We start from the raw sequence: 133,837 nt of genomic DNA, 5'->3' as shown, positions 1-133,837 counted from the left end.
CATGAGATTATTTTGAAAGTGGATTTCCATGAGATGAATGAGATAAACTAAATGGAGTAGTATTTAGCACTGAGTTGGGTATGTTATCACGGTTTCTTACCCCAGAACTACGTTCCATCATAGGTTTGAGATTTTGGGCTTGAGGCCAAGATAAATGATCACTGAATTAAGGTTATACTCCTTGGCAAGAGTATGACGCCTCCCCCCAACCTGAGGTTTCTTCCTTAAGAGGACAAGTCATTGGACTCCATGTAGCTCGCATGGTTTATGTCGGTTAAGAGAACCTCCCTAAACTAAAGTATTTTCCATTAAGATAGAATATTTTCCCTAAATCTTTGAGATGAGATATTTTCTAAAGTGAACGAATTGCTTCTAAGTATTTTTCAAAGAAGGAAGTAGTTTTCTCTACTAATAAGAGTTGATCATCAGTTTTTAAACCAAAGTCATATAATTTCGAGTTCCAAGTGTTTGACTTCAAAAGAGTTATAATTCTTGAGCAATAAAGAAGTTTTACTCTCCATGAGACATATGCATGAGTTGAAAGTTTTGTTTAAAGCTTCCTTCATCCTATGAGTAATAAGAATAATAGGAAAGCGCATATTTTAAAACCAAAGTATAATGACTCCCGAGATTTGTGTAACATGCTTCATTCTACTTGATTTATGAGCTTTACATTTTAGACATATTCAAGCCATGTGAGTCATTCCTATTTGCATGTATCATTTGATTAAAGATTATTGATATTGTTTTTTGTAAATGCATACACCCTCATATACTCAGTACATTCCTAAGTATTGATCCACATATACGTCTATGTGCTACATTATCTTATAATGTAGGTTCAGGTGCTCAGTCCCAGCCTCTTCAGTGATCCCCGAGTACCTTCGTCTACATTTCTACAGTCGTGAGTCCTCATGGTTTGAGGACCTATCTTTAGACATTTTAGTATTCGAGTGTTTATATTATTATTTTCTATTTAGTTTGAGTTAATTGGGGACCTGTCCCAATAGCTCTCGAGTTCTTGGTATAGTAGAGGCTTTGTCAGACTAGTTATCAGACTGTGGTTGTGTGGAGATTTCTAATATTATGGTCGTTTAGACTAAGTATTACCTTTGTATTACCTTTCGTTTGATATAACAGTGCCAGTGTTTTGTATATTTCTTCTTGAATGAGTTATTATGATAAGTGATAGGCCCAAAGGGTTAGCTTGGGGCTACTTGTATCCCTAAGCACCGTATAACATCCTGGGAGGTAATTTTGGGTCGTTACATATGTCAGTAACTCCTTTTATTAGAAGTGTTTGTTCATGCCCCTCACATTCCAAAACAACCAGTTCATAATCAGGTTATATTCCTCCCTTCTGGAGGCATCCCTATCCTCTGCATACCATTGTTATCTTCTGACAGCGGAGAGTAAATATTTGTAAGTTTCATGGATGGTCCTGTCTGAAGCCTTGGCTGAGTTGTGCCCAAATGAACTAAAACAGCATAAGACCCACTCTGTCGATGATCTTCACCTATTTGTATAGACGTAATCACTCTTTCTGAGGTATCATTCCACATTTATACATCCCAATTACCCTTGAGTTGATCATCTTTCTAAACCAATGCTTGATTATCTTTAATTCTAAATTCCATGGTCTGTGGATGTGGTATATTAGTAGCAACAGTATGTTGGAGCTGTTTATCCATTTCTTCAGCAACATGTTTAGGCAGCCATTGTTTAACCTAACTGCCTCGTCTATGAGCACCCTTTATAACCTGGTTTTGTCTCTCTTAAGTTTGATTATCCCTTAGTTCTTCACGTCGACATACATGGCCAAACCTTGTACATTTTTTGTGATATAGAGGTTTCCAGTCATAAGCCACCTGCTGGTTGTTAATCTTTCTGCTGGGATCAAAAATCTCAACCACATCGGGTAGATATTGAGTCACGTTCATCTCTACTAAGACTCTTACGTTGGACACTCTACTTTGTTTTATAGTACAAGCATCAGCAAATAATGGTCTCCCTAATCGGCTAGTAATTTTGCTAAGAGCCTCCGCTTCTCAGTAATTAAGGGGCAGGTTTGGTAGCCTCACCTATAGGGGTATAGTGGTAGGGAGATCTTGAGTAAAATCAAAATTGTGGGTCCAATTTTGAAGGATCGGTGGCTTACTATTGATAGAATATTGATAGTACAACTTAGGTTCCGCACAAAATTCCAATAGTGAGCTATATAGTTCCACATATACGAGAAAGCAGGAGCCTCTCCAAACATCGATACTACAAGGGCATTATTCCATTCATGTGTTTTCCTTTCAATTTCAGGTGCTTCTAGTATTACCACAGGTCTTCCGTCAATAACAGTTGGGGGTTTAAAATTAAGAGTCATACGAGTAGATGTTGTATGGTTAAAGGAGAATAAGTTAGAGCGAGCATTCCCCTCCTCCTTGGCAGAACCTTCTCTCAAATTGAGTTATCGAGCTACTCCGTGAATCCCTTGGTTTTAAAGTTATAATTTTTATGAAAATAAATGAGCCCTAGTTGTTGATATCTATAAACCTAGTTACTATGTGTAAGCTACATATGAAATGCTCTAAGAAATTGCGTCGATCGGCTAAGTGGCTTAATTAGTTATCTGACCGTAATCGCTTTTTTTTGGTAACTAAACTTCATTTTATTACCAAAGAGATCATTCAACACATCAAAAACTAAGTATGATAACACAACTTAGTAACTCCTAATCAATCTACCTACATTTCAACTTATACACGGTAGAAATTCAGTTGTGCTAATGTCATTGCAAGCTTAACCTGCTTACATGCAACAAAAAAACACATCTTATACTATCTTTCTCACTACTATCTTCACTGTACCAACTTTCTTCTGAAAGTGACTGTTGTTTCTTTTTGGCCAAATTTGGTATATGTACTATGCTAAACACATCCTCAAAATATGAGAAGTAGTTGATCTTACACTAGAATGAGAACTCTTCCATGTGATTTCATCCTGCCAATAGGATATTGACCTTGTAATCCCTTGCCAACTTAACGTACAGCTTTGCCCAGGCCTTTCTTGAAAATTAAGAAGAACTCAACAAAAGTATTGATGACTTTCTACATCTCCGTTACATAGGTGACAAGTTAAAGTAGAATCCATACCCTATTTGTGTAGCCTGTATTTTGTGTATAACCTTTCTAAAATAGCAAACCTAACAATGAAAATCCATTTTTTTGGTGCCAAACCATTACAAACAAGTCTCTTCTAGTGTACCTTTGAAAAATTACCTTGTAACTTCATGCACATTTCCTTGATGGAGCAGTTCTCTATACTTATCACATCTGCATAACTCACACCAGCCTTAATATAGTACTTTTTTCCTTTGGAAACTTTTTGCAAAACCTTGCATAAAGCTTATAGAGGAATGATATCCTATATCAATCCATTTTTAGCATAATAGTTATGCACCCACTGTACACACAAGGCGTACTTCTTTTTACACAAGTTCTAAAGAAGCTTTGCAATAGCTACCTTGTTCCAAGCGGACATAGAGATGAAAATCAGACCTCCAGTAGTAGTAGGTATAGAGAGTTTGTCCCATGCTATGAAAGCCTTTTTTGAGTTGTTAGATGAACTAGTCTATAAAATCCTCTACAAGTGTCTTCTAAGAGCTAGAGCACCCTTTTTGTAGAACAAAAACCCGAGACTAGAAGATCTAAATAGAAAATAGGACACTCCTAATGATTTGTACTCTTCTTTCATAGGAGATATACTTTATGGTCCAAGAGTTGGTCCTATCCAGAATTATTTAATAGTAGAAACTTCAAAAGGAAAACATCTATTTTATTCCTTTTTGTGGTTGGCTATATTTTAATCAATCGTCATCATTATAATTGCATTGCAAATTAAAAAAGTATACATATCCATGTGATCATATATATAAGAAATCTACAATCTTTATTTTCTTATTTCCTTTAGTTGGATCATATATATTAATTTGTTGAACGCACAAAGTAGTGACAAATTCAGTCATTGAACTTGTGGTTAAAACAATAAAAGAAGCTTTATTGGTAAATGAAAACAAATAATTTCTTGTGTGGCTCAAAACTGAATTTTGTTCATTATATTGCAATTAGTTTGGTTAGATGTTCTTGTTGGTTAGGTTTTAGCAAGTACAGAACAGTTGGACATTCTTTAGATGCTGCAAATTTTTTCAAATTCTCAACTTTTTCTTTTTGTTTTTGTCCTTCCATTACAAATAAATTGCAAATATTGATCCTTCTTTTTACAATGAAAAAATCACACCACGTAACTAAATAAGATTATATATTACTAAATATATTAGTAAGAGTTTTTCTGATTTATATATGCATGTTTCATACAAAAATATTACATACATTTTTCTAGATTCTAGTCTTCTGAATAAGAGATTGGCATTGAGCTATTGATACTCTTCTTGTACTTAGAGAAATCTTTTGTTCAGAATCAACAATGTTTGTAAGCTAGCTATTGGTCTCTATTGTTGTCAATATATATAGACTAATCTCTGTTGTTGTCATCTGGTACATATTTAAAAATATATAAATCTCGGTTGTTGTCATCTAGTTCAATGATTTACTGTTGCTTAAGTGCTATGAAAATGAGAAGTTAGACTATTAATAACATTGCAATAGTTAGTCTATACTCTAATATAATTTATGCTAATAATATATTTCTTACCACTTTTTATGGTCTGATTTAGCATATCCTTATGCAGAATGAGTTTGAAAGAAAGAAACAAGAAATATTAGCGGCTCAAAATGCATTAGCTGTGGATAGAGAAACTAATTCAGCTAGTCAACCGGCTCAGTTAAGTTAAATGGATATTTGGGTGCAATCTGTTGGTGGAAAGAAAAAAGGAAAAGTCAAAGGTCGTGGCTCCCTGGGTCGAAGTGTAAAGGCAGCTGACAGTTCAACATCAACTAAAGAAATTGATGAGATGATTAAGTCTTAGGTTGATAGTTTAAATGCTAATTTGTCTGCTCAGTTGCAGGATAAGTGAAAGAAAAATAAGAGGATGATAAGGAATTACACTTGTTGATGAAGCATGTATGCAACAAATCATCTTCAAATGATGAACTCCCATTTCAAGAAGACAACCAAGCTTATGAGGATGAAAGTGATGATGACTCTGACGACGTGAACGGGAGTGATAATCCTGATAATGTGAATGAAAGTGATTCTGACCCTGATGGTTGGTAGTTTCATTAAGGATTCAAGTTTGAAATATTTTGTTTTAGACCATTTAAGAATCATACATTATTGATGTGGATGTTTTGAATTATGTTTTTCTTAGTTGTAATGGTTTACATTAAACTTGTTTTGAATGATGTTTTTGAGAATTATTGAAGGTTTTAAATAGATTTTTGATTAATTGTGATATGTTTCTAGTAATTTACGTGTGAATTATTTTCGTGAAAATCCGTAGGTAAAAATCCTTTTCTTAATGAATTTTATCAAATAATTCATTCAAAATTTTGCTAATTAATCGCAAATATATCCGCAAATAACGTACCTGTGGATTTATTTCCATAGCTAAATTACCTAGGGATGTACTTGGCAATATTCGTGGGGAATAATTTGTGATTTTTTTCGTAAAAATCCGCAGGTAAAATCCTTTTTTTTTATGAAACTTTATCAAACAATTCATGCAAAATTTTGATAGTTAATCGCAAATAACGTACCTGCGGATTTATCTCTGCAGCTAAATTACCTAGGAATTTACTTGAAAATCTTTGTGGAAAATAATTTGTGATTTTTTTTCGTGAAAATCTGCAGGTAAAATCTTTTTTTTATGAAATTTTACCAAATAATTCATGCAAAATTTTGATAGTTAAGAGCAAATAAATCTGCAAATAACGTACCTGCGGATTTATTTCCGCATCTAAATTTTCTAGGGATTTACTTGGGAATCTTAGTGGAGAATTATTTGTGATTTTTTCATGGAAATCTGCAGGTAAAAATCTTTTTTATGAAATTTTACCAAATAATTTATGCAAAATTTTGATAGTTAATCGCAAATAAATCTGTAAATAACTCACCTGCGGATTTATTTTTGTAGCTAAATTACCTAGGAATTTTATAAATCCACAGGTAATAATTAACTACGAAGGTATTTTCTTTGGATTCTAATTGGTAAGAAAATCTGTAGGTAATCAAATTACTTGGGGATTTTACCACATTATCCCTATGAAAATCCCCAGGTAATAAGCAGTTTTCTTGTAGTGTCATGCCTTGAAATTTAGGCCCCGTTTGCCGATGAAAATTACTTTTTTTTGGAGTTGGAGTTGGAGTTGAAGGTGAAGTTGGAGTTGTGTTTGGCCATAAATATAAATTAAAGTTGTTTTTAAAATTTTGTGAGAGAAGTATGAGTGAAAAAAATGAAAACAAATAAAATTTATTTTCACTTTTTCAAATAATTTTTCGGAATTGGAGTTGGAAAATTCATGGCCAAACGCATCATTTTTCACTTTTTTCACCAAAGTGAAATAATTTTCCAAAAAAAAAGGGAAAATTTTCTATGGACAAACAGCTACTTACTATTGGTGATCATATCTTTCTTCGTGTGTTACCCACGAAGGGTGTGATAGGGTTTGGGAAGAGGGCCAAGCTTAGCTCGAGGTATATTGGACCTTTTAAGATTTTTGGACTATTGGGAATGTGTCTTATGAGTTGGCATTATCCCCAGATTTATCAGTTGTTCATCCAGTTTTTCATGTTTTCATTCTTCGGTGTTATATTTTGAATAAGACATCTTATTCATTGGGATTCAGTCTAGTTAGATGAGAGGCTGTCTTTTATTGAAGAGATCGTCTTCATTCTAGCTAGAGATGTTAGACGGTTGTATTTTAGAGATATTTTGTGGTTAAGATCTAGTGAAGACATTGACCTATAGATGAATCTATATAGGATGAGCCTGATATGTATAGTAGTTATCCCCAGTTTTTTGCTGATTCAGGTATTTCTCTTGCCTTTAGTTTAGGGACAAACTAAATTCTTAGTGGTGAATGATGTATTGACTTGATTTTTGTGAAATATTTATTTTTATGTGATTTGACCATTTTATTCTTTTTCATGATTGCTTTGCGGGATTTTTAGGGTTTGGGGATGATTGGCATAATTTTTTATGCTTTTCAGTATGATTTGTGTGAGATTATGGTTTTTGGTGATTGTAAAGGCTTATTAGTTGACTTCGATCAATATTTATTGATCTATACGTTGGATAACAAAATGGACTGCGCCAGCAAATCCGGAACATCGATTCTAGGTTGATAAAATGGTTAGTGCGATTTTATGACTTTTATATCTCATTTCGATCCTCAATTTGAAAATGTGAAATAGAGTTTCGAGGATCAACTTTGAGAAATTGATGTTTTTTTTTTGAAAATCTAATATCGCCATTGAGTCAGTAGCATCAATTTTTTCTAATATCATAGTTTATTTGTGTTTTCGAGGTTTCGAATGAATTCTGAGGGGTCCGCGAAAACTTGGAATTCTCCAAGTCTCCAATTGATGCACCGTTTAAGCAACACTTTGGTCGCTTAAACGACTTGGCTTGACAGCCAAAGGGTCCCCTAAGCGACACCAGGCTCGCTTAAGCGACAGCCTCGTCGTTTATGCGATAAGGCGAGTCGCCTAAGCGATGCCTGGTCGCTTAAGCGACAGTGGTCCCTTAAGCGACGCCTGGGTGGATTATATCCTCCATTTTAGTGATTTTTCACCATTTCGAGACTTAGAGCTTCAAGTTTTTGGGCAATTTCTTTCATTTTTAGCTTGGGTAAGCTCCAAAAGTCCTATTTCAATTACTTTTCTTCGATTCTAACATTTAAATCCTTTTTAACGTAAATTCAAAGGTGGAATTTGGAGATTTTAGCTCAAAAGGCCTAATTAGTAATTTTACAATTTAAATGCAAATTTTAATCCATTTTCACTTGGTTTTTCTTCTATAAGATTCTTTAATCATGGAAAATATGTTTTTGGACTAAAATTTCAATTTTACCCTTATTTTTTTAAAAATCCATTTCGGGGGGTCTGTTTTGATTTCTATCCAAAAATAAGAAAGATAGGTATCGTTGGCTTCTTTTTAATGCGTAGATTCCATATTTGGGTGTTTTAGTTGACTCCTAGTCTGTTCGTGAGGTGAAAGCTTGGTGTGAAGGCTTGTTTGTACCGATTTTCAACATTTGAAGTAGGTTAAGGCTTAACTTTCTTCAGACTGGGCTGGATAGTTAATATGGATATAAAATTATTTTAAGGGTGTGGGGACCAATTATGAAAATGGCTATATTATTGTGTTGTGACCGTATGGAGGCCTATATTATTTTGCATTAGTGATTTTGAGACATTATATGCTATATGTGACCATGTGGGGTTTTATATAATGTTGTTGGCCTTGTGTAAGTATATTTGATTATATCTTTTCTAATAAAACAGCCTAAATTGGAGTTTATGCAAATCGATGGCATATTATTGTGTATTTTACTCTACTGGCATGTGGATTACATTGAATTCATGAATGATTGGATTATTGAGTGGATTCTGGCTCACATTGTTAGTATATTGGTTGGAACCAAAAATTCACCTTTTGGTTGATTGTGAGCATTACATCCTTATACCGTATACATCCATGAAACATTGGTACCACCATAGAAATACTGGTACTACTGGCAGTTTTTACAGAAAATATGACATCTTTAAAAATCCTCTACCTATGGATGTATTGGAGAGTAGTTATGGATATTGGTATTGCATATTGGACATTTAATTGTATATGGGTTGCAAACCCCCCATGGGTCCTACCTGGAAGCACAGCTCGGTAGGTGTATACGGAGGTTATGCAACAACCTTGAGTATCATATCATCTTTATTTCATTTCATATGTATTATGCTCATTCTGTGTTGTGTTATTTCCCTTGATGTGATATCTATCTATTGTACTTCTTTCTTATACTTGTATTTGGTTAACGTGTACACTTGTGTTTTTTTCTCATATTTTTATATGGTATATGTGTATATTGTAAAACTATTAGTGGAGACAGTGTGGGCTACCATTTGGGACATTTTTTTTACTGTGGGTGACGTACCTATAATGGGTATTTTATATGCTTTATTTCTACTTTACTCAGTCGTTCTATGATACCCACTGAGTACAAGTGGACTGTAATCACCCCTAATATGCCTTTTCAATGCAAATTCAGGTACGAATATGTCGCACGGTAGCTGATTCAGGCAGTATCTAGGGTATATTCAAGGTAGCGGAGGATCTATGCTTCCGGAGTTGTTCTACTACCCTTCCTATTTATTTCATGTTTTATTTTGCATTCAGAGATAAATTTGATCCTCGTGGTCTATTAGTGTATCTTTTGACATTCAAGATGTATGAGTAGACCTTACACTACTACACCAGATTTTGGGATATTCTTATGCTTAGCTTCACTTTAAAAGTCTTGCCTTAGGTTTTGGCATTGATTTCTCTTTTCATAGCAGTTTGGGTGATATTCTTACTTGTCAAGGCTTCCCGCAATAAGTGTCATCATGACCTTTGGTTATTAGATCATGACAGTAGTATTATTGATTTATTTTTGTGGGGTTTTGAACAAATCCCAAGGGTCCATTTGAAATATTTTGTACAATTTCCTTCAACAGTGTTGCTAATTTTTGGTGCAGCCATGGTCCTTCATTGCGATCACTGGGATTGACCAAGCTACTCATTCTGATTGTGCAGGGGTTTGACCGCGATTACAAAGAGTCTTTTCAGTGGATTGAGTCGGATTGTTCATCACAATCTTGAGGCCCACCTCTTACGATTATGATAACTAATTTAATGGTTGGTTAATATTGACCCTCGTGATCGCAAGGTGAGGAAGCAATTGTGTGGCACTGTTCATCTAAATAGTATAAATATGATGATACCCAAGTAGGATTTGATATTGGTCTTGTTTGAACATTATTTGCTTTTATTAAATTATGATGCCCGAATGGAGGCTTAAATTGATATTATTGATGTTTTACATGACTCTTCATTACTATGGTATCATGTGATGAATTATATCATAATTTTTTGAGATTAAAGGTGAATTGAGCTCATTTTATCCTATCATTAAGTTGATTCATTACATGATATTGTTTTGATTATGAGCATGCATCCTTCCTTCATTAATCTATATACATGGAATTGGTACCACAGAGAATCACTGATTTTTCAAAGAAAATGGAACACTTTATAAAATTCTTGACGAGAGATGTGCCGACAAAGTGGATTGAGATATGAAATTGTGATTGTATATTGGTTGTGAATCCCTATGGTTCCCTATCCCGAAAACTTTTTCTTAGAAGGTATACGAGGTGATATTGAGAATTACATCATGGTCATTGCATTGATTTGCATGACTTGCATTGCCTTTATTTGTTTGATATCTTGTTTTCAGTCTTCTTGTATATATATTCGTGTATAGTCTTATGTTGTTATTATACTTTTAGAATTGTTAGAAGATATGATTTAAGACAACGTTGGAAACTTTTATGTTTGCAGGTGGAAGTGTGCTCATAGTATTCTTTTCTTGCTTAGTTTTCTATTTTACTCGGTTGGTATATGATGCCTACTGAGTACAAGTAGACCGTACTCACTCCTACTTTCTGTATCCTTTCGATGCACATCCTTACTCGAGTGCAACCCTTGGAGCATGAGTTCGTGCTATGTTCAAGGATGATTCGTAGTGCAGGTGAGCTCCTCATTTTAAGGCTTGATTCTGAACTTCATCTTGCCGTCTTTATTTTACTTTTTAGAGACAGACTTGTATATTTTTGTACTCCTTATCAGTTGTGGTGCTCTTTACTCATGACATTAGACCTTGGGGTTAGTTGTATTTTATTCATATTCGAATTTTGTTGTTTACTTATATATATGACCTGACTTTCTCATGAACGCTCGTAATGGGTATCTACTACCATTCCGCATTATTTATTCTTGTTTAGTATTGGGCTTACCTACCCTGGTGAGGTTGGTGTAGGTGCCATCACGACCTCGCCTTTTTGAGTCATGGCAATTTGTTTCTTATACGTAAATCCTCTTCTTTGTATTACAATCACTACATAACTCGATCCCTGTGCCAACTTTTTGTATTACAGTTGCTCTGTAATTTGTCTCTCAGCCAAACAATCGCTAAAAGTTTGAGCAGAAAGGCATTAACTTTATAACTAAATTTTTCTTCAAGCACTTGAAACATTCTGGTACACCAATGACGAGAAGTCTTGTCACTAGGGGTGTACAAAAACTGAACCGACCAATAAACCAAACCGATAAAAATATTATTGGGCTATTGGTATTGGGTTAACAATTTTTTATTAGTTTTATTAAAAAATTTATTGGGTAAACGGTTTGATTTCAATTTTAGCTTATTGGGTTATTGGTCAAACCAATAACCCAATAAGGATATACTACGTTATTATTTTATCCCTATTTATGTTATATATATAAATCTCTCGATCAAGAGATAGATATGTGTATGCATATATATATTATATGCACTACTTATTCATAATTCAGTGATTAACAAAGTATTAACATATTCAGAGCAACAAAGACATAATATAAAGCTCGGCTATTATCATATTGAAAAGCTTAAGCATTTATAGCTTCCAACAATTTGGATTTAATTTTTTTTTTAACTAATATTCAGTTCAAGTTTAAAGATTCTTGTAAATTAAAAAACATTGCGTAAGATTTTAGCGGTAACTAAGATTTCATTTTTTTTAAGTTAATTGTTACTATTTCTATTTTATAAGTATTTTCTTATTGGTTCAATCGAAAACCAAACTGTTAAGAACCAAAAACTGATAAATCGAAACCGATAAGAAAATATCTTATTGGTTGGTTATTAATTTTATGTATTTTAAAATTGAAAATCGATAACATAAAATCAAACCGAACCGACCGATGCACACCCCTACTTGTCACAACAAATCGTCAATAAGCTTTACTAAAAGAAAAGTCTAATGATTTAAGGGACCGTTTGGTGTGCGGTATTAAAGTAGATAATTCCGAGATAAAAATTTTAATCCATTATTTGGTCGTCAATATTCGGGATAACTATCCCGCACTAATAAATAGTATCGGGATAAGTTATCCACACATATGGTGGTATTACTATCCCAACACAAATTATCTTTGGTATAAAATTATAAAATGATAAAAATACCCCCAAACCCTATGATTTTCATTTCACACACACATATATTACTTATGAATATATATTATGCGTTAAATTTATTTGAATAATTATTATATTTATTTATATATTTTAATTTCTCTAAAAATAATAAAAATATCGATTCCATTGTTGAGTTACATATTTTAAATTATATAATTTTTTAATCACTTGAAAATTGATATTGTTTATATCAATTAGAATGAATTTTAATATTCTATATTATATGAGTGATGTATTTAAATGAAATGACACAACAAATCCTCTTTTACTTTAACAAACTTAAGTTGGAAGTTTTTATTTCAAACTAAATAGTAAGATTTTTTTTTAAATACACACGGCATAATTATGGGAAGGCACAAACAAAAAAATTAAAGTTAAATAAGATGAAAGTTTTATTTTTAAAATACACAGAATATAATCATGAAAATGCACACAAAAATTAATCTAAATAAGATGAAAGTTTTAATTTTAAGAATAAATATTTAAAACGAGGGTATTTTGATAATCAATTAATTTATTCTTAGAAATTATACCATACATATTACTTTGAATACAGTAAATCAAATACTGAATAAAAAATAATTCCAACATAACTAATAATTTCAGTATAACTTATCCTATCATAACTAATCTCAAATAACTACATTCTCAACCAAACAACCTAACACATAAATAGTACTTTCGTTGATAAAGAAATAAGAAAATTAGATAAAACAATAAACGAGGCTCAGTATGACGTAACTACCATAACCCCCAACCCCCCAAAAAAATTTAGAAGAAGACAAATAATATGCTCTTTGAACTCAGAAAACATAGGTGGACATAAAACTAGAGAATGCAGTCACATCGATCCAATTTGGAAACACGCCTTTCAATTTAGCAGCAGACTCTGTCAGATACTGGTCCACTACAGCCACATCAACCTTAATGGCCTCAGAACTGTTTGCCTGCATGATAAGGAAAGCAACAGACGCATGATATAATCAATGTAAAGCATAACTTTTTAAGCATAACTTTTTATTCTTAAAATTATGATTTTAACTTTTATGAGCACACGAACGTGTTTAAAGTATCCTTAATTCGTTGACAAAGCCATATGAGGTAAGTGAAGTGTGTGGGATATAATAAAGTGTTTAGGATAAGTTGGAAAAAGGCTAGTGTCTCAATATGTAAAAGAATACAAAATGGAAGTGAGAGAGGTCAGCCTCCAGGGCTGCCATGATGCACTTCCATAGCGAGAGCGACCTAGGCAAGTACATTAGCATGTGTGTAACAATCCAAACCCCCATATTGACCAATTGTGATGTATTTCATGCTTTAATATTTTGGGTAGCGTGGTCATACATTTTTGGACTTAGTGGGATAGTTCGGGTTAAGACCCCAAGGGCCTGGGAAGATTTTCGAACGCGATCTTCTTTTGGAAGGCTTCCAAGATTAATCATAAACTTGACCCTCTTTTGAGTTTTAGAATGCCGTTGCGCGATTTGAAGCTTTTGCTTAGATCTATATCGTGTCTATGGACTTGTTGGCATGCTTGAATTCGAGACACGAGGAGTTTAGATGAGTTAAAGACTAAGAATGCAGCTGTTGCATAGCAGCCGATACTGTTGTCAGCTGGTGCATCAAATTGGCTGGCCAAAGGGTCACCTTCGCATATTGAAGCTCTCATATAGACCTCTGTAATGGTTGACCCTCTACAATTGTGATGGGCCCAGGTAGCAATTTCAATGGTGTTCCAGCCAATGGGTTTCCACTTTTCCGATGGGAAATCCGCAATTGTTGCATCACAATTGCGATGGTTCAGCTGATATAAAAGATCTTAATTTGGGACCAACTAATTTTGGCAAGTTTGCAGAGAAGAGACCCCGCTTTTCAAATCCGTTTTAGTGAACGATTAGCCCTAAATTTGGGTAATGATTCCTAGTACTTATCTGTAAATTGCACTCGAATTTCATTAGATTCAGGAAATTGATATCATGTATATCATAATACCTAAATTGAGTAAATTTACCCTAATCCTAAAAGAGACAAATCAATAGATTTGGGCCATGAAATTATGCAGATCATAATGCTTAATTGAAAATTTTTACCCCAATCCTAAAGGAGCCAAATTATTGATTCGACCTACCGAAAGATTTATATCATAACAAGATTTTGAGTATTTTATTATATTCAGATTATGAGTACCGCCACACGTCCATGTATTCAATTTTGAATTTCGAATTGTTGACTTGGGGATCGAGTTCGAGCTGACCAGGAGTTAACTTTGACCTTGAGGCAACCCAAACTTATTGAATCTAGTAATGACTTCGAATAAATTGATTGATTTCACTAGACTGATTTGGGCCCGTCACTAATGACTTCGAATAAATTGAAGCCATCGAAGTTCGTATGGGTTGACTTTGTTGATAGGTATGACTGTCGAATTTCGGCAAGTGAGACTTTAAACTCTTAATTTGCTTGTTTTTCTAAAAGTATTTGTTATCTATTGCTTATGTGCTTTTGAACCATCCAGTTTGTGTGGCGCAAAGCATGAGCTAGGTTGGGTAATTAAAGAACCTAATTAGACCACTATAGTTATTAGTTGTTACCATTCATTATCACTTGATTGAGAATGCATTGCCTGAGTACAATGATACCATAAAAATAGTTAGCAGGTGTTAGCGAGAGTGTAAGACAGGAGTTTGACGCACAACAAAATTCAGATGGACAGTCAATGTTTGTATAAATCTTATGCATAGTAGGGTTACATCCCGTGTATTCATTTTCATTCAATTTTGTTATAAAGACTTCATGATGAATGTTGGGTGCGGTTTCTATTTGACATGGTCACTCATATGGCATATATTAATGATACTTTAATTTACTTATTTTAAATATATGTTATGTGGCTAAGCGCACCAACGTTCATGTTTAATAAAATGAGTTATTATTGTAATATGCAGTGTACACAATTGTTAAGTCTGGATATGGTGTGTTAAAGATGTCCTGTCTGATGCTGGTTTAAGACATAGGTGTCTGTCATGCACCCAATGGATTTAGGGCTTGACAATCAACAAGGAAATATTGAAGAATTTCTAGAAAAAGCTCATCTGAATAATAATGAGTATTGAAATTGTTGTATTGAGTATGCAGTCGGTTGTACCAAAATTCTGATGCAAGTAAAGTTGCATCAAAGCAGTTCGCAAGGTGTCAAGCTCGAGATTTCTGAACCCTACAAGAAACTGTTCGTTAAAAAGGAAGTGCTTGAGCATACTCTGATGTCATCTCAGGGGTTCCATGTCATAAAGATTTCCTTATGGCCAAAATGAATGGAGGGAGTGCTGGCGGCAAGTTGAGACTAACAAAGATGCGGCAGGAACAGAAGCCAAATACGGACCGCATAATCCATATACGGTTTGTACCTCGAACCATATGTCAAAAGCTAAGCATTGCCAGTTCAAACCTTCAGAAGCTACGACCTACGGGTTCACTTACTGGCTGCAGAATTCACATATGGCCCATACCTCGTCCCATATCTCAGAAGTTGGGAACTAAAGTCCAGCCTACGGCGTGACATGAACAGAAGATTGCCACATGAGGCCACATGTCAACCGCGTGTTAAGTCTAGCTGACGATTGTGGTTACATTTGCAACCTTTTTGAGTGCCATTGTTAAGCATTTATGAAATAGTTACCGTAAAGACAGTTAGAAAATTAAGATTTATTAGAAACTCCTAGTTAGAAGATATTTTTTGTAGTAGAAACTCCTAGATATTAGATATTTTTTGGAATAGTTTCTTCTAGAATATCCTAGTGTAGTATCTTGAATAAATATCTTGTAGAATTATCTAGCTATTCTAGAGTAGTAGAAGATAAAGATCACTAGATTTTTCTTGTAGATGTATCTAGAAGATATCTAGAATCATCCATACACTAGTATAAATAGGAGGCACATTGTGCATTTGTAACCATCCAGAAAAATTGAAAACACTCAATAAAAGTTTCGGCTTCTCTTTTTTTCACTGTAGTCTTTTTTGTAGCAATTTACAGTAGCATCATTTTCACTGTTTCAACTTGTTTTTCAATCTTTCTTTCCCTTCTTTTGACATGGTATCAAAGACCATTTCTTACGGGATCTGAATCTGTTTTTTTGTTGATTGACTCATCTTATTTTTGGCTCCTTTTTCTTGGTTCTCTTTGCTGAAAACATGTACCAGAAAATCAACCAACAACAAGTCCTTCAATTTTCTCGGGGGAGAATTACCATATTTGGACCATTAAAATGAAGGCTTATTTGAAGGCTCTCAACTTGTGAGATGTTGTTGAGAGAGGAGAACCTGCGGTCCATCCATTGAGAGACAATCCAACTCTCAATGATATCAAAAAGCATGATGAGTTGATGACTAGATCTCCAAAAGCTCTCAGTTGCATAAATTCAAGTTTCACGGAAGTGATGTCTACAAGGATTATGGCTTGTGAGACAGCCAAAAAAGCCTTGGATAAGCTAAAGTTGGAGTTTGACGGCAACAACAGAGTTAAGTCTGTTAAGGTCTTAGCTTTGAAGAGGGAGTTTGAGCTCTTGAAAATGAAGGATTCGGATAGTGTGAAAGAATACTCTTCTAAGCTGATGGATATTGTGAACCAAATAAGGATACTTGGTGAAAACTTTTCAGATTAGAAGGTTGTTGTTGAGAAGATCATGGTCAGCCTTCCGGACAAGTTTGAATAAAAAATCTCTGCTATTGAAGAATCTTGAGACACTACTCTTTCAATAGCTGAGCAGATTTGTAAATTGCAAATCCAAGAGCAACGGGTAACTATGAGAAATGAAAGGACAGTCGAAGATGCCTTTCAAGTAAGGCATATATTCAAGCAACAAAAGGAAGACAGAAAAGTCTCTTCAGACCAATCTGGAGAGGTGAAATCTGGTGGATACAAAGGTGAATCATTGAGGAGAGAAAAATTTCTACCTTATGGTATTTGTAAGAAACAAACCACTTGGAAAAGAATTGTTGGCAGAAGTCCAAGAGGTATCCTATTCAATGCAGATACTGCAAAAAGTATGGGCACATTGAGAAGTATTGTAGGCAAAAGCAAACTCAAAGTGGTCAGTCTTCCCAACGAGTAAATTTAGCGGAAGATCACCAAGTTGAAAACATAGAGGAGGAGATATTCATGGCTTCGCACACATCACATGTTGATCGATATAATTGGTATGTCAATAGTGCGTGCACAAGACACATGTCGATTGAAGAAAACCTGTTTGTTAGCCTGGACAGGTACGATAGGACCAAAGTGAAGCTTGGAGATGGTGCGCTGGTGCAAGCTCAAAGAAGAGGATCAGTGAAATTCCCTACGGACAAAGGTATGAAAATCATAAACGATGTGTTTTATGTGCCAAGCCTAACTCTAAACTTGTTGAGTGTTGCTCAGTTGCTTTACAATAATTATTCACTTACTTTTAAGGATAAAAAATATGTCATTTATGATCCTAAAGATTGTGAAGTAGCTAAAATTAGCATGATTGGTAATTCCTTTCCAATTTTATGTTATTCTACTAAAAGTTGCTCTTTCAATGTTGAAATGAGTGATACTTGGCTTTGGCACAAAAGATTCGGTCATTACAACCTTAGTTCATTGGTGTATATGCAATCTAAGGGTATGGTGCTTGATGTACCCAAAATTGACATGTGCCGAGATGTTTGTGAGTTATTTCAATTTGGTAAATTGCATAGACAATCCTTTCCTAAAGAAAGTCTTTGGAGGGCGAAGAAAAAGCTAGAGTTGGTTCATACAGATATATGTGGACCAATGAGGACGGCTTCTTTGAGCGGGAATAAATATTTTATTCTTTTTATAGATGATCAAAACTCAAATGACATAGGTCTATTTTCTAAGTAGATAAATTCAGGTGTTCTCTGATTTCAAAGAATTCAAGGTTATGGTAGAAAGGGAGAGTGGCTGCCGGTTGAAGTATATCAGGTCAGATAATGGAACTGAATATACTTCGCATCAGTTCAACAAGTATTGTAAAGATGTGGAAATTCAATAACAATTCACTGTTAGCTACACTCCAGAACAGAAGGGGGTTTCTGAGAGGAAGAACAGAACAGTGATGGAGATGGCGAGATGCATGTTGGCAGAAAAGAAGATGCCTAAATATTTTTAGGCTAAGGCAGTCAATACCGTCATCTATTTGCTGAACAGATTACCAACTAGAGCACTCCAAGACATGACGCCATTTGAAGCATGGAAAGGTATAAAGTCGTCTGCAAGACACTTAAAAGTCTTTGGTTCAGTCTGTTATGCACATGTTTCAGATGCTAAAAGTGGCAAATTGGATAACAAGGCAGAACTCTGTATTTTGTTGGGCTATAGCACAGCCGTAAAAGGGTACCAAGTGTATAATGTTCGTACGAAGAAGGTGTTTATCAGTAGACATCTTGCGGTGAACAAGTCTAGCCACTATGATTGGGATCGAGATATTGTTGTAAAGAACCAAGATGGGAGTACTTCAGTTGCAGCTCAAAATCCGCAGACAAGTGATATTTTTTCCAGTCTTATTGCTGAAGCAGGACACTTTTCAAATGTTGAATTGACAACTGATTCTCCAGTTTTGAAGACCAGATCACTAACTAACTGAAGTTTATGAGCAATGTGATTTTGCTCTCATCCAACCATCTTCCTTTGAAGAAGCAGCGGGACATAAAGCTTAGATTTTTGCAATGGAGGAGGAGCTTGCCATGATTATTAAAAATGATACTTGGGAGCTGGTTGATAGGCCCGACCAAAAGAACGTCATTGGTGTCAAATGGGTCTATAGAACAAAGTCTTCAAACATAAAGCCAGGCTTGTAGTAAAAGGTTATTCCTAACAGCCTGGAGTGGACTTTGGAGATACGTTTGCTCCTGTCGTAGGCATGAAACAGTAAGATTTCTAGTCGCTCTTGCAGCACAATACAAGTGGAAAATTTATCATTTAGATGTCAAATCTGCATTTCTAAATGGATTTCTAGAAGAAGATATTTATGCTAACAACCTGAAGATTTTATAGTTGCAGGTGAAGAAGACAAGGTGTATAAGCTTAAAAAGGCTCTCTATGGCCTTAAACAGCCTCCGAGAGCTTAGTATAGTAGGCTAGATACTCATTTGTTGTCTCAAGGCTTCAACTGAAGCCTACATGAGCCTATTTTATACTTCAAAAGGCAAGCTGATGGGAAGTTAATTGTGATATTTGTTTATGTTGATGATTTGATGATCACAGGTGAAGATTCTCTTGAAGTTCAAGAAGTCAAAAATACGATGCTAAAAGTTTTTGAAATGTCTGATCTAGGGGAGATGAAGTTCTTCCTGGGAATGCAAATTTCTCAATCTTTTGAAGGAATTTTCTTGTCCCAAAAGAGGTATGCCCTAAATCTCTTAAAAAGGTTCAAGCTTGATAAGTGCAAACCTGTTGCAACTCCACTTGTTGTGAATGAAAAGTTAATGAAAGAAGATGGAGAAGAGCGGGCAGATTCAAAACTTTATAGGAGCCTTATTGGAAGCTTGTTGTATCTGACTGCTACCAGGCCAGATGTGATGTTGCAGCTAGTCTACTGTCCCGATATATGCAATGTCCCAGCACAAAGCATCTTGGAGCTTCTAAAAGGGTGTTGAGGTATATTAAAGGGACAACTGATTATGGCATTTGGTAGAGAAGTGTGGAGAATGGAGTTCTTATTGGCTATTCAGATAGTGATTGGGGTGAATGTTTGGACGATTATAAAAGCACATTTGGTTATTCTTTTTCGTTTAGTCCAGGCATTTTTTCTTGGAGCACAAAGAAGCAAGATATTGTAGCTCAATCTTCAGCTGAAGCCGAGTACCGAGTATATGGCTGCTACATCTGCTACAAATCAAGGAATTTGGTTAAGGAAAACCTTGTTTGAATTGGATCTTTTGCCAGAAGAACCAACAGTGATCTATGTGGACAATAAATCAACCATTGCTATGGCTGAAAATCCAGTGCAACATGGAAGGACGAAGCATATCAACATCAGATTTCACGCTTTGCGAGATGCCGAGAAGAATGGTGAAGTTAAGCTGGTGCATTGCAGAAGTGATGAACAACAAGCTGATATTCTAACCAAGGCTCTTCCCACAAACAAGTTTGAGTTTCAAAGGTCGTTGCAGGGAGTTTCAAAGAAAAGTCTTAAGGAGTTTTAGAAAATTAAGATTTATCTAGAAACTCCTAGTTAGAAGATATTTTTTGTAGTAGAAACTCCTAGATATTAGATATTTTTTGGAATAGGTTCTTCTAGAATATCCTAGTGTAGTATCTTGAATAAATATCTTGTAGAATTATCTAGCTATTCTAGAGTAGTAGAAGATAAGGATCACTAGATTTTTCTTGTAGATGTATCTAGAAGGATATCTAGAATCATCCATACACTAGTATAAATAAGAGGCACATTGTGCATTTGTAACCATCCAGAAAAATTGAAAAAACTTAATAAAAGTTTCAGTTTCTCCTTTTTTTCGCTGCAGTCTTTTTTGTAGCAATTTACAGCTGCATTATTTTCACTGTTTCAACTTGTTTTTCAATCTTCTTTTGACAAAGACTTGTAGGATGTTTGGTCAAGCTTATACAATCAACTGATTTTGAAATTTGCTTTTTAGAAAAACATGTTTGGTGTGAAATAATGTGTGTTTAACCAATAAATATTAAAAGCACTATGAGCAGCAATAAATGTTTGACCAAGCTTTTACAAAGTGCTTCTAAATGCATTTTTCTCAAAAGTGCTTTTGGAGAAAAACTACTACTTTTAGCTTCTGGCAAAACACCTACTACACTCCAAATACATTTATTTTCTGTCAAAAGCTTAGCTGAACACCTTACTTTTATAAAGTACAAGAAATTTTTTGGAAAAATCAAGCACTTCTGACCGCAAAAGCTTAACCAAACAAGCTATTAGTTTTGATGAAAATTGATCTAGTTCTCTTTGAGAGACTTGATAGCTTAGTGAAACTTTTGTAAATTCTTTTGAATCTTACCTTTACTTAATATTCCACCTAGATAAATCAGAGGGACTGCATCTTTTTTGGTACGTGAGTTGCAAACGAGGCTCATCTAAGAGTTAGGTGCATGTTTTGGTTTCAATTGATTGAATGTTTAAGCTATTAAGAGCTTTAACTGTCAATTACTTCCATACTTCTGTTTATCTTTATCTTTTAATTTCTTGTTCTTAGTTTAGGGTTTTCATTTTCATATATATATTGCATCATTTGGCATCAGAGTTGAGTGTAAAATTGCTCCCACAAATCTGGTCTTGGGGTTGACAAAAATCAGATCTGAAAAAATTCAAAAATTTGTTGTATTTTCTGGTGTTAGTTGACTCTAGATCAGAAATTTCAAGTTATTTGGAGTTGATTTGAGGCATCCACCAATTTAGGGTTGAAGAGCATCGTTATGGGGAGTGTTGATTGTCAGGCCAAGAATCAAAAGTTTGGAAAAATGTGAAGTTGCTCGGAGAAATTTGAAGATTTGAATGTTCATCGTGTTCTTTGTGATCTTCGAAGTTTCTTGGTGAATGAGAAGTAAAAAGAGACAAGTTAAAATCTAAAACCTCAATTGTAAGTTTGGGAAAAGATCTTTTTAAGATCCAATAGGGGTAAATACCAAGTGAAATGGTCCAGAGAAGTCACAAATATAGAATTTGCAGCCCAAAATTTGAGGAAGAAAAATCAGAAACGTCAACCTTTATTGGTTCCACATACGGTTAGGGTACAGACTGCAAAAGTCATGTTTAAACCGTAAATCGAGGCACAAGTGAAGAACTAGGCATGTTTTGAAGTATGATTTCCCCATATGGGATATGAATTCCACATACAGACCATAGGTCTACCGCATCTAGGAGTCAAGAATATAGAGTTCTGCATGTTTTGAAGTATGATTTCCCCATACGGGATATGAATTCCACATACAGACCATAGGTCTACCGCATCTAGGAGTCAAGAATATAGAGTTCTAGAAAGCTATAGTGATTCACCTATGGAACAACGTACAGTTCGTACATTCAGCATACGAACCGTAAGGCAGAAGCTCCTCTGTAACTTGCAACATATGGACTGTACATGGTACCGTAAATGCCACATACGTATTTGGAACCTGTCAACCGAGATCTACTGCCTTAAATGTTCTCCCACCTCTTCTTTCACTTTCTTTGACCTTCTAAGCTAGTTAATATTAGTAATTGATCTTACTTACGACTAATCAGTTCATGCATTCAAAATAATTTCCGTATTAGTACTTCGTTGTTTAATTTCTTGGCTCAAGCCCATTAGTTTTTATTGAGTTATATGTTGATCATCCAACAAAAATCCATTCTAACCGAGAGTAACAATTGTAAATCTTGTGATTCACCGGATCAAACAAGTTTCATCATCGGTCAAACCAATCGATAGATCACTTAAAGGTGTATAAATACGGGAGACTGTGAGGTTACTTTAACTAACATTGTTTGCTTGTTTTGTTGAGTGTTTTAATAAGATACAATAGTGATGGATGGAGAAACATTAATTTTTACCTAGGGAACAACACTTGATAATGTGATGCGTACATTAGTCACCATGAATACACGGATTGATGTGCTGGAAAGCAATAGTGGGGGAATTTCACCTCAAGTTCAGTATAGGGCAGCCACAAGTGTCATACCTTAATAGTTTTTTTACCTATAAAGTAAGAAGATTGCGAATAACTCAAATAACAAGTCATTGTATTACATATTTATTATTTGAAAGCACCGTGTGGGTGAATATCATTTAACATTTCTTTTTAAAATACTTAATTAGCCCTTTTTACATCTTTCACTTATTATTGGTCTTCATATTATATCCATACGTCTCAAAATAATTGTTATTTGAAAGTAAATTATTGTGTTTTATTATCTCAAAATTACTGTGGGGGTTCTAATAAAGTTTATTGATTATTTTCTTTCAGGGACGTAGATTGCATAGTCCGATAGTAATATATTTACAAAAATGTGATTCTTTTATTATTTGAAAGTTAAGATGTTAAGAGTTGATTTGCATCTCATAGTAGCTATTATAGCATTTCTTTATTTTTACTTGTAAAATTATATTAGAAGTTTATTTTCTATGAGTTTGTTTAATGTTTTTAATTGTTTTAGCTATGAACTTGCTATTATAACATTTCTTTATTTTTTATTTTTTTAAACACTATTTTACAATATTATAAATTAAAAATTTTAAGATCCATAGGGCTTACGTCCCATTGCCTTAGGGCTTACGGCTCGCCCCAGGTTAAGTAAAACGCTCCGCCTCAAACCCCAGACTTTTTAAACACGAACGGTGAACAAGTGGGGAGAAAAAAATTTGAAGGGAGACTTCGAGGTGGAGGAGGAAAAAATGGGGGATTCCAATGGGCAAGACAGAGAGGTTACAAAGGTCATGAATGTCAAGATTACAACTATGGAGATGACCAATTTGGGAACCAAGGAAATGTTAGATAGCGTGACCAAGGCATCAACACCATCAAGGTCACTCGTCCCATCTTCAGAGGAAGTAGTGAGCCGAAGAATATCATAATTGGGTGATGCAGTGTGATTGAGTTTTCCAAACCAATGACATGTCCAAGCTAAAGAAGGCCACTTATGCAATTCCCCTACTTGAAGGGTTTGCTTCAACATGGTTGGAATCCGAGGAAAGGCTTAGAAGAGGTCAAGGTCTCGTTGACATTTCTACTTGTGGGAACTGAAATTGATCATGGAAAGAAAATATGTCACTGGATGATACAGGCAAGATCAACTCAAGAGTGTGCACATTAAAGCAAGGCTCAAGTGTAGAGGAATGTAAGCTGAATGACTTGTGAAAATGATGATAAACTTTGTAAAAGATAAGGTCTATATCATTACTCGGTTAAGAATCGTCTTGAATAGAGATGTTGCATCACAAATGAGGCTCCACAATCCAACCATAGCCAAAACCATTGCACTCGCCATTGAGGTAGAAAGAGCACTCAAGGAGGACAAGCTAGTCAAATCAAAGAGGAACTTAAATTCGTGGAGCAAGAACAAAAACAAAGGGTAAATTCTTCTTCAAATTGGACAAAGAATAGAGATACAAAGCCAGAATTCAAGAAGCCATTTAAGAGGAACAACCAAAATGAGACCCTCCAAAGAATGTGCAAAAGGAAGGAGGTAAAAAGCCCTAACCCAATAACCCTTCTTCTATTCAATGATTCAAATGCCAAGGATGGGGTCATAAAATGAGTGATAGATAGAGGTCCAAGGATGAACATTAGGGTAATCAAGAAGATGCCCAAGAAGAAGATGTTGATTTTGAGGATGATGAGGAATTTAAGCAAGAGGCTTTGACACAAGAATGGGAGATTATGGTGCCAAACTATGTAGTAAAAAAGGTCATGATTAGTCAAGCTATGGACGATCCAAGCTAAAGGGAAAATCTTTTCTACTCCAAGTATACCATATTAAGGAGTATGTTTGTGTGTAGAAGTTCTGCAAATATGGCAAGTGCAACCTTGGTGGATATTTTGATACTCTCAACTACCAAACATTCTACGCCTAACAAACTTCAATGGCTAAAAGAATGTGGGGGGTTAAAGGTACAAAGAAAAAATTTGATAGTTCAAGCTAGGAGACTACCAAGATGAAATCTTATGTCATTTGTAGTCAATGCAAGCTTGTCACATACTACTCCCTCCATTCCTTTTTATTTGCTTCACTTTGGTTGTGTTTATATTCATAAATACTAGTTCCTTTAATCTTTCAAGAATAGTTTGAACAAAATTTTCCATTTTTCCCTTGTTCAATAAATGTAACTATTATTGATTTGGAAAGAGATATAAAATTTAATTAGGGGTATAATAAGAGATTTATTAAGGGGCATGCACAATCTAAATAGAGCAAATAAAAAGGAAAGAAGGGAGTACTTGGAAGTCCTTGGCAATATGACCGTGCAACTAGGCATGATGGAAATTCTCCAAAATGGTCACTGATACACTCCAACCTATGACTTATTTGCAAGTTAGTGAGGTCTATCAAAAAATAAAGGATCTTAAGGAGAAAGGGAGTTAAAGCAGGAAGAAGTGAGAAGAGCACCAAGAAGGGCAGTGAGAAAAAAGAGTGAGTTTAGACAAAAGGGGCGGTCCTCTTTTCAAGTTACAAAGAGATAAGGAACGAGATCGAGGAGCAAGGTTGGGTGATCCTTAGCATGAATTGGGATTACTCTTTACACACTAATAAACTAACATCGTTTTTGCCTAGTTCTTTTTATTATCTTTTATAGGATTATAAGCAGATGTTTCCAAATGAGCTCCTCGAGGGATTGCCAACCATTTGAGGGATTGAACACCAAACTGACTTTGCACTGAATTCTTAATTACCAAACAAGGCATCGTAAGTACCTAGTTGAAATTCTTGGGCTTTGTTATATGCTCAAGGGCGTTGAGGTGGATAAATTCAAAATAGAAACAATTTGAAATTGATCAACTCTCAAAACCATAGGTGATGTTCAAAGTTTATATGGACTTGCTAGTTTTTGTTGGCAGTTGATTAAAGAATTTAGCACTAAAGTTAACTCTTTAATTAAGGTAATCCTAAAGATAAACCTTTTTTAGGGCAGGGAGCAAGCAAAGGCCTTTGAGACCTTGAAAGATACGATTAACTCTCCATTGTTACAACTACCCAATTTTGAGAAAATATTTGAAGTTGAATATGATGCTAGCAAAGAAGGTATTGATGTCATTTCAATGCAAGACCATAAACTAATTGTCTATTTTATTGAAAAGCTTTAAGGTTGCAGTTTTGAATTATTTTACTTATGATCTTAAATTGTATGCTTTGATTTGAGCATTGAGTAATTGGCAGCATTACTTGTGGTCAAAAGAGTTTGTATCCGAATCGATTGTGAACACTTGAAACATCTTAGGACCCAAGGGAAGTTGAACAAAAAGCATGTTAAATGGGTTGATTCCTTGAACCTTTCCCTTACGTAATTCAATGCAAGGAAAAATGTTATGGCAGATGCCTTGTCACGAAAGCACGTTTTTGGTTAATATTGTCTCTAAGATGATGGGTTTGAAAGTCTAAAGACATTATACCCCAAAGACCCCATTTTAGCTAAAATCTTTCAAGATTGTGAAGAATGAAAAAGGGAAAGGTGGCCTAAGGAAAGACCCTCTACTCCCTATTCCAAGTTAAATGGTTTCATGTTTGGACAAGATATTTCTTGTGCCCATGACCTCATGGAGGGTACTCTATGTGAGTGACGCATATGATAGGTGTCTAATGGGTCATTTTAGTATTGATAAAACTTCATGGATTTTGAGGAACAATTTTATTGACTTAAAATGGGAAATGATATTGCTAAAATTTGTGGTCAATATGTTGAAGATAAAAGTGCAACGAATGGGAAAGGGAAAGGTGGCCTAGGGAGAGACCATCTGCTCCCTATTCCAAGTTTGATGGTTTCATGTTTAAGGACAAGAGATTTTGTGTGCTCATGAGCTCATGGAGGGTACTCTTTGTAAGTGAGGCATATGATAGGTGTCTGATGGGTCATTTTAGTATTGAAAAAATTTCGGGATTCTTGAGGAACAATTTTATTGGCCTAAAATGAGAAATGATATTGCTAAAATTTATGGTCGATATGTTGAAGGTGAAAGTGCTAAATCTAGACTTTTCCCCATAATTTGTATACCCCACTCCCACAACTCAAGACCTTGGCTTGACATATTTATAGATTTTGAATTGTGCTTTTCAAGAGGAATTTTGTGGTTGTTGATTGATTCTTAAAGATGGCTCATTTTATTGCTTGACATAAATATGGTGAAGCTTCACATATTGCATCTTTGTTTGTCGAAAATATGGTCAAACTGCATAGTATCCCAACGACCATGGGAGTGAGAAGGAATCTAAGTTCTTTAGCCACTTCTGAAAGAATTGTGGGGTCGACCTGAAACTAAATTGTTGTTTTCTACTTTTTGTCACATCTAAAGTAATGGTCAAACCGAAGTTGTGAATAGTACTTTGGGTCCTATTCTTTGGGGTCGTTTGGTTGGGAAAGAGTTATTCCGGGACAACTAATCCCGGAATTAGTTATCTCAAGATTAGTTATCCCACCATATATACGGGATAGCTTATCCCATCACTACGGTATAAATGGTGGGATAATCTCGGTACTAACAAATACCTCACACCAAACATGGGATAAAATAGTCCTTCATTTCATTTTATCCCAGAACTATTTATCCCTTATACCTCATACCAAGAAGCTAATATCTTGGCAATAATGGAATCATCCACAACATGTCTCCATCTGAGGTTGTTCATGGATTTAATCCACTAACCCCTCTAGATGCCAAGATGTTGTTTGAGTTCAGATGGAAACAAAAAGGCCGAAGCCAAGAAGTTGCATGAGATGGTGAACCTTCAACTTAAGAAGAAGAATCAAGACTTGGCCAAAAGGCAAACAAGGAAAGAAAAAGAGTTGTCCTTGTTCATGGGTTTGGGTTTGTGACCTTTCTCTTTTTCATGTGCAAGATAGTGACCCTTTGAATTTGAGGTCAAATTCTTTTTAGGAAGGGGGGAATGATGCAAGCCAAGTTGTATGAAGGTCATTTACAATGAGTCAAGTTCGAGATCTACTAATCCTACAAGGACTATTCATGAAGATGAAAATACTTGAGCATACTTTGATGCCATCATCCACATGGTTCCATGTCATGAAGACTATCTTGATGGACAAAATGGAAGGAGGGTGTGTTGACTCCACATGTGGAGCCACATACGGTCTGCATGATCAGCATACGAATCATATCATGGCCGCAAGTTAGGACTAGCCAGATGCGGCAGGAACAGAAGCCAAATAGAGGCTGCATAATCCACATATGACCCGTGCTCAGATCGTACGTCAGAACCTAAACATTGTCCATTCCAACTCTCAGAAGCTACGACAACAAATACATACGAGCCACAGAATTCACATACGGCTCGTACCTTATCCTGTACCTCATAAGTTGGGAACTAAGTCCCAGCCTACGGAGTGACATGCAGACTGCAAATGGCCACGACTGCATGTCAACAGCAATATAGCAGACTATTGCTATTATTTGTTTAACTTTTTGAGTGTCGCGTTCTTTATTCTCTTTGAGAAACTTGGGAGCCTGGTTAAGCTTTTATTGAATCTTGTTTGAGAGATTAGTTGCAAGGTGAATGTCAATTACCTTGAGGTTCATCTAAGAGTCAGGTACCTATTCTGGTTTCAGTTAATTGAAGGTTTAAGCTATTAAGAGATTTAATTTTTAATTAATTTCTTCCTTGTATCTATTTTTTATCCTTAATTTCTTGTACTTAGGATAGGGTTTTGTTTCCATACCCATATTGTATCAAATTCTAAGCAGGAGGAACCATTTAGTTGACAGGAGGGTCATAGAGGAATATGTATCAGAATTTTAACGTTGGCTTGGACAAACCACTAGTAATGTCAACATTTATAATTATGGTGACAAAGTACATTGATTAAGCATTAGAAACTCTCAATGCCTCCCCAATATCACATGGAATTATCAACACAGTATGATGAACCTTAATTTTATTTAAATTCTTCAAAAATAGTTTAAGGCGAAGTCTAATTCTTTGGAAGTCCTAATCAATTGTTTGTCTGCGCAAAGATATCAAAACTAGCCACCAAAGTGTCGTCAACAGTATTTCTCACAGTAACACTTAGTTCACGCAGGCAGATTAAACGCATAACAATGTACGAACATATATGTTCTGCAAAAGTTCATCAAATTGATTGAAATAAAGCATCTGGCTTGAAGTCAAACCTCCAACCAAAAAGTCCAGTTTTTATCGCCTGCACCACTTAATCTACATATATATGATGGCGGACCATTACCAGTCTTCACATGAGCTGTAAAACAAGTCTAGTAATATTAACAATGCTGCAGTAGGAAAAAAGGTCCACACTAAAAGCTATGAAAATAAAAACTACCTGGAAGAACGTTAGCTGCAAATGACCAGCTGGATAACGAACCAGTAATATTAAGGACTGCAACCCAGACTTCCTTCAAGGAACTGAAAGCAGACGAGAGAAACTATGAAGCAGCTTCAATTTAACGGGACAGAAGTTACCTATAAACAATAGTATAGGAAACCTTATCATATCTGAATTACAAAAATTAACATGAACTTCATCGTGTTTGTAGTCCAATCCATTTTTCGCAATAATTTCAAGCAATGTATATTGAAATGTCTGTGCACAATATTTCCAGAGTTTAAAGAAGGTAAAAATCAACTTTTGTGGTTCCACAAATCTATTCAACCTTAAAATGCTGACAAAATGGTGCGAATCATATCCAGCAACAAATAACAGCATAGTCTTGACATGAACTGCACAGGGAACTTTCGGTGATCACATTACTAATATCTGATACAGCCTATGAATAATCTACATCCGAACATGATTTGAACATTCGGGGCACCATATATCACACAAGTGCCATTACAGATAATGGTAACCGTATTCATTAACTAAAACAGGTTAAATAAGCGTGTGGATCCTCAGAGGTGAGAGCCATGTTTGTTTTTGATACATTATAAATATATTCAATTCATAACTAGGGATTATGGACCCCTGAACTCATAATTAAGAGTTTTTTGAAAAAAAAAAAAATTGGAACTGGTTCTTTAAGATTAACTTTTGAAAATGCCGGGATGAAGTAAGATTAACTTTAAAAATTCATCTTCTATGTAGTTCAGCTACATTTTTTGTGTCAATTCCAAGCAAAAAAGATAGAAAAATTTGTGTGGAAACAATATTTGCTCAGTCCAAAACAAGGAAAAATTAGTTCTATGACTCCACGGTGTTATACTCTATTAAACTTTAATACTGTCAAAATGATGACAATCATATCTTGCAACAAATAACAAACATCATTGTACCATGAACTGCATATTTCAGAGCATCTTTCTACATCAAAACATGAAAACATTCAAGCAACCACGGGATAACATAAAATGACATGACATAGAAACTTTGTAACCTTGAAGAAAATGGATCTCCACTTATTTAAACATATTCAATGATTGTGGATCCTTTTTATTTGGGCCATATACATCTTTGACACATTAAAATACATACTTTTTAACCTAGGACCGAGAACTCCTGAACACATTTATAAGATTCACTTTCGAAAATGTCAAACGAAGTAAATACATTAATTGTACTTATCCAAATTACCCGAGGGAGAACTCCAAGTAGATCCTACGCGAACCCCCATTCAAACTCTCTTGTGGCTTATTAGTTGTTAGATGTGGGAAATGATTGTATTCAGCCAAGACATCCGATCTTTTTGCGGGAAACTTCATGCATCTTGAAAACAGCGAAGAGATTGGAAAGATTCCCTGCAAAAGGGAGAAGGTTGTGTCACATGCCAAGACAATCTCATGAAGCAAGGAATATTATTTGAATTTCCAGTAGGACCAAAATTACTAATATATCAGAGTGCCACTTCAATACAACAGCAAAGCTGTAGAAACAAGTTGCACTTCGTCATGGTGCTCTGCTGTAACCCAGTTTACTCCTCCATCATATCCAAGAACATCTTCCATAAAAAATAACACATCATACGATATAGCTCTTGAGTAAACAAGATTTCAAACCCAACAGCTAAAGGATTCAGGGTGAGAGCACTTCCGCCTTCTCCGACTCATTTTTCCAATACAGAACTAAGGAAGTGCTGCAAAAACTGTACATACAGAAAGTATGCAGCCTAAGCATGTTACTACTAAAGGGCAGCAAGGACTGGATACAAGATGGAATATGCAGGACCACATCTAACCACTTCAAGACCTTTACAAAAGATGACAGGCCTATGTCCTGTTCCTTCTTTAGGAAAAAGCACACAAATATCATATGAAAATATGATTGGCTAGTCATGGTGAAAGCTTCAAAGTAGCTACCATCCAATCCTCTTGATGAGACTGCTCAACCGCATCAAAGGATAATTCTGTATCGATTTGCAGTACATTGGCCACTTCAGGGGCATGTTTGAAAACGAAAGGCAAAGTGTTGGAGTCAACAACGGCAAAATCGTAGGTAACTTCCTTTACTTGGCTGGCACCTGTAAAGACAGCATTACTTTATTAGTAAGAAACAACGGAATTTATCTGGAAGGACATGCAAGCAACAGATTAACTCCAAATGTTGTGCTGCATACTTGTACTATTAGATTACATCCTTGCACTATGTTTGGTTAGAATTAAAAGAAGGGAAGGAGGGAATTAAAAGATGGGGTTGCACCTTCCATGTCATCGTTTTAAGCCCCTCCGAAATTGGGGAAAAAAAATCTAAACGCAGAAGCTGTATCTTTTTTTTGTTCCAATCAAATCAGACAACTGGTTCTTTGATACCTGCATTCCAGATAGTATGCTGGAATATAACTCTTTTAGGTGCATCGGCACTGTACGGAAAGAATTGTGATGAAAGAGCCAAAGCGAGAACGCTGCTGTGTAGCAAAAATTGTAGTATAGGTGACCTGGTTAACCAGTGGCTGACAACAGGCAAAATAGGTCCAACGGACCAACTAGTCACCAGTCCAATTATTGCCGCCACTATAACATCAGGAATGAAGTACCCTGCAAAGAAAATGAGCTACTTATTATATTGTTAATGCATAAATGCTGAAATCCAAGCGCAATTTCATCACATAAAAAGGTCTTCACATAAGGAAACGTAATATCTCAACCCCATGTTTTGAGTATTTGCATCCCACTCATTGATTTGAGACTTCATGTAGGTTCATATAATGTTTTGGGACATGTTAGGTTGGTTCTTGTTGGGACCCCAGGAGTTCGGGTGCGTCTTCGGCAAGAAAACCACAATTTGGAATGTGCTAATTTTTGCCTGTTATTGATGCAGAGCATTGCGGTTGTGAGGCTCAGGGCCACAACCGCGCAGGGTGAATCCTTTTTGCTACGCGGTCGCGTGCACTTGTACCACATCTACACAGGGACCTTGCTGGATAGTTTTTCACAGTGCGTCACTAAACTTGGAGCAGGCTTAGTCAACTCCATCTCCAGAATTTTGCAGGAGGCCCACTATGGAAGAACATGGACAATTGGACATGCTTAGAAGGCCCGGATAGTAGTCGACACTTGGATAGTTTTATTTTAGACATCCCCGAAAGTGGGAGTTAAACTATATCTAGTTGTAGGAAGGTATTCCATTAGTCAGTTGTCCATGGAAGTGATTAGGGCTGGGTATAGAGCCGACTTGGCTCTAGGCTCGGCTCACATGTATTTAACTCGCTTAGCTCGCTCGGTTGAAGTTTGGCCAAAGCTCGGGCCCGATTGAGCCAGCTCAGCTCGACTCGATTGGCTCGCTTTGGTAATGTAATGATTACTTTAAAACTAAAATTCATTCATTAATCATAATAAAGTTAGAAAAATGTCAGTTTAATAATATTCTTTATTATCATTAGCTATAATTTTGTACTTTTTAAATTCATTTCATGCAATTAGTTTTTTTATATTCATTATTTATTTAAGATACTTTGTCGAACTACATATAAAAATTCAAATAAAAGTACATACATTATTTATTTAAGATTCTTTGTCGAACTACATATAAAAATTCAAATAAAAGAAATGTAACATTTTATGACCTTTTTTGAATTTACGATTGTTTTATTTTTGCTTTTTTATTTTTTACTTACAATTCTATTTTCTTTATATGACTTATGGGTGCCGTATTTATGTTATGTAATCTGCTTCTGTGTTTTACTATGTGTTTGTGTGGTATCTCGTGTCTTGAGCCGGGGGTCTATCGGAAACAGCCTTTCTACTTCATCAGAGGTAGAGGTATGGACTGCGTACATCTTACCCCCCCAGACCCCACTAGGTGGGAATACACTGGGTTTGTTGTACTTACAATTCTATTTTCTATTCAATATTAACTTATATCATTCAAACTGACCTATCCACCTCGCCTCTAAGGCAGTGGTATGTATTGCATACATCCTACCCTCCCTAGACCCCACTACGTGCAAATATACTAGGTATGTTGTTGTTGTTGTTGTCGTCGTCATTTGAATTGAATTCTAGTTTAGAGTATATTATATAAAATTAACTAAAGTTGAATGCAATTACCAATTTAAACTAATAATGATTATAACTCGAACAAACATATCATAATTTATCTTTTTTTAATGACGTAATACTCTACAGGCCTAAATATTAAAGAGTCGGCTTGGCCCAAGTCGGGCTCGATTGAGCTCGGCTCGGTAAAGCTAGGCTCGTACTCGGCTCGCTCAGCTCAACGCCCATGCCTAGATGTGATAAAGTGAATTTCTTCAACCCTTGATAGTGTAAACCCAAGGAGCTCAATCAATCAAGTTCAAGGTAATAGACATGCTATTCATAGTAGAAATTGTAAAAAGACAATAGATAACATGATTACTTTATATTGACATAGATTGAGTTTGTTTAATGCCTTAAGAAGAGTTATCTCATTCAATATAGACAACAACAACAACAAACTCAGTGTATTCCCACATAGTGGGGTCTGGGGAGAGTAAGATGTACGCAGTCCATACCTCTACCTCTAAAAAGTAGAAAGATTGTTTCCGATAGACCCCCGTCTCGAGACACAGAATACTAAATAAATTCATAGTAAAGCATGGAACAAGATAGCATAACATAAATACGACACCCACAAGTAATAGAAAACAGAGAAAAGTAAACAGATTCGTAATAAAGCATGAAACAAGGTATCATAAAAAGAATAATAACCCCACCAAGTAATTCCCTACACTAGCGACCCAAACTAACCCTAGCCTTCTGCCCTAATTCGCATCCTCCAGATCTTCCTATCTAGGGTCATGTCCTCAGTGAGCTGTAACTGCTCCATGTCCCGCCTAATCAATAGATAAACTTTGAGTAATCGAAATAAGGTGACAAAACTATCATAGAAAATTATATTTAGTTCACATCAGTGTTTTAAAAAGTAGGAATGCGAGGCGAGGCGTAAGTCTCGTATATCTTCAGTTGTATAATTTATTACTAAGCAAATAAGCAAAAGTAAATTTTTCAATAATTTTACAAATAAATTCAAACAAATCTGTTAGAATAGGGTTAGGAACAAGAATAGTATATAGAATCCTACTTGGAAAAGGATTGAAATGTAGTGTTCTAGTTAGAAAAGGAATCTAATGTAGTTTCTATAAATAGGGTTTCAACGTAACAATTCAATACTCCCTCTGTTTCAAAAAGAATGACCTACTTTTCTTTTTAGTCCATTTCAAGAAGAATGACCCCTTTCCTTTTTTAGGCAATATTTTAGCTTCAACTTTCCACAGCATGTTTAAGACCACAAGGTTGAAGGGCATTTTGGTGCATTTGACATAACTTTAATTTTGGACCACAAGATTCAAAAGTCTATTATTTTCTTAAACTTCGTACCAAGTCAAAATAAGGCATTCTTTTTGAAACGGAGGGAATAATATTCACCTTTTATATTTCTAATATGGTATCAGAGCCTCTATGATCTTGCTAGAAAATCAAAAAGCTTCCGCTATCGGCAGGCGGCTATGACCCATATAAGCCGCCTATCTGGCCAATGATTATGTTAGAAATGTAGATCACCGCCAGGAGGAGAAAAACGCTTCAGCTTCTTCAATGTTGAATATTACGTTTTTTGGTTAACCGAATTAAAATATTCAAAAACCAAATAACTGAATTTTTAAAAATTAAAAACGAAACCGACAGAACATACCAAAAAACTGAAGCCAAATTTAAAATAAGTTCGGCTCGGTCGATTTTTTCTGTTCAAACCGAAATATGCCCAGCCCTACTGGCACCAGATGGAAATAATTCTGGAATATGGCAATTATGGAAGTTTCAAGAAGGCAAAAAATAAGAGTACACATTCCAAAATTAAAAGAACTTTTATCACATGCTTTAATTGGGTCGTTACTAAGAGAGATGAATTTCTAAAGCAAGATAGCAGGACATGAAAAAAAAATCTAGTCTAATGGAGATTCAGTGCATAAATTAAGCATTTCAGCATGAAGTAATAAAGGCAATCTGCACTATTAGTCTTAAGGAATTCAACTGCAATTGTTGCAACTTGATCTAAAATACCAATTCAACTGCAAGATTTTGACTCGGTTTTAGTTAAGTCAACCTTCCATGCCATTTTCTAATGAGTTGCACAATGTTAATCAAGGCCACTAATATGTAGTTCAACCTGTATCAGTATGCCAATATATATACGTGGAACGTAAGGCTAGCATGCTGAAGTCATTATATATAACCTCAATGGCAGTGTCAATCTTCTAGAAAAGTGCACAGATTTATCAATTAATCATCAAATGTTTGGCATGTATGCCCCAAAAATATCTAGTCTAGAGACAAAACCAGAAGCACTAACCAAAAGGAGGGGGAAGTGAGCCTGTCATACCCATTTTTCAATCAAAAAAAGCAACAAGAAATCCACCAAAATACACCACGTACATTAAGCAAGGAATGAGAGGGACCATATTTTTGACAAGTATACTCAGTCAAATATCTGCTCTAGAAACCAGGTCAGAAATACTAACCAAAAGGAGGGGGAAGTGAGCCTGTCATGCCCATTTTTTCAATCACAAAAGCAACAAGAAATCCGCCAAAATACACCGCGTACATTAAACAAGGAACTAGAGGGATCACATAACATGCAGTCGACCTGACAAAAACAACTTTTGATCACTAGAGTACATTAAATTAACTGAGCGCAACAGATTTGAACATCAGTGAAACAGATATACCTAAATGATCCGACAACAAAGGACTTCATAGACAGGCGAAAGGAAATCCAAGCAAGAAGCATGAACGCTGACATTACAAATGTCAAGAAACCTCCACTCAGCCCAGCAACAAGGTAAGCCTGCTTTTTCATTTTTTAATCAAATAGAACATACACATATTTTGCCAAGTTTTGCAAAACTGAGGTGACGAAGCCTATCTACCGCAAAAGAAGAATATGAAATGCAGATTAACTTACAGAAAAAAAAGTACGCACCAATGTTAAAATTGAATACAACCCAAATGCTCCCCAAAATCTAGCTTCAGAAACTAGTTCCTGCATAATGTCAAACAGAAAAAGAAAAAAGAACTTCAAACATTGACATGATCTTTGCAATAAAAGAACAAATCTTTTGAACTCCACACACCATTTTGGTAATAAAAATTTAAGAAGCATAATGAGGCACTCAATGCACAGTTTATATAATTATAATGGAACAGAATTCGAAGATGAAAGCAGCACTTGACAATTCAGATTTACCACCCATCCAGCCACCCCACCCCAAGGGGCACGGGCAATAAAATCCTCGTCCAGCATTAACTGACAAGATTAAGAGGTGTTATATAACTTAGAATTTTTGTTTCTCCCTATCCCTCAATTCCCATTCCTAGTACTCATCACAAAAATGTAATCACCAAACTCCTTATTTTCAGTATTTGGATTCTAATTTATGTTTCAAGCATGTGTGGAAATTCATATTATGTTTTATGACTTATTGGTATGACTTGGGTGAAGTTCCAGGGTCAGATGTGATTTGGAACATAAAATCCTTGGAAAAACTACTGGTGGCTGGAGGGCTTTTGCGGCCAGGGGAACCGCGATCCCAGTGCAAGTTGACTAGCTGAGGGCGTTGACCTTTTCGCTTTGGGGATTCGGTTCTCTTTCGCATTCAATGGAGCACCATCGCAGAAATAAGGGAGTTGATCAGGGTTCTCTGGTGAGCACGATCACGGGCCTTGCAACACTTCTGCAAAGAATGATGGGTCGGGATGCGTCAGCATTCGCTATTGCTTGGAATGAAGAATGATTGGCCACTTTGTGAAAGAAACTAGTGTTTCTATCCCCTTTCTTGAGCCAAAGAGCTCTGGACCTCTGTTACAATTCTATTTCTTCATTTTTGATATGTTCTTAATAGTCCTCCCTTCTGAGCATATTCCTCCTAGGTGGGATTTCTATTCTTCTGCACAACATCTAATGTAACCAGATGGTTTAATTTGAACCTTCTGGATACTCAATTTTCCTTTTCTGCTCTTGCTCAATCCCTTTAGCTTGCCATTTAAGTGTTGTAAGTTTACATGATATAATAACATTGTTGTAAACTCAAAATTAGACCACCATTCTCTAAATCTGACCACAAAGCCTTCAATTCTAAAAGCAACTGGTTACATTGATAATCACCAATTATCAAACTTGAAAAACAACTTGTGATCTCAAACACCACATTGTAGTGATACTGGGCAATGGTCAGAACCAATCCCCTATAGAAGAATTTGATGAATATTTCTAAATTTGGCATCCCATTCTTCAGATATAAGAACTCTATCAATTCTAAAAGCAGCTCTGTGATCGTCTCCCTTGAACTAAAGGTGCCCCCTACAAGTTGAGGATCCAACAATCTCATATCCTTGATTAAATTTGAGAACTCCTCCACAGCTGAAGATCTTCTGTTATAGTTCCTCTTTCTGATAGAAATCTAGTGATTCTGAAATCCTCACAAATAGCCGAAGGACCATTAATTAGAATCCTTACAGCTCTTATCTCCCCCCAGATATTTATCCTTTCATTTCTGCAATTCAGAGCATACACCCCTGTTATGTTCTCCTACTGTGTATCAAGGGCAGTCTCAATAGCCACAACAACATGAATTTGCCCTTAAGACTTGGATGAGTGATGTGAGATGGAACATATTAGGAAAAATTGTCCCCAGCATCAGCAAGGTGCTAGTCATACTATTACTCAAGCTTACGCTCAAATTACATCGGCTTAGGAAAAATTGTCCCCGGCATCAGCAAGGTGCCAATCATACTAATACTCAAGCTCATGCTCAGAATACATCGGCTACGCAGCCAGTTAGAGGTGCTCCTCAACCAGGTAAAGGTGTGATAGAGGTGATGCTCAAACGAGAGGGGACAACCCCGTTTTTATGCTTTTCCTGCTAAGTGGAACGTTTAGGCATTCAATGTAGACGAGAGGAGATAACCCCGTTTATATGCTTTTCCTACTAAGCGAAATGCTGAGGCATCAATTGTTATGAACAACAACAACAACCCAATGTATTCCCACAAAGTGGGGTCTGGGGAGGGTAAGATGTACGCAGTCCATACCGCTACCTCCGAAGAAGTAGAGAGGTTGTTTCCGATAGACCTCCAGCTCAAGATAAAGAATAGTAAATAAAGGGCGGGGGGGGGAGGGGGGGGGGGGGGATGGGTGACATAAAAGAAAATCAAGAATAAGAAATGATAAAAATAGTAATCGTAGAAATACGAAATATGAGAAAATAATGGCGACACAAAATAAGACAAATAGGAACTAAGACATAAGAAAAAGGGCACCCACCTATGTACACAGTCTTAGGGTTACTTCCCCGGCTACACAAGATCACTCCTAACTGCATGCTACAACCCACACACTCACACTAGCCTACTACCCTTATCCGCGCCCTCCACACCTTCCTATCTAGGGTCATGTCCTCAATCAGCTGAAGCTGCTCAATGTCATTCGTAAGCATCTCCCTCCAGTATTTCTTCGGCCTACCTCTACCCCTCCTGAGCCATCCAAAGCTAGCCTCTCATACCTATGAACTGGGGCATCCACGCCCCTCCTCATCACATGCCCAAACCATCTCAACCTTCCTTCCCACATTTTGTCCTCCACCGAAACCACTCCCACCTTCTCCCGGATAATCTCATTCCTTACTCTACCCCCTATAGTAAGCCCACACATCCAACGCAATATTCTCATTTCCGCCACCTTCAATTTTTGGATGTGGGGGCGCTTGACTGGCCAACACTCCGCTCCATCAATTAGTAAGAACACGTGTATTATTTCAATATGTAAATGGGATGCTTATATACTATTTGACTTTTTTCTTATCTGTGTTCCTAGTTCATTTTGGGCTTGTGTAAGTCATGTGAGCATCTTGATAATTCGTTTATGTTTCTAACCGGTGGCGCTTCTACTGTGGTAGATCGGGCCTATCAGTCATGCTTGGTTACGGTTCATGGTTGTGATACGTTGGTAGATTTATTGATGCTTGATATGGATGATTTTAAGGTTATTCTAGGTATGAACTGGTTGGCGGTGTGTCATATGATATTGGATTTTCACACCAAGACAATTTAGCTATTTGAGGTACACTAGTGTTGAGCGGAGGCGTTCACTTAGCACACCCACAAGAAAAGTGATCTCTTTTGTAAAGGTGTGGTGCATAATGGGTAAAGGTTGCTTGGCTTATCTTTCTTTATTTCAGGATACTAGATTTGAGATTCCGACACCTGAGATGTTGACAATGGTTAGTGAGTTTTTGGATGTGTTATTGCAAGACTTACCAAGTATTCCACCTGATTGTGATATAGATTTTGGTATTGGTACACTACCGGATACTCAAACTAATTTCTCTTCCACCTATTAGATAGATCCTGCAGAGCTGAAACAGTTGGTTTAACAGTTATTGGGTTTGTTGAACAAGGGTTCGATTAAGCCTAGAGTTTCATCCTTGGGTGCTCCAGTTCTGTTCGTGGAGAAGAATGATGAGTCTATATAGATGTGCTTTGACTATAGACAGTTGAACAAAGTAACCATAAAGCCCAAGTTTCCATGGTCGAGTACTGATGACTTGTTTGACTTATTGCAGGGTGCTATATTATTTTTCTTAGACTGACATGAGGTCTAGGTATCATCAATTGAAGAAAAGGGAATCAAACATTTTGAAGACAACTTTTAGGACTTGTACGGGAATTACAAGTACCTTGAAATACCTAGTGTTCAAGCTCTATCTTGATTCCCTTGTAATTATATTCATTAACAATATCTTAGTGCACTCCCACAACAAAAAGGAAAACGAGCAACACTTGATAACAGTGTTACAAACACAACAAACACACGCTTCATGCAAAGTTTTCTAAGCGTGAATTCAGCTTGACACGTTTGTCTTCTAAGGCCATATGATATCTAGTGAGGGTACAAAGGTGGATATTAAGAAGATTGAGGCAATTCAAGGTTGATGAAGGCCCATTATACCTAAGTAGATACATAACTCTTTAGGCTTGGCGGGGCATTACACATGTATTATGGAGGACCTTCATATGTAGCAGCCTTATTGACTTGTACAACCCTAAAAGGGGTTAAGTTCAAATGGTTGGGTGAATGTAATGGTTTTTGTGTTGACATTACCTCCAGAGTTGAGGGTTCAAGATATATTGCGATGCCTCACTGATTGTCTAGTTTGTGTCATCATGCAGCATCGTAAGTTAATTGCACATGCTTCAAGGCAGTTGAAGAACCATGAGAAGAATTACCCTACTCATGACTTGGAGCTAGCAATGGATGTGTTTGCACTTAAGATTTGGAGGAACTACTTGAAAGGTGAGATTTAAACGGACAACCCCAACATAGGGTATATATTCGAGCTAAAGGACTTGAATTTCCGATAGCATAAGTAGATTGAGTTGGCTAAGACAATGACATCACTATCCTTTATCATCCAGGAATGCTGAACGTGATAACGGACAACTTGAGTCGAAAATCAATGGGTAGTATGGCTTTTATTTTAGCTGAGAAGCATCCATTAGCCATAAAGGTTCAATCACTTGATAATCGGCGTGTCAAGATGGATATTCCAATACCAGATAGAGTTTTTGCTTACACAGCTGCACAATCTTTATTTTTTGAGAGGATCAATATTGTTTGAGAGGATCAATGTCCATCAGTATCATGATCCACATTTACATGAACTTGGGGTGAAGGTTTAAAAGTGAGACTCTTCTATTGTAGACAATGGTGATGATTACGTAATGTGACTTAATGGTCGAAATTATGTGGTGAATATAGATGATTTGATGAGACTTGAGGAAGCACACAACTCATGTAACTTGATACATCTTGGGCTACTAAGATGTATCGGGACTTGAAAAAACATTTCTAAGGGAGGAAGATGAAGAAAAGGGAGGAAGACCATGTATCTTATTGCTTGACATGTCAAGTACGAGCATAAAAAACTGCGCAGTTTGGCCCAAAAGATGGTTATTCTTGAGTGGGAGTGGAATCGGATTATTAAGGACTTAGGTGAGAGGTGACCATGTACTTTGGGAAGTTAGACTCGGTTTGGGTGATTATGGATTGGTTGATCAAGTCTACGCACTTCTACTGGTCCAAACTACTTACTAAGGAGAAAAACTTGCCAGGCAACTACATTCGAGAGATAATCCAGGTTCCATTTCTACCATAACTGATATAGGGACATTGTTTATAGCTTATTTTTGGTAATCAGTGAAAAGCTTTTGGTCAACAGATGGCATTTTTGAAGGGCAGACAGATCACCGATGCTGTTCTCATTGCGAATGAATGCATAGATTCCAGGATGAAAGATAAGACACCCGGTATCATGTGCAAATTGGATATTGAAAAGCCATACGACCATGAGAATTGGAGTTCCTTGCATGGAATTCTGCCGAAGATGGGTTTTGGAGGAAAATGGATTAGATGGATAAGGTTTTGCATTACCACAGTCGGGTTTTCTGTTCTGATAAATGGTTCACCCAAAAGGCTTTTTTCCTTCTCAAAGAGGTTTGAGACAATGTGACCCATTATCACCTTTTCAGTTCATTCTGGTGATGGAGTGACCTCAACATTATGGTGAATATTTGCCTACAGTAATGGTTGGATAAGATGCTTCAATGTAGCAAAGGGACAGAGTGAAAGAGTGGAAGTAACATTCTTCCAGTATGTCGATGGCACACTCATCTTTTGTGATGCATAAGAGAGTCAGTTGAAGTATTTGAGGATTATTTTGTTTCTCTTTGGGCTATTTCACCCCTTCACATTAATCGGAGAAAAAGCCTTATTTTCCCAATTAATGAGGTGGCTAACATTCAAGAGTTGGCTGGAATTTTGGGTGGAGAGACAGGTAAGATTCTAACAGTTTACATAGGAATGCCTCTAGGTGGAAAAAGTAAATCAAGAGATCTATGGAATGATGTCATTGAAAGATGTGAAAAAAAATTAACTAGATGGAAAGCACAATACTTGTCTCAAGGTGGCAGATTGGTCTTGATCAACTCTGTATTAGATGCCCTACCTACCTATTTGATGTCATTATTTCCTCTTCATGTTAATGAGGAGGAAAGAATTGATGCTCTTAGGAGGAAATTTTGGTGGCAAAGGGGCGAGGAGGAAAAAGATAATCATTTAGCCAAATGCGACACGCTAATTTTGTATAAGGAAGATGGAGGGTTGGGTATCATAAATCTGAGAGAGCTGAACAGAAGTCTCTTGTTGAAATAGCTTTGGAGACTACCCAAGGAAAGGCATTCTTTAAGGGGCACTATGATTCAAGCTAAGTATGAAAAAGAAGGTTTTTGGAGGACAAAAGAAGTAAACACCACATATGGCACAAGCTTGTGGAGATCAATCAGGAACCTGTGGAATGTATTCTTTGAAAGAACTAGTTTTAATGTGAAAGATGGCAAGAGGATCTTGTAACATCCCACACTTTCGGGCTAGAATTTGAAATGCTTTTCACATGTGTATAGGCCCGAACCTTATGGTTTCTATTTAGACATAAGTGTGAAGATCAATTCCTCAGTGTGGGAACATCTTTGGAGATGAATTGAGATCATAGAAATCTCCTAGCTCAAAGTTGAGTTGAGAACTTTCCTACCGATTGAGTTTTAGCAGCCGTTCTTACTTGGGTCAACTTCCAATGACCATTACCCCAAAAATAAAATGAGTTAGGTGGCCTACGACCTATCAAATTAAAGCTTTTTGGGTCTTCTTTCCAACACCTCTGACCATTCGTCAATCCGAGTCCCAAGGAAAAAGTTATGGGAATTTTAGTGAGACACTGTTCAAGATGAGCAATGGGCCACGCGGAGCACCCCTTGGGGTCGCGGATGGCCCCCGCAACGCATCCCCCTCTTCCAAGATGCAGTTTTTCTTCCAAACTCCACATAATGAACAGTATTTTAGTCTAGGGATGTCAAAATGAACCCAAACTGAGCTGACCCGCCCAACATTTAATTGGTTGGGTTCAAGATAATTTACTATTGGGTAAATCACAACCCATTAAGTCCCAACGCATTTTTAAATTGGGTTCAGATGAGCTCAATTAAATCTCCACTTCAACCCGTTTAATAGAAAAATGATTTTCTGAATGGAAGTAGGAAAAACACGCGACAATGTGTCCTCCCACTCTCAAAATCACCCACCTCGCCTCACCCCCACCTCACCCCAACCCCACCACACCCCCAGCTTACCCCCACCCCACCCCACCTCCATTAAATAAATTATTTTTATTCCTTGAAAAGCTTTTTATAAATTTTTTTCTTGACCCCACCCTACCTTATCCCCATCCCCTCTCCCTAGCCCAAACCCCAACCCCGCACCCCCAAAAAATATCTTTTTAATTTATTTATTTTTTAAAATGAAAATCTTTTCTTATTCCATTGTCAAAACCCTACCCCTTCTTTGCATCTCCTATCCCTCCTAAAAGAATATTTTTTAAAAAAATAGTTTTTAGATGTAAATAAATAAATTTCTTTTTTAAAAGAAAAAATAAATCTTACCCCAACCCCCATCTCCCCATACCACTTGCACCTCACGCAGCCCCTCCCCTATACAACATGCCCCCTTCCCTAAAATAATATTTTTTTTAAAAAAAAATAAAGTTCTTTTTTTAAGAAAAAAAACTCTTACCCCAACCCTCATCCCTTCCCTACCCCCACACACCCACCACTCCCAAATTTTCTTTTTTAAAAAAGAATATTTATTTTTTAAAAATAAAATTCTTAACCCAACCCCCATCACCCCCTAATCCCCCCCCCCCCCCTCCAAACCACGACATACCTCTTCACCAAAAATATTTTTAAAAAAAAAAATCATACCTCAACCCCAACCTAAACCCCACCCCTCCTACCCCACACCCCTCCCCGAAAAACTGAATTTCTATTTTTAAAAAAATTAAATTTAAAAAAAAATATTTTTACGGCACCCCCCACTCCCTACCCACCCACCCAACTTTCCAACCCCATTTAAATTTGTTTTCTTAAGTTGGATTTACAAAGGGCAAATATCAATATATTAATATGTTTTAGACTAAAAGGGTCAAATTGGGCAGGTCAAGACCCAACCAGATTTTTAGCCCATTTCAACCCAAAGTAAATTTGGTTGGGTCAATATCCAATTCAACCCATTTAATATCTTCAATCTCAATCCAACCTACCCATTTGACACCCCTATCTAGTCCTTCCACCCCCATAACTTCCTAACTAGTTTTTAACCCCCCGAATCGTCCTAAACTAAGAGAATCATTCCCAAATCCCTAACTTCCTCTTCACTCCCAAAACCCCATACTTTCAATCCTTAAGTTTCCATAAAGGATTGAAGATTAAAGTTTATTCTCAATGTTCTGTCATCAAGTTCATCATCAATGGTATGTGGAATGAATTCAAGTCAAGTATGTACGCAATGGTTTCATATATTTTACGGTGGGGTTTTCAATTCCAAGAGTTATTCCCAAATTCTTACCCAAGGTATGTTGAACAACCCCTACTTCAACTACTACTACAATGTTTATGATGCCTTTATGAAAGACTTTATGGATAAATGTTTATGAACAATGTTTTAATTGGGCCTAAAGAGATTTATGTAGTTTACTGAGAAGGTGTAATTCCTAGTGAACAACAAACCTATGTTTTGCCGACATAGGGATGGTTCGCTCCCTAACGGGACAACCTTATGATGTTTCCTATATGAGGATGATATGCTATTATGGTCAAATATCGTTTATCTTAGTTCATGTGGCAAACATAGATTGAGGGCCCGCTGGTTGGGTATAGACCAGACTCATATAGTCTGTAAGTTACTTAATGTTGGTGCAAACTACATAGTTCAAAATTAAAGTTTAATAAATGGTTATGTCATATTTTTGAGTTACTTGTCCCATATTTTCCCCTATTATGATTTATGTTAAGACTTTTATGGCTTACTTTATAAACTGCTTTGTCCCTTCCTATTGCATATCAGTACTCGTTGTATTGACTATCCTCGGACGCTACATCATTTCATGATGTAGGTTCGGAGACACATCTTTGTAGCTCTGTGCAACATTAGGATCTCTCGGGACAACGTAAGCAAGTGGTGAACTTTCCATCTTTCGTAAGGCTATTTATTCATTATGTCAGTCCAGGCTTTCTGTTTTGTGGTATGTCGGGGCCATGTTCCAACTTAAACATTTTTACTCTTACGTTTAGAGGCTTCATAGACTTACGTCAAGATGTTCAAATGTCTGTTTTAAACTTGGATTAAGTTCCATTATGTTTTAAATGGATTTCTTAAATGGGTCTTTATTTCTGCAATTATAATGAAATGCTCATATGGAATGTTAAGAGGTTCTCTCGGGCCTTACAGGGTTTCAGGTGCCTATTACGTACAGGGCCTAGTTTTGGGTCATGACAGATCTTGTTCTGGGAAGATAACTGACAAGGGAATGAAGTGTTAAACAACTGTTTCCTGACATATTTATTTTAAATCCGCAACAAAATGCTAATTTACATGAAGTGTTGTCAAATTAAGGTTGGAACTTGACCTATAGAAGATTGATGCAAGACTGGGAGATAGAAAGATTGGCCGACTTTTTTATGGCACTTTAGACCAATGCAAAGGGCTACGGAAAGGAGAAGATACTCTAAGATGGAAATGCCATAGCAAGGTAATTTTTACTGTAAGCTCTGCTTATAAGGACATGAATCAGATGGGTTCACAGAACAGCTTTTTGTCTTGGAAACTCATGTGGAAAGTAAAAATTCCACACAGTAACTATTTTCACTTGGTTGGCTGTTTAGAAGTTGTTTTAACTCAGAAGAAACTAAAGAAGAAGGGCTAACATATGTGTTCCAGATGTTATTTTTGTGAAAATTAATGCAAAGACAATTAATCATCTATTTCTACATTGTAAAGTGGTCAGCCAACTTTGAAATCTATTTACCAGCTTCAGAGGCATAGGATGGATGATGTCGGGAAGAACAAAAGAAGCACTAACTAGCTGGAATTTTGAGGGTGGTGGTAGCACTAACAAAGACAGAGGGAGAATTGTCCCACCAATAATATGGTGGACCATTTGAGAGGAACCATAAGAGTTTTGAAGGCAACAATAGTTCTGTGTTGTTAGAATATAAGAAGTAATAGGAATAGTATACAAAATCCTAATCCTACTTCGAAAAGGATTGCATTGTAGTGTCTATAAATAGGGTGTCAAAGTAATTATGTAGACAACAATTCAATAATATTTTTCTCCATTATTTATCACATGGTATCAGTGCGTTGGTGAGAAACTGATAAGAAAACTCAGTCACAGTGCGTCAATTTCGATGACTGATTTGTGTCATTGTTTTTTATTCTGTGGGTTGTGTGAAAAATACAACACCACCAAGAGGATCGAGAAACTCAAGCAACAAACACATGACCAAACCGTCGAAAAATACCAACCACACGCCTACACGCGCCTGCCAGAGTTCTGAAATTCCGGCGAGATCTGTATCACGCGCCGGCCGTGAGCCAATTTCCGGTCAAATTTTTGAGTTGTTCTTTTTTTGTTGAAGTCGCTCAGTTATTCCGATCCGACCAATTCCCTTTTTTCCTAATTCCAATCACTTCCGGCGACTTTATTTTTTCCGACAAGATTCCTCTTTCCAGTGAGGTTGCCCCTTCATTCCAAGGCTGTCCCTTGAGCTATTTCTTGATTCAGGTCTGTTTTCGGCAATCAAATCCAATTTTTCGGTGACTGACCCAATTTTCTGGTGACTGAATTATTTTTTTTCTCTATTTAATCCTATGATTACATCTGAACCCTTAATGAGGAGATCAGACAATCAAACGTCACAGTTCATGAAAAATCAACGAAGGGGAGGCCAATTTGGAAGATCTAGACCTAGGTGTAGTTATTGTAAAAGGCTTGGACATACTCGTGATGTATGCTATTCTCGACCTAAGTTTAGTTATTGTAATAGGCTTGGACATACTGGTGGGATATGCTATTCTTTGCGTGGTCTACCACCTAAAAATATTCATGTTGCTCAGTCTAACACCTCAGGTGATCAACGGGTGTATTTATCTGATAAGGAATATCATGAGTATCTTCAGTATCGAGCAAGTAAGTATACATCTCTATCAGTAGTCTCAACTCTCAACTGCACAATCTCCAACCTTTGGATCATGAGTTGTGGACTCGAGTGCTTCTGATCATATTTCTGGTAACAAGTCACTTCTGGCTGATATTGTTTATTCACAATCTCTTCCTGCTGTTACTTTAGCCAATGGGATTCGAACAAAACCAGAAGGAGTTGGACAAGCCAAACCACTATCTTATGTCGCTCTAGACTCTGTTCTTTATGTTCCTGGTTGTCCTTTTAATCTTGCATCTGTTAGTCGTTTGACACGTGCCCTTCATTGTAGTATAACATTTTTTATGATTCTTTTGTAATGCATGACCACAATACGGGACAGACGATTAGCACAGGACATGAATCACAAGGCCTTTACCACCTTACCTCTTCAAATTTCTTCATACCATGCTCTATTACAGACCCACCAGAATTTATTCACAAACGTTTGGGACATCCTAGTCTATCCAAGCTACAGAAGATGCTGCCCAGTTTGTCTAGTTTGCCCACATTAGATTGTGAGCCCTGTCAACTTGGAAAACATACCCATGCTACATTTTCACGTAGTATTGAGAGTCGTTTAGAGTCTATTTTCTCATTAGTTCATTCTGATATTTGGGGTCCTAGTAAAGTCAGTTCACCCTTAGGATTTCGTTACTTTGTTAGTTTCATTGATGATTTTTCACAGTGCACTTGGGTTTTCCTAATGAAAGATCATTCTGAGTTATTTCCTATATTCAAAAGTTTTTGTGCTGAAATACAAAATCAGTTTGGTGTTTCCATTCGTACTTTTCATAGTTATAATGCCTTAAAACACTTATCCTCCCAGTTTCAAGAGTTTATGACTCACTATGGAATTATTCACCAGACATCATATCCATGCACCCCTCAGCAGAACGGTATAGCAGAAAGGAAAAATAAACATCTAATTGAGACATCCCGCACTCTTCTTATTGAATCCTATGTTCCGCTACGTTTTTGGTGTGATGCAGTCCTCGTATCTTGCTATCTTATTAATAAAATGCCATAATCTTCGATTTAGAATCAGGTTCCCCATTCCATACTATTTCTCAATCACATCTCTACTCTATCCCCCCTTGTGTTTTTGGGAGCACTTATTTTGTTCATAACTTAGCCCCAGGAAAATATAAATTAGCCCCTCGTGCTCTCAAATGTGTCTTCCTTGGTTACTATCGAAATCAAAAAGGGTATCGCTGCTATTCACCAGATCTGGGTCGCTACCTTATGTCCGCCGATGTCACATTCTTTGAATCTCAACCTTACTATACATCTTCTACTCATCTTGATATCTCTGAGGTTTTACCCATACCTCCAATCTTACCCACACTAATCTTTGATGAATCTATGGTTACTTCTCCATCTCCAACTGATGTGCCACCACTTTTGACTTATCACCGCTGCCCACGTCCAGCATTAGTCCTAGATAATTCATGTCATGCGCTTGACGCTTTCCCTACAGTAGACCTGCCTCCTCCTAGCCAATCAGTTACATTTCAAAAAGGTATAAGATCTACTCGTAATACTAACCCACATTATACTTTCTTGAGTTATCACCGTCTGTCATCACCCCATTATGCTTTTGGATCATTTTTGTCCTCTATTTCCATCCCTAAGACTACAAGTGAAGCACTTTCCCATTCATAATAGAAACAGGCTATGATTGATGAAATGTCTGCTTTACAAACGAGTGGTACTTGAGAGCTTGTTTCCCTTCCTGCAAGTAAATCTGTGGTTGGTTGCCGTTGGGTTTATATAGTCAAAGTTGGTCTAGATGGTCAGGTTGATCGGCTGAAGGCTCACCTTGTTACCAAAGGGTATACACAGCTAGTTGGGCTTGATTATAGTGACAATTTCTCTCCTGTGGCTAAAATAGTATTTGTTCATCTTTTTCTCTCTAGGGCTGTCGTTCGCCATTGGCCACTTTATCGGTTGGACATTAAAAATGTTTTTCTGCATGGTGATCTTGAGGAAGAAGTCTATATGGAGCAACCACCTGGTTTTGTTGCTCAAGGGGAGTCTAGTAGCCTTGTATATCGATTACGCAAGTCACTCTATGGTTTGAAACAATCCCCTTGAGCCTGGTTCGGAAAATTTAGCACAGTGATTCAGGAGATTGGCATGATTCGTAGTGGAGCTGATCATTCAGTGTTTTATCGCCATTCTGAACCAAATTTGTGTATTTATTTGATTTTTTATGTTGATGATATTGTTATCACCGGTAATGATCAAGAAGGTATCACTAACTTGAAGCAATATCTCTTTCAAAATTTCCAGACTAAAGACCTAAGACCTCGGCAGACTAAAATACTTTCTAAGTATTGAGGTTGCACAGTCCCGATCAGGTATTGCTATTTCTCAACGCAAGTATGCTTTACACATTCTTGAGGAGACAGGAATGATGGGATGTCGACTCATTGACACTCCCAAATGCTAAACTTCTGCCAGGACAGGAAGAGCCACTTAGTGATCCTGGAAGGTATAGGGGGTTGGTTGGAAAGTTGAATTATCTCACAGTTTACTAGACCTGACATCTCTTTTCCCGTAAGTGTTGCAAGTCAGTTTATGACTTCCCCCTGTAATAGTCATTGGGATGCAATTATTCGTATTTTGCGATATATAAAGTCATCTCCAGGTAAAGAACTACTCTTTGAGGATCGAGGCTATGAGCATATCATTGGATATAACGATGTTAATTGGGCAGGATTCACCTTATGACAGACGTTCCACATCCGGATATTGTGTTTTAGTAGGTGGTAATTTGGTATCCTGAAAGAGTAAGAAACAGAGTGTGGTTGCTCGATCTAGTGCCAAAGCAGAATATAGAGCAATGGCTGCAGCAACTGGTGAGCTGGTTTGGATCAAACAATTGCTGGGAGAACTAAAATTTGGAGAACCCGGTAAGATGAAACTTGTATGTGATAACCAAGCAGCCCTTCATATTGCATCTAATCCAGTGTTCCAAGAGAAGACCAAGCACATAGAGATTGATTTGTCACTTTGTCAGAGAAAAGATACTCTCGGGAGATCTTGTTACAAAATTTGTTAAGTCACGTGATCAACTTGCAGATATATTCACCAAGTCCCTCACCAGTCCTCGTATTAATTATATTTGTAACGAGTTAGGTACATATGACTTGTATGCACCAGCTTGAGGGGGAGTGTTAGAATATGAGTAGAAATAGGAATAGTATACAATATCCTAATCCTACTTCGAAAAGGATTGTATTGTACTGTCTATAAATAGGGTGTCAATGTAATTATGTAGACAACAATTCAATAATATTTTTCTTCATTATTTCTCACATGATCAAAAATCAAAGATGAATTGCAATTGCAAGGTTTTATTATTGGTGCAGCTCAAAGTATATAGATGACCCCGTTTCTATTGTAGACATCCAAGGATCCTCGTAAGATGAGATAGGATTTAGTGTTAGTCTACTATTTTTTTTCCTCTTTTGGATGCAGATTGAATGATGTAAAATCGGTAACTTCGTATATATTTATAGTGGCAAAATAGTACATGGGTTGTACTGGAGCCGTATTTACAAGGGAGGTCCAGAGAACCTATGATCCTATGTCTATAATGAATCTAACAAATCAATAATAGATACAAGATCATTAGACCAAATCTGGTTACACCAAAAACACAGTATCAAGGTATAATTCAACTTGATCATTCCTATACTATTCTCTACATTCTCAAAACACCTGGCATTCCTAACCTTCCAGATTATCCTGTCCACCATATGTTGGCTAGTATAATTCTCCATCTTCTTCTACTCTTTGTCTGTATCCCAACTTCGAATAGCCTCTGTAACCCTACCAGGCATGGACCAAGAAAAACATTTGAGGTTTAAGAAAAGACGCCATAGTTTTCCAGTAGTCTTGCAGTGAACGAATAGGTGATTAACAGTTTCATCCTGCTCTCCACAAAATACACATTTAAGACATACATTTAACCCCCTCATCATCTGATTGTCTATTGCAAGTATTGCTTCCTTAGAAAGGACCCAAGTAAAAAAGCTACCGTGTAAGGAATATTAACCTTCCAGATATTTTTCCATGGCCAATTGACAATTTGTTGGTTGCAATTGTTCAACTTTCTATATGCTTTACCAACCTTGAAGGTTCCTTTGTCACTTCCCTGCCATCAAAGTTCATCCTCCCCTTCTTGTTCCATTAAACTGGCCAATAATGCTGAAGAAATCTGCAACTCTTGTTATTTCTACATCATTTACTTATCTCCATAGGTTCACACTGTATGGAGTATTTACTTCCTTTGTAATCCATCTTTCTCCTCATACTTAGCTTTAATGACTCCCCCCACCCCCACAACAACTGCTTATCAATTATCATTATCATATTTCCACAACCATTTCATTCTGAGCACTTACTGCGGTTCTGCAAGTTTTTAATTCCTAGACCCCTAAATCTTTTCTCCACTATTAGATCTTTCCGCTTTACTAAGTTATAGCCTCTCCTTTCCATGTTCCCCTGTCATAAGAACTTTCTAACTTTCTTCAGTCCAGTTTGTCTGTGGCCCTGTTGGAATAGGGAATATAGAGACATCATGTAGGTTGGTATGGCATCTAAGAATGAGTTGATTAGAGTTATTCTACCTCCCAATGACAAGTATTGCTCGTCCATCTGGCCAATTTCTTCTCACACTTCTCAATTACAGAGTTCTATATTTCTTTGGATTTAGATTTGGCACCAAAAGGCATCCCATGGTATGTGGTTGGAAGATCCCAACCTGACCACCTAGGATTGTGTTAAGATCCTCCATATTAGACACTTCATTAATGCGATAAAGTAAGCTCTTTCTCCAATTAATATGAAGCCTAGAGATCCCTTCAAACATAACTAAAATCACCCTTAGGTATTTGAGTTGTTCTTCTTCAGTCCCACAAAGATGAGTGTGTCATCTACATATTGCAAATAAGTCACCTCCAAACTTTCTCTTCCTTCTCTAGCCACATCAAACCTTTTAACCAGTCATGTGTGTTTGTTGTTTTAATCATGCTGTTAAGACCCTCCATAGCTAACAAAAATAGGAAAAGGGAAAGTGGATCCCCCTGCCTCAGGCCCCTTTGTGCTCTAAAAAACCTATTGGTGCACAATTGATTAGCATTGAGAAGCTCGCTGATGATACGCAAAATTTTATCCACTGAATCCAACTTTGCGCAAATCTCATTTTCTCCAACACTCCCAACAGATATTCCCAACTTATATGATCGTATGCTTTTTCTATATCTAGCTTGCATAACATTCCTACTTTTTTCTGCTTCAGTCTTGAGCCTACTGTTTCATTCGTTACAAGGACAGAATCCATAATTTGCGTACCTTCAATAAAGGTCATTTGTTGTGAGTCAACTAGCTTTCCCATCACCCCTTTCAACATTTCAGTTCGGACTTCCTATCAGGCTAATGGGCTTGAAGTCCTTCAACTCAGTGGCACCTTTCTTCTTGGATTTAGAGCAATAATTGTAGCATTTGAAGCATTTCTCGAACATTTCTTGCTCATAAAAATTTTGAAAAGCCATCATTATATCATGTTTAACAATCTCCCAACATTTTTAAGAAAAAGCCCATGGTGAATCCATCTGGTCCAGGGGCTTTGTCCCTTGCACATAGCTTAAGACATCTCAACAATTCCTCTTCTTCAAATCTTCCCTTTGAACTCTCTTTCACTGAGCAATTCGGGAAATTGCTAGCAGGTCTCCATTGTGATGTTTCTGTGCACAACTTTTGGTAGAATTCAACTCTCTTTTTCAATTGTGATTGCATCTTGGGTGATCTCACCTTGAACCTCCAGTTGATCAATATTGTTGTATCTCTTGTGTGCATCCGCAATTTTGTGAAAACACTTAGTATTCCTGTCTTCCTCTTTCAACCAAAGAGCTCTTGATCTTTGTCTCCACGCAATTTCTTCTCTTTATAACAAATTCTCATATTCCAAACTTCCAGTAGCACGGCTCCTTTTCTTTTGTACTCTTCTTCAGTGAGGGTTTGTTTTTTACCAGCTGCTTCAAACTCTACCAGTATCCCTAATAGGTTCTTGAGTTCTTCCTCTGTAAGCCTAACTTTCTTTGATCTTCTCTACTCTACTCCCTGAGTTTATTCTTCAATGCTTTCATTTTGCAAGCCAAAACAAAGTCCAATCTTCCCCCAAAATTGAAATGGCTCCACCACCTCTGACCCTATCGGTGAAACCCTCAGTGCATGGCCACCAATTTTCAAATTTGAAATAGCTTCTATTTTTGTTCCAACTTCCGCCTTGTAGAGCAATAGGAACATGACTTGAAATAATCCTCTGCAGTGGGATTAGTTTTAAATTGCTGAAACTTCCATCCCACTTCTCTGAAATCAGGATTCTATCAATCATGGATGCTGCATCATGATTGTCTCCTTTGTACCAAGTGAAAGTTGCGTTCTCCATTTGAATATCGATTAGACACATATTTTCAATAAATTTACGAATCCCCTCATCCATTTTGTTCTTCGAACACAATTTCTTTTTTCAGAAACAAACCTACAGACATTGTAGTCTCTACACACAAAGCCATGGCCCTTGGAAAAGATCTCTGACAGCACCAATTTCCTCCCATACTAATCTTCTCTCAATGTAGCAGCTTGGGGCATAAACCCCAGTAATATGGAAAGAATAACATCCACTTTGTTCTGCAAACACAATTTCTTTTTGCAGAAACAAACCTACAGACATTGTAATCTCTACGCACAAAGCCATGGCCCTTGGAAAAGATCTCTGACAGCACCAATTTCCTCCATACTAATCTTCTCAGTGTAGCAGCTTGGGCCATAAACCCCAATAATATGGCAAGAATAACTTTGAAGTTGAGATTCAACTTTGCATGTTAGAGTGTATGAACCAGTTTCAACTACCTCCCCCTTCCATATTCCACTATCCCACATCATCAGGATACCCCCTCTTGATCCACTAGCCTCCAAATGCTCATATTTGATCCATCTAACACCCCAAATTTGTTTTACTGACTCTGAGATGTCCTCCGCTAGCTTGGTTTCTTAGAAGCAATATATGTCCGCATTCCAGCCATACACCAAACTTTTGATAAGACTTCTTTTGTCTCTGCAATTCATTCGCCTTACAGTCCACGAAATTAATTTGAACTGCATTAGGAACTTAATGAGTTGTTTCTCCCATTTCCCCCGTTTTCCCCACTTTTGAATTTGACATCAAAGGTTACCAAGATTTTGATTTCCTAGGCTCCTTTGATTCTGTTCTTTCTACATATTGCTGCAGTCTCCATTCTTCTTGCAGCTTTACTGCTATCCACCTGAAATAGTAACTCCAAAGCTTCCTCCTTATGTCCCTTAAAATCTGCCCCCAAAATTTTCCCTAATTTTATCATGTTTTGTTGTACCCAAAGTGATCTCTCTTTCTCTTTTCCATGTAACGTTAGCTGAGGTTGAGTTCGGAGAGGTTCAGCATCCTGCACCTCCCAGTTTTCCAACTCATCAGCGTAACTTTGAACCACAATACCGATTACCCCTTCTTCTTGCCTGATTTCATCTCCCTGTAAATTCTCATAGACCTCCATTGGATTTAGCTCTTGAGTTGTATCCCCCCGTTTCCTACAGCATTCTCCATTCTTTCGACCTTTAATCGCTTCTCAGAAACCTGCATGCAATCTTGAGAAGATAATTGTGTAGAGGTGTTTAGAAACACATCGTAGAAGTCATCTCTTTGTAGGTAAATGGACCCAAAATTACTTAAATTATTATAAATGAATTGGGCTGCTAGATCCGCCCCAGAAGGTTTGTGCTGATCCTTGGCCCTATTTTCATTAAAAATTTTCATAGCTCTGCACATGACTTTGACCCTGTGTCACCCACATATTTTTTTCCTCCAAATCCCTGAATCGATTTGATATTCGTACTTCATTGCAGACAGATCTCTCTTTTGTCCGTTGGGTCAAAGGTTTCTCCGGGTAACTCCCGTCGTCCTCTTCGTTGTTTCCTCCGGACGATTCCGGCAATATTTCGAATCTGGGTGCTTCCTCGGACCAGATCGGAATACAAAGCTTAAGCCCATTCTGGATGATTTCAACTTCTTTCGGAATATTCTTCTCTTTATTCGCGACTAAAATTCTAGCCCATTTCATGTGGTTTTGGAGTTATGTGTTTTCCTCTGTAGCCAACCCCTACAAATATTTCCAATTTCTTTAAATACTTTGCTCGACCACATATGTAATGGTATTCCGACTGCTCTAATCCAAGTTTCTTTTGCAATTCCAGAGTTCGACCTACACCCCACTGTAGGATTCCACCAGTCGAGATTAAATTGGATTTTTTTTCAGAACCACTGATGTTGTAGAACCTGCTCCGCCATAAATCAATTGGAGAACTCAAAGAGAAATCTACTACCGTTCATCTCATATAAATTGAACCTAAAAGTATTTTCCCAGGTAGTTATAGACCATCTCCTTATGTCAGCAAGTGTGGGCTTCTCCTTGACTCCCTCCTCTATCCTCCCTACCATGCATCTGTTTAGTGTCCCTTTCTCCTGATCTACTGATTTTGAGGAAATTTCTATGACTCCCTTTTCCTTCCTTACCTCTGCTGCCCCAAATGTTCTTAGAGTACCATTACTTTCTCGAATTGCTTTTGCATAGGAGTAGTTGGCGTCAGTTATTCCGGGGGGCTGCTGTGGACTGTCTCATAGGGACTTTAATGAACTCTTCCATCTTGAGAGCAATGTCGCACCAACCGGCATTCAATGCTAGCTCAGGGATAATTAATACTGATCTTCCTCCCTTATTTAAGGTAATAATTCTCATATATCTCCCGTGTTCATTCTTCTTCTTGGTGCTAAACTGATCTGCATCTCTTTCTGACATATTTCATCTTCTGACTAAGTTTTCTTGATCACTAGAAGCTTCTCCCAGAGTGAAGCAAATCCATTCCATAACCTTGTTGCTCATCTCTGATCTTCTCATCAGTTTGAGGCTACTCTCGACCCACTAGTACTAGACTGATTTGTTTGATTTCCATCTCGTAATATCAAAGGATTTGAATCCAAAGTTGAAGTAGATCCTATTCTCCTCCATGAAGTAAAGGTCAAAGAGCTCTCGCAGTGTGTAATAGCTAGGGGAAAAAAAGAAGGAAGGTGATGAAAGAGAATTCCAGCAGGTATGATTCTGGAAAAAATGAAAATATGACTGACCGGAGGTGTCATACACCGGCAAGTGAAGCACATGGTGTTGGTGACTGGGAGATTCTGGCGGCACGTGCGTGCGCGCGGATTTCTGGGGGTGGGGTTGCCGGTGGTTAGTGGCGACTATAGTGGAGAGAGATTGAGAAAAAAGAGGGGAAAAGAGGGATCCGGTGATCAGAAGGATAACCGGTGGGGTTTTTGGTTGAAAGATGATTTAAAAATTACATTGGGATAAGTGCCTGAGAGAGAAGGTACCAGTTTGATTGGTCTTTTTCAATGATGTAATTTTGGCTTCCAGCTTTCGTGCTGATGATATACTACTGAGGTTGAGCTTAACATAGTATTTAGCCCACAAACTTTTGATTAGTCCAAGCCAGCTATCAGATCCTCAAGGATTTGTTGAGAGCATGTGTCATTAACTTTGTAAGTCATTGAGATGAGAAGCTGCCTTTAGCTGAATTTGCATAGAATAAAGCTATCATTCTGATAGCCCCGTACAAGGCATTGTATAGGCAACAATATCTTTCTCCAGCTGGGCAGTTTGAACGGTATGAAACAACGGTATTAGGTCCAAATTTGATTCATCAGACCTTGGATAAGGTCAATGTAATAAAGAACAGCTTCGGAGTTCGGACAACTCAAAGAAGGCAAAAGTTCTATGCCGAAAAGAGGAGTTGTGACTTGGAGTTCATAGAGGCCGACCACGTCTTTTGAAGGTTTCCCCATTGAGATCTTGAAAAAGATTGAAGTAGTGGCCCATAGACTTGCCTTACCACATTCTTGTGTAAGTTAATATACATATTTGGTTATGTGAGATTCAATTGCAAGTGTGTGGATTCACGTCTTGGTTTTCATGTGGATTAGACCCAGTGTTGTCAAAGGCACGCTTAAGCCTTGAAGTGAAGGTCAAAACACGTTTGGCATTTCGCCTCGCTTAATGTGCGCTTCAGTGTGGTCATTTAGGATCTAACACAAAATTTTCCTTGGCAGCACTGAACAATTAATATTTACTTTATCGTAAAAGAATTCAATTTCTTTTGTTGATATATTTGTTATTCATGTTTATAATTATTCATCTTGGATTAAACATATATATTTGTATCTTTTCTCCATTTGCACCTTCTCTTTAAAGTCCACACTTCATTTGCAATATGTGCTTAAAATCCAGCGGACCTTGGAGCGTTTTTGCGCTTTTTGCTCTTGATAACACTGATTAGACCCTCCCTCACAAGTCATTTGCCTTACTAGACACTTCAGCAATGTGCATGATATTGGGCATGCGGGTTGATTTTTGAAAGTTGTGACCATCTATGTTGCCCGGACTCTTCCGTTTTGCCGCCTAACCCGTCTCGACACGAGACTAACGTGGGTGTGGGTGCTTCCACCATCATAGACTCGGTCAAATGATTTTGGATACGTTGACTAAACTCAAGAACAAATTTGAGGGAAACATTAATAATAGACCGGCAACTTACCTAGAAAAAGTCCAACCGACGACTGTAAAGTTGACAAACAAATCCAATTTTCAGTTGTTGGTGTCTTGGGGAAGAAAGAGACAGTCATACTTATGGAACCCAGCCGAACAAGAGAAGTAATTACAACTTGACGATGTTCTTTGGAAGAAACAGAGATCTCACGTCTTTGGGGAAGAAAGAATTGTGTCGGTGTCTTTATATTTATTCCTCAGAATATAAAAGTCGATTGTGTCTTTATATTTTTTAATTCTTTATAATATAAAAAGAATCAATATATAATTATATATTGTAAAATAATATTTTAGTTAGACAATATGATACGAGCCAAATGACCATCATAGCCTTCGATGACATCAAGCGAGACCAACTCATGAAGAATCCGATTGTGGTCGCATTGAGGAGAAGAGAGCATGCATGGAGCTACTATTTTGGACATTCCATGAGACAAAGTCGTGTATGGAAGGTGGCTTGGGAGCTTGTCTTGATGCCCAAGAGCTACAAGTATTGTCGAAGTACCAACCACTCCCACGGTTTGGAGCATTGAAGAGACGACCATGGACTAGTGTCTTAACAATCCAAGACCGCCAATAAGGGTGCCTTGGTCATTTTATGTCCCTCTTTGACACTCCATAGGCGCCCCCTCATTAACAGTAGGGAGGTCATTTTGTCTCATTTTGTAATAACTATAAATAAGCTCTTTAGGGTTCATTTCATACTTGATTGATTATTGATGGAAGACTATGAAACATTGTAACACGTAATTCTCTCTAGGTTTTGAGAGTGTAACACCTTAGTTGTAGGGCTTGGAAAAGCCAAAACCGAAATGAGGGCTAATTCAAGTGTGGATTCACTTGAGTTGCAACTTGGCTTGAAATGTTGGTGCTAGAGGAGGTAACGTCCCTCTTGTGTCTACGTAGGAGTTAGGTAATTGTCGTGTGTAAGCGTTAAGGGTCCTTAGATTTGATATATCTTAGGGTTCTTAGGATTTATACCTCCATTTGTTGTTGTTGTTGTTGTGTGTTTGTGCTTGTCTCCTTGTTTCCGTTTTTGTGTTGTTTGTTCATCTGGTGAGTGGACTGTTTTGTGTTGTGATTGTGGGTTGTTTTGTGCCATTGTTGGACCGTTTGGTATCAGAATATGACCCTAGCATTGAAAAAGTACTCCTAATTATACGTTTCTTTTTTTCTGTAAATTATTATAGGTAAGTTAAAGAAACTCATAATACTAAAACTACTCTTAATTGAAAAGTAATTACAAAAGTTGGGATGCTTTCTTGTTTTTGTTCAATAGCAGGTTTTTAGAATATCTTTATAATTCTATATTTATAATATTTGATTTTTTTAGCTGAATTTGCACCCGTATCTATTTTAGGATTCACACCCCTGAATCCTAAAACTTAAATTTTGACGAATCCGACTCTCAGATCCGCACCCAAGTCCGAGTACCTTAGGTGATCATTATTCGTTCATAGTTACATGCCTTCTTACTGCACACATCTGTATATGCTTGACGTTTGTGCATATTCTTATACTCCCTCTGTCCCAATCTATATGACATACTTTCCTTTTTAGTGAGTTCCAAAAAGAATGGCACGTTTCTATAATTAATAACAATTGAATTTTAAAATGCCTATCTTACCCTTAATCAGATGATTTATAGCCATAAAGATATCTATGACTTGTTTTAGACCACACATTTCGAATGCCTATCTTACCCTTAATCAGATGATTTGTAGCCAAATATCTATGACTTGTTTTAGACCACATATTTCAAAAGTCTTTCTTTCTTTCATTCTTTCTTTCTTTCTTTCTTAAACTCCATGCCAAGTCAAACATCACATAAATTGAGACGAAAGGAGTATATTTTTTCTGTGAATCAGTTGTATATGGTTTGCGAAGTTATAGGTATGTGCATATTACTGTTGTTGATTATGATATGTGTACAGGTTTTATTTAATAAAGTTAGTTTCGCATCACGACTCTCACTGCAACCTTATTGCGGATGGTTAAGGATACTAAGTACTCCCTGTACTCAACCCTCTCCCTTTTCTTTTCTGGCAATCATTTTAGATACTAATCCGAGCTCTAGCGAACCTCGTAGTTGAGTTCGCACGTTGCAGTTATCAGTGGTGAGACAACCACTCTATTTTTGTGGTAGCTCGGACTTTGTTATCTGTTCATTTCCGTTTCGGACATTGTTATATACTCTTAAAATCTTAGATTGTCTTGACTCATATTGGGCCTAGACCTATATCTATATCGGGGTTACATTCAAATAAGCCTTGCATTTTATATTTTACCATTTTAATTGGACTAGTTCTCGGGTACTGTGTTCATTAATCATAAATTAATGAGTTAGACTAAGGTTGGTTCGCTCGACAAGAGGGTTGTCGGTGCCGATCACAAGTCCCTGAATTTTGGGTCATGATACAAAGTAGATTGAATAGCTAAGATTAAAAATATCAGTCATTTAAACCCCAATCGAAACTCACAGGACAATGTATCTAAGAAGTCCTGAAACAAACAGGTGATATCAGGTTTCTTTCTTTCTCCTTTCTTCGTATTATTAATTTGAAATCTAAATACTCTCTAGTGGGTGTCAAACAGTACAGTGGAATTACAAATGAAATATATAAAAATCAGCATGCAACATAATGCGTGAATAAAGAAAAAGATAGATCTGTGACCTCGTACAGATTTATAAGATATATGAAATGGAAAGGAAGAGATGGTACAAGAATGCAGACATATGAAAAGCAGACATCTTTGCCTAAACAATATCTAAAATATTTAAAGGTATACCACTTTTGACAACTTCAGAACAGAAACTTCTTGAGCCAGAGGGAAGTTTTCCCAGAGCATTCTTGGAATCAACATCCCAGCAAGTGAACAGGGTACGAACATCAGAAATGCCAAATATGGTGTAGAAAACCTATTCATGAAAACAATTTACCAAAAGTTTTATCAAAGTCAAGTGGATAACTTCTGTTTATTGGTGTCAAAGTGCAAGCAGCTTGATGAGGAAGTGGCACACCTAAGTCCTTTATAAAGCAAAAAAAAAAAAAAAACTAGTAATTTGACAGCTGGATTCCTGAGAATTTGAAGGCCAAGCAATTAGAAGCAATTGGAGGCATTCCACTTATGCAAATTTTATCTTTATGGTACTTAAACATGTCTCCACTTAAATATTCTTAACTAGTATGTTCATATTTCAATACAAAGATCTATAGTAGTGAAATGGGCATACGAGAACTAATAGTCACAAAATAATTCTTTCAGGGTAGAACTCAAATTTCCATTAATACAACATTATCAGGATACTACGTTTTTGTTGTCATGGAGTAGAAGACCGACAGTCAAACATAAAAAGGAAAGTTCGGTGCTCTAAGCTCTCACTATATGTGGGGACCAGGAACAACTGGACTACATTAAGTCTACTGCATGCAGCCTTACCTGCCACTTTTGCAAGAGGTTGTTCCGCGGTTTGAACCCATGACGAAAACTTTTACCAGACACTCAAGCATAATTAAAAAATAATAATTCTCCTGTAAACCCAGAGAATGCAACCTCAAGAAAAAGTGAACACATACCAGTTCATAGTCTGACCAGAAAACAGCAGTCTTATGACAGCAAAGGCAACTGGAAAAGCAATTGCTAGCAAAATTGCAAAAGTATGACATAACATTCCTGCATAACAGCCAATAACCATTTTAACCTAGCCGAACAGAGACACAAGTTTTTTAAGAGCACTCTTCCAACCAATGAGAAAATTGAAGTATGCCGGTTACCTACCTTTAAGAAAATCATAAAAGGTAGCAAAACAACAGGCCAGTCCCCAAATTGGAAAGCGTAAGAGAAGTGGCACAAGAAAAAAGATGACAACAGGTAAACTATGAAGTAACATAGCTTGCTCTCGTGAATAGTATATCTACAATGAGAGGGAGAACAATAGGTATTCATCGTTAATTTCCAATCTGATTCCACTTCATATATAAGAAAATAAATAGAGAAGCTCTTCATCTTGAGAAGTACTGGCTTACTAAGAACCACGACAAGTAATCAAAGAAAACTGCACGCTCATTGTCAGATCCATTGACAGCAGATCTTAATCTCCTTTGATGTGCATTTTGCAGGTTAGATGAGCTGGTGAAGGCCTTGATTATTCTAAATAAATTGTCTCCACGTGCTTGGATGCTTCCAGGTCTAGGTTGGAAAAAATTCTCATGTATTAGAGCAAGTATCCAAGTGGACGTAATGGTCTTAAAATTTCAATTTGGTGAATTATGCCAAAACAGCAATTGTGATGCATACAATAGTCTTTCAACAGTATCAGATGCGGTATGATAAAAATAACCCCCAAGGAGGAAGATAACATCCAGCCCAGGAATATCGCCAAAATCTTGGGCAAACATTCTGTAGTCTGTATCACCAGGAATAATACCAAAAAGATCCTACAAGAACATTGAAATTGAGAAACTTTCAACACCATATCAATCACCTATCGCTGAAAGGAACTGATAGATGGATATCAAGACACTGATTTAAGAAGTAGACACTATTCTATGAACCTGAGCTGCACTATTTGCCATAGGATACAGTGCTGATTGAGCATAAACATATGAAGGCCAGGACCCAGGTCCAGATTGGCAAACTAAATCTGTCAATCCAACATTGCACAACACGTGAAAATTTTAACAATATCAATGGCATAGAGATGGAACATTTTAAGAATCAAATGTTCAACTCTTCTCATGGAGTAGATAAATTGTCCAGGGACGCGTCATTCAGAATGTGCAGTCGTGTGGATGGTGCACCAATTAGTAGCACATCATAACTTGAAACAATTTATTTTTTTGATGAAGTGAGATAGATATCATTAAAAGCATTCAGATGATGCAGAGATTACAAAAGAGAAGAATCTGTCAGCTTAACAGATACAAAAAAATTATAAAGCTAAGGAGCTGACAAATTCTAAAAAGAGAGGGACCTGTCAGCTCAAGAGATGATAAAAAAAAAAAAAAAAATTATAAAGCTAAGAAGCTGACAAATTCCAAAAAAAAAGAAATCAAAATTATTTAGAGGGGAAAGGTTAGCCCAGCTATGTAGATTGGGCCTTTGATATTCTGGGTGGATTTTATTATCCTTCATTTTGAGCTGGATTTGGAAGTTCCATATATTTTGGGACACCCATTCTTGGCTACGGGAAGAGCTTATATTGATGTTGCAGAAGGTAAGCTCAAACATCAGGCACAAGATAAAGTTGAGTTGTTTGAAGTTTATAAGCTTCAGGAGCAAACAGTGATCTTTGAAGAAGTTGTGGTTTGATAAAGTATTAAAGATATGGCCAGACCAGCACCACTAGCAATGGAAACCACAGCAGACTACCGCTTTTCGAATTAAAAAATCGTTTTTCTTGTTTTTTAATTAGAAAATTGCCACGTGAATTTTAAAAAATAATTCTAACCCATTTTATTAAATTGCCTTGTGTTAGGGTAGTGATTATAGTAATAATCACTGTTTTAAGATTTTCGTATCTTAAAACCAAAACCGGAGAAAGAATTATTTCCCGGTTCATACAAGCCACAATTTCATTTGTAGATTATTCATTCTACCGTTTGAATTCCAAAATTTTGACTTCCATTGTTATTGACATTTGAGATCTGATTTGGATTTCTCTGTTTTGTTTCGAATCCTTTTTTATCGACAGCTTGTTATCTTCGATCTCTTGAAAACTCAAATATAAGTTGTCGAGAATTTGTTGAAGTTTTATGTTCGATACGAAATTTCTGAACTGGACTTGCTCTATAATTGTTGTATTGAAATCAAATTTGGGGTACGAAGTTAAAAATCCACTAGTGAAACACAAGATTCAAGCTCGATGCGAACTGGACAACAAGTTTTGGAACTTTTTTGTGGGTGAGTTCAAGCTTGAGTTTAATATCACATGAAAAATGAGTTACAGTTATTTTTCAAAAGTCACGTGGCAATTTTCTAATTTAAAAAAAAAAAAAGAAAATGATTTTTTTAATTCAAAAAACTGAAGTTTGTTAAAAGAAGGCCAAATGTGCTCTAATTGTTAGACGAGGAGGGTATATGTGAGCCACTTTCTAATGAGGGATATATCATCTCTAAATTGCAAAGCTGAGGGGTATATCAGAACATTTAACTTTATAAATATACTAATATTTTTGAGAAATTGGAACTTGAACCAACTCAACTTCAAAAGGCAGCAGAAGTGGTGAGGATCAGTCAAGATTCTGGACCTATTTGGCCATCGATTTCCCAAGAAGTTTTTTGGGAAAAACATGGCAAATAGTGTTTGGCCATACAATTTGACATTATTTGGTAAACATTTTTGGAAAATAATCCAAATTTCCAACGACTAGTAAAAACTAGTATTTGGGCCAAATTCCATTTTTTGGGAACTTTTAAAGCTAAAATATGTTGCCCAAGTACTATGGCCAAACACATGGTGAAACTTCACCCAAATTTTAACTGAAAAATGACTTGCCAAAATATTTGAAAATCTATGGCCAAACGCTAGCTATATAGGAAGGTTACAACTTTACAGTTCACCGACGAGCGATTCTAGCACGCTAAAGGCATAATACCTAGACCTTAGACTAGCATGACATAGGTGATCAAATCCAACTTTGGATAGTCATATCAGAGATGGTTTTGGCTATCAGTTGAGAAAATCTAAGTTGCTCGGACTCCAGTGCGGGTTTCGATATGGGTGCGGATCTAAAGGTTGGATCCTTCATGATCTCAATTTTAAGATATAGGGATATGGATCCAAGTTTGGATACGGGCGGGGATTCAGCTAAAACTAATTCAAATATCTAAATATAGAGTTATAAGCACCCAAGGGTGTGGCCTACTGGTTCAATGAAGTTGGATTGAGTAACATGAGGTCTCCGGTTCAATTTCCAACAGAGACAAACATTAGCTGGTTTGTTCTCATATGTTCTAGCCTTGCTGGACAGAGTTACCTAATACCAGTTGGTGGTGGGAGGTGGCAGGTATTCCATAGAATTAGTTGAGGTGCGCGCAAGTTGACCCGGACACCATGGTTATAAAAAAAAATAAAGTTATAAAACCTATATTATAAGATATTATGTGGAAACTTGAGGAGAAATTATTGATCAAGATTCTGAGGAGATAAAAGGAAAAGCAATAACAGAGAAATTTCTACGTACAAGTTATTCTTTTTTCTTCAATTTCACCTTAGCTTTTGTTTTGATTACTAAAATCATTAAATCTTCCGAACTTTCCCTGTCGATTTTAGTCAAAAGTACCCAAAACCAGTTAACCAGATTGGATACGGATCCCACACCCATGTCATATCGACACGGGTGCGGCACCGAAAGTGAAGAGTCCGAGTAATAGGAGAAAATGAATCTTGGGCCTAAACCAAAAAACTAATTCAAGTGGTGATGATTGCCCAAGACCATATAAGAACATTACAACCTATACGCTTAACCGATGTAAGAATTTCTAACAAATATAAAATCCAATCAATCTTTTTTCGAGAGAATCTATTATGCAGTTTTCAATACGTATAACCACCATAATGATAATTGATACGCATTTTATTTGTTCATTATATGCTCTACAAACCTATTAAGCAATAAGATATATAGGATAAATAGCAACGACTGAAGACAATGTTCTTTATAAAATGATTTCAGACCATAGTGCACCTCCCTTGACTATCCATTAATTTAGCATTTCCCAACAAAGAAAAATATGATTTACATTTACCCCTATGCTTTACATGTATCCCTCTTTACAAGCTTATAATAGCAAGCAGCTCACAGGATAATGAAAAAGGTCATGCTCATATCATTTCACAATTACAACATAGCACCAGCAAGCATAACATGGCACAATTGAATGAATGCAGGTACCTACCAAAGCCTCCCGTTCCAGAAGCTTCAAGATCTATAAATGCTCCAATCGTCTCATTCCATCTATGCGTAGTTATGAAACCGTGTGAACCCTGAAAAGATCATCCGCAAACTCTTGTGTTTAACTTGCTTGAATTTTTTAATCATCTACTGATCTACATAAAGCATTTTTAACACCAACGATGACAATTGAGATCACTACAATTCTTTGAGCTCGTGGAAGAGATTAACAAAGTTTTAGATATCAAACCTCAGTGAAACCATGAGACATTATTAAAGACCGAATGTATGTCAATGGATGCTTGAATGCATTTGAGTGTCTCCATTGTACAACAATCCGAGATTGTAAACTGGATACAGTTGATCAGAGAAGATGTGTACCACCTCAGATTCCGAACCCATACTCATTCAATACTTAGCTCAGTTTTTGGCCTGAACCCCAGTTTTCCAGACTTCCACGGACAGAACCATGGCCCACCATTCAAGACCACAGATCGTGAATCTGGCCGTGGAGTTGATTCTGAAATATTTAAATTGTCCCAGGTTACCACGGACAAAAACGGTCCATGATTCTGGTCCATGGACCGTGGAATCGAACAGATGATCAGATCCAGAGATATTGAATATTATTCCTGGAAATCACGACTTCGCGGACCATAACCCATCAACTCCATCAGTGAACTAGATCCAGAAATTTAGCAAAATCTCTTCAGACCTCTACAGTTCAAACCACGAACCGTGGATATGAACCACAGTCCGTGAAACAACTTATGCAGCAACTTTCTTGAAAATTTCAGAAACGTTGTTAAAAGGTTATTTTTGTCCATTCCTTACTCCGCTACTCTGTCCCACTACGTTTAGACTTCCCAAAGGGGTTTATATATCAGAATTTAGGGGTTTATATATCAGAATTTAGTCAATATTTCTTATTCTTCACTCAAACCCTAAAGGTGGAATCTGCGGAGCTCATAAGGGGGAGTCCATTTTAGGGGCACATTTTAGAAGCATTGGCAACGAGTCGGAGTGGGGTTTTAAGGGCATATGTGGTATATGGTGGGGGAGGGGTCAAAGGACAGTTCGGTGGAGTCCAGCATCGCATCGCATCGACGCATTATGCACTGATGCGGCCACATCCATGAACACAACAACAAACCCAATAGATTCCCATATCGTAGGGTCTGGGGAGGGTAAAGTGTACACAGACCATACCACTACCTCTAACGAAGTAGAGAGGCTATTTCAAATAGACCCCCGGCTCAAGACAAAGGACAGTATATAAAAACATCAAAAGCATGGAACACGATAAAAAACATAGATACGCCATCCACAAAAATATGCAACACTGCCAAACAAAAGACACCCAAGCCCTCCTACCTACTGACTACGACTCATCCACCCACCTTAACCCTCTATCCTAATGTTTCTCCTCCATACCTTCCTATCCAGGGTTATGTCCTCAGTCAACTGTAACTGCTCCATGTCACGTCTAATCACTTCCCTCCAGTATTTCTTAGGTCTACCCCTACACGCTTGAAACCATTCAAGATCAGTCTCTCACACCTATGAACCGGGGCATCCACGCCCCTCCTCATTACATGGCTAAACCATCTCAACCTCACTTCCCACATTTTATCCTCCACCGACACCACTCCCACCTTCTCCCAAATAATTTCATTCTTAATCCTGTCAGCCCTAGTAAAACCACACATCCAACGCAACATCCTCATTTCCGCCACCTTCAATTTTTGGATATGAGAATTCTTAACCGGCCAACACTCAGCTCCATATAACATAACCGGCCTGACTGCAACTCTATAGAATTTTCCCTTCAGCTTGGGGGTTACTTTCTTATCGCATAAAATTCCCAAAGCGAGCCTCCATTTCATCCCACCTGCCCCAATACGGTGAGAAACATCCTCATCTATCTCTCCATTCCCTTGAATCGTTGACCCAAGATACGTAAAACTATCCCTCTTACAAACCGTCTGAGAATCCAACTTCACTTACCACCTTGTCTTCTTGCCTTGAGTCACTAAGCTTGCACTCTAAGTACTCCGTCTTGGTCCTACTCAACCGGAAACCTTTAGACACATCCGTGAACACAAACCATGAGATTATGGTGGGATATGCTTCGGTGGTTCGGAGTTTCTTAGGTAATGCCAAAATCTGTGAAAGATTTAATGTTTTATTGGAATAGACGAATTAGGAGAAAACGTAAGGCTTGGAATTTGATCCCTCTTGGTTGATATGGGTTGTTTGGACGGAGAGAAATACGAGGGCTTAGGAGGTAGAGTCTAGTCTTTCTAAAGAGAGAAACAGCCTTCAGTCTCTCATTTTCTCTCATTTTTTGTTTGTGCACCCATAATATTCCTAGTTGTATAGAAGAATGGGTAGACTTTGTAGAGAAGCAGATTTAATAGATTCTTTACTTTTTGTTTTTTCCATTATATATGACCAACTCGGCCTTATTTATGAATGAAATACACTTATCTTATCAAAAAAGAATTAGGAAGGTGGTGTATAAACCAGTTGACTGCCAACAGATGGCCTTCATCAGAGGTAGACAGATCATGAATGTTGTGCTAATTGTGAATGAAGCAATTGACTCTAGATTAGCTAAAAAAAACCAAGCAACCTATGCAAATTGGACACTGAGAAAGCCTACAATCATGTCAATTGAGGGTTCCTTTTTAATATATTCAGGAAATAGGGTTTGAGGAAAAATAGATCAGATGGATCAAGTTTTGTATTTCTTCTATGAAGTTCTCTGTCCTAATTAATGGAGCACCTGAAGGTCTCTTAGAAGCTCAAAGAGGGATCAGACAAGGAGACCCTATGTCACCTGTCCTCTTTATCCTTGCCATGGAAGGTCTGAATAACACGATTAAGACAACCAACTAATGGGTGGATCACAGGTTTTGAGATATCTAGTAATAATGAAAGATGTTTGGAGGTGACATATCTCCAGTAGGCAGATCATACACTGATTTTTTGTGATGCAGATGAAGATCAATTAAAATGCCTAAGGGTCATTTTGGGGCTTTTTGAAGGCGTTTCTGGTCTACACATAAATTGGGGATAGAGCCACTTATATCCCATAAATACAGTTCCTAATATAGGGTTATTGGCATATGTGCTACAAGGTGAAGTGGGAATTTTACCATCTGTCTACTTGGGTATGCCACTGGGAGCAAATTCAAAATCCAAGAATATTTGGGACATAGTTTTGAAAAAAGTAAGAAGAAGTTGACCATATGGAAAGCTCAGTATTCTTCAATGGGGGCAAACTTACCTTGATAAATGTTGTCTTGGATGCTCTTCCTACTTACATTGTGACTTTGTTTCCACTTCCTGAAGGAGTAGTAGAGAGACTGGAAAAGCTCAGAAGGGAATTCTTTGGGCAAGGCAACAAGAAAAAAAGGGGTACCACCTGGTAAAATGGAAAATTATGATCTCTGGGAAGAAACAAGGCGGCATTAGTATCAAAAATCTGAAGATTCAAAGCAAGACACTAAAGATGAAGTGGTTGTGGAGATATGCACACGATTTACAATCGCTATGGAGTAAGGTGATCAAAATAAAATATGGAGCAATGGATCCTTGGATCACCAATGAAACAAACAAACCTTATGGTGCTACAGTTTGGAGATCAATCAGGAACTGGTGGCCCTTTCCTAAAGACCACACTGTCATAACAGTTCACAATAGCAACAGGACAAGATTCTGAAATGATAAATGGCTTATCCATAGAAGTCTGTCAGAAACTTCCCCAGATATGTATGATTTGGCACTTCATAAAGAAAGGACAGTGGCTGAAATGTGGTCTCCTCAAGGATGGGACCTTGTACTCAGAAGAAATCTGAATGACTGGGAAGTACACAGATTAATCAAGCTTTACAAAGTGCTGGAAACTCTTCAAGGATTGAAGGAAGGTGGGTAGATAGTTTATGGTGGACTGGTCACAGTAAAGGGGTTTACAAGGTGAGCTCAGGATATAAGATAATGAGTGGGGACAAATCACAATCTACAAACTGACCTTAGAAGCAAATCTGGAAAGCCAAAATACCTTTAAACTGGCCTGCTTCAGTTGGCTACTAGCAAAGGAGGTTGTGTCTTGACACATGAGAACCTAAGGAAGAGAGACATCATCCTAGTGACACACTGCTGCTTATGTGGGGAAGCAGCTGAGATAGTTCGACATCTATTTCTACATTGCAGAGTTACTGATCAACTTTGGAATATTTTCATCAATCTCAGAGGCATCCAATGGACAATGCCTAGTAAGATTGTTGACACAAATTCCAGTTGAGAACAAGCTAGCAGAGGTGCAAAAAAACAAGTACTACTGGAGGACTATTCCAGCATGCATTTGGTGGACCACATGGAGGGAAAGAAACTCTAGGAGTTTTGAGGATAGAACTAGTTCCTTACAAAAGATTAAATCAGATTGTATTCTGTTGCTTTGTTTTTGGTGTACAAAAAGTTCCCCTATAGATGCAGAAGCAATCTTAGAAGTTTTAGATGCATGTTAGGTTTGCTATCTTGTTCCTCTAGCTGTAATACTTTTTGTGAATGGTTTTCAGTAATACCTAAGTACTGGTGTATAATACTAACTTGTTACATGCTCAAAAAAATAAATAAATAAATAAATAAATTGCACCTTGTCCATATAAATATAAGGAAAATCTCGCACTAAGTTGTAAGCTTTTAAAGTATGAAATGAATAGTACCAAAAATCATTCCAGATATTTAGGAACTATTTGAGAAAACACACATGTATTTCTAACAATGTATAGTCATCACTCTTCCATTATTAGACTAAGGAGCATAGAGGACAGAGATAGGAGACTACAAATTTCAGGAAAGCTGAAATACTGCTGAATCATATAATTTTGTAAGAAAGGGCACTAGGAGAATGGGAAGCCGTAGGAAAGTGGCACCTACTTCCTAGAACTTCAGTACACAAGCACAGTACATGATTCTTTAAGTCCATTATTCTTAATAAAAGATCAGAGAACATATAAAAGCCTAAAATCAAGCGACATACATAAGAAAATCCAAACTCTAACCATTTGATAAGGAAATATCAGAAGAGTACAGGATCAACTAAATTGTTGTTGGTCCCACGTAAGGATCTTCTTACCAGCATAAACAGTTCTTCAGCTCCATTAAATAGAAATATAACTGGTCTAGGTGGAATCCAGCCGGAATCAACACAGAGTCTTGCTAGCTCGAGTATCGATGCTGTTTGAGTCATAGTGCCATTAAGACAGATAAAACCAACAATGACATCAGCCAGAAAACAGATCAAAAATATAATATAATATACATACCAACACATGAACCACAATCACCAGCTCCTGGAGAACCAGGTGGAGCATCGAAATGGCCATTTACCAAAACTGCAGAATCATTTTCTCCTGAATCCACTGATGAAATTCTGAAATTAATTTGTGTTACTTTCAGTTCCACTAAACATATTTAAGGAGTTGCAAATTTGACTATAAAATTTAAGACCCTCTTTCTGAAACACCTAGACTTAGAGCCATTGAAAAACTTCATCTTTTGGTGTCACTGGGGTGGGTACAACTAGGGGGCTTGAGTCGTACCCCTTAGATACGAGTCGTATCCTTCACCTCCTCCCATCTCGTATCCTATGCAGTGTGGTGAGGGTCGCTCACTGTCCTAGGTACGAGTGACCCTCCCCTCAATCGTACCTAAGGGTACAAGTCGTACCTAGGTGAGTCGTATAGGGAAGTCATGAGTTTGGAAGTGGACTGTTTTGGGTACGGTTGTTGTGTACGAGTTAGGGGTGAGTCGTACCCTTTGGATACGACTCATGTGTGTATGGTCGTATCCATAACAGTGTGTGTGACTAGAAGAAGCCTAGGGTACGAGACAGGGTACCACTCGTACCCTAGGGTACGACTACTTAAGTGAGTCGTACCCCTGGACGGGTTCAATTTTCATCTTTTAACTAAGGGCCTTGTGGTCATTTCCAATGTCTAAAACCCTAAGCCCTCTCACTATGTAAGTGTGTGTAGCCTCCAAAACATCCATTTTTTGATGGATCAAACACCCTAAATACTCTATCAAGCTCATCTTTGAAGAATTGGAGGCTAGGGTTTCAAGAGTGGTCTTCAAAAGGCAAAGGGGAGTCAATATTCTTGGTGATTCATCTTGTTTAAGGCATGTACCTCTTTCCCTTTCTAAATAACTCTAAACCCATGTATTTCACACTTGGATTAGTAAGTGTACATGATGGTTTTGAAATCAAATGAAAAGGGTTTTATTGCCTAATGATGAATAATGATGATTCTTGCTTGGACTTATGTTTATAAATGTTATTGATGGTAGTTTGCACATGTGAATGCTTATTGTATGTGGTCTAACATGTGGGTCTTGAGTAACCCTAGTCTTGATGGTTTCTACCATGAAATTGGCCTTAGTAAAGGCATGTACACAATGTGTTTGTGAAAATGTCTAAGTGAAATGTCTAGTTACATGATGATCATGTTGTGAACTAGGACAATGGCCCAAAATGTATGAATGCTTGATAAATGATATTGTTAAGGTAAAGTGAGCCATGTATTGTGTAATTGATAACCTTGCTGGATTGATGAATAAGAAGGGGGTTAAAGTCCCTAACATGAAAATGGACTTGAATTGTGTGTTGAACTAAATTGTCGTATAGAATTGCTAATGAAGTGTGAATGGCTTGTACAGATCTTAAGGACCATAGTTTGAATTGTATGATGAGTTGAATCAAGGCCTTGGCCTATTGAAATGGTTGAGCAATGGAGGCTCCCATGAAGATCATGTGGTTATGTATGGTGTTAAATTGGCTAAATGGGTTAAAGTCCTTATGTGTGAAATTGAATGTATGTGGATGCATGGACAAAGGGTTAAGAGTCCCAATGTCAGCGAATGATAGTCATGATGGCTTGAGGTTAAAGTCTCTTGCCTAATGAAATCGCTTGTGGTTAAAGTCCCTCGTATAATGAGATCCCATGAGGTCGAAGTGCCTCGCCAAATGAATTGGCTTGGGGTTAGGGTCCCCTATCTAATGTTGCATGAGGTTAGAGTCCATTGCCTAATGTGTGTGCATGTGGTTAGAGTCCCTTGCTTGAATGAATGTGTGTGAGTGGTTAGAGTCCCTCACTTAAATGGATATGTATGTGCTTAGAATCCCTTACTTGATGATATGTGAATATGGTTAAAGTCCTATGCTTAATAAGAAATGCTCGAATCTATGAGTATGGAAGGCTAGAGTCCTCCATTGCATGTATGATGAATGAGTGCTTTCTAAGTGTTCATAAGACTTGTCCCCTTGGTTGGCACGTGATATGTCTATATGTATGGATAAGGTTATGAATATGATTTAATATGATATATATTGACTTCTAGTTGAATGATGATGCTATTTTATCATTATCCTTGAGTTACATCCTAGCATTCCAACTGCTAACCGTCTCCGGATGCCATGTCCCCACGCGACATATGGGCCAGAGTCTTCTTCTCTTCCTGTCCAGTGATTAGGTGATCGAAGCGGTTCGTGCGTTGACTACGGAATGGTGAGCTTCCTTATTTCGGAAGCTCTTGGTCCCCTATCTCTAGACTTGTCTTATTTCGACTTGGTTCGGCTATTGTCGGGGGTTTGTCTCGACATATACATTTATAAACTTCGATTGTATAGAGGTGTTGTGGATGACTGTGGACTTGGGTACATTGGTTAGTTGATGAATCTAATAAATTGCTTACACATGTTTAAGTTATGACTTGTAGTATGTTTTCCGCTATCTCATTATACGGTCGAGACTCACCCGACCCATATGATTGATGTGATGATTGTAATGGATTATCTAGGCGACCTCCGGTTCATGTGGGCTTGAGGTGCCCATACGACATGGCCCAATTTTGAGGCGTGTCAAGTTGGTATCAGAGCCTAGGTTCATGGTCAGTTGGGTGTCCACAATACTGTGTCGAGTAGAGTCTTTTTTATGGGTGTGAAGTGCGCCCCACTTATAAAAGAGGAGCTATGAGACATTTTAGGAAATATTTCCCTTTCTTGTGTTTCAATCTCAAGCTATAGAGTCTAAGGTCTTGGATTCCTCTGATTTATGTTTGCTATCTTCCAGATCATGCCTCCAAGTAGATCTGAGACTCAGGCAAACCCTTCTGAGGGCCCTATGGACGAAGCTCGTCCAACTTCTAGAGTTCGGACCCAGGCTAGGGCTGCGGCATCCGACCATCTTTGTAGGTTCCACCTGTCCCCACCAACCCCAACTATGAGAGTGACCCTCCTATTCCGTCACCTCAAAGGGATACTACTAATGCCGAGTTTCGTCGCTCGATCAACCTCTTGACTTAATTGGTAGCTTCCCAAGCGAAGCGTGGTGCTCCGGCTACTGTTTCTTCTGAGGCCATGAGAATTGGCCAATTTATGAGGTTGATCCCTCTTATGTTCTCCGGTACGAAGGTTGAGGAAGATCCTCAGGGCTTCGTTGATGAAATGGAGAAGATCTTCAGAATCATGCATGCTACGGAGATTGAGGCCGTTGAGTTTGCTTCCTACCAATTGAAAGATGTAGCGTACCAATGGTACGAGGGGTGGGAGTTGTTTAGAGGTGTTGATGCTAGTCCCGCCATATGGGAGGACTTCTCCGAGGCTTTCTTAGACCGCTTCTTTCCTCAAAAGTTGAGGGAGGCAAAGGCGGAAGAGTTTGTTAACTTGAAGCAAGAGAGGATGTTCGTTCAAGAGTATGCCTTGAAATTCCATCAATTATCAAGGTATGCTCTCGAGATGGTTTCTAGCATAAGGGCTAGAATGCGTAAGTTTGTCTCAGGATTGTCCCGTGAGTTAGTCCTTGAGAGCAAGGCGGCCTCGTTGATTGAGAACATATATATTTCTAGGTTGATTGTGTATTTGCAACATGTGGAAGAAGAGAAAAAGAAGCAAGTTGAGCTTAGTGAGAGGTAAGGAAAGAAATTTAGGCCTTCTAAGCGTAATGGTGGTAATGGTGGCAAGTGGCCACGGAAGAAATGGGGGAGTTCGAGCTCTTTCTCCTCGGCTAATGTTCGCCCTTCTTACCCAAAGTTTTCGAGTGATCGTCGAACTCAGTTTAGTGGTGGGTCCCGGGCACAGGGTGCCCAATTCCAGGCTAATGGTGCCCAGTCAGCTCCACCTCGCCCTCCTTACAAATTCTGTGGTCAAAGTCATCGTGGTCAGTATGAGAAGAGGAGAAACAGATGTTTCCATTGTGGTCAAATTGGGCACATGCAGCGTGAGTGCCCCTCTCTAGCAGTTTCTTGGGCCAACAGTACCCCTATTGCCACTCCATCTACTCCCGCACCGAAGGGTGCTATGTCTGCCTCTGCTTCTGTTTCTGGCACCGATGCTGGCCCGAACCGCTTGCATACACTTGCTACTCGCGAGGATTCTGAGGTTTCTCCCAATGTTGTCACAAGTATGTTGAGACTTTTCTCCCGTGATGTGTATTGTTTGCTTGATCCAGAGTCTACTCTTTCTTATGTAACCCCGTATGTGGTTGTGCATCTTGATTATGGTCCCGAGAGTCTGTCGGTTCCTTTTTCTGTTTCTACCCCGGTCGGAGACCCTGTGGTTGTTAGAAGGGTCTATAAGGGGTGTGTGATATCGGTTGGTGGTAGAGATACTCTTGTAGACTTGATAGAGTTGGACATGGTTGATTTTGATGTCATTCTGGGGGAAGGATTGGTTGCACTCTTGCTATGCTTCCTTAGATTGTCGGACCTGTAAGGTCAAGTTTCAATTCCCTAATAAGCCGGTTATTGTATGGGAAAGTGGTTCCCTAGTGCCCAAAGAAAGGTTCATTTCTCATCTAAAGGTCCAAAAGTTGATTTCAAAGGGGTGTTTGTATCATTTGGTCTGAGTGAAGACTCTAACTCGGAAGAGCCTTCCCTAGAATTCGTTCCCGTGGTTAATGAGTTTCCCGAGGTGTTTCCCAATGATCTTCCCGGTGTTCCTACCGATAGGGAAATTGATTTTGGGATTGATCTTGTTCCGGACACTCATCCGATTTCTATCCCTCCTTATAGAATGGCTCCGGCGGAGCTAAAAGAGCTTAAGGAGCAATTGAAAAACCTCTTAGATAAACGTTTTATCCGCCCTAGTATGTCTCCACAGGGTGCTCCCGTGTTGTTCGTGAGCAAGAAGGATGGTTCCCTTCGTATGTGCATTGATTATCATCAGTTGAACAAAGTGACCGTAAAGAATAAATATCCTCTTCCTAGGATCGATGATTTGTTTGATCAACTTCAGGGTGTGAAGTGTTTCTCTAAGATTGATCTTAGATCGGGTTATCATCAGCTTAAGATTAGGGATGCAGATATCCCTAAGACTACCTTAAGAACCCGATATGGCCACTATGAGTTTCTTTTCATGTCTTTTCGGTTAACCAATGCCTCGACGGCATTCATGGACTTGATGAATAAGGTCTTCCGTCCGTTCTGGGACATATTTGCCATCGTCTTCATTGATGACATCTTAGTCTATTCTAAGAGTAAGGTGGATCATGTAGATCACCTCTGTGCCGTGTTGCAAACTTTGAAGGATCATTGTTTGTATGTCAAGTTCTCCAAGTGTGAGTCTTGGTTGAAAGTCGTAGCTTTTCTTAGTCATGTTATCTCTAGTGAAGGGATCATGGTAGATCCCCAAAAGGTTGCGGCGGTTAAGAAGTGGCCTAGACCTACGACTCCAACCGATATTCAGAGCTTCTTGGGTCTAGCCGGTTACTATAGAAGGTTTGTGGAGAGTTTCTCTACTATAGCTGCCCCGTTGGCCAAATTGACCCAAAAGAAGGTCAAGTTCTTGTGGTCCAATGCGTGTGAGGATAGTTTTGAGAAGTTGAAAGATAAATTGACTTCGGCTCCGGTTTTAACCTTGTCCAAGGGTAGTGATTGTTTTGTGGTTTATTGTGATGCTTCTCGTGACGATCTTGGTTGCGTGTTGATGCAACATGGTGGGGTGGCGGCCTATGCGTCTAGACAATTGAAAGTTCATGAGAAGAACTACCTAGAGTTGTTAGCCGTGGTTTTTGCGTTAAAGATTTGGCGGCATTACCTCTATGGGGTTCATGTCGCTATCTTTTCCGATCATAAGAGTCTCCAATATGTGTTTACCCAAATGGAGTGGAATCTCCGACAAAGAAGGTGGCTCGAGTTGTTGAAAGACTGTGATATGAGTCTTCATTACTATCCCGATAAGGCGAACATGGTCGCCAATGCTCTTATTGTCCATGGGGAGTTTGGCCCATATAGATGAGGATAAGCGGGAATTGGTGAAAGACATTCATCATTTGGCTAATCTTGGAGTTCGACTTACGGACTCCGAGGATGGTGGGGTATTTGTGCTTTCGGTATCTCAGTCGTCTCTTGTTGTTGAGATAAAGGAAAAGCAAGTGTTAGACCCCAATTTGATGAAGATCAAGAGTAACGTAAGTCAACACAAAGTTGCCGACTTTGTGATTAGTGGTGATGGTATCTTGAGAAACCAAGGTAGGCTATGTGTTCCCGACGTCGATGGATTGAGGAAAAAGGTCATGGCTGAGACCCATGGATCCCATTATGCCATACATCTCGGTTCCACCAAGATGTATCATGATCTTAGAGAGTTCTATTGGTGGGGTAATATGAAGCGTGATATAGCTAGTTATGCCGCAAACTGTATGGTGTGTCAACAAGTGAAAGTTGAGCACATGAGGCCCGGGGGCTTGTATCAAGAGATCCCATTACCCGAATGGAAGTGGGAGGCAATTAATATGGATTTCGTTACCGATCTTCCTAGATCCCGGAATCAATATGATTCTATTTGGGTCATTGTTGCTAGAATGACCAAGTCCGCTCACTTTTTGCCCGTAAGAACTACTTTCTCGGCGGAAGATTATGCTAAGTTGTACCTTTCGGAGATCGTGAAGTTGCACAGTGCTCCGGTCTCTATTATTTCGAATCATGGTCCTCCGTTTTCATCCCACTTTTGGAAGTCGTTCCAAAAGGGTTTGGGTACTAGAGTGTGCCTTAGTACCGCTTTCCAGCCGCAAATGGATGGGCAACCAGAAAGGACCATCCAAACATTAGAGGATACGTTGCAGGCTTGTGTGATTGCTTATGGTGGTAGTTGGTATGACCACTTGCCTTTGATTGAGTTCGCCTATAATAATAGTTACTGCTCTAGTATTGGCATGGCATCTTTTGAGGCATTGTATGGTAGGAGATGTCGATCTCCAATTGGGTGGTACGAAGTTGGCGAGGGTAAGTTGCTTGGCCCCGATCTAGTTCACCAAGCCTTAGAGAAGGTGAAGGCGATTTGTGATAGGTTGAAAACCTCTCAAAGTAGCCAGAAGTCCTATGTAGATGTGAGGCGTAGAGACTTAGTTTAGTGTTGGCGATCAGGTATTCTTAAAAGTATCTCCCATGAAAGGAGTGATGCAGCTTGGTAAAAAGGGGAAGCTTAGTCCCCGGTATGTTGGTCCCTACTTGATTATGAAGAGGGTTGGCAATGTTGCCTATGAGTTGGAATTGCCTTCTAGTATGAACTCCATTCACCCGGTTTTCCATGTCTCTATGTTGCGGAAATGTGTGGGTGATCCTTCGTTGGTTGTTCACTTGAGGGATGTTGATATTTCAGACTCTTTGTCCTATGAGGAGATCCCGGTGAGGATCTTGGATTGGTAAGTTCGCCAATTGCGAACGAAAGAGGTGGCTTCGGTAAAGGTTCTATGGAGGAACCAAAAGTCAGAGGAAACTACTTGGGAAGCGGAAGAGGACATGAAGTCCGAGTATTTGTTTCTCGTTCCGGAAACTTGGGATGGAGGTATGTGTTGATCTCCTTGCTTTGATTTATGTCTTGGAAAGACAATGGGTTAAAGTCCCCAATGTGTTGAGTGATTTGTGTCATGTTAGACCATGGGTTCAAGTCCTTAATGTTTTGAAATTGTGTGCATTTTGTTGTAATGGGTTTAAGTCTGATACGAGTCAAAAGGACACCATAGCTTTCGATGACACCATGGGAGGCCAACGGATAAAGACTCAAGCTTGGGGCTTGCCTTTGATGCCTAACCAAGAGAATAAGCATTGAAGTGTGAAGAAAGACTTCAAACACTCCAAAGCTGCCCCATGTATACACTCCAAGGCCGCCCCCTTTGTAAAGCCTCATTAAGGGCCTTTTAGTCTTTTATTATGTAATAAGTTTAGGACAAGACTTTAAATAACGCCTCTTAGTTCATTTTTCAGCAACTTTGATATTTTGAAAGATTTCTCTTTGAGAGTATATTACAAGTGTGGAATCACTTCTGCAAGTGTGGATTCACTTGTGGCAACGTGGAATTATTGTGTTGGTTACCTGTTTAGAAACGAGCGTTGCTTGGGGATTCCGATTCCCTTGAGGTCTTCGTAAAAGTGTGGTGTTGTTTATATGATTTATAGGGGTCTTTGTGTTTGATACACACTTAGGTTCTTGTTTATTGTATAATCTTATGTCTCACTATCTATCTTTACTTATTGCATTTTGTTGTCTTATCTCATGTTTGTGTTTCTGTCGTGAGTTGTTGTTCATCTTGTGTTCGTTTTTCTCTTGCGTTGTTGGTTGCTTTTAGTGTTTCCTAATCGTTTTCATATCATTTGGTATCAGAGCAAGGATTGATTTCATTTCTACGAGATTAATCTTGGGCTTGTTAACTTGAAAATCACAAAAAAGAGGTGTTGAAAAACCAAAAATCTCAAAAAAGGAAATATGTCCCGTTTTTGTGCTTTGGCGGAAATTTTGAACTTAGATTTAGGAGATTTTTATGTGTTTTGGTTGTTTCTAGTGTTAGCCCCTTCTTCACTAACACTAAAAGAGTCTAGATTCGAAGTTTGAGCCATTTCTGAGTTGTTCTTAAAATTTGAAGGTTGTTGTTGTTGTAGATCTAAGCTTGTACGTGTGTTGTTGTTGAGGATATTGAGCTTGGACGTGTGTTGTTGATGTTTGGGGTCCAACGTGCACCTAGAACTTCAAATTTCAAAAGTGGTGTTCTCGGTGTTCTTCACCATCTTCATGTTTTGTTGAAGAAAGGTCTTCAAAGTTGGTTGTTTGATCTAAGTAAGTGAAGAAATAGAGTGTGACCTTTGGTTTGTCTTGAAAACATATCTCAAGGCTAATACAAAAGAAGAAAGAAGACAAAGGGCTCCCTAAAAGTTGTCTTACCAAAAGGGAGAAAGGGCACCTACCAAGACATACAAAAGAGGAAAGAGCCAAAGGTCTTTCAAAAATGTGTTTTGCCAAAAATATGCAAAGAAAGTCAAAACACTTTTTAAATTTGAAAATAGCTCCAAGACTTGTGTATTTCCCTCCCTTAGCCGAATTTCCTCTCTTCCAATTGAACATTGATCAATACATATTGAAGACAAGAAACTATTTCTTTTTCAAAATTTCAACAACCAATGAGAGGCTGCCACGTCATTACCCTACCCAAAATTGCTTAAGCTCAAATTTCAGATTTCTTTGTTTCTTTTCTTTGTTTCCTTAATTCCATTTCTTGGTTCTAATACTAATTAGCATTTAGTAATCATCTACTAGGTTGAGAATTAGTTGTTTGAATCTGTTTCTTCGTGTTAAGCGTTCTTTGTGTGCTTTTATCTTTTTGATTCGTTGTAGTTTCTTGGTTCAAGTTCGTACATACTTTCTTTGAGTCATTTCAAACAAAAATCTATTCCGACCTCAAGCCACAATTGGTACCAAGTAATCTCACGGAGTATAAACGAGATATCAACACTTGCAACGCCAATTGAGTGACATTTCAAAGGTGTGAGCTTGAGAGCTTGTAAGGCTGTTTTCTTTTCTAACCTTAACTTGTTTGTTGTTTTTTGTTTTTGTTTAGCATTTCTTTTGCTAGGTACTATGGCATCGGGAAAGGTAACCACGAAAGATTTGATGGCCGCCATAATGAGGGTGAAACACGATGTTAATAGCCGGATGGAAGCCTTTGAAGGAAGAATGGAAGGGATGGAAAATTCTCTTTCAAAGAAGTTGGATAACTTAATAGAGCATTCAAGCTTTCCTAAATCCACCCTTCCCAATCCACCGAATTGTCAAGTTCCCTTGAGTGGACATGCTTCAAATGAACTTCAAGGTAATCAAACTAACTCTTGCACTCTAGTAAATGAGGCTAGTAGCCAACTAAGTGTGAAAGATATTTTATCTTTAAGTGAGCCTAATGTCTCTTTACTTCATGATGATAATATACAACTTGAAAGCATGAAAACACTAGTTGATCCTTATGATGACAAAATTGACTCTTCTAGTAAGAGCGATTTGCGTCCACATAGTGTTGAAGCCATTAGATAAGTGATAGTACATTGTCTTTGTAGAGATAACGTGGACCAACTTGTGTGTGAACATAGCCCACCACTTGGGGATGTTTGTGAAGTGTTTAAAGGACCTCAAGTGAATGGTGATGTTGAGAATGTTGGTCGATTGAATGGGAATGACCCTCTAATTGCCTTATTGATGATCATGCTAGTATAGAGGGTACAAATGATTGTATTGGTGGTAATCTTGGGAAAAGAAGTGTTTCCAAAACCTGTGTCCATGGACACTCCACCTATTTGATCCCGGTGATCATTTGAAATATGGTGATGTTGATGTCTTTCAAACCGTGGTTAGGAAAGACTTGTGTGAATTGTGCGAGCATGATTCTATTGATGTTAAGCATATTTTGTGTGTAAATCTAGTTTCCGTGATTGGAAGGGTAATTTACCCTCTAAAACCTCCTTGCTTTTACCCTTAGTTATTCCAACATGGGATGATTTGCTTGGTAATTTTGTTAATGGAACTAACTTAGGGAAATTTCTTGATGCTCTTCGTAGCCAACTCCTTTGCACTTCGAATGTTGACTTTTCTTCCAATATTTTGAAAGATGCTTGGTTATATGTGAACTGTGCACAGCCTTGGCATGATGCCATGATTGATTGTACTAACCCAAACCCTCATGCCATGAGGATGTTGTGCTTGTTTGTCCTTCCTTTGGTTTTGCAAGGTGTGGATTCAAGGTCGAATCCTTTTCAAGAAGGGGAGGATGATACGAGTCAAGGGGGCATCATAGCTTTCAATGACACCGTGGGAGGCCAACGCATAAAGACTCAAGCTTGGGAGCTTGCCTTCGATGCCTAACCAAGAGAACAAGCATTGAAGTGTGAAGAAAGACTTCAAACACTCCAAAGCCGCCCCATGTATACACTCCAAGGCCGCCCCTTTTGTAAAGCCTCATCAAGGGCCTTTTTAGTCTTTTATTATGTAATAAGTTTAGGACATGACTTTAAATAGCTCCTCTTAGTTCATTTTTCAGCAACTTTGATATTTAGAAAGACTTCTCTTTGAGAGTATACTACAAGTGTGGAATCACTTGTGCAAGTGTGGATTCACTTATGGCAATGTGGAATCATTGTGTTGGTTACCCATTTAGAAACGAGGGTTGCTTGGGGATTCTGGTTCCCTTGAGGTCTTCGCAAGAGTGTAGTGTTGTTTATCCGGTTTATAGGGGTCTTTGTGTTTAATACACACTTAGGTTCTTGTTTATTGTATAATCTTATGTCTCACTATCTATCTTTACTTATTGCATTTTGCTATCTTATCTCGTGTTTGTGTTGCTGCCACGAGTTGTTGTTCATCTTGTGTTTATTTTCTCTTTTGTTGTTGGTTGTTTTTAGTGTTTCGTAATCATTCTTGTATCAAAGTCCCTAGTATTGAGTTGATTCATGTCTTTGGTAAATGATGGTTCTGAGTCCCTAATCCTTAAATTGAGTAAATACTTGATAAGCTGATGGGTTGAAGTACCTAAGTTGTGAAATGAGTAAGTGTTGATAAACAAGAGTTTAAGTCCCTAAGCTTTAAAATGAACAAGTGTCTTGATAAATAATGGGTTTGAGTCCCAAAGACGATGACGTGAATGATTGATTGATAATGAGCATGATGTGTGTTATATCCTTGTTGTATGTTAGTTCTAACTTGTTTGAAGGTCGTTTTGATGTATGATAATGTGTTGGCTTGTGTCTATTGCTTGTCTTACCCCTCGTTCGAGAAAGAATGATCCAAGTAGGGGAGAATTGAAACACCTAGACTTAGAACCATTGAAAAACTTCATCTTTTGGTGTCACTGGGGTGTGTACGACTAGGGGGCTTGACTTGTACCCTTTGGATACGAGTCGTATCCTTCTCCTCCTCCCCTATCGTATCCTAGGCAGTGTGGTGAGGGTCACTCACTGTCCTAGGTACGAGTGACCCTCCCCTCAATCGTACCTGTACCCCTGGACAAGTTCAATTTTCAGCTTTTAACCAAGGGCCTTGTGGTCATTTCCCATGTCTAAAACCCTAAGCCCTCTCACTATATAAGTGTGTGTAGCCTCCTAAACATCCATTTTTTGATGGATCAAACACCCTAAATACTCTCTCAAGCTCATCTTTGAAGAATTGGAGGCTAAGGTTTCAAAAATGGTCTTCAAAAGGCAAAGGGGAGTCAATATTCTTGGTGATTCATCTTGTTTAAGGCATGTACCTCTTCCCCTTTCTAAATAACTCCAAACCCATGTATTTCACACTTGGATTAGTAAGTTTACATGGTGGTTTTGAAATCAAATGAAAAAGGTTTTGATGCCTAATGATGAATAATGATGATGATGATTCTTGCTTAGACTTATGTTTATAAATGTTAGTGATGGTAGTTTGCACATGTGAATGCTTGTTGTATATGGTCTAACATGTGGGTCTTGAGTAACCCTAGTCGTGATGGTTTCTACCATGAAATTGGCCTTAGTAAAGGCATGTACACAATGTGTTTGTGAAAATGGCCAAGTGAAATGTCTAGTTACATGATGATCATATTATGAACTAGGGCAATGGCCCAAAATGTATCAATGTTTGATAAATGATATTGTTAAGGTAAAGTGAGCCATGTATTGTGTAATTGATGACCTTGCTGGTTTGATGAATAAAAAAGGGGTTAAAGTCCCTAACATGAAAATGGACTTGAACTGTGTGTTGAACTAAATTGTCGTATAGAATTACTAATGAAGTGTGAATGGCTTGTACAGATCTTGAGGACCATAGTTTGAATTATATGATGAGTTGAATCAAGGCCTTGGCCAATTGAAATGATTGAGCAATGGAGGCTCCTATGAAGACCATATGGTCATGTATGGTGTTAAATTAGCTAAATGGGTTAAAGTCCTTATGTGTGGAATTGAATGTATGTGGATGCATGGACAAAGGGTTAGAGTCCCAATGTCAGCTAATGATAGTCATGATGGCCTGAGGTTAAAGTCCCTTGCCTAATGGAATCGCTTGTAGTTAAAGTCCCTTGCATAATGAGATCCCATGAGGTCGAAGTGCCTCGCCAAATGAATTGGCTTGGGGTTAAGGTCCCCTATCTAATGTGGCATGAGGTTAGAGTCCATTGCCTAATGTGTGAGCATGTGGTTAGAGTCCCTTGCTTGAATGAATGTGTGTGAGTGGTTAGAGTCCCTCACTTGAATGGATGTGTATGTGCTTAGAATCCCTTACTTGATGATATGTGAATATGGTTAAAGTCCTATACCTAATAAGAAATGCTTGAATCTATGAGTGTGAAAGGCTGGAGTCCTCCATTGCATGCATGATGAATTAGTACTTTCTACGTCTTGATAAAACTTCTCCCCTTGATCGGCATGTGATATGTCTATATGTATGGATAAGGTTATGAATGTGATTGAATATGATATATATTGAATATGTCTATATATGCTGCCATGTGACCTGGAGGTCAGGGGTTCAAACCTTGGAAACAGCCTCTAGCAGAAATGCAATATAAGGGTGCGTACGATACAACCTTGCAATGGGACCCTTCCCTGCACACTGCGCATAGCGATAGCTTTAGTGCACCGGGCTGCCCTTTTTTTTTGTTGAATGATGATGTTATTTTATCATTATCCTTGAGTTACATGCTAGCGTTCCAATCACTAACCATCTCCGGACGTAATGTCCCCACGCGACATAGGGGCCGGAACATCTTCTTTTCTTCTTGTGCAATGATTAGGTGATCGAAGCGGTCCGTGCATTGACTACGGAGTGGTGAGCTTCCTTATTTTGAAAGACATTCATTCTTGGTCCCCTATCTCTAGATTTAGTCTCATTTTGACTTGGTTTGGCTATTGTCGGGGGCTTGTCCCAACATATACATTTCTAAACTTCAGTTGTATAGAGGTGTTGTGGATGACTGTGGACTTGGGTACATTGGTTAGTTGATGAATCTAATGAAGTGCTTAGATATGTTTAAGTTATGACTTGTAGTATGTTTTTCGCTATCTCATTATATGGTCGGGACTCACCCGACCCATGTGATTGATGTGATGATTGTAATGGGTTATCGGGGCGACCTCCGGTTCATGTGGGCTTGAGGTGCCCATACGACATGGCCCGGTTTCGGGGCGTGTCACTTTCCTTTGGTATATGAGGTTAGCAATCAAATATCAATAACAATTTGGCAGGTACTTCCCAAGAGTTGCCTTTAACTTCTTCAGATTTTTCATAATTTAAGAGTGTAAGGAACCTTTTTTCAAAAGCAAAAGATCCATGACCCCTACAAATGAGCTCCACCCAAAACAAATTCTTTCAATTGATGAATGAGGAATAAAATTCAGGTAAGGACACTGATTTATCTTTATGCTTTAATAAAAAGAGAGAAAACAAAAAAAAAGTGTTGGTTGCTGATAAAATGTATAGATATATGACCAAACATCACATTCAAGCTGGTATACCTCATAATAATATTTGTATGATTTCTATAAGCCAGAGAGATGCTATGCCGTAAAAAGAACATGTTGAACGAGCCATTAACAATGGTCTCCTCTATCTCTATTCTGCAAGAATAAGAATCTATAATTGTTAGTTCTGCAATTGAGATTAAGAATTAAGTGAAGATGACTTTAACAAGTTAGAGAACTTTCAAATAAGACCAACCTAATACCAGGTTGAGCTCTCTCCTTCATCATTTCCAACTGTGTCTTAATATATTGTGCCGCTAGTCTCAGACCTTGACGCCCTTCCTGCGCGAAAAAAGTTTATCAGCGCATATTATATCTTAAAGAAGAGATATACTGAGACAGAGAGAGAGTAAAGGATAACCCAACTCTTTGCAATATTATCAACTTCTAAACAGCATCTAGTTCAATTTCTAAAGCAAGAAAATAACAAAGGATATATGGCAGGGCCGTAACCTTAAACAGAACTACTAGTAGTATGAAATGCCACAAAAAGTTATGGTTCATGAAACTCTTTTTTCTCTCAAAATCTGCACTAAAAATGTAATTTGGTGTTTGATGAGATTTTCTTAACCTCTTTTGGGCAAAAACTGTTTTTTATATGTAGTGATTTGTGGGCGTTGTTCTCAAGGAATTTTTTGTTCTTCCACCCACAAAAAACTCATAAATCTTTTTTTTTTAATCTGCATCAAACGTGGTTCTAAACAAAAGAGATTGAATCCTCTATACAATTGGGACCTCGCAAGTATACCAAATAAAACACTCATAAATCTTATTTCTACAAACTTGTTTTCCAGAAACAGTTTACAGAAGAAGACAAAAATTTGACTGTTGTGCAAAAGCTAGTCAACTGAACATGAGTTGCATTTCTTTCATCTTAATCCATATGGCATTAAGTAGAACAAGGATTGAGAAACTTCTAGCTACGTAACAAAGGTTGAACCATAAGCATGATAGATCAGAGTAAGTCATGTAGCACTAGCAAACTCATGCATGGATTAAGCACAAATGTACCAATACCAATTTCGTGTGGAAAGCCAAATTTAAAATTATATAAATAAAAGTGTGCCCTCAAAAATTTATTAGTCCTGGGATACCTGGCGACCTCCAATATCTTCTGATAAGACGCGGACATGCTCAATAGCTCTGGCCTCAGAAAAGCGATCAGGAGGAGCGTCCATGGGAAGAGGTGTGATGAACTTCATGTGAATGATGGAGTATACAAGCACTGATATCAATCCGTACAAAATCCCCAGACTAAACAGAATTTTGAATCCCGCTATATCACCCGACCTCAGCCTCCAAGCCATGACTTTGATACAGTATGTAATATTCTCTATTCAGTTCATACAGAATTAATTAGAATATACAATGTGGCTGGCTATGATATACTTTAACAAAGAAACAAATCGAATCGAGCCAAAAAAAAAAAAGTCAAAAGAGGAAGAATCAGTGAAAGGGATACATTCGGACCTGCAAAGAAATGTGAGAGTACTGGTCAGCTTCGTCAGTGTTAGCATTCTTTGATTGCTTTCGTCCGAATTCGGTTCCTTCAGCTTTTGAAGTTTTCTGGGCCCATCAACTTTATGGGGCCCATATGAGCGAAAAACTTTGGGAAAAGTACATAGGGGAAATGAAAAAAATAACATTTTAAATCTAAAATAATTTCACTAAAATAGCCTCAAAATTTAAATACCGCTAATTAGCCACTAAACTAATTTCACTAAGACCAAATCCATCGACATACACCTAAAATTGCAGCGATCTTTCACTTTGACACTCAAAGTAGACAGTGTCCATTTTAAACACCTAAAATAGTCATCGAATGTGTTACTTTGACACTTTTTGCTCATGTTTTTTAAAACATCTCTGGTGCGTGTAAACAAACGCTTCCACGTGGATTTAAATCACCAATTTAAAAAAGCCACCTCCTTTTCTGTGCCACGCTATACTTACTAAAACTAAAAGGGGGAAAGGGAAAAAAAGGGTCGTTGTACCCATTTCTGATTTTTGAACCCCATGAAAACCCTAGGTAAGTTTCAAAGCACATCATGATTTTTCTTCGATTTTACATAGATCTGTATTGATTACTAACTACTAATAGTGTATTTTGCAGGTATCTTGCTTACAATCAAGTTTTGATGTTTTCTTATTTACACCGAGTTCAAAATCGAAAGCAAAGTTGACGAAATTGAAGAAATTAAAGGTCTACTGAAATTTTCTTTTATTTTTCTTCATATTTCTTGACGTGTGGTGGCCTTGTTGAAAATAATATAAGTGTTTGGTTAGTCTTTGTATTTAGGGTTTTTTGGGAGATTTTTTTTTTCTTTTTTTTTTTAGGGGGGGGGGGGTCGAGAAATTTAGTGATATAGTTCTGATTTCTTTGGGTTTTGGACTAATTCAGTAATAAAGTTTGGGTTTTTCTGGAGATTTGACTGATTTAGGGTTATTTTTGTAATTTTAAAGTTTAGGGCTTTTTGGATATTTCCTTGTTGTTCAAAAGATTTGGGGGTTTTGAATTGGGTTTTTGAAGGGGATATAATGGATGACTTTATTTTGACTTGTTTTCATCATGGGAGAACTATTGTAGCCGACCTTAACCCTACTTATAAAAATGAATTTGATGTTTTTGTTATTGCTATTGATAAAGACCACTTTAGTCTTGTTGAGTATCTTTCCTACACCAATGATCTTGGACACAAAGGTGAAGGGGTTTTATTGTCAACACATAGATAGTGGTGTATTAGTTCAAATTACTTGTGATAGACAGTTGTTAGACTTTGTGAAAGACTTAAAAGATGGTGATGAAGTTGATGTCTTTGTTAAACATGACATTATTGATGATGTTAGGTTGTGTTGACCTATGTTTATCTTTTAGAAGGTCCAGAGAGTAATAACTTTTCTGAAGATGATATAGGTAGTGATGGTAATGAGGATAGGGTGCTTAATCTAGGTCTGGATAAAAATGACACAGATCTGCCTAGGGAGGAATTAGGTAGGGTAAAATCCCTGATAAGAATGGTGTAGACATTGATGAAGAGTTAAGAGCCTTTAGGGTTGAAAGTAGAACCAAAATAAATCCCAGAAGAAAATCAAAAGTACCTGAAGAAATACCAATTGGTAAAACTGGTATTGACAAAAGTTTTCAATACATCAGTAGAAATAAAAGAAAATAGATATGTGGGTAGATTAGAAAGTGATGAAAAGATAGTTCAGACTGTGACAGTGTTGATAACACTAATTTGTTAGGTGAGGATGCTGTTGTGGGTATTGATTTACCAAAAAGAAAAAGTAGAAAAATTAGGTATGATGATGAATGTGGTATTGCTATTTTTGAATTTGGTATGATTTTTAATGGTCTTAAGGAATTCAGAAAAATTTTGGGAATGTATGCATTAGAAAACAAAGTTTAGATTATTTTAAAACAATGAAGCTCATAGAGTGGGGGCTAAATGTAAATTCAAGAAAAATGTAGTTGGTTGTGTTATGGTGCACTTGATAGAGATTCAAGTAATTTCTTGATAAAAACTATAATCCAGTGCATAAGTGTACTACATCAAATAAGAACAAGATGTGTACAACTAAATTTGTTGCAAACAGATTCAGAGAGGAAATAATTAAACAACCATCTTTAAGAAATTGGGAAATACAAGAATTGTGTTAGGAGAAATTAGGATTGTATGTAGGCAGAACTATCTATTACAAAGCAAAGTTACAGGTTCTAAGAGAGTCTTCGGGGAAGTGGAACATGAAGTTTGTAAGATTATGTGATTATGCTGAGATGATAAAACAGACTAATCTTGACAGTTCTGTTTAGCTGAGAATGGATAGTGAAACTTTTCCAGGTAAAATTTTGTTTGTGTATTTCTCTACTTATTTGGATGCATTGAAGAAATGGTGGATGAAAGGATGTGGAAGAATTATAGGGTTTGATGGATGTTTCTTAAAAGGTGCTTGTAAGGGTGAGCTTCTAGTAGCAGTTGGAAAGAATGAAAACAATCAAATATTTCCTATAGTCTGGGCAATTGTGGATAAGGAAAATAAGCATAGTTGGAGTTCTTTTATCAAATATTTGAGAGAAGACCAGTAGTTGGGTACTGGAGCAAGTCTCATTATGATGGATGATTTGCAGAAGGTAATATTTAACTGTGTTCTTAACTATAAATTATTTAAAATAATTCATTTATTTTCCAGTTACTTTGACTATTTTTTTGTTTTGTAGAATTTTCATACAGCTGTTTTTAAGTTATTACCCAATGTTAAAGTTAGAAGGTGTGCTAGACACAACTAGTCTAACTAGAGTCAAGTGTGGAAGGAAGAAGAAAGGATAAAACAATTTTGGAGATGTTCCAAGGCAAGTTTTGAAGTGAAGTTCAAAGAGGAACTTTATTACATGAGCCAACTTGGTGTTCCAGGTAGAATATTAATGGTGATTTGTTGCATTATCCTAGGGAGTCATGGGTTAGGGCATTCTTTAGGGAAGATTGTAAGTGTGATGTTGCTGAAAATAACATGTGTGAGACCTTTAATTCATGGATCTTATCTAATAGACACAAATCTATTATTACTATGTTAGAGGAAATTAGGAGAAAATCATGACTAGAATAGTGGACATGATTAACTTTGCCAACACTTAGAGATATGATATTGCACCTATGACTAGACTTATATTGGAGGAGAATAAGGACAGGGCTAGGACTTGCAAGGCGCTTTGGAATACTGATGTTGGATTTGAGATTGGAGAAAGTGAGTATAGGCATATAGTGAACTTGAATAGTAGAACTTGCAACTGTAGAAGTTGCAGTTAAGATTCCTTTCCAACATGCTATTTATGCATTATATCATATTTAAGAGGAGCCTGAACCTTATGTAGAGCATTGGTATAAGAATCAAACTTTCATGAAGGCTTATAATCACTTCATCCAACCAATCTCCAATATGAAAATATAGCATGAAACATAATTCAAAAATTGAGCCTCCTGAACCTAAGAAATGTCTGGTAAGCCTGTAAAAAATAGAAAAATTGGGCAAAGAATCAAGAAAGGAATATAGAAAGTTGTCCAAACAAGGGGTGAAAGTAACATGTTCCAAGTGTCATCAACAAGGCCATAATAGAAAATATTGCAAGGTAAAACAGTCACTTTACATTTGATTTTAAAAGTTGATTTTTCCATATATTAACTGTTATGTTTGAATTTTTAGGCTCCTAATCCAAATCCACAAAGGACCAAGTTTACTGGTCAAAGTTCTCAATGAAGTAGCCATCCTGGAAGCTTAAGCCAACCTGCATCAACATCCGTAAAAAAATCAACATAGTCTAATTCAAGTCAATATTTACCAACATGTTCAAGCCAAATTGCATCTTCAAAAATAGTTTGTGTTTATACAAGGAGAGTTAGGAGCTTCAAGAAAGTTGTAGGATCAACTTTTTGTGGTGATACAACAATCCCTGTTGCACAAAGAATCAAGAGTCAACTACCTCCTAGAAGAAGAGAAAATATTGGACAGAAGAGAGGAAGAGTTGTAAGTACAGAAGATGTTGGAGAAGGTGGATCAAAAAGGTCTAAGAATGCTGGATTTGGGATCTACACAAGTGCAAAGGGAAATCGAAATACTGAATGTAAGTTAATTCCAACTTTGTTACTTTCAGAAATAGTAAATGGCTACATAAATATACTAAATGTTGTTCCTTTTATTCTAAAAAAAAACAGTCAGGTACATCAAGTCAAAGGATCTTACAACCTGGTGCAACTTACAAGGATGCAAGTTCTACAAGAGTTGATCTTGGTTATAAGCCTAGAGGCTTGAGATAGAAAAATAAAGATGTTGTCATCACAAATCAGTTGCAGTAGATGACAAACAAAAAGAAGAAGAAGTAGTAGTCAAGAAGAAGTATCTCATGTTAATTATGTGTTATGTTTTTTGTTCTGTAATTTGAAGTACCAAACAAACAATTAGTTTATGTTGTTCCTTTGAATCTGCTAGTAATGAATAGTAGTAAATAATTAGGTTGTTAGATTTTAAAGTCTGTTAATATAGGTTATGCAAACTTTGAGCTCAATATAGAGCTATTTTTTTATGTTACTTTGAGCTTAATTTAGTGCATATTTATGAAGCTGACTATTGTGTAAGTTAGAGCTTAATTTGAAGCATATTTATGAAGTTGTATTGGTATTAGTTTGAGCTCAATGTGAATCATGTATAAGAGAATTATTTTGGTGCTGCTTTGTTGTGTTGCTTGTCTACTTTGACAACATTTTTTTCTGTAAATCATTGACAATGCTAAAAATGTTTAAGGCCAAGCCAAAATAAACTTTTCATTTCATTAAAAGGAAGGAATGTTACATGGACAATATTACATAAAAACTACACCTAAATAACAGCTAAATACACATCAAAATAGTATAGCTAAGCCACCATGAAAACCAATAATTTTGGTACATCACATCAATAGCAATTACACCATGAAAAGTTCAGAAATTAGGCTTGAATATCGATGCACCTAACAATACCAAACCAGTAGCAATAACGCTAAGAATGTAGTATCTTCTTGCTTGATTTTGTTTCTCTTCAAAGGCCTTGACTTTCTTCAACCAACCCCAAATTATCTGATTTGCTTGTGAAGGATGCCGTTCTTCATACCAATCAAAGTAATCACATCCACCCAATTTCTATAAAAACAAGACCACAATTACAAAATAATTACAAGTCAATAATTAATCAACTAATTAAATAAAAAAATATTACCTTTACAATTTTACAAGTAAAAAAACTACGACCTGGATTTTATTGAGTCCAAGAAGTTTTCAATAGTGCTTCATGACAATACTTACCATACCAAAATTTTTTATCAGAAAAAAATATGAAAGATGAGCTCGATATTGTCAAGTTCAGTTGAAAAATATGAAAAAAAAATCAAGAAGAAACCAAATACAAATAATTTAAAAAATTTGAAAAGGGAAAAAAAGATGAAGAAGAAAAAGATTTGGAAATATAGGGCTAAATTTTACAATTGGAAGTAGTAAGAAGATGAATATATAAGGAAATAGGGAAAAATAACTGTTGGAGGGCCAAATCAGACACCAAGTCAGCAAAAATGGTGCTTCAATGCGCCTTGGCTGCATGAATTAAACGTGAGCTACCAACAGGGCATCAAATACCAAAGTGAGACATTCGATGGCTATTTTAGGTGTTTAAAATGAACACCTTCTACTTTACGTGCCAAAGTGAAAGATCGCTAAAACTTTAGGTGTCTGTCAATGGGTTCCACCTTTCACTAACTAACCATCATTATCAGACCCTTAAACATAGTCGAAAATCCCAGTAAATCCAAAGATAAATATCCTTCCCCATCTCTTTTTCCCTTTCATTCTCGATTTCCATTAAATAACCATCACTTTTTCGCAAGAGAGGTATAAGAAATTGTAATACCCTAATTTTCAAGCTCTAAACACCTTAAAAGATAGGCTACTTGTCACGATCCAATTTCTCACATCATAATGGTGCCTACCATAACCCACTAGTAGGCAAGCCAATCGATAGTCCGAAATGACTAGTAACGGACTATTCAATAATATGAGGAAAAAATACGGAATAAATAAAATAAAGATCAATACATAATAAAATCTCAAAACCTGGTGGTATCAATACAAGAGATTCTAATATAAAATAAGAGTACGAAGGTGAGATATCAAGAGAAATACACTGATACGACTTATCTCTGAATACAACATAGAGACTAGTCTAATATATAAGAGAAAGATAAGTAATACTCCGAACATCTGGAGCTTACTCTAAATCTTTGAACCATGGCTGCTCCGCATAATCCACACATCAATAGTGATAACATGTATTATGATCTGCAAGCTGCAGAAGTGTAGTATGAGTACCAAATGAATGCTACTCAGTAGGCAACTGCCAACTGAGCTCTAAAGATAAAGCAGATATATACAACATGTTAATAGAATGGAAACTATACCCATGGGTCCAGAAATCATATAACAAGTCAATGAGAATTATAAGGGACAACTATCCCGTTTAAGTCCAAGATTCTAACATAATAAGGTAAACTATCCTATTCCAGCCACATTTAATAGATGCCAATACTATACCATATATCCCAGGCCAATATACGAATGAAGAGCGAAAGAAAGATACATAGCAATATATAAGGCCAAGAAATGAATATATAATATGAATAAATAAATAAAAGGATAAACGTAGTACCATAGCTTCATATACCTAGATATATATATATATATACATATAAACATGACATCACTTCAAAGCATAACCTAGATCATCATGTTATAATTTTAAGACCTCATATAATACTATCAGGGGGTGTTTTATGTGAGGTGTAGGGAATAAGTACTCCCGGGATAAAATAAAAGATTATTTTATCCCATGCTTGGTTGGAGGTATTAGTTAATATCGGGATAACTTATCCCACCATTTACACCATAGAGATGGGATAAGTTATCCCATATAGATGGTGGGATATATTATCCTGAATAAACCCGGGATAACTAATCCCAGGATTAATTATCCCAGGATAACTATTTTCCAACCAAACGACCCCTCAAGATTTAATACTGTTATGCTTAAGGTCTCTAGTCCACGCGACTAGACATGAAATAATTGTGTATAATAATGAAAACATAAGGTAGAAAAGGTTGATCACATACCGTAAATCTCGATACCGGATCAATGAACAATCTGTCATATCTAGCCATAATAATGATCATTACAAATGATAATAACCATATCATAACAACGTGAATAACCAGCTACTCCTAACAACCAAATACCTAGTCGAGCCTATGCATACCCTCAAAGCCCCAAACTCGAAAGGTTCAATCAGCATACAATAAAACAAGGCATATTCCTCACCCGTATCTATGCTATCGTCCCATACCGACTGATAGACATAGGTGCATATTGGTGATATGTGATATGTATGCAGGAATGAATGCAAGGTACACAATAAATATCCCAATCTCATCATCATAACCATCTCTATCATAATTGTCATCATCATGACCACCATCAACATAATCAACCTCCGTCCTTATTGTGTATCAATATATCATCACAGTATCCTTCGGCCTTGTCGGGTGTTAATGTATCATCACAGTATCCTCCGACCTTGCCGGATAGCAATATATTATTGTAGTATCCTCCGGACTTATCGGGTATCAATATATCATCATAGTATCCTCCAGCCTGGTCGGGTATCAATATAATCATAAATATATTACCATAAAATATCTATCTGGACAATACTTCATAATTATTCGTTATTAGAAAACCAACACTTATTTTTGTTAAACCACTAATTCACTAGTCATCACATGACCTCTAATTATTATCCTAAACATTATTCTTAACATAATCCTTATTTATGGAATAGCAACTAACTGTTATTTATTAAATTGCCAATACCCAACCTGTAGTCAAGGTTCATCACCGCACCATAAACACCAATTATCCACTATTTGTTATTATCAACTAATCATCCTATATCCGTAAGTCATTATTAGCCAACAAATTATAATATATCATCTAACTATCTTTTATTAACTAATGTCATTCATTAACTAACCATCGCTTACCAACAAATCCTCATATACCAACAATCTATCATGATTATCTTGTCATCTCTTATCACTAACATCTCTTATTATCTAACCTCATTAATACATAACTCCTCGTTTAACAACTAATCAATATTATAAACTTAGTCATCAATATCATTAATCTTTACTTATGCTAAACCCGACATCATCATTAGCCACGTATCAACCATCACTAACTAACATATTTCAACTAATCAAGGTTCATTAACTAGTATGATAGATTCCTAGCCATCAAGTACTATAGTTACCTAATAGGCAACTAACTACCACATAGCTTAACCCTTAGTTGGGAAGAATAGTCATAAGATCGTATTTCTGCTAGAATTACATAAATTATCGATATAATAATCATAAATGTACCAAGTCTATACATGCCATCACCAGTATTCAATAAAAGGAATAATAAACGTCATATCGCATCTTTCTCTATCTCATACTAAAGAGATGTGTATATAAGTAGATATTTGTATTCATAAATTGTAACTGTATCTTTTACATGGATAAAATCTTCCCAGATATCTAACCAATATCATAAAACGACCCTCGACCCAATAGTATGTCTGAATAATCACAACATCATAATCACGGCCTTCATCCCATATACATATCTGGAACTCATGTCAATAACAATGTATATAACCAACTCATATATATATAAGCCATAGAAAATCTATAATCATCTCACGTATAGGATACATCTCATATCTAGGAGGCATAATATCAAAAAACGTATAGTCATCTCTCATATAGGAGATATCTCATATCTAGGAGGCATAATATCAATAAGCATAACACGTCTATATGATATCTCATATCTATAGGTCATTTATCATGACTATAAGGAATATCACTCCTCTAGGTCAATTGTCATATCTAAGAGGAATATCACCTTTATAGGTTCAATAATCATAACTAAAAGGAGATAGCATCTCTATAGGCCCAATATCATATCTAAAAGGAAATAATATCTCTATAGGCCCAACATTATATATAAGAGCAAATAGTATCTCTATAAGACCAATATCATATCTAAGAGAAAATAGCATCTCTATAGGACCAACATCATATCTAAGAGAAAATAACATCTCTATAGGACCAACATCACTTCCACAAGGAATATCATAACCATTCTCTAAAGTCACAATTCGAAAAACATCATTACAATTTACCGAGTAACAAAGTAACCTTATACTAAGGTTTACTAGTCTCAACTATGCCTAACATCCATAACTAAGTTCACAAGGCTAACATAAGTCTTGATCTAAGTGGGTCGGATGATCCCACTTCTAATCCTCAATTTCCATATTTAGACAAACTATGCCCCAAACTACGCTATGGTATCTAGTCCAACTTCTAGATGTCAAGTAAGCCATATTCAAACCTAAGGTAGGAATTTCGACTAGTAACAAGGGTACTCAAGTTAACTCTACCCAAAATATGATTTCAAGACCACCACACTAGCCCAATAAGGTAAAATATACTAATCATGCTTTAAATGCTAAAACCACTTTCCAAACATAGCACTATGTCATAACCACGCTAAAAACTAATCTAAATTAGAGAGAAGGCAATAGGATTCTAAAAGGTTATAAACATACCATTTTATGGGCCCAAAACCCTTATCTAATCCACAAACACAACAATCAAGGCTAAGTTATCCTACTCATAATCAAGCTTAACATTTATATTCACACGCAACACATATCACACATCAACTACGAAGAAAAGTAGACAGGAGCCTACCTCAAAGCCAAACTGTAAAACCTCACTTCATGCACCACATGTTCGTCTTCACTTCAAAATTCACAAAATGCCATCACAAAATCAAAATCATAATCTACTCATCTATATGAGTCTAATGACACCCATATTGCACTATTATGCTTTGGGTCCAAAAATGACACCAAAATCCTAAGTGGGTCCCACTTACGAAAAATATATTTTCGAGGCCAACCCAATGTTTCCACATGAACAAGTAATCATAACCCTCAAGAAATGGGTAAAAACTAAGCACACTTTGGGCTAAGTCAAGCCCTAAGCTAAGTTGGGGTTTTGAGTCTAAATTAAGAAATTCAAGCATGAATTCAGAGGATTCTTACCTTAAATTCAAAGATATTCTCAATAAAAGATGACAAAAAAGCTCCCACATCACCCACCTTGATCAATTTTGAGTTATTATACCTATCTAAGGTTTTAAGCTCCCAAGGGTGAAGAAGAAATGGCCAAAATTGCGACTATAGGGTCTATTTATACACCCCTGGTCAATAAAGTCCTATGATCGCTGAGAAACGGGCTGCATTCGCAGTGCTGCAATTATCAAGGCACCAGAACCAGCAACAACTTGGAAAATTTCCAAGTTTTAATGATGCCCCAGGATTTATTTAGAATCTATTTTCTGTAAACAAAATATGTAACCACACTAAATTTGATGTTACGGACGTGCTGGTGCACTCAGATTTTCTATTCAAGGTATTTTTGACCAAATGTGGGTACCACACCTAAACTTTCAAATTTTTAACTTTCCAAATGATAAGTCAAAATAAGCTCGGGCATATTGGGACTCGAACCAATGGTATACCTAGCCTAAAATAGATATTTCGGATCTGCTGGCACAGTCAAAATTTGCATCCGAAATCATTTCATTGAAGTCTTTGCCTGATGGCCATTTAGAACCTACAAGGACTTCAAAATAGGGACTTGGTTCTAAAAATCAAATAAACTATCCAGTAATTGAACTGTCAGTCCCAGCAAGTCATAAATGACTTGGGGTTTTTATGAAAAAACTCAAACAACAGAGATAAGCAAATATATAGAGAATGACCTAAAAGTCATTACATTATCCACTCCTAAAAGGACTTTCGTCCCCGAACGTTAACAGATAGAAAGAATCACAAATGCTCCAAGGGATGAGGTACTAGGTCCGCATGCTGTAAGCATAACTTCCCAGATAACCTCAGCAAAGAGAAAATGCTTCTAAGGGGGTTTTCCATAGGTATCTATTTCTCAACCAGCACTGCCACTTTACTTCCAATCAACCAAAGATCAACTTCGACTGCTGATTGGCCTCTAAAAAAATTTAAAAGGATGATACACACAACTTAAATACAACATATTAATACCATCTCAGCAAAATTAAAACTCTTCCATGGTTGATCCAGCCAAGAGAAAACCAAGATATAAGTCATATCACCAACTTTAAATCCAAATATAAACTTCCCTGACTATTTTCCACCTGCTATCCACTTTAATCCAGGAGAAGAATTACCTACGTCTTACCCACGTAGTCTCATCATAGAGAATTCAAAGAACTAAAGCTGATTCACTAAAAGTCCATAAGGCAAACATGAGAATAAGCTCATAAGGCGTTGTTTGGGCATAAAAATGGAGATTCGAGGAATGAAATCCATGTCAATGCTGCAACCAGTCCGCATGAAAATCAAACTAAAATCTTGAAATCCAAGGTGTAACTACTCATCACTGAATATTCCACTCCTGGATATATCATCCACCAAGAATGAAGTCATACTAAATCCATATCGAGTATTCTACTCCAATTGAGTAAATCATCTAAAATTCCCAAAGAAAACTGGAGACGTAGGGTCAAGGATGAAAGAACCAATATCAGGTCCATGGGTTATCATCTAAACACTTATCAACTATAATCCAACCGCCATCTAGAAGACTGAATAAGTAACTAAGGAGTAGGCTCAACCATCCTATAAATAAAGTCTAGACAAGGACAAGTCTAAAACAAAATTTGCACACAAGCTCTATAACACCAAGTTGAAGTATCAATACCAAGGTTGAATTACTCCGTCTCAAATATCTAAACCAAAATAAAAAAAATGGGTAGGCATTAATGCTCCAAATCTATCATACTTCCAACTCACCATTCCAAGGAGTCAAATAAAAAACTAAGCTAATAAGTCTATATCAATGTCAATATCTCAAATCAACTTTAGTATCCAAATTTGACACATTCGAGATAAATCATACCAAGCACAATCGAGAAATATCTGAAGAACAAAATTACTACAGGGATAACTACCAACTGAAAACATAAGCAATAAACTCTATATGAAACACCGTGGGTTTTGGCCCTTCGAAATTTTGTTGCTTTGAGCTCACTATACTAGTGACAACTCACCATACGAGTCGTATGGTATGGGTATGAGTCAGGGGACCTAGTCTTTAGGAGGCTAGTGAATGGTGGCTGGGTTTTTTTATGGTAATGACTTTGTGGCACGAGTCGTTAGGGGTGGTGACGGGTTGATCTTTCATCAAATAAGAAACTTAGTAACTTGACTTGGCGTATGAGTGGTTTACTAAGAGCCATGAGGATCGGTCATGAGTATTTGTGTAAAGTTGTATATTGTCTAGGGTAAATCCCTTTGCATTCTGTCTTAGGTACGACTTGACAGAATGGTCTTGGGCATTGAAGTCATATAGTGGACAATGTATGGTTAGCCTATTCACCGTCTTGGTGACAAATCGTATATTATGGTCACAAGTCACGGAGTCGAATTATAACCACTTGCAATATTTTTACAATTTAAGTTAGGGGTATTTTGGACATTTCCCCTTGTAAATTCCTTTGATACCATGACTTAGAACATCTTTTGGGACTTCATAGCCTATTATTCCCAATCAAACACTCTTAAAAATATCTCAAACTCTTTTTTCAAGCAAGAGGCTTGGGTTTTATTATGCATCCTCGAACAACTCTTTACTCTAAGCATCATAAGCTGAGGTGACCTTACACTTCTACTACACGCAAAACACTTACACTAGTACTATAATGACTACACAGAATACAAGTTTCCTCACTAAGCATATTACATGCATAATTGACAGTTCAAGGATACTACTTCAAAACATCCTAGCCTCAAGAATTGACTTACCTATTTAGAAAACTTATGCACTTTGTTCAATCAAAGAAATCATATAATTCACCCAACATTCATCAAATATGTTCCTATACAATAAAAGAGTTACTCATAAACACTCACATAATTTTAATTTATAACAGAATGGGGATAAGAATCAAATTAAGCTCACTCTCTCAAGGATTTAACAAGTTATAGATAATGAACAATAGGCTTGCCCTTGGTGTAGTACTCCACTAATATCAGAATGATGACGCTTAGGATCAAGTAGGTTTTTATGGGTTGTAATGTAGCCTAGGGGATGGGTAGGAACTATTCCGACCAGCAATAGTGACTATCTTACCTAAGCGCTTTAATATATCACACTTATCATTCAATTCACCTTAACAACCACTTTACACCACTTCTGTCTACTCTTATATTCTGTTTTGCCCTATCTCATTAAGCTTATTTTCATAGACTATAGGGGAATGTTTTCTATTCACAACTTATTTAATTTGACCAATCTTTATTTTTTTTATTGCACCCCTCCCAACCACAATACATCAATTTTACACACCAATAAATTCTACTTTGTGGATTCAATTTCACTTTTTTCTTCTTGAATTTCCAATTCCTTAACTTAATTAGATTTCAACTAAAGCGCTTAGGACCTTTGGTTCAAATTAAGGTCCATCAAAGAAGGGGAATAGGCTATATATGAGGCTTCCAAAGACAATAAGCTAAAGGCCTAATGCGTTTAACTAGGATTATGCATAAGGGTAGGTAAAAGAGAGTATGAAATAAGGCTATCAAAAAATGGCCTATATCATCTCCTAAACCCATATTCTTTATTTTGATTTGCATACATACCAGGAAAGTTCTAGATATTAAATGCAACAAGGAATATAAAAACACCTCACACACATAGAATATGCTCAACTCAAGTAGGATCATCATCATTTCTAGACAAACAACCATATGAATTCAACATTAAGCCAACAAGTACAAGAGTCATAAACTAGAGCCTAGACGTCTAAAAAGTAGTAATTCACACAATCAACATACTTTTTACATCCAAAACACTTGTATCATAAAATCGCACATAGCACCAACAAGAATATCCCACTTACCTAAAATAATTTTTTTAAAAAAATTACTCCTAAAAATTGAAACTTCCCCACCTCTCACTTAAAATCTATTTTGTCCTTAAAGTATACTTAAAAATAGAGATAGAAATACTCCCTGAGGTCTCTAGGCCTAGATAGTTTTATCTTTATACATTAAGGGGGTTCGGCAGGACCCACACTTAGCCTTCACCATGCTCCTTAGCTTAGGTTTTTCGGAACTCAGATTTCCCATCAACTTGTGACTAAACAAAAATAACAACTATGTGAAGTAAAACTTAAAATATTGAAAATAAACCCTACCTTAACTTGGGTTGCCTCCTAAGCAGCACCTAATTTATTTTAACGGCACGACCCAATCTATAACCTATTCTTTTTCCTTCATCCTCGTCCTCATACTCTGGCCCCATCTTCTTATTTATTTCTGACCTTTTGAGTATGAACTCTTAAGGTCAATAACTTTTTCAACAATAGACTTTTTAGTCTTATCAATTTGCATTATTTTGGGCCTAGGTATTGTAGGCTTGGAAGGATCAATGAGGAAGTTTAAAGTGGTTTTTTATGGAATAGACTCTACCACCCCACATTTATCCCCTTCAATCACAGTAATCATGCACAAATCTTTATAGTGAGATAGTGTGTTGAGTGGTTTGTACACTTTGAAAATTGCCTCTTCATCATCCAGCCTCATTGTGAGAGTGCACTCTTTCACATTTATCAAAGCTCCTCGCATCGCTAAAAATGGATGTCCCAAGATGACTGGTACTTTTTAATATGTCTAAAAATCTAAAACAATAAAGTCTGTAGGAATAGTAAACTTACCAACCTTGATGAGAACATCCTTTATGACTCCTTCAAGACAGGCTATGGTCTCGTTTGCCAATTGCAGTAACACAAAGCTCGATCTTAGCTTCCCCAAGCGCAAACTATTAAACAAAGAAAGGGGCATCCAATTAATGCTTGCCCCTAAGTCACTAAGTGTGTGAACCACCTCACTATTCCCAATTTGAATGAAGAGAATAAACTTCCCTGGTTTTTTAAGGTTTTTGGGCATCCTTTGCGTTACCACAAAGCTACAGTCCTCAGTGAGTGCTACTGTCTCCACATCCTTCAGCTTAACTTTGTCAGTGACTATATCTGTCAAGTGCTTAGCGTACTTGGGTATTCTCTACAAAATATCTAAAAGAGGAAGATTAATATGAAGCTCGCTGATCGTGTGAAAGAACTTCTTGAAGCATGCATACTCATTCATTTTTCTGAGCCTCTGTAGGAAAGGTGGTGGTAGTCTCTACTTCTCCTGTTCGGCAACTTTGGTTTTCAAGTACTCGGAGTTTCTTAAATTTTTAGCAACTTATTCAAATACCTGTAGGGAAATTAACTCTGCATCTATCTCCTTAGATCTCTTTGGAGGTTCTTCATTTAGCTCCTTACCACTTCTCAAAGTGATTGCCTTTACTTATTTAGGATTTTCAATATCACTTGGCAAACCACCTTGAGGACTGGTGTTCTGTGATGCTGTTATCTGACCTATCTACAACTCTAATCTCCTTGTAGTCGCTTGCTGCCTTTTTATTTCTGCTTGTTAACTCTTCATACAAGCTACCAACTGTGCTTGACCAACTATAAGTTGATTCAACATCTCTTCCACATTGCTAGTATGAGTTGTGGCCTGATTCCTTTGAACCTGTGGTTGTTGGAATTTCTACTGTTAGTTATTCCATGCTAAATTTGGTGGTTGAGTCTGCCACTTTAGGTTGTAAGTGTTCCCATAATTCGACCTTTGAATATTACCCACAAACATCACGAACTCAGGATTTGTAGAACACATAGCTACTAAATAACCACTGCTGCCACAAATCTCACACCAACCTATAGTCTGTTGAAGTGCATTAAATGTGTCTATAGGATGTGTAACCCCAACTTTATATTACTTATTTGATTTTGCAGAGTAGTAAACTGAGCTTATAAGGCAATGAAATGGTCTACCTCCAACACACCTGCACCTTTCTTTATAAAACTTCTTAATTCAGAATACCACACAGGATTTCCTTGAGCAATCCGGTTCAACAAAGTATAAAACTAATCATATGTCAACTCTAAAGTTTGACCACCTACAACTGAATCTAGCAAAATTTTCATGTTGTGATCAAGTGCCTCAACAAAAGTGTGAGCTAGTACCTCATTGGATTGTTGATAATGTGGACAGTCCAGAAGAAGTTCTTTGAATCTCTCCCATGTGTGATATAGATTCTCAGCTGGCCTTTATTTGAAGCATACAATCTCACTGCACAGTCTTAGAGGCTTGCCATATGGAAAGAATTAAATGAGGAATTTCTGGGCTAAGTCATCCAAGTTGTGATTAAACTTACCGGCTCAGCATTCAACCACTTCTTTGTTTCCCTAGTAGTGAAAGGGAGAATGGTGTCAGCCTAACATAATTAGTTGACATACCCGTGGGGATGAATGTGTCACTGACCTCCAAGAGTTTCGCCAGATAAACTTATGGATCTTCATGTGAAAGCCTTGCAAAATGTCCACTGCTAATCAAAAGCTGCACCATGTTCAGTTTCTGTTTAAAGTTACCTCCAACAATCGGTTTCTAAAAAGGGGAGGTCAAATTTATCAGAAGTAAGATTGCCACTTCTCTAACTGTCCTGCAGACTGGTTCATCTTCAGCTATGAGAGTAGGATTGTCTTGTTCTTCTTGAAATTGTGGGATACAGGGGAGAAAGTTTGCTTATCTCCTTTGTTGATGGAAGCGTTTCTTAGGTTTGAGGTTTGGTTCAACCAATTTCCAATTCTTTGCCAGCTTACTAGCTTAAACCTGTTTCCTGCAAAATCAATCCTAAGACCAAGAGTAAAGCACAAAAGAAATCTAAAAAGTAGAATTAAAACAAAAATACTTGCCAATTTACAAGTTCCCAGCAATGGTATCAAAAACTTGTTATGACCAAGTGCAGACGCAATTATACGTGGTCTAACCAAGTAATACAATTGCCTTAAATAAAGCCGAATATTGATCCCTCAGAGACTTTTTTTAACTGCTATTCAATTCAAGTTTAACTATCAAGATTAATCAGTGCAATAGTAACAAAAAGAGTTTGAGATCTTATAAACTAAAAGTAAGTAAAATAATGTGGGAATGTATAGACTTGGGACAATCAATGGATGAAAAGTCGGGGCAAAATCATGACAAAAGTCATACTATGCCATTGAATTTCATCGGTTAAGTTATTTGTCTTGGTTGTTGATTCTTGGGGTTGATTTAATGATCATGGTCTCCTGACCTCTAATCATCGATCTAACTTAGACCCACAACTATATTGTTGAGCGAAGACGTGAGAACTAAGTTAAAACGTATTTATATTTCATCCCCTAGTGAACCAAGTAAGGCTTGTAGGTATATCCCTATCGTAGATGCTAATTCAAATCCCCTATTTTATAAAGGAATAAGAACCCTGCTCTATTTACCCCCACATTCTCTCTTTCTATTCTCCCTCGCCCCCGAGATTATAATGTCGACAATATATTTATTCTAAGAGTCATGAATCCTTCAAATAATGATCAAAAGGGTAAAAAAAACCAAATATGATGAATAAACAAAACCAAATTAATTCATAGCAATCATAGTCATGTTCTTGGATTTAACCCCAAAAAGGGGGCGTTTAGCCACTAATGGACATAACCGTAATCAACATAGTAAAATCCATGATTAAATCTATAAAGAAACTAAAGTTAAATAATAAAAACCCTAAAGTTTGTGTTTTTTGGACCCTCTTTTTCTTCCAAGAAATCCAAGATAATTACAATGTGTACAAAATGTCCTATTTATAGTTGAAGGTGTTTAGCCGTGTGAGAATAGGTCATGCGCCATGTAGCACCCCGAATCTGGTACCCAGAATGCTAAATGGTGCTTATGACCCCAAATAATCGCAAGCTAATCCATGACTGATAATTGTACCTGTATACTGCATAAAATACTGAATAATATGGAAACATAAACTAAAAGGCCATAAGGTTCACATATCTAAAGTAAAACATAACATCTGGAGAGGGGTATGAAATATCCAAAACAACTGATATAATTGTCTGAACATAATAGTATAAAAGCCTCTAACTGACTGAACTGTCTGAGTAAGGAGTTGATGGGAGATGTCCCCAACTAATAAACTAATATATGAGATAATAAGAAATAATCATGTCCTCAAAAGATGAGGACTCATTTCTAACTCTGACTGCTGAGACTGGAATTTACTGCTGCTTTGGAGCTCGTGTCTCTAAAACTATGGTATAAGACACCATAGCGCAAATGTGTCAGTACTTTGAATGTACTGGTATGCATGTGAGGTAGGCTAAATACATGGGGTTCATATGGATGAACAAATATAATAACAAACTGACTATCATGAGCGTGAGAATACATGCATGAGACATAATAACTGACACTGATATCGTGATAACATGATTGCTGAATCTGAATACTAATAACATGACATAATGGTACTGATATAACTGATAACATGAGTGACTATATCTGATAGTCCTGAATCTAATGGAATTAGCTGAGTTTCGTACTGTATCTGAATTGACTATATCTTACAGTCCTAAAATCTGAAAAACTATCTGAGTTCTTAATTTATACTGATACTGAAACTGTGGGAAGTAGTCATCTAACAGACATGCCCCAAATGATGCATTATAGCTAAATTGGGGTCCAATCTGTGCCTTGATTAGAAGGGTGTCAATACCACGCCACTTCTAAGGAAAACATGTGAGTGACCCTAATATAACAGGTAACTTTAATGAGAATGGTGGGAACCCTCATATAGCAGGTTAAGCCACCTCATCTACCCTCATATAGTAGGTTATGATATCTTAACCTATGCTGGCTACATAGTTCTAGAACACAAGGATTGCTTCTAAGAATCACACCCTCATATAACAGGTGAGTTCCCACTCTTGGGTTCACTCGGTGCTAATTTCTTTTCCCATATGAATAGACACTGAACATGATTTTTTAAAACTGAACACGGATTGAGTTACTGACTTTCGTTGACTGATGGAATACTACTGATATCTGACAACTGACTGAGCTCATGAGATCATGGAGATTTCCTGAGTCATAAGACTATCTGAAGTCTAAGGATCATAGATTGACTGTGAGTATCATAGAAAAATGACATGGCTCTAGGCACACAACTAATATTTTGGGTACAAGTACTCCCAGGTCTCAATAAAAGGAAACTGACAAAACATGAATTGCTTGAATACATAATAATCACCATAATGCATTTACTGAAGCATTTCATCAAACATGTGATAGGCATGAGCTTGTACATACATGGGGATTTCATGACAACATGCTAGTTAGGCACTTTTCCTTCATTTAGGCATTAAATCAAACATATAGTAGGCATGGTACACGTAAACATCATTGTACAACAATTAAAACATCATGGTCACATTGTAATTTCATCATTCAAGGGTTTGGTCATAGGTTTGCATGAATCTATATCTATAATAATTAAACATGCATAGAATTTATCACCCAACATGGGGTAAAATTTAATTTCTCATTTATCAACGTGAACAAGAACAACCCAATCATGAAATCATAAAGAAACTCCACAACTTAAAATTGGAAAAAGGATTGTTGGACTTCATGGATGAAAGGAGATCATGAATGAATACTATGCATACCTGGGTTAAGATTCTTGATGTTCTTGAATTTGAAGAATTGGAAATCCCTTAGTTCTTGAAGAAGATTTGATTTTTGTTCTGGGAGATCAATGTTAGAGAAAAACCCTAATATTGGTTGTGAAGTAATAATGAACCAAATAGCTGAAATCAGATATAATTGGGTATATATATAGGTGGGTGGTAAATAACAAAAATACCCCTGTTAAAATGACTTAAAAAAAATTAAACAAGACCTGCGACGGTGGGTGCGATGGTCCGTCGCTGGGTTGACAGTCCGTTGGCCTTGACCGTCGCTTCTAGGCAGAATGGGGTCTCACTGTTTTGGCTGTGACGGCTTAGATAATGTTTCATCGCAAGTTCGACGGTGCATCAACTGACCATCGCACCTTATCCAGAAGATGGCCTCACTGTTTCCTTACGATGGCCTGAGCAATAATCTGTCTCTAGTCCGACGGTCCGTCGGCCTGGGACGTTGCTCCTAGGCAGAAGGTAGTTCTCACCGTCTTGGTGCAATGGTCATGGGCGACGGTCCGTTGCTAGTCCGACGATCCGTCGGACTCACCGTCACATCTGGGCGATTTTACTGCATTCCGTCTTTTGGCCATAAGTTACTACTCCGATGTCGAATTTTGATGAAATTGGTATCGTTGGAAAGTTAATTCATCTTTCATAGAAAGCTTCTAACATTCTTGAGATGATTTCAAGCTAGGGAAAAGTACGAGGCATTACACGCCGTTGGCCCTAGTCTACTGTGATAAAGGACGTGAAATGGGTATTAGTACACGAGACTATAGGGGCGTCGTGGGTCTTATTCCCTGTACTGGATGGGGCGATTCGGGCTAATCGCATGACCTCACTAGAATTGTTATTTTGCGTCTCAACTTGCCTCAAGCCTTTTCCTTCTGTATCAAGCCTTGTGGTGTGTTTCTACTTGATTATACTTGTATATAATCCAAATATCAACAAAATCATCTCACCAAGAAACATATAACATCAAATACTATGGATTAGAGCTCAAAACAATACCACATTTATAACGATGAACTCGAAACTCAAGAGAAGATTAGCCTCCATCCACTTTGATCTTTACTTACTGTTTTGACTCTTGGCTTGATTTAATCACACTTTTCACATTATAAACAAGTTGTTACACTCATAAATGTACAATAATATAATTATGAACTCATTTGACATATTAGAATCTATCACGATAGACTAGAATAACACCTAGCTCATGTTAGTAACTAGAGTTTTTTCGATTAAACTCTAAATGGTCGATTTGAATCCAAACTTATTTAAAAACACCTTTAAACAATGATATCACTTACTTCAAAACTTAGATGCTTATTTATATCATCAATAACACATAAATCACATAAATTTCCCTAAAAAAATAGTGCTGAATAAGCTAGGATAACAACTCTAAGATGCATAAAACCACCTTAGATAACCACCCCACACTTAAATCCTAAAATAATATGGGAAAGTAAAGACTTTGGACAATCAATGGATGAAAATCTGGGGGTAAATCACTACAAACAATCATAATATGCTATTGAACGTCATCGGTTAAATTACTTATCTTGGTTGTTGATTCAAGGGGTTGATTTTATGATCATGGTCTCCCGACCTTTAATCACCTATCTAACTTAGAACCATAACTACATATCGAGCGGGGATATCAGAACCAAGCAAACCACATTTATATATCATCCCATAGTGAAACAAGTAAGGCTTCTAGGTATATCCCTATCCTTGATGCTAATTTGAATCCCTTATTTTATAAAGGAATAAGAACCCTACTCTATTTACCCCATGTTCTATCTTCCTATTACCCCTCCCGAGATTACAAGGTCGATAATATATGTATTCTAAGGGTTGTGAATCCTTAAAATAATGATAAAAAGGGTAAACAAATAACCAAATATGATAAATAAACAATTCCAAATCAATTTGTAGCAATCGTAGTCATGTTCTTAATTATAACCCCGAAAAAGAGGCATTTAGCCACTAATGGACATAATCGTAATCAACATAGTTGAATCCATAGTTAAATCTATAAAGAAACTAAAGTTAAAGAATAATAACCCTAAATTTCATGTTTTCCATCCCCTCTTTTTCTTCCAAAACGTCCAAGGTAATCATAAAGTGTACAAAAAGTCCTATTAATAGTAGAAAGTGTTTAGCCGGGTGAGAATAGGCCCTGCGCAATGGGCTCTAGTTCACCGGGCTGAAGAACGCATCATAAGGATTATTCCACCAGAATATAAAGGGCATCACGGGCTTATCCCCTATACTATATGGGGCGATGAGGGCTAATCACGTGACCTTACTGGAATGTTCATTTTCCGTCTCAACTTGTCTCAAGCCTTTCTCCTTCTATACCAAGATTCGTGGTGTTCTTTCCACTTGATTTTATACTTTTGTATCATCTAAATATCAACCAAATTATCTCACAAAGCATCATATAACATCGAATACCATGTATTACAGCTCAAAACAACACAACATTTATAACGATGAACTCAAAACTCAAGCTAAGATTAGTCTCCGTCCACTTTGATCTTTACATAGTGTTTTGACTCTTGGCTCGATTCAATCATACTTTTCACATTATAAAAAGTTATTCCACTCAAAAATATACAATAATAGAGTCATTAAATCATTTGACACGTTAAAATCCATCACAATAGGCTAGAATAACACCTAGCTCACGCTAGTAACTCTAGTTTTCTCAATTAAACTCTAAATGATTGATTCCAATCCAAACTTGTTTAAAAACACCTTTAAAAATTGCAATCACTTAATTCAAAACTTAGATGATTATTTATATCATCATTAAAACATAAAGCACACGAATTGACCTCAGAAAAAAGCTAAATAAGCTAGGATAACAACTCTAAGATGCATAAAACCACCTTAGATCACCACTCCTTACTTAAAGCCTAAAATAATGCAGGAAAGTAAAAACTTTGGAAAATCAATGGATGAAAACTTGGGCTAAAGCACTACGAACAATCATACTATGCTATTGAACTTCATCGATTAAGTTACTTATCTTGGTTGTTGATTTACGGGGTTGATTTTATGACAATGGTCTCCCGACCTCTAATCACCTATCTAACTTAGATGCATAACTACATTATTGAGGGGAGACGTGAGAACTAAGCGAAACATATTTATATTTCATACCTTAGTGAACAAAGTAAGGCTTCTAGGTATATCCCTATCCTATATGAAATTTCAAATCCCCTATTTTATAAAGGAATAAGAACCCTACTCTATTTACCCCCACGTTCTATCTTCCTATTCCTCCTCTCGTGATCACAAGGTTGATAAAATATGTATTCTAAGTGACAAAAATCCTTAAAATATTGATAAAAGGGTAAAAAACAATCAAATATGATACATTAAAAAAACCAAATCATTTCATAGCAATCGTAGTCATGTTCTTGGCTTTAACCCTAAAAAGGGGGCGTTTAGCCACTAATGGACATAACCGTAATCAACATAGTTGAATCCATGATTAAATATATAAAAAAACTAAAGCTAAAGAATAATAACCCTAAAGTTCGTGTTCTCTAGCCCCTTTTTTTCTTCCAAGAAGTCCAAGGTAATCATAATGTGTACAAATAGTCTTATTTATAGTAGAAGGTGTTTAGCCGTGTGAGAATAGGCCATGCACTGCGGGCTCTAGTCCACTGCGATGAAGCAAGCATCATGGGTATTAGTCCCTTAGCTTGTAAGGCTTGTTTTAGGTCTTATTCTCCCAAACTAGATGGGGAAACACGGGTTAATCATATAACCTCACTAGAATTGTCATTTTGTATTTCAACTTGTCTCAAGCCTTTCTCTTTCCATACCAATCCTCGTATTGTTGCTTCCACTTGATTTTATACTTGTATATTATCCAAATATCAACCAAATCAACTTACAAAGAATCTTATAACATCAAAAACCATTTATTAGAGCTCAAAACAACACAATATTTATAACGATGAACTCAAAACTTAATCTAAGATTAGTTTCCGTCCACTTTGATCTTTACTTAGTGTTTTGACTCTTGGCTTGATTAAATCATACTTCAATCACACTTTTCATCTTATAAACAATTTTTTCCACTCATAAATACATAATAATAGCATCAGGAACTCATTTGATACATTAGAATCCATCACGATGACTAGAATAACACCTAGCTCATGTTAGTAACTCTAGTTTTCTCAATTAAACTCTAAATGATCTATTAGAATCAAAACTTGTTTAAAAACATATTTAAATATTTTAATAACTTACTTCAACACGTGTATGCTTGTTTATATCATCACTAACACATAAAGCTCATGAATTACCCTTAAAAAAAGTCTAAATAAGCTTAGATAACAACTCTAGGATACATAAAACCACCTTATGTCATTCATCAAGGCTTGATTTTGGAGATTAAGGCTGCCTTGTTGAACAAAGACATGGATATCTCCAGGTTTCTTGCATACAGCAGGTTGAGGAAGAAAAGAAGAAGTAGACCGAGATGGGGAAAAGACAGAGCAAGAAGTTTAGATTTTCTGTGTAAAGTAACGACCAACAGTGGAGTGGTAGGGATGGTGGCAAGTAGTATAAAAAAGTGGGGAAGTTTTGGGTCTTACTTGGTGGCTAGTTCTCCCTACCAAAAGCCATCGGGTGACAGACATTTCCAGGGTAGCAATAATTATAGCGCACAGGGTGCTCAATATTAGGCTTGTGGAGCTTGGTCAGCTTAATCATATCCTCCCTGCAGATTTTGTGGTCATTTGCATTAGGGTTACTGTGATGAAGGAAAGGGCAAGTGCTTCAATTTTGGTCATCTAGGACACATGATTAGAAGTTTCCTAGTGGCTAAAGTTGCTTCTGGGGTAAAAAAGATTTAGGTTACCTCTTTATCAGCTCCAGAACTAAAGGATGCACCATATGGCTCTAACACTGGTCGGAACTGACTCTATTTCTATTCACCCGTATAGAATGACTCCAGATGAGTTAATAAAGCATAAGGAGAAACTAAAGGATCTTTTAAACTAGGGTTTCATCCATCCCAGTGTGTCTTCATGGGGTGCATCGATTTTATTCATGCAAAAGAATGATGGTTCCCTTTGGATGTGTATCGATTACCGATAGTTGAATAAGGTGACATAAAGAATAAGAATCTTATTCAAGGGATAGATGATTTGTTTGATCATTTGTAGGGTGCTAAGGTTTTCTCCAAGATTTATCTTTGATTTGGGCATCATTAGTTAAAGATTAGGGAGGTGGATATCCCTAAGACTGTCTTCTGTACCTGGTATGGGCATTTTGAGTTTTTGGTTATGTCTTTTGGGTTAACCAATATCCCAACGACATTAATGGACTTGATGAATTGAGTGTTTTGTCAGTTTCTGACCGAATGAATCATAAACAAAGATGCCATACACACTATCTCCAGCTAAAATACTATAACATCATGAGGATGATATGAATAAGTTAAATGACTGGAAATCCCATGTCGGGGACACTCCTTAGAATAGTAGTCAGTCTCTCTTCAGTCATAACAACTCCTGAAGCTTCAATGTAGAGAGCACACAAACTGAGCCCAAATGGTTGGACAACTGATGCTGAGAGAAATCTGCAAAATTATGCCCATACTTCTGAAATCACAGCCTGTCTCAGGAACTTTACACTGGCGGGGAATACGTTCTAACTCTAGCTGATCATCTCTCTCTCACCTGGGGCATTCTCAGAACCAGTGTCTCATCATAACACAATCAAACCAAGATCATGGAATACATCGAGATAATGACCCTCATAATCCAATATGGTCTCCATTGCCAGAAGAACCGTAGTACCCTCCGCAAGTTTGATGGGGACTCTGCCCACTATGATTATCACGACTAACCTGAGAACTACTCATACTATGGAATACTATCTGGGTAGAGCCTATAGGTTGTAGGTAAAGCTGAACTCTATCAAAAAAATCCTCACTCTTGAATAAAATAATAATAGTACTATACTGATGGCATGCCTCTTACCGCCATTTTCATAAGTCTCAATACTTGTGCTCTCTATGGTCCTCTAAGAATCAACATCCTAATGGGAGGAAGATTCAGCTTCTATCCATTACTCCGACGCCAAATAGAGTAACAATACTAACCCTCTAATACATCTACACATTAATGTTCAAGTCAAAAGGATGTAGCATAGATGAGAAACCCAATCTTATACTCAAAACTTTTAAAGAACCCTGATGAACACCAATAAACCCAACTCTGGTCTGAGGACTGCTCGATGAATTTAACGACATCCATTGCTAAGAAGGTCTACAACATGACTCAAATTTCCAATGCCAAACCTCAAAGGATGAAGTAGTCACGAGATTTACGGAAGCCTAAGCTAGCCCAAATTCATTTTGGCTAAAGATCTTCAATATCTATCTCTCATTCTCTAGTTTGACATTGCGCTGAAACTCTGGAAATCTATATTGAAGTCTCATCTGCATCTGTTGACAATGTTGCATTGTCCTTCGTAGATAGAATAAAGTCAAAAATATGTTCAAGGTTTATAGGAATGTGGGAACACAATAAGGATTCAAGACGTGAATTTGCTAAAATGTCACTATAGCCTCCCAAAGATAAGTTACGGACGTCTCCACACCGATCTGCAGGACTCTACTAAACCTTTAGCTCTTGTACTAATACACTGATGAAACTTAGGCTCTGATACCAATTTATCATGACCAAATTTCTCAGGTCATATGATGCCTACCATAACCCACTAGTAGTCTAGCCAACCTATAGTCCAGAACGACTAGTAACGGACTACTCAATGATATAAGAAAAAGAATGCGAAATAAATAAAATAAAGATCAATACATAATAAAATCCTTAATATAGTGATAACAATGGTAAAAAACAATAAAATATGATAAATAAACAAAACCAAATCAATTCATAGCAATCGTAGTCATGATCTTGGCATTAACCCCAGAAAAGGGGCATTTGGCTACTAATGGACATAACCATAATCAACATAGTTGAATCCATGATTCAATCTATAAAGAGACTAAAGTTAATGAATAAAAACCCTAAATTTCATGTTTTTTGGCCCCTCTTTTTCTTCTAAGAGATCCAAGGTAATCACTATGTGTACAAAAATTCTTATTTATAGTAGAAGGTGTTTAGCCGTATGAGAATAGGCCATGAGTTGTGGGCCCTAGTTCACTGGGATAAAGGGAGCATCGTGGGGATTAGTACCCCAGATTGGAAGGGGTGTTGCGGGTCTTATTCACCCATACTGGATAGGGTGACGCGGCCTAATCGTGTGACCTCACTAGGATTGTTATTTTGCATCTCAACTTGTATCATGCCTTCTCCTTCTGTACCAAGCCTCGTGGTATTATTTCCACTTGATTTTATACTTTTATATCATCCAAATATCAACAAAATCATCTCACAAAGAATTGTATAACATCAAACACCATGGATTATAGCTCTAAACAACACCGCATTTATAACGATGAACTCGAAACTCAAGCTAAGATTTGTCTCCGTTTACTTTGATCTTTACTTAGTGTTTTTACTCTTGGCTTGATTCAATCAAACTTTGCAAATTATAAACAAGTTTTTACACTTATAAATACACAATATTAGAATTAGGAACTCATTTAACACATTAGAATCCATCACGATAGACTAGAATAACACCTAGCTCACGCCAGTAGCTCTAGTTTTCTTGATTAAACTCTAAATGATCGATTTGAATCCCAACTTGTTTAAAAATACTTTTTAACATTGATATCACTTACTTCAACACTTAGATGCTTATTTATATCATCATTAACACATAAAGCACACAAATTTTCCTCAAAATAAGGCTAAATAAGCTAGGATAACAACTCTAAGATGCATAAAACCACCTTAGATCACCACCCCACACTTAAAGCCTAAGATAATATGGGAAAATAAAGACTGGACCATCAATGTATGAAAACCCAGGGCTAAATCACTATGAGCAATCATAATATGCTATTGAACATCATCAGTTAAGTTACTTATCTTGGTTGTTGATTCACGGGGTTGACTTTATGATCATGGTCTCCCGACCTCTAATCACCTATCTAACTTAGACCCACAACTACATTATTGCGCGGGGATGTAAGAACTAAGCTAAAGATATTTATATTTCATCCCATAGTGAAACAAGTAAGGCTTCTAGGTATATCCCTATCCTAGATGCTAATTCAAATCCCTTATTTTATAAAGGTATAAGAACCCTACTCTATTTTCCCCTATGTTCTATCTTCCTGTTACCCCTCTCGAGATCACAAGGTTGATAATATATGTAATTTAAGGGTAGTGAATCCTTAAAATAATGATAAAAAGGGTAAAAAACCACCACATATGATGTATAAATAAAAACAAATCAATTCCTAGTAATCATAGTCATGTTCCTTACTATAACCCCAAAATGGGAGCATTTAGCCACGAATGGACATAACCGTAATCAACATTGTTGAATCCATGATTAAATCTATAAAGAAACTAAAGTTAAAGAATAGTAACCCTAAATTTAATGTTTTCCATCCCCTTTTTTTCTTCCAAGACATCCAAGGTAATCTCAAAGTGTACAAAAAGTCCTATTTATAGTAGAAGGTATTTAGCCGTGTGAGAATAGGCCATGCACCGTGGGCTTTAGTCTATCGGGATAAAGGGCACGTCATAAGTCTTATCCCTCCGGACTGGAAGGGGCGTCACAGGGCTTATCCCCCGTAATATATGGGGAGATGTGGGCTAACCGCGTGACCTCACTGGAATTGTCATTTTGCATCTTAACTTATCTCAAGCCTTTCTCCTTCCATACCAAGGCCCCTAGTGTTGTTTCCACTTGATTTTATTCTTGTGTATCATCCAAATATCAAACAAATCATCTCTTCAAGCATCCTATAACATTAAATACCATGGATTAGAGCTCAAAACAACATAACATTTATAACGATGAGCTCGAAACTCAAGCTAAGATTAGTCTCCATCCACTTTGATCTTTACTTATTGTTTTGACTTTTGGCTTGATTCAATCATACTTTGCACATTATAAAAAATTTGTTCCAGTCATAAATACACAATAATGGAATCAAGAACTTATTTGACACAATAGAATTAGGCTAGAATAACACCTAGCTCACATTAGTAACTCTGGTTTTCTCGATTAAACTCTAAATGATCGATTCCAATCCAAACTTGTTTAAAAGCACCTTTAAATAGTACAATCACTTACTTCAGCATTTATATACTTATTTATGTCATCATTAATACATAAATCACAAGATTTGACCTCAGAACAAGGCTAAATAAGCTAGGATAACAACTCTAAGATGCATAAAACCACCTTAGAACACCACCCCTTACTTAAAGCCTAAAATAATGCAGGAAAGTAAAGACTTTGGAAAATCAATGGATGAAAACTTGGGCTAAAGCACTACGAACAATCATACTATGCTATTGAATTTTATCGGTTAAGTTACTTATCTTGGTTGTTGATTTACGGAATTGATTTTATGATAATGGTCTCCCAACCTCTAATCACCTATCTAACTTCGACCCACAACTATATCATTGAGTGGGGATATGAGAAATAAGCTAAACATATTTATATTTCATCCCATAGTAAACCAAGTAAGACTTCTAGGTATATCCCTATCCTAGACGACAATTCAAATCCCCTATTTTATAAAGGAATAAGAACCCTACTCTATTTACCTCTATGTTCTATCTTTCTATTCCTCCTTCTGAGATTATAAGGTCGACAATATATGTATTATAAGGGTTTCAAATCTTTAAAATAATGATAAAAAGAGTAAAAATAAAATAAAATATGATACATAAACAAAACCAAATCATTTCGTAGCAATCTTAGTCATGTTCTTGGCTTTAACCCCAAAAAACGACAATTTAGCCACTAATGGACATAACCGTAATCAACATTGTTGAATCCATGATTAAATCTATAAAGAAACTAAATTTAAAGAATAATAACCCTAAAGTTTGTGTTTTCCAGATCCTCTCCTTCTTCCAAGATGTCCAAGGTAATCATAATGTGTACAAAAAGTCCTATTTTAGTAGAAGGTGTTTAGCCGTGTGAGAATAGGCCGGCTGCGGGCTATATTGCACCGTGATGAAGGGTGCATCATGGGGATTATTCCCTTATATTGGAAGGGGTGTTGTGGGGCTTATTTTCTTGTACTGGATAGGGCAATGTGGGATAATCACATGACTTCATAAGAATTGTCATTTTGCGTCTCAAGTTGTCCTAAGCCTTTCTCCTTCCGTACCAAGCCTCGTGGTGTTCTTTCCACTTGATTTTATACTTGTATATCATCCAAATTTCAACAAAATCAGCTCACCAAGCCTCCTATAACATTAAAAACCATGTATTGGAGCTCAAAAAACACTACATTTATAACTATGAACTCAAAACTCAAGCTAAGATTAGTCTCTGTCTACTTTGATCTTTACTTAGTATTTTGACTCTTGGCTTGATTCAATCACACTTTTCACATTATAAATAATTTTTTCCACTCATAAAAACATAATAATAGGTTTATGAACTCATTTAACACATTCAAATCCTTCACGATGACTAGAATAACACCTAGCTCGCGCTAGTAACTCTAGTTTTCTCGATTAAACTCTAAATGATTGATTTGAATCTAAACTTGTTTAAAAACACCTTTAAACATTTCAATCACTTATTTCAACACTTGGATGCTTATTTATATCATCATTAACACATAAAGATCACGAATTACCCCCAAAATAAGGCTAAATAAGCTTGGATAAAAATTCTAAGATGCATAAAACCACCTTAGATCATTCATCAAGGCTTGATTTTAGAGATTAAGGCTTCTTTGTAGAACAAGGGCATGGATATCTCTAGGTTGGTTATGTGCATACAGCAGGCTGAAGAAGAAAAGAAGAAGTAAATTGAGATAAGGAAAAGATAGAATAAGAATTTTAGATTTTCTGAGTAGAGTAGGGAGCAACAATAGAGTGGTAGGAATGGTGGCAAGTGATCTAAAAAAGTAGGCCAGTTCTGGGTGTTACTCGGCGGCTAGTTCTCCCTACCAAAAGTCATCGGGTGATAGGCGTTTCTAGGGTAGCGATAATTATAGTGCACAAAGTGCTCAATCTTAGGCTAGTGAAGCCCAATCAGCTCCATCATATCTTCCCTACAGATTTTATAGTTGATTGCATCAGGGTTACTATGATGAAGTAAAGGACAAGTGCTTTAATTATGGTCATCTTGGACATATGATTAGAAGTTACCCAGTGGCCAAAGTTGCTTCTAGGGAAAACAAGGTTCTGGTGCCTCTTTATCAGCTTTAGCACTAAAGGATGCACCATCTGGCTCTGGCACCAGTCAGAACTATCTTTATTCTCTCACTACCAGGCAGAAGTCTGAGGCATCACCTGATGTCGTGACTGGTATGTTGAAAATATTTTCCCATGATGTGTATTGTTTACTTGATTTGGGGTCCACTCTCTCTTATATGACCCTATTTATGGCTATACATTATGGTTTTAGTCCCAGGTTTATTTCAAACCCTTTTTCTATTTTTACCTTGGTAGGTGCCTCCGTGGTTGCCAAGATAGTCTATAGGGGTTGTGTTCTATTTATGGGTGGTTGGAAGACTTTGGTGGATTTTTTTGAATTAGACATGGTTGATTTTGATGTCATATTAGTGATGGATTAGTTGCACTTGTACTATGCCTTTCTAGACCACCAAACCTATAAGGTTGACTTTAAATTACCTAATGAGTTGGTTATTAAGTGGGAGGGTGGTTCCCTACCTCTGAAGGGTAAGTTCATACCGTATCATAGAGATCATAAATTAAGATCCAAGGGATTTCTCTATCATCTGGTTTGGGTTAGTGATTTTAACTCAGAGAGTCCTTCTTTGCATTCTATACTGGTGGTGAATATATTTCTTGAGGTCTTCCCTAATAAACATCCTGGTGTCACTCCTGATAGAGAGATTGATTTTAGGATTGATCTTGTTCTAGACACTCATCCTATTTCTATTCGCCCGTATAGAATGGCTCCAACTGAGTTGAAGGAACTTAAGGAGCAACTAAAAGATCTTTTAGAAAAGGGTTTCATCTATCCTAGTGTGTCTCCATGGGGTGCACCGATGTTATTTATGCGTAAGAAGGATGGTTTTCTTCGAATCTGTACCGATTACTGATAGTTTAATAGGGTGACATAAAGAATAAGTATCCTCTTCTAAGGATAGATAATTTGTTTGATCAGTTGCAGGGTGCTAAGTTTTTCTCAAAGATTGATCTTTGATCCAGGTATCATCAGTTAAAGATAAGGGAGATGGATATCCCTAAGACTGCCTTCCACTCCTGGTATAGGTATTTTGAGTTTCTGGTTATATCTTTTAGGTTGACCAATGCCCCGATGACATTTATGGATTTAATGAATGGAGTCTTTTATCAGTTTCTAGATTTGGTCATCATTATATTCATAAATGATATTCTGGTAATTTTTATGAATAGGGTCAATCGTGCCGATTACCTCCACATTATATTGCAGACCTTGAAAGATCAGTGATTGTATGCCAAATTTTTGAAATGTTAATTCTTGTTGAACACTGTCAGCTTTCTGGGTCATGTCATTTCTAGTGAAGGGATCATGATGGATTTGCAGAAAGTTGCAATGGTGAAGAAGTATATTAGACCCACGACTCCAACTGATATTTAGAACTTCTTGGGTTTTGTTGGTTACTACAGGAGGTTTGTAGAAAGTTTTTCAACTATAGCTGCCCCATTCACTAAGTTAGCTCAGACGAAGGTAAAGTTCTTGTGGTCTAATGCTTGTAAGGTTAGTTTTGAAATATTGAAGGATGATTTGACTTCAGCTTCAGTCTTGACTTTGCCTGAAGGAATAGATGCATTTATGGTCTATTTTGTTGCATCCTATGTGGGGCTTAGTTACAATTTGATGTAGGATGGCAAGGTAATAGCTTATGCCTCTAGACAGTTAAAGGTGCATGAGAAGAATTATCCCTCTCATGAATTGGAATTATTAGCGGTTGTGTTCGTATTGAAAATTTGGCATCATTATTTGTATGGAGTGAATATTGATATTTTTTCTGACCATAAGAGCCTACAATATGCATTTACTCAGAAAGAGGTTAACCTCAGGCAAAGGAGATGTATTGAGCTACTTAAGGCTTATGACATGAGTCTTCACTACCACCAAGGTAAAGCTAACGTTGTTGCTGATGCTCTTAGCTGGTTGTCCATGAGGATTCTAACTCATGTGGATAAGGATAAGCAAGAATTGGTGAAGGATAATCACCACTTGGATAGCCTTGGAATATGCCTCTTGGACTCTAAGAATGGTGGCGTATTTATACAGGAGGTGGCACAGTCGTCTCTTGGTGCTAAAATAAAGAAGAAGTAAGTGTTGGATCATATCTTGATGAGGATTAAGGGTGATATAAGTGGGCAAAAGGTGATGGCCTTTGAGATTAGTGGTGATGGTACGTTGTAGTACCAAGAGAGATTGTGTGTTCCTGATATAGATGGTTTGCGAGAGAGAATCTTGGCTAAGGCGCATGAGTTGCGATATGCTATTTATCATGGTTCGACAAAAATATATTGGGACCTTAATGAGATGTATTGGTGGAATAATATGAAGAAAGACGTGGCTAGTTTTGTAAACTTAGTACATGGTGTGCCAATAAGTGAAAGTTGAGCAAATGAGGCTCGGAGGGTTGTATTAAGAAATCAAGTTGCCTGTGTAGAAGTGGGAAGTGATCAATATGGATTTCATCACTGGTTATCCTCGGTCTTGAAACTAATTTGTTTGATTAAGGTTATCTTGGATAGGATGACAAAGTTTGCTTACTTCTTACCTGTGAGGACTAATTTCTCGACTGAGGATTATGCAAGTTTATATCTCCAAGAGATTATGAAGTTGCATGGGGTAAATGTATCAATCATCTTGGATCGTGGTACGTAGTTCTCATCTCATTTTTTATAATAAATTTAGAAAGGTTTGGTGACCAAGGTGAGCCTTAGTACTTCTTTCCACCCGCAATCGAATGGGCAAGGAGAAAGGACTATTCAGACATTGAAGGACATGCATCGAGCTTATGTGATTGACTATGGTGGTAGTTGGGTTGAGAATTTTTCCCTTATAGAGTTTGTGTATAATAATAGCTTCCACTTTAGTATTGGAATGGCTCTATTTGAGGCCTTGTATGGTAGGAGGTATAGGGTTCCTATTGGGTGGTTCGAGGTTGGTGAGACAGAGATATTTGGCCCAAACTTGGTTCACCAAGCCATGGAGAAGGTGAATGTGATTTGAGATAGTATTAAGGATTCCCAAAATCGCCAAAAGTGATATGCGGATATAAGGCGAGGAAACTTAGAGTTTGAGGTTAGGTATAGGGTGTTCTTGAAGGTGTCTCCCATGAAGGGTGTGATGAGTTTTGGGAAGAAGGGAAAGCTCAATCCTTGATATGTTGGTCCATACTTGGTTTTGTGGAGGGTTAGCAATATTGCATATGAGTTAGATTTGCTTTCTAGTTTGAGCTCCATTCACCCGATATATCGATGTTGAGGAAATGCTTAGGGGATCCATCGATGGTTGTTCCCTTGGAGGAGGTTGGTAGTTTAGATTCTCTATCTTATGAAGAGATCCCAGTTATAATCTTGGATCGACAGGTTCATCGGTTGTGGACCAAGGGTGTAGCTTCGATAAAGGTTCTATGGAGGAACCATAAGGTTGAAGAGGCCACTTGGGAAACTGAAGTGGATATGAAATCCAAGTATCCATTCCTATTTCCCATTCTGGAAAATTGGGCTTAAGGTATGTGTTGATTCTTAACATCTTTGTTTTTTGTCTTTGTTAAAGGTAAATTGTGAATTCTTTGGTACTCTATTTTCTGTCTTAAGGGTAAGAGTACATAGGTTTGCGGGTTTAATCATGCTAGTCACTGCTTTGTCCCATTATTCGAGGAGGAATGATCCAAGTGGGAGAGAATTAAAACACCCTGGGTTTTGGCCCTTGGAAATTTCTTGAGCTTTAAGCTCATTGTCGTAGTGCCAACTCACCATACGAGTCATGTAGTGTTGGTATGGGTTAGGAGATCTAATTTTTAGGAGGCCAGTGAATGGTGTTTGAGTTATGTTGTGGTAACAACTTGGTGGCACGAGTTGTTAGGGATGGTGAAGGGTCGGTCCTTTATCAAATTAGAAACTTAGTAGCTTGACTTGGATTTGAGTATGAGTGGCTTACTAAAATCCATGAGGATAATTTATGAGTCATTGTGTGAAGTCTTATGTCTTCTAGTGTTATCTCTTTGCATTCCGTCTTGGGTACGACTGGATGGTCTGGTCATGACTGGGGGCAATGGAGTCATGTGGTTGACAGTGTGTGGGTGTCTAACCACCATTTTGGTGATGACTCAATGGTACGAGTCATATGTTATGGTCATAAGTCATGGGGTCGATTTATAACCACCTACGATATTTTTATAGTTTAAGTTGGAGGTATTCTGGACATTTCCCCTTTGTAACTCCCTTTGATACCACTACTTAAAACACCTTTTGGGACTTCATTGACCTATTATTCCCAAGCAAACACTTTTACAAATCTCTCAAACTCTTTGTTCAAGCAAGGGGCTAGGGTTTCATCAAGCTAACCAGTTAGAGGATTTCAAGAGTGATTCTCTCCGTATTCCTTGTGTCTAAGGCATGTTACTCCCCCCTTATTGTTATTTTACAAAGGGCATGTGTTTTAATGTATGGTTTTCATGATACTATTATGGTTTTGAATTTATGGTTGGGGGTTTTGAATGTTCATGGTTGGATAATGTTTCTCATGGTTTAATTATGTTTCCTTTCATGCTTTTTGTATGATTTTGACATCGCGGGATGGATGTTAATTGTAAACGAATTTTGCGGTATTATGGATTCCCCTTATTACTTGGTTATGGTTTATAAACTTATGTGCCCTCAACCTATTTGTGAAAATGTCAATGAGAATGATGTTGTCATATAAATTTACTATTCTTGATATCTTTGCATTGCATAAATGGTAATGGAACTTAAATTTGTTTGGTTTGATTTTAAATTGTTTGGAAAGGCCTTAGTGGCTATGGTTTTGGTTTAATTGGAAACTTTGGAGTTAACTTCGTTAAATAGATTTGGTATGGCATAAAAGGATAGACTTGCAAGCTATAATTTTTGTATGATGATATCAACGGTTAATGCCTAATTGAAAGACTCCTTGGTAAATAGTTGTGAATGTGTAATTGGTTTTAATATGGGCTTAAAGGGGGTTGTGCTAGCAAAGCTGTGGAAGGTGGAGGTCCCGGGGGGACTAATACTAGAAACTCATGTTTGTCGATGTAAGGTTTGGTCATGGTGACCGTGTGCATGATGTCACACTTTATATTTTGTAAGATCTACTAGTTATCTCAGGTTATTCTCTGATTCGTGCGGCTAATACGCACCAAGGCCCTTTCAGTAGGGGGAGCTGAACCTATATAGCCCGTGGGTGGACATTTAGGACGACAGAGCTATACAACCAAGGTTAAGGTTTTAAGTGCTTGCTAAACCTTGTTCCCCTTTCCAGCACGATATATATGTATATATTAGAATGCATATGGTTCTTTGATTTGGTTTTGAATATTGGCATTGTTTTATCTATATCCCTGAGTTATATGCTAGAATTCACACAACTAACAGTCTTCAGGTACTGTATCCTCAAGCGATGTAGGAACTGGCCATACTACTATTACTCTTAGTTAGTGACTTGGATTAGGGACAACTTTGAGGTAGACTGAAGTGGTGAGATTCCATACTCCGGAAGACTCCATTTCATGCTATGGACTTCTTTTCATTTTTATTATTACCTAGATTTTGCTTTTGTCTATGGTCGGGGGAATGTCCTGACCGAATGTTATTTGATTTTGGTTAGAGGCTTCGTTGGACTACTATGGGCATGAGAGGGGTCGGTATTGGTGTCAGCCTTGGTATTGGTATTGGTATTGGCATTAGGGTTGGCACTGGTTGGATATTTGGTTGAGGATGTTGGATTGTAATTACAGAATTTATTTAATGTTCCTGAATTATTATTATTTTATCTTGTTGTATGTTCAGAATTCATCCGACGGCGGTTACGATTGGCTATTGAGGGTGGTCTCTATCCTGGTTGGACTTTAGATGCCCAACACAACTAGGCCTTGGTTTGGGTCGTATCATTTTATCAGCTGGAGGGCACGAAATATAGACACAAAATAGGAATCATGCGAAAGGACAAATCACTGGTTGAAAATACATATAACCCACTCCATATCCGCTGGACGGCATGAACTATCTAAACATACTCAAAAACTTCCCAAGCCTGAAAACCACACCAGTTGTCATGACCCAAGGCTACAACCCAGTCGCGACAACGGTGCTTACGGTCATAAGTGACCACAAGCTAACCCATGAGGTGGTATCTGCTATGAGCACTAAAGATCATTATAATAAAGGACATGTGCAGAAAACAACTAATAAAGGGGAATATATCTAAATACTAAAATACAAAATACTGAATATCTGAAATAACTGATATGAACTGAAAGAAACTAACTGATTGTCCAACTGTTCTGTCTAAATGTCTGAAAGCCTCTAAACTGACTGAGGAATTATGGGAAAGACCCACAACTAACTCCGACTGGCTAAACAAAATGGAATACTGAAATAACTGAATACACATGTTATGTCCTTGATAGATGAGGACTCACCACTATAGCTGTTGGATTACACGGAGCTGTCTATCTGTGGTTGGGAAACTGTGCGTCCGAACCTATGATATAAGACATTATACCGCAAAGAAGAGTATATGGTCAATACTTGCAATGTGCTGGTATATGAGATGAGGTTAGGCTGATATAAATGGGGTACAGTGCATATGAAATAAGGACGAACTAAATGGCATGATATCACGGAACATGAATGCATGAAAATCGTAACATCTAAAAATGTAAGAACAAGTATAATTCTGTAATCTAAAATAAATTTGAAATCTAAAAGGCTGTAAGCTGTATAATTGAATAACTAAAAGTTTGTACACTTGGTCCTACAAACCTGAACTGAGAATACACTAAAGTACTGTACTGAGACTGTGGGAGGTATCATGTAACTGACATGCCCCAATCTGAGCTAATCGGGGTCCAACCTGTAACGTCAGTTGGAAGGGTGTTAGTACCGTACTAGGGGTACTAACACTGGTTGTGTGGATCCACTAAAATGGTGTCCCAAAGGACTAAAGAGTCACCCTCAACTGGTAGGTTCTCTAATGAGATATGTGTCACCCTCAGTTGGCAGGTAAACAATTTGTCAACCCTCAACTAGTACGTAGATATCTCTAACCTACGCTGGCTACGTAATTTTGGAACTCGGGGATTGCTACTAAGGGTCCCACCTTCTACTGTCAGGTGAGCCCTCATCCCTGAGTTCATTCAGTGCTAAATCCTACTCCCAACTAAATTGGCACTGATACCGGACTGACTAAATTAAACTGAATGCTATTATATAACTGATAGTGCTCATCATAAACAGAAACATATAATTATACAGATAAGAGTCATGGATTAAATGTTTGAGTACTTGAAAAAGATGAATTCATGTAAATCACATAGGTATCAAGTGTTCATAACCCACCAACACTGAATTAAAATAACAATTATGATATATAAAGCTCTAAAATCCATGGCAGGGGATCATTGCTCAAAATCCAAAATTTAGACATTTTATCAAACACACGAGAGTCATGAATTTAAGCATGGTAAGGGGTAAAGCATACAAGGATAACATGATTACAATACAAAAACTATGAATTAGGGATTTCAATATGAAGATTCCAATATTCAAAACATGTAATGGCTCATCCCATTGAAAACACTTGTAAACTAAACTCATAATCAAAATCAATAATAACATCATGGAGATAATTCAACTTGGACATGTAAGAACTCATAATTTAAAACTAAAGAGGGATTCTTGTACTCCATGGGTGAAAAGGGCCTATGGACGAATATCACACACACTTCACTAGATGATTTCGTGAAGATTCTTGGGAATTTCTTGAGAGTATTTGTGATTAAAAGAGCAAATAATGCTTTTTAGGGACTTAAATTTTGTGTTATGGACTTATTAGGTCAAGGGAAAAGACCCAAATGCCCTTAAAATGCCAAAAAATAGAAGCTCGCCACGATGAAGGGCGCAGTGCGGGATTTGAAGCATCGAAATGAAGGGCACGGGGCGAGCTCTAGTGATTGTCTGAAAGGGCGCGATGGAGCGCGCGACGTAAGCTAATCCCTGTGCTGCCACTTTTTTGGGCTTCCAAACATTCCCTTATTCTCGTCTAAAAATTCTGAAACTCACTGAAGATGTACTTTTAACATCCCCGATCATGAATTAACTTAGAAATCAAAGTTCTAAGGTCGAGAAGACCTAGAATAAAATTATTGAAGTTCAGGGGTCTTGAAAATGACTAAGTCCCCAACACTTAGCCAAATATTCAAGTTTTGGAACCCTTAACATACAACTGAGAGCTTAAGCGAGCTAAGACTTTTATTGGGTATTATACCAGTATTGTGAAAAACTCTTGTAACTAGGAAAAATGCAACTTTAGCCATCAACTAATCAATCTAACACACTATTTCAGCAAAGAATAGCCACAGACGCATATCATTGAGCAGAATCACTCCACCAAGCCTTACTAGGACTAACAAACTCTGAAATGCGGATTTCCCGAATCCACCCAAGAATCACATCATCAAAGAAGAAATAGCAATCTTAAAATCGAGCTCAAAGTCGAGACCAACACCAGAGAACCAACAACTCAAGCTAAAGAGTTTGTAATTTGCTAACTTAAGAAGCGATCACAGGAAAGGCCACTTGCCTTTAACCTTCCAGCACCACTAGAAAAAACCATGTCGAATCAAGAGAGAAGAATCCAAACTCCACACTAATAACAAGGGAAAACACAAATTTAAGAGATGAATTCATGACATCTCACTCAAAACCACTATTGAGCGATAGTCACAATCGAAGAACGACGAACTGGTCAATCTCATCATAGGCTACATAGAAGGGGATAGTCAAAGAGAAAACCTTCACAACACCGGCGGCAAGTCTAAGAATCTCGAACTTAATAAAAGGCAACATAACTAAATTGCTGACTCAAAAAACACATAGAACAATGGAAGGTCCACTTACCTTCGATACCATAATACATTTAATCAATTTAATACAGCTAACCAAGATGGAACATAGTCAACCTCACCGCTCTAGGGGAAAGAAATCATCAAATTCAGCTATATCTACTCAAGCTACCGAATAATATAACAAGAAAATGAAAGTCTAAATAGATAACACTAGTCTATACAGCTACCCAGAGAGGATCAAATTCATTAAGCAATAACATCAAGTAATAGTATCAAGTAATATTAATAACCTTTTGCAGTGGTAACAATAGCATCAACAATATCAATATCAATATACTGAACAGGCAGTACCAAAATAAACATCAATATCATGTATCACTCAAGGGCCATAATAATGCCTATGTGCCAAGATAAAAGGAACTCAAATCCAACAACTACACCCGTAGGGGAAAATATCAATATAGGTCTACTCAATCAGCTACTAAAAGAAATAAACCACGGAGTAGTAACAAAATCTGGAATTAAATAATGAGGCACATAATAACCAATATCAATTCATCAAGGCATATAATCATCAATGGGTAAGAAAACCCTAATACACATAATAAGAGATAAATATGGGAAATAAAAGCACACTAATTGTGGTGACATCCGCAATCACATGCCTGATGGGTATAAGGGAAAATAAAACTGAACGGGTCCAACTCAGACCAACTGACTGAATTATAAACTAAGGTGACACACACACTATCTCCAGCTAAAGATTCCACAACATCATGAGGATGATATGAATAAGTTAAATGACTTGAAATCCCATATCGGGGACATTCCCTACACTAGTAGTCGATCTCTTTTCATTCATAAAAACTCCTGAAGCATCAATGTAGAGAGCACACAAACTGAGCCCAAATAGCTGGCCAACTGGTGTTGAGAGAAATCTTCAAAATTATGCCCATACTTCTAAAATCACAGCCTATCTCAGGAACTCTAGACTGGCGGGGAATACGTGCTAACTCTAGCTGATCATCTATCTCTTACTAGGGTATTCTCAGAACCAGTGTCTCATCATAACACAATCAAACCAAGATCATGGAATACATCGAGATAATGCCCCTCATAATCCAAAATGGTCTCCATGGCCAGAAGAACCATACCATACTCCACAAGTTTGATGGGGACTCTACCTACTATGATCATCACTACTAACTTGAGAACTACTCATACTATGGAATACTATTTGCGTAGAGCTGATAGGCTATAGGTGAAGCTGAACTCTACTGGAAGAATCCTCACTCTTAGATAAAATACCAAGAGCACTATATTGATGGCATGCCTCTTACCACCATTTCCATAAGTCTCAATACTTATGCTCTCTATGGTCCTCTCATAATCAACATCCTGATGGGAGGAAGATTCAACTTCTATCTATTACTCCAATGCCAAATGGAGTGACAATACTAACCCTCTAACACATCCACATATTAATGTTCGAGTAAAAAAGATGAAACATAGGAAAATTCCTGGTCCATACGAGAAATCCAAACTTATACTCAAAACTTTTAAAGAACCTTGATGAACACCACTAAACCCAACTCTGGTCTGAGGACTGTTCGATGAATTTAATGGCACCCATTGGTGAGAGAGACCTACAACATGACTCAAATTCTCAATGCCAAACCTTAAAGGATGAAGTAGTCATGAGCTTTACAGAAGCCTAAGCTGACCCAAATTCTTTTTAGATGCCACTGAAGATCTTTCATATCTATCTCTGATTCTCTAGTGTGACAATATGCTGAAAATCTAGAAATTTGTGTTAAAGTCTCTTCTGTATCTGTCGATAATGTCGCATAATCTTTCGTGGATAGAATAAAGTAAAAAAATGTGTTCGAGGTTTATAGTAATGTTGGAACATAATAACGAGTCAAGACTTGAATTTTCTAAAATATCATTATAGCTTCCCGAGGATAAGTTATGGACATCTCTGCACCGATCTGCAGGACTCTACTAAACCCTTAGCTCTTGTACTAATACACCAATGAAACATAGACTCTGATACCAATTTGTCACAAACCAATTTCTCAGGTCATGATGACGTCTACCATAACCCACCAGTAGTCAAGCCATCCCATAGTTCAGAACAACTTGTAACAGACTACTAAATAATATAAGGAAAAGAATGCGAAATAAATAAAATAAAGATAAATACATAATAAAATTTCAAAACCTGGTGGCATTAGTATAAGAGCTTCTAATATTAAGAGTACAAAGGTGAAATATCAAAAGAAATACACTGATACGACTTTGATACGCCCAAATTACACCTGTTGTACAGGAGTGTAAGTGGTCATTGTCAAATATATAACCCAAGTAGGTTGGGGTCGAATCCTAAGGGAATAAGGTGCTAATTAAGTCATATGCACATTATTTGACTTTTAATCATCTATTTTTGCAAAATAAAATAGGGTTTTCGTTTAAATCACAAATTAGTGGAGTTGATTTAAAAATATTGAGACACATCTCTTAGTGTTTGAATAAAGAGAAATAACAAGCTAGGGTTATATTCACCTTGTAATTTCAATTATTTCTGACAAAGGATTTTATGAATTCACATATATATTGTACTTATAGAGAAACGTATTTAGAGGTTCCATCTAAGAGTTTTTCAACCTTCAAGGAAAGATTCTATAGCGCCTTAATTTTCTGGAATCAGAACGCCACACGGTGCTCATGAACCCAAACGACCACAAGCTAACCCTCTACTGATATCTGTACCTGAGTACTACATAATATAATACAATAAATGCAGAAAACTAACGGAAACTTTCCATAAGGTTCAAAATGTCTAATATACTTAAAACTGAAAACTAAATACTGATACATCTGTCTGAGAGCCTCTAACTGTCTAAACTGTGGAGTTGATAGGACATGTCCCCAACTAACTCTATCTACTAAAAATAAACTGAGTCTAATGCCATAATAAAATGAGGATCATCCTTGAATAAAGAGAACTCACTTCTACATCTACTACTGCTGACTGAGTCTGGACTGCTAAGGCTGCTCTGGATCTCGTGCTTCTGAACCTATGGTATAAGACACCATATTGCAAGAGAAAAGTATGCGTCAGTAATTTGAATGTACTGGTATGATAGATAAGGTAAGGCTAAATGCAAGGGCTTATGCATGAACATAGCTTAACTAAATAACATAAGAGTACTGAATGAAGACATATGCATGAATACATAAACCATAACTGAAATCATCGTGACTCTGAATACTGATACTCAGATACTTCTTTACTGATATCTAAACTCACTACTAATACTGAGATACTGAATAACTGAATCTGGTCATATCAATGACTGAGTTCTGAGTTTACTACTATTAACTGACTAAATCTGTGATCAAGCCTTTCTAATGAATGATCACTGAATCTACTAATAATGATAAAGAATAATTGTATCTAAGATCAAACCTATCTAGTGAAAGATCTCTGAATCTTTTAATAATAGAAATAACGGATTGAGTTTGAGATTAGGCCTATATAACGGGTGATCTCCGGCTCTATTAGTACTGATACTGATTAACTTTATGTGAGACTAGGCCAATCTAGCGGGTGGTCCATAAATCTATGGAACTATCTAAGTTCTTTACTGAGATGGGTGACTATATTTGATAGTCTTGATTTCTGAGTTCTACTTAGAAGACTAATTACTGAAACTGCAACTGTAGGAGTTCTCACTTAATCAACATGCCCTGAATTTGATCTAGTAGGGTCCAATCTATAACCCCAGCTGGAAGGGTGTCAATACCGTGCCACGGGTAAATACTTCTGCTATGGTCAAGCCTCTCTAGCGAGTGACCTTGAACAGGAAGTCAAGCCTAAGACAGTGTGATAGTCAAGCCTTAATCTAACGAGTGACTCCTGGTCCTGCACTGGCTATACAGTTCTGGAATTCAGGGACTGTTACTAACGACTCTGCCTCTCTAACGGGGAGCCGTCATCCCTGCACTCTCTCGATGCTAGTTACTACTCCCAACTAAAAGTCTCTGAACTGATTCTTAGCTATAGTTAGACTGAGCTGAATCTATTACTAATCATATTTCTTAACAGATAAACTGAATTAAGCTGAGTTCACTTGGTTTCAAAGACGGACGAAATACTACTGGATCTCGTTATCTGACTGAATGATACTGAGATTATTGAGATTTCTTAAGTTCTGTAACCGTCTGAGAGTACTAAGTTCTGTAACTCACTGAGTTCTAAGAATTATGGCTTAACTGAGGTTATCGTGAAAACTGACATGGGCTCTAGACTTGCAACTAAATTGTCGGGTATAAATACCCCCAGGACTCGATAACATAAAATTAAAGCATAAACATTCTTGAATAATCATGACCATGGACATTCATTCACTATTACAATTACTAAAGCATCTTTTCAAGCATGTAGAACTTATAAACATGTGATAGTCTAGGGAGACATGCTATTGGCTCATACTCCATTCAACAAGGTCTTGGAACAAACATTTAACATGCATTGAAGAGCATATAATTGGTGGTTTTCATACTAAAATGTACAATTCTTTCATTAAGGATTTTCAACAAACACTTGGTATGCATGACTTGCACACAATTGGGGATTTCTAGTCAACATGCTATAATGGCTCTAATTCCTTCACATAAGCATTTTATCAAACATATGGGGAACATGCTTTGGTTATTCAACAATTTCTACACTTAATTGACATATACACATCACTTAACATGCAACTTGAAGAGGGTTTATTATGAACATCATACCATTCATCACATACTAGAATTATCACATGAACTTCAATTTCAATTCACATGAATCATGAAAACTCATAAATATAAGATCTTTGAATTTAGAAAAAGGATTCTTGAACTTCTTGGGTGGAAGGGACCCAAGAATCAACATCTACATCGGAAGATTAATGGTGAAACCTTGATGATTGGGGTCTTGATTTTGGAACCCTAGTTCTTGTTCTTGAGGGAAATTGAAAGAAAACAACAATAGTTGGATTTTATGTGGCTGAATCTCATGTTAAAAAGTATATATAGGAAAAAAAATGACCTTTTTGCCCTTGAAATTTAAATAACGGAATCTGAAAAATTCTTATTTTTCATGCTGGTGCGACGCACCATAATTGCGCCGGCATACTGGAAATTGGACAATTGGGAAACTGAGCCTTGACGCAATGCGGTGAAAATTGCATTGCCACCTTGGTTGTGATCTGGAAAACACCGTAACATGGTGGAATCGTAGAGGCTCACTGGATTTGACAATTGCCATTTTGGTTGGCTCCGCGATGCGCTAAAGTACCAGATGGTACACTGTCTCACTAAAATGGCTCTAACTCTTCGCCTGAGTGTCGGTTTTGGGCGAATTTAGTATTGATGGAAAGCTTATTCGATTTCCCACATGATCAAAAGTCAAAATCTTAAAAATTTCACATGGAATAAAATATATTCATCTTTGAAGCAAGATCTTTAATGTTCTAGAGACAAATTTGAACTAGGAGAAGGGTGGGGTATTACAGATTCACTTTAGTTTTCTCGACCCAAAAGTGTTTAATGTAATTATACTAAATCACTAAGTCATTAATCTGATTAATGCATTAACATATAAGCTAGAGGTTGAAAACTCTAACTCCTTATCACTACTCTCTTTTCCAAACAACAACCTCTCTATTTGAGCAAGTTGCATTTTATGGCACACTCTCAATGTTTGTAACCATGAGAATTCATTATAATTAAAGAGAATAGGACATAAGAAACAAATGTAGAATGAATTAAAAAACCCATAGTGTAGATTGTAAGTTATAAAGATCCCATAACCCTAACTAAAAGTTTAGCCACTCATGAATAAAAATAACATCAAATCAATCAAACTAATCATACCAACCTCTAAAGGTGTTTTGGTGTTTTTTGCATATTACAAGATGAACCCTTCTTACAAAGGTGTCTTAGTCACCATTTCTACTTAAAAAATTATAGAATATTCATTTAAAATTAGCTTGTGTATTTTTAATAGTTTATCTAATTACCCCCAACTCCGTAGACTTAATTTATATGACTAAATAGCCTTGGGTCATACTTTTATGGTGCTACATTGCCTCCAACATGCTATTTTGTTTGTGTCCTCACCTATCCGCATTCCATAGTTGCTTTCTGTCTCCATCTTCCCTTTATACAGCTGAAATCATGCTAATCATGTAGGTTAGCTCATTTATATCAAAACAGATTAAAAATATATGAATCCAAGCACTTTGCTCTTAAAACTTTGCTAAAATATGGGTAAATTATGGTACTTAGGCTTAAAATACACCAAAGATCACCACCCCACACTTAAATTTTTGTTCTTCTTTAAGCAAATTATCCACTTATGCA

The 133,837-nt window shown here is 37.1% G+C and overlaps 1 protein-coding gene across 6 annotated transcripts; it reads right to left on the bottom strand.

The window, feature by feature from the left end:
* Positions 1-12,784: 12,784 nt before the first annotated feature.
* LOC107867851 (endoplasmic reticulum metallopeptidase 1) lies at positions 12,785-87,472 on the bottom strand. 6 transcript variants are annotated; one of them, XM_016714305.2, is made up of 22 exons: positions 87,331-87,472; positions 86,955-87,193; positions 86,057-86,142; positions 85,855-85,956; positions 71,385-71,491; positions 71,195-71,295; positions 66,056-66,143; positions 62,710-62,798; positions 62,453-62,592; positions 62,182-62,344; positions 61,934-62,069; positions 61,732-61,828; positions 60,944-61,073; positions 36,274-36,351; positions 36,038-36,156; positions 35,831-35,955; positions 31,644-31,868; positions 31,194-31,354; positions 30,472-30,635; positions 29,224-29,306; positions 29,057-29,142; positions 12,785-13,177 (listed from the first exon to the last, which is right to left on the bottom strand). In XM_016714305.2, the coding sequence occupies exons 2-22, from the start codon at positions 87,165-87,167 to the stop codon at positions 13,034-13,036; spliced, it is 2,637 nt and encodes an 878-aa protein (XP_016569791.1). In that variant the 5' UTR covers positions 87,168-87,193; positions 87,331-87,472; the 3' UTR covers positions 12,785-13,033. The 6 variants fall into 6 exon arrangements, with proteins under 6 accessions (XP_016569791.1, XP_016569793.1, XP_016569795.1 ...); XM_016714307.2 differs by having other exon boundaries at positions 36,292-36,351; XM_016714309.2 differs by having other exon boundaries at positions 71,406-71,491.
* Positions 87,473-133,837: the final 46,365 nt, after the last annotated feature.

This window comes from Capsicum annuum, chromosome 4 (genome assembly GCF_002878395.1).
Source record: "Capsicum annuum cultivar UCD-10X-F1 chromosome 4, UCD10Xv1.1, whole genome shotgun sequence".
NCBI classification, from domain to species: domain Eukaryota; kingdom Viridiplantae; phylum Streptophyta; class Magnoliopsida; order Solanales; family Solanaceae; genus Capsicum; species Capsicum annuum.
This window is presented reverse-complemented; position numbering and strand designations above follow the sequence as displayed.

Coding starts and splice junctions, on each gene's coding strand:
- LOC107867851 (XM_016714305.2), bottom strand. CDS start 87,167: ATGGCTTGGAGGCTGAGGTCGGGTGATATAGCGGGATTCAAAATTCTG. Junction 30,636..31,193: donor CTCATCAAGAGGATTGGATG/GTAGCTACTTTG, acceptor TCCCTTTTGCAG/GGAATCTTTCCAATCTCTTC. Junction 29,307..30,471: donor TACTTGGAGTTCTCCCTCGG/GTAATTTGGATA, acceptor GTCTGCTTTCAG/TTCCTTGAAGGAAGTCTGGG.